General features: G+C 55.3%; 7 protein-coding genes across 7 annotated transcripts; 5 read left to right on the top strand and 2 right to left on the bottom strand.

Moving 5' to 3' along the window:
• Window positions 1–12,777: 12,777 nt before the first annotated feature.
• On the top strand, window positions 12,778–43,467 carry COL7A1 (collagen type VII alpha 1 chain). The gene is made up of 120 exons (XM_058032040.1): window positions 12,778–12,836; window positions 13,398–13,488; window positions 13,597–13,777; window positions 13,860–14,019; window positions 14,113–14,206; window positions 14,290–14,448; window positions 14,651–14,814; window positions 14,912–15,041; window positions 15,126–15,248; window positions 15,804–15,953; window positions 16,650–16,769; window positions 16,887–17,033; window positions 17,201–17,317; window positions 17,392–17,541; window positions 17,818–17,946; window positions 18,031–18,177; window positions 18,341–18,466; window positions 18,536–18,679; window positions 18,761–18,886; window positions 18,960–19,106; window positions 19,186–19,314; window positions 19,393–19,539; window positions 19,707–19,826; window positions 19,911–20,057; window positions 20,133–20,269; window positions 20,353–20,479; window positions 20,554–20,697; window positions 20,769–20,926; window positions 21,019–21,060; window positions 21,202–21,228; window positions 21,344–21,388; window positions 21,592–21,684; window positions 22,031–22,102; window positions 22,392–22,427; window positions 22,502–22,555; window positions 22,749–22,817; window positions 22,902–23,015; window positions 23,320–23,346; window positions 23,490–23,543; window positions 23,652–23,714; window positions 23,835–23,894; window positions 24,040–24,075; window positions 24,201–24,245; window positions 24,400–24,435; window positions 24,545–24,589; window positions 24,696–24,731; window positions 24,810–24,836; window positions 24,937–24,966; window positions 25,140–25,211; window positions 25,309–25,368; window positions 25,465–25,500; window positions 25,638–25,718; window positions 25,843–25,878; window positions 26,903–26,947; window positions 27,036–27,107; window positions 27,395–27,439; window positions 27,546–27,572; window positions 27,649–27,690; window positions 28,288–28,368; window positions 28,514–28,549; window positions 28,645–28,680; window positions 28,766–28,846; window positions 29,127–29,162; window positions 29,337–29,408; window positions 29,607–29,651; window positions 29,835–29,870; window positions 30,015–30,050; window positions 30,142–30,246; window positions 30,405–30,440; window positions 30,610–30,645; window positions 30,814–30,861; window positions 30,980–31,015; window positions 31,256–31,387; window positions 31,523–31,732; window positions 31,825–31,860; window positions 32,007–32,051; window positions 32,220–32,291; window positions 32,413–32,457; window positions 32,599–32,661; window positions 32,748–32,792; window positions 32,971–33,006; window positions 33,283–33,318; window positions 33,503–33,547; window positions 33,758–33,790; window positions 33,948–34,010; window positions 34,097–34,132; window positions 34,221–34,301; window positions 34,389–34,457; window positions 34,540–34,575; window positions 34,671–34,712; window positions 34,855–34,899; window positions 35,431–35,475; window positions 35,598–35,633; window positions 35,743–35,802; window positions 35,928–36,053; window positions 36,187–36,258; window positions 36,633–36,668; window positions 36,900–36,959; window positions 37,098–37,142; window positions 37,218–37,253; window positions 37,367–37,402; window positions 37,489–37,545; window positions 37,759–37,830; window positions 38,065–38,136; window positions 38,222–38,257; window positions 38,336–38,416; window positions 38,490–38,543; window positions 38,758–38,811; window positions 38,887–38,949; window positions 39,038–39,100; window positions 39,372–39,488; window positions 39,834–39,911; window positions 39,991–40,044; window positions 40,235–40,283; window positions 40,380–40,493; window positions 40,856–40,945; window positions 41,289–41,372; window positions 41,465–41,581; window positions 42,218–42,385; window positions 42,499–43,467. The coding sequence occupies exons 2-120, from the start codon at window positions 13,407–13,409 to the stop codon at window positions 42,546–42,548; spliced, it is 9,147 nt and encodes a 3,048-aa protein (XP_057888023.1). The 5' UTR covers window positions 12,778–12,836; window positions 13,398–13,406; the 3' UTR covers window positions 42,549–43,467.
• A 2,213-nt stretch (window positions 43,468–45,680) lies between these two features.
• On the top strand, window positions 45,681–46,115 carry LOC131088301 (urocortin-3-like). Its single transcript, XM_058032237.1, has one exon. The coding sequence runs from the start codon at window positions 45,681–45,683 to the stop codon at window positions 46,113–46,115; it is 435 nt and encodes a 144-aa protein (XP_057888220.1).
• Window positions 46,116–48,251: 2,136 nt separating this feature from the next.
• Window positions 48,252–67,986, top strand: COPG1 (COPI coat complex subunit gamma 1). Its single transcript, XM_058032173.1, has 24 exons — window positions 48,252–48,402; window positions 50,894–50,946; window positions 51,681–51,761; window positions 51,859–51,930; window positions 52,722–52,801; window positions 54,052–54,127; window positions 54,246–54,338; window positions 54,670–54,756; window positions 54,868–55,025; window positions 55,645–55,778; window positions 56,345–56,412; window positions 57,135–57,323; window positions 57,779–57,874; window positions 59,254–59,497; window positions 59,867–59,942; window positions 60,242–60,345; window positions 60,458–60,583; window positions 60,981–61,049; window positions 61,414–61,556; window positions 63,389–63,560; window positions 64,509–64,606; window positions 65,882–66,020; window positions 66,967–67,065; window positions 67,626–67,986. Exons 1-24 carry the CDS (start codon window positions 48,366–48,368, stop codon window positions 67,754–67,756), a joined length of 2,625 nt encoding a protein of 874 aa, XP_057888156.1. The 5' UTR covers window positions 48,252–48,365; the 3' UTR covers window positions 67,757–67,986.
• A 126-nt stretch (window positions 67,987–68,112) lies between these two features.
• On the top strand, window positions 68,113–73,494 carry HMCES (5-hydroxymethylcytosine binding, ES cell specific). The gene is made up of 6 exons (XM_058031939.1): window positions 68,113–68,295; window positions 69,995–70,138; window positions 70,473–70,592; window positions 71,137–71,303; window positions 71,769–71,961; window positions 72,365–73,494. Exons 1-6 carry the CDS (start codon window positions 68,113–68,115, stop codon window positions 72,569–72,571), a joined length of 1,014 nt encoding a protein of 337 aa, XP_057887922.1. The 3' UTR covers window positions 72,572–73,494.
• Window positions 73,495–75,010: 1,516 nt separating this feature from the next.
• LOC131088123 (histone H2A type 2-B) lies at window positions 75,011–77,328 on the top strand. The gene is made up of 2 exons (XM_058031940.1): window positions 75,011–75,048; window positions 75,120–77,328. Exon 2 carries the CDS (start codon window positions 75,185–75,187, stop codon window positions 75,563–75,565), a length of 381 nt encoding a protein of 126 aa, XP_057887923.1. The 5' UTR covers window positions 75,011–75,048; window positions 75,120–75,184; the 3' UTR covers window positions 75,566–77,328.
• A 3,063-nt stretch (window positions 77,329–80,391) lies between these two features.
• Window positions 80,392–81,535, bottom strand: LOC131088187 (histone H1.10). The gene has a single exon (XM_058032036.1). The coding sequence runs from the start codon at window positions 81,467–81,469 to the stop codon at window positions 80,813–80,815; it is 657 nt and encodes a 218-aa protein (XP_057888019.1). The 5' UTR covers window positions 81,470–81,535; the 3' UTR covers window positions 80,392–80,812.
• Window positions 81,536–90,508: 8,973 nt separating this feature from the next.
• Window positions 90,509–110,266, bottom strand: RAB7A (RAB7A, member RAS oncogene family). Its single transcript, XM_058031912.1, has 6 exons — window positions 110,159–110,266; window positions 94,803–94,863; window positions 93,599–93,725; window positions 92,614–92,832; window positions 91,965–92,093; window positions 90,509–91,842 (listed from the first exon to the last, which is right to left on the bottom strand). Exons 2-6 carry the CDS (start codon window positions 94,853–94,855, stop codon window positions 91,747–91,749), a joined length of 624 nt encoding a protein of 207 aa, XP_057887895.1. The 5' UTR covers window positions 94,856–94,863; window positions 110,159–110,266; the 3' UTR covers window positions 90,509–91,746.
• Window positions 110,267–118,220: the final 7,954 nt, after the last annotated feature.

The raw sequence follows: 118,220 nt of genomic DNA, 5'->3' as shown, positions 1-118,220 counted from the left end.
AAATAGTGTAGAAGTTTCTCAGAGTTAGTCATTACACTTGAGACTAATCCAGTATACTATACCATTTGTGCTGAATCTGGATTCTTGATCAGAGAGTCAGTGTGTCTGAGCTCATTGCATATACTAGGCAAGTTTGAAACTGTTAAATGCTCTTGATGCAATTTGGGTTTAACTATTGTCACAAGCTCTGGCTTGTTACAAGTGCACTGAGGGCTGAACAACTAAACAAGCTCACTTATGCCTCCAGCCTTGTGGAAGCAGTAAATGGTTCTACCTTGGTTTTGTGACTGCAATCAGAGTGTAATCCTCTTTTATCTTCCACTGCTATATATTTTCCCCTCTTGGTTAATTTTCCAAAGTGTTATGCAGTTGGTGAGAAATACAAGGAAAGAGATCCTTGCTTAGCATTTCCTACAAGTTTTCTTCTTTGGAGGTATCTCTTTGGGAATGTATGTTTTATTTGAGTAATTAATTCCTCAGGCTCTTCTCTACTAGTTTATTCTAGGAACACATTCAAACCCCTCAGCTACGGATGCTTTCCAGGTTGCTCTGTTTTCCTGGAAAAGCAGCTGCCTGTGCTGAGCCTTGCTCCCAGCACTTCAGCAAGGACCAGCTCCTGACCAAAGGTTGCAGCTCTGCTGGGCTGCCTGGCTTATGCAGCCTTAAATGGATTTTGTAGATGCTTTTTCCTTGTAGAACTCTGAGTATTTCAGCTGATCTGGATGAGGAGCTGTGCCCTGGTGAGTGGCACTGGGTGCAGAGGACTGTTGGGTGCCTGTTAAGAGTTAAGGCTGAGCTGTGCCCGGGATGTTGGCACTTTCAGGCTGCAGTTGTGGTGGCACTGTGCCTTGTAGTGCTTGTTGTGTTTGTGTGCTGTGGCAGTCCATGCCTCCAGAAACATGAGTGTCTCACCAGCTCCAAGGATTGAGAGGTTTGCCATATTATTTTTTTCCTTGGTAAACAACAATTGGGGATGTAAAAGGTGGGAAAGGGAAGCCCATTCAGGAGTCAAGTGTTCCTGCTTGGCAAAGTCACCCATGCTCTGAGCCTTATCAGGGGCTTGGGAAGTGTAACCTGGAATTGGTGCAGAGTCATTAAGCATTTGGCAGCCGAGTGCTTTGATACTGGAGGAGCTGAAGCTCTAATCTCATTGGCAGGTCTCCTGCTTTTGGAGCTGTATGGGGGTGTTTCTGTTCCTCCACCAGAGTATCCAAACTGGGAAATGTCTGGCATGACATCAGTGTCCTATCTCAGCTTTTCCTGAACCTTGAAAAAGAAATCTTTTGCTGGACCTCTCCCCCTTCCCTCCCCGCAGTTTCCGCTGCCCAGTGAAGGACAGTGCCAGAGGATGGAGTTGGAACCATCCCTAGAAGCATCCCAAGTTCACTGTAACTGGAGATGGCCTGGGTGACCTAATAAATCTGTTTCCTGGCTCCATGGACAATGCAGGATTGTTCAGTGGGGCTCTTTGACCAGTTTAGTTTTCAATGGCTTAAGTGTTTTATTTTGCTACTTGGAAGGTTACTTGGGATCCCATTAGTCTGTGCTGATAAATTTAGCCTGGTGTATGGATTGGCCTTTGCTCCCTCCCCTCCTGCATGGTCTTACCCTCTCCAGGTTAAGTGCCCTCTTTGGAGCTATTGTGATTGCTTTTACTCCATGACACCTTGGCATTCCATCTGTTGGCTGCTAAAGGAGAGGATTTGGAAAGTTGGATACTGTGTGCACCCCGTGCAAGGCTCTGCAGTTTCCTGGACACAGGATTTCAGTGGCTTGTGTCCACTACACAGAGCTATTCCAGGAATGTAAATCTAGCAGTGAAAACGGTGGGTGCTCACTAGAGCCCTGTGCTGAGTGCTCCATGTTGTCCTGGCCTCTGCAGGCAGAGCTGCTGGTACCCCCAGTGCAGGGCTGCAGGGCCCAGCAGATGCACAGGGTGGATCTGCCTGTGGAGCAGGCAGCCCCTTTGATATGTGAGATGCTTGTTTGTGATTCGGGTGCTTGCCAAGAGAGGGGCCACAGCAGCCAATTGTCAAGAGTTGCCTCACCTGAGCTAATTACCCACCCTGGAAAGTACAGTTGATACTCATCATGGGTGCTGAGCCAAGCCTGTCCTGGGGAAGCAGGGAGCTGCAGGGAGTCTTTCACAGAAATGAGAGGCTTGGAGCTGTGCCACTCCTTGGTGCCAGAGAGCTTTTGGGAGGAGAGCCCACAGCCCTCTGGGCCTGCTTCTCTACCTGCTGTCCTGCCAAGGCTGGTGAAAAATGGCAGTGGGAGCTGTAGGTGAGTGGGGTTTAGAAGGCAGGGCAGCTCTGTAGTGTCTTGTGCTGCTGGAGCCTTGCTCTGCTCAGCCCCCTGGTGCAGGGATTGACTGAGGTGTTGGCATGGCTGTGACCAGGGGCTTTGTCCCCCATCCAGCCCCTGTCTAGTGTGGTTTGGCCAGGCAAGGGATGGGTTCTCCCTGTGATGGTGTCCCTCAGGGGGGCTGCAGCATGGCCAGGCTGAGGGAGGTACCCGGTGCTTGGTAGTGCTGACCAGGACTCCTGCATTTCACTGCTGAGGCTCTCACCAGGAGAGAGGAACAGTGAGCAGTGATATCTGGACACATATCCAGCAATCCTGTTTCCTATTTGGGAAAGGAAATGCCTCGTGTAAAGCTTTTAGTGTATTCATTGCGTGGAAAAGCAGTGGACAAAAGGCCCATCCAGGCCTGACTGCCAGCAACAGCCATCCCAGGCTGCTGTGAGGCACGAGCATGGTGGCAGGAGCTGCCTTTGTCTGCACTGCTGTGCCTGGAAGGGCTGAGCTGCAGCCCTGAACACCCTCATTAAAAGCTGCTTTACCCCACACGCCATCCACAGAGGTTGGATGGTTCTCACTTTTCCATGCAAGTCTCTGCTTTCCTGTCTTTTCCCCTTATACATTTTCCTTCCTTGGGGCTGTGAGGTTTTAGTGGGGCTGCCAGGCTGAGGTTTGGCTTTGTTGCCCGTTCAGACCATCACTGGGGATGCCCAGAAAAGCTGTTTGAAGTGTGGGGTGTGGAGAGGGATCTGCCCAGGAACGGAAAATGGAGCTGCTGGGATGGCAGCCTGGGGAGCTCCCAGCCCTGATCTGTGGGAGCAAGAGGGATTTTTTGCTGGACAAAGAGGTTTCAGCAGTACCTGTGCTGGATGACCTGCCAGGTGCCCTGGAGACACTGCTCCTGCTCAGTGTCCCACCATCCACTGCTGAGCCTCTGCCATGGTCTGGGCTTATTTAAGGCTCTATATCCTGCTGTAGTGGGAGAGCTGCACAGCAGGGACAGCATGAGGACAACGAAGGAAGCTGGATTAAATGCCTGAAGCAAGGTTTGAGCAAGGTTTAAGATACTGAAACAGGAGCCTGAATACCTGAGTGCTGTTCCTGGTTCCACCAGGAGCCTGCAGTGTGACATGGAGCATTCAGATTTTGGGGCACTGTGTTAAGGTGGGTGCTGACACCAGGTGCAATGCACAGAAATAAAGCTGCTCCCCGTGCACTGCCCTCAGCACAGTGACTCAGGTGTGCAAAGCATTTTGTGAAGCAGCCCCAGTACTGTGCACTGCTTTCTGCTTTGCATGTGGCTTTTATTCCGAGTAGGCATTTGGATAATGCTCTGAAGGGAACGTGCTGCTTATCTTTGATTTGTTGTATTTAGGGAAGAATGAGTTGGCTCTTCTGGAGGGGATTTTTTCTTCCTCATTTGAATGTTTAATCTAAGGAACTGCAGTGATGTTGCTTCAAGATTTAGCAGTGAATGTATTTCAGCTTCAGGAAAGTGCACTCTAAGTTTATCGGGGTGCACTGTAGGGCTCAGCATTGTGCAGGTTCCTGTGTACCAAACCCATGGCCTCCATTCAGGTCATGTCACCCTTGAGCAAAGCTGGGAGTGATGGAGGAACAGGCTCAGTGCTACCCATGGCACACGGAGAATGGGATTTGCTGCCTGTGCCAGGGGGTCTCTCACAGGAGCTTGGTGCAGAGTGGCTCTGGGAACTGGAGCAGCATTTGTCTGTGGCAAGTTCCTGCCGCTGCTCCCCTGGCACAGCAGGAGGCTGTCGGGGGGAGGAGATGGCAGGTGAGTGTGCTGGAGTCTGGGCATCCCAGCTCCACGTGGCAGCCCTGCTTTTTGCACCCCTTCCCTCACTGGCTGCTGCGAGGCTGGAGGTCCCTGCTGCCCCTGGCTGCTGTCCACTCTGGTTCTGCGGCTTCCCCTGCTTTGTTTACTGCTGTTCCAGATGTGCAGCTCTTGGCAGGAGCCCCAATGACGTGGGAACACAAGCATCTCCTGTTCCTGCCTCGCACGAGCAGCACTGACTCACAGGTGACCTTGCCCCAGCCCTGCTGAGGGAGCAGAGGATGAGATCCTCGTGGTTCAAGGTGAGTCCTGAAGGTGGTGAGGGGGCAGAGACAGGATGCTGCGCTCTTCCCTTCTTGGTGGCCACGCAGAGGGGTGCAGAGGTGCTGGTGATGTGGTTTCTGCAAGGACCTGGAGCTCTGAGAGCCCCGAAGTTGTCACTGCCCTGGGGGTCTTGTCGCTGCTCTGGGGATGCACTGTGCTCAGCCTTGCCCTGGAGCTCCCCAGCTCCTGCCCCACAGCTGTGGGGTCCCTGTGTGGCACGGACGTGTCCCCCCGCCCTGTGCCATCCTGGGGACGCCCTCCTGCTCCGCGAGAAGTGAAATCATCCAGGGGAGGTCTGGGGAGGGAGGAGTTCCCATGGTGACAGACAGCGATTCACCCGGCAGGGCAGGGCGGGTGCTTGGTCCTTTTGATTCCTTTCTTCTGGAGTCGGGCACCCAGCCAAGGAGCTGAAGGAGCAGTGGCACAGCCTCGCGGGGGAGAGACACAGGACAAGTCTGGTCTCGTGAACTGCATTAATCCCTCTGGAGCAGCTTCCCCTGCAGCCTGGCTGCTGCCCCACACGTTGGGTGAGCCTGACCCTTCCTGCAGCATGGATTCCCTGGGTGCTGGCTCCCTGCAGCCTCCTCAGCACCCCAGCAGACTGACAGACAGACCTTGATCCTCCTTCCCGTGGATCATCGGCCATGTGTGAAACATTCAGGGCAGTATCCTGCAGCTGCTGAGGATCCAACTCTGTTAGCCAACGTGGGCAAGTGTGGGTAAAAGGGCTTTGTGCCATCCACGTGCCTTTATCAGTGCCCAAGGCCTGCAAAAGCCCCTTACCCGAGGCTGCAGCGTGGCCCAAACTCTCCAGGGGTAAGAGCCCCTTCCTGAGCCCCTGGCTGTCCCAGGCAAGGCCCCTGCCACGCCCGGGTATGTGCTGTGCCATCCCTCCCTGGGAGCACTGCCTGCAGGTCCTGGCTGGGCTGCACATCCCAGATCCCCTTGTGCAAGCAGCAGCCAAGCCCCAGGAGAGTGGGACGGGGGCTCTTTCATGAGCCCTGCCAGAAATTCATATAGAGCTGCAGGTAGTTTTTAGGGGGGTTGATGCAGGTTGTGAAACACTTGAGTAGAGGCAGAGAGGAAGCATTGAGCAACCACCCTGTCCTCCCAGCCATCAGGCCTGCATCCCAGATGAAGAAGTGGAGAAGTGAGAGCAGGATCATGTAAAACAGGAGTGAGAGAAGGACAGCTTTCCCTGGCACAGGGGCTGTGAGAAATCTGGATTTGGAGAGATAAGGTGAGCAAACTCCTTCTTGTGCAGCTCCAGAGTGTGAGTCTCTTGCTGTCACTTGTGAGCACAAGCTGGTGTGCTGCTCTGCCAGGGCCAGTGGAACCAGAGCCTGTGGGCTGGCAGCAGGAGGGACTGAGCACAAGGCATTAGTGACTGGTTATTTCCATGTCTTGGGAAGGCAGGGTCAGTCCACTGTGAGCTGTGTGCAGCAGCAGGGTCCACATGTCCATCCTTGGGGGGTCAGGATAGAAGCCCCTGAGGGCTGGCTCCTTGGACTCACAAGGAGTCGCCAAGGTACTCCTCCCCTGGGACTACAGCTATCCTGAGCTCCTGCAGCCAGGGAGGCATCTGTTGCTGCCATTGAAAGGAAGAACAAATATACCCAGCCCCATCAAGCTGTGCAAAGCTCCTGCAAGGAGCAGCTCCTTGCAGCACAGCTGGCAGCATCCCTGGCACAGCTCCAGCTCCCTGGGCCCACATGCTGCCTCTCTGCCTTTCTTCCCCCCTGCTTGGTCATTGCTGTCACCAGCCTGCTCCCCCCAGCACCCCATGCCATGCTGCTGCCTTCTCCTGCAGTTCTCCAGGGGGCTCCCAGGGCTGGGTCAGCCTGCAGCTGGCCTTGGGTGCTGTGCTGGGAGCTGAGCAACTGCTGCTTCCCAGAAAAGCTCAGCATTAGGCACAGAACAGATTCCATGTGCAGGGAAGGTGGCGCTGCCTTGCCCTTCTATCTCTGTACCAGCTGCTCCCAGCAGCGTTGGGAAGGAGGGATGGGGCAGCCATGGCTTCATGGCGCTTGTCTCGCTCTTATGGGCAATGGAGATGGGGCAGGGTTTGGGCAGCTTGTCCCCACATGTGGCAGGAGCTGCTGTGTTCCTCCTGCAAGTGTCCTGGCTCTGCAGCCCTGGGCTGCTGCTGTGTGCCCCTCCAGTCCCCTGAAGCCGTGGTGCCCCTGGAAGCCAAATGTGGGGCAGAGCACCTTGCAAGGCAGGAGCAGCCCTGCTCTGACACCCCCCAGCAGCCAGCAGGGCCTGAGCTGTCCCATCTGTCCCACACCTTCTCGGCGGGATGCTGCTGAGGCCGGGGGGCGGCCAGGGGCGCGGCTGGCACCGCGCTGTTTGCAGTAAGATATTTCCTGGCTTTCCCGGCGCTCTAGGGAAGCACGGGTGACCCGGGCTCGCCCCGAGCTGCTCTCCCAGTGCAGGAATGCCACCTTTCACCTCTGCATCCCTCCGCTGGCCCGCGGCAGGGCCGGACAGCGCTGGGAGGGCACAGGGCCGCGCTGCTCGGCTCAGCCGCCCGGCCCGGCGTGTCCAGGCCCGCCCTGCGCGCCCGGCCCAGCCCGCACATGCCCCGGGGTGTGCGACGTGGGCTGGCAGCGCTCCCTCGGCCTCCCCTCATCTCCTCCTTCCTGCAGGCCCCGGGAGGAAGGGCAGCCGCTCCCTGTGCTCTGCCGGCGCCGGCTCCTGCCCTGCAATGGGTCCCTGGGTGTCTGTGGGCACCCCAAGCCTAGCTGTGCCCCAGGGGCTGCCAGCCACTGCCTGCTGCTCCCTGCACACCCTGCAGCCAGGACTGGCCTGGCAGCACCTCAATCCTCATAACCCCAGGGCAGGCAATCTTTATCTGCCCCTACAAAGAAGCAGGAGTTTCCTTTTCATAGCTGTGTGTGCTGGGCTAGTGGGGCATCTCTGGGGCATAAACCCCATGGGATTGTCAGCTTGAGGAAAAGGCAGCACTGCCCCCATGCAGAGAGGCTGGGGGAGCTTTGCTGCACCTGGGCCTTGCATTTCTGCATCTCCTTCATGTCCTTTCTCAAGGGCAAGGTAGCTTGATTTTACTGAGCCTGGACCCAGCTGCAAGTGGGGGCTGCAGGGCCAGGAGCGAAGGGCAGCAGCTCCTGCCTCAGTCAGTCCAGGAGCTGGATTCCTGCAGAACAGCCAGGCATGGGGGTTTCAGACCCTGCCTGCATTCTGCTTACACTTCCCCTCGCCTCCCCCTGGGTCCCTGACACCCAGCCCCAGCCTCTCTGGGTATCCCCAGCATCACCCAGAGCCCAGCCACAGGATGCAGCTGAGAGCAGCTTTTTAACTAGGGACTCTAGAGCCCCATTCACTGCTGCTGGCTTCTTATCCTGCTTCCATCATCCCCATTGTCACCTTCCCTTTCTGGCATGCTGGCCCCATGCCATTGCAAAGCACTGCCAGCCCTTGGCAGAGCGCTGGTGGTGCCTGGCTCTCCCCACACTTGCTGTGCCTGAGAAGCAGCCTGGTCTTTGTGGTCAGGCTGACCAGGGCTGCCTTCTCCTGCACTGCTTGGCCAAGGGGAGGGTCACGTCCCCGTGGTGTCACCATTCCCTCCTGAGCCCGTTTTGCACGGCCAGTGGGGCCTGGCCCCAGCCCAGCACAGGTTCGTGCGATGCTGGCGTGCAGCTGTGCTGGCAGCTGCCTCCAGACACAACAGTTTACAGACAGGAAAAGCTTTCCATCCCTCCACAGCAGTTGTGGAGAGCCAGGACATGCACCCACCCCATGGGGAGCCTTGTGGGGGGGGCACAGCAGGCTCAGCCTGACCCCAAGCTTGGCTACTGTGACCACTTGGCTCCATCTTCATTCTGTCACCAGACTGCTGCTGTCTCCACAGCAGCTAAGGTCCCCCAAAATGGGAACATCCCCTTAACTTTGGACATTCCAAGAGCTGCTGGGCAGAGAGGGAAGCTTGTTGGTCATAACTTCATCCTGATGTCATACTTTGACTCCTTTTGCCACAGGGACGTGGCCGTGGGCAGCAGCAGGATGGAGGGTGCTCTGGCACAGAGGAGCTGTTTGTTTCTGTCTGTTTCCCTTGTGAAGTGCAGTCTGGAGGGCTGGCATGGCATTTTCCCACCCCAGACCCCCCAGGGTAGGTCTGCAGGCAGTAGGGGCTGGCCATTTCCCATCCTGGTCTATTTTGTGGTCTCTTGGGTTGCTGGGTTGTCCTATGGGGTGACACAAGCGTTCCCCAGGGCTGCACTGGGAGTGTCACCCTGTCCCTCTGGGCTCTCCCCAGGCTGACTGGTATAGCCAGGGGTTATGGGCCCCTTTCCTGGGATGCTGGGCTGGGTGGCTGGGTGCCACACCATGGAGCTGGCGGTGCCTGGTGCTGGAAGACATTCCTGGAGCATGTCTCAACTGGCCTCTGTGGCAGACAAGGTTCCCCCTCCAGGCCCTGGCCAGCTCCTCCACCCCTCCCCTGCCTCAGCACTAGCCCCCTGCTGCTCCCCTCCCCAGTGTGAAGGGCTGGGAGAGGTGGCTTCTCCCTTCCAGCAGCCCCAGAGCTGCCCCATGCATCCCCACTGGCTGGGAATGCCGATGTCTGCTGGGGTGGGGAGCACTGCAGGAACGCAGCAGGGCCAGAAAACTGAAATCCTGTAAGGGTTGTGCTGAATCCCAGCCCATGGCAGATCAGCACCAGAGGCAGTGGAGAGGGTGGGCAGGGGATGGGGGCAGCAATCCCCACAGCAGCACAAGTGCAGGAGGCCCTGTACCCCACCATGGTGTGTGACTGACTGTGCAGCAGGCCCTGTACCCCACCATGGTGTGTGACTGACTGTGCAGCAGGCTCTGTACCTCCCCACGGTGTGTGACTGACTGTGCAGCAGGCTCTGTACCCCACCATGGTGTGTGACTGACTGTGCAGCAGGCTCTGTGCCCCACCATGGTGTGTGACTGCAGCAGGCTCTGTACCCCACCATGGTGTGTGACTGACTGTGCAGCAGGCTCTGTGCCCCACCATGGTGTGTGACTGACTGTGCAGCAGGCTCTGTACTTCACCACGGTGTGTGACTGACTGTGCAGCAGGCCCTGTACCCCACCATGGTGTGTGACTGTGCAGCAGGCTCTGTACCCCACCACGATGTGTGACTGCAGCAGGCTCTGTGCCCCACTACGGTGTGTGACTGACTGTGCAGCAGGCTCTGTACCCCACCATGGTGTGTGACTGCAGCAGGCTCTGTACCCCACCATGGTGTGTGACTGCAGCAGGCTCTGTGCCCCACCATGGAGTGTGACTGACTGTGCAGCAGGCCCTGTACCCCACCATGGTGTGTGACTGACTGTGCAGCAGGCTCTGTACCCCACCACGGTGTGTGACTGACTGTGCAGCAGGCTCTGTACCTCACCACGGTGTGTGACTGACTGTGCAGCAGGCTCTGTACCCCACCACGGTGTGTGACTGTGCAGAGGCTCTGTACCCCACCATGGTGTGTGACTGACTGTGCAGCAGGCTCTGTACCCCACCATGGTGTGTGACTGCAGCAGGCTCTGTACCTCCCCACGGTGTGTGACTCATCCCGTCCCAGAGAGCTGAAACCTCACCTGGGGCTGAAGATTTTTTTTTCCCATTAAGACAGCAGTGAGGCCTCATGCCTGGCAAGCAGGGGCAGGGAAAGGCTCAGCTCCTGTGCTTCCCTTGTGCACACTCTCAAACCAGGGGGTTCCCTTCCCAGGGGTAGCATGACTCCTGTGAAGCTCAGGGTTAGTGCTTTCCTGGGCAGTGCCCTGCAAAGACCAGGGTTGTGGAGGTGTCCTGGAATGTCTCACGATGTGGCCAGGTGTTGAGTGTCATTTGGGAGCCAGGTTGGCATGCACAGGTGAGGAGCTGGGGTCAGGGCCAGCCCTACAAATGTTGTTCAGTGTCTGTGCAGAGGAATCAGCTCGCCCTGGGGCCGAGCCAGCTGGGAGATGGGGAACCCCAGGTCTGGGCTGTGGCAATGAGTGGTGCCTGGGCTGCCAGCCGGCCAGGCTTCGAGCAGGCTTTCCAGCCTCTCAGGCTGTTCCCGGAGGGGCTGGCGTGCCGCGGCGCGGGGGTGCCCGTGAGTCACTCACACCTGGCGCTCTCCATCTGCACGGGCAGGGCCGTCCCGCGCCGCCGGCCGCAGATTCCTTCCCTGCTCCTGGTATGCGGAGGGAAGCTGGGAAACACCGCGGAGGCGGAGACACTCCGGTTCTGGGGACCCGGCAGCCCTTGTGCCCCGCTCCGGCGCACACGTAAGGGCAATGCTGCTGGTGAGGCGGTCAAGATGCTGCCGTGGGTGGCTGGGAAGCGCCCCAAGGCAGTGCCTGCAGTCCTGGGGCCCGGGCGGTGGGCAGAGCCCCTGGCACTGCTGTGAAATGTCTCTGTCCCGGTGTCCGGGTGCCGCTGGGCGCTGCCCGCCCCGGCGCTGCCCCCTGGCCGCGGTGACCCCCGGCCGCCCGTGCCCCGCCGCCGGCACCGCGCCGTGGGGCGGCTCCGCAGCTCCGGGCCCGGGGCCAGCCGCAGAGCCCTTGGCAGGCCCCTCCGCTCCCTGTCTCACCAAGCCCCCGGTCTAATTGGGACAGCCGCCCTGTCTTCATTAAACGGGCTCTGGCGGGAGGAGGCTCTAGGGACGGTGCTGACCTGAGGATGCTGGGCTGCCGGCCGGACCCGCCGCGCTGGGGCAGGCGGGGGCACAGCCGCGGGCACGGCGAGCTCCGGAACCCGCCCGCCAGCCATGGGGGCCGGGGCTGAGCTCTGGGGAGAGGAAGGCTAATGAAGAGGAGGGGATGCGCTGCTTGCTGTACCTTTAAGAAGAGCGAGGGCATCGCCGCTCCTCCCCTGCCTGGGAACAGCTTGTGCCTGGGAAAGTTGCCTGCAGCCGACCCTGGAGCATCTTTGCTCGGTGGCCGGTGGCCCTGCCCCCGGCCCCCAGCTGTGAGGTGGCCCCGGGCCCCAGAGATCCCCACTGTTGCTCCCCTTGCTGCCCGCAGGAAGATGCCTCTGGACCCGTCTGTGCATTGCCCTGCCAGGAGCCGGAGGGGAGCCCCTGGGGCAGTGCCCAGGAGGGCACAGGTACGTGGGGTGCTGGGGACAGGGAATGAGGGCTGACCAAGGGGACAGAGGACAGGTGGCAGGGGGTGCATGGCAGGTTCCTTGAGGCAGGGTCAACCCCAGGTGAGCTCAGGCACCAGTGGGGAGGATGAGGTGCTGTGTGATGTGCCCCAAGGAACACTGGGGTCCCACAGGTGCCCTGGGGGTGAGGAGAACTCTGAGGGTCAAAGGTGCACCCTGGGCTGAGGAGGAGCCTCAGGGGACTGTTCCAGTCCCTTCCACCAGTCACAGGATGGGCAGAAGTGAGACCAGGGCAACACGAGGTCCCTGCCTGCCTTGCTGGGCATCTTCTCTCTTTCTCCTCCTCCCAGCAACTGCAGCCACATCACCAGTGGCTTTCCAGCAAGTGTCTCCAGCTCCGGGGTAGGTCTCAGCCACAAGCCTGCAGTGAGATGGTGTTTTGAGCAGGGCAGGATGATGTTCCCACAGCTGACTCCAGCACAGTCCCCGTACTAGAGCCATGGGTGCCAGGGCCCCACGTGCTGGGGTACCCCTAGCCCTATGTGCAGGAAGGATCCTGGATGAGGCCTGGCTGTCCTGCAGCCTGGTGGGAGCTGTGCTGGCATGGGGAGCAGCCCTTCACTCCCAGTGCCCTTCCCAGGGCTGGTGCTCAGAGCCAGGCTTTAACCCAGATGGTGCCAGGGGCTCAAGTCCCTGTGGCGGCTCCAACCAGGTCTGCCTGGATCCAGGCCCCAAGTCTCCGGGACACATTTCCCTGGGATGGATGGATGGATGGATGGATGGATGGATGGATGGATGGATGGATGGATGGATGGATGGATGGACGGATAGATGGAAGTGGATGGCCAGCTCCTGGTTGGCAGGTGCCAGAGGTGCTCACCTTCCTGAAAGATGTGGATGCTGGATGGAAAACTGCTTTGAGCCTTACTGGAGCCCACTCAGCCCCTCACGGAGGTCTCGGTGGCAAACCCAGCCGCAGCCGTTCCCGGGTGTCCAGCCCTGTCCTGCTCCATCCCCATCCCGGAGCCTGCACGCCGTGCAGCCGCGGGGCAGCCCGGGTGGCCCTGGAGCGGGGAGAGCCTCAGGAGCTGCTTTCCTTCCTTCCTTCCTTCCTTCCTTCCTTCCCTCTCGGGAGCGGTGGGAAAAGCCCTTTGGGAGGCCGGGCTGGGCGGGGGCCGCGCCGCTCCGCTCCCCCCGGCCCTTGCTCCGGGCCGCCCTCCATAAAGGGGCGGGAGCGGCGGGGGCCGGTGCGCGCCGGCACCGCCTGCGCCCGGCACGGCTCGGCACGGAACGGAACGGCTCGGAGCGGTGCGGGACGGAGCGGCCCCGCGGGGGCGGCGGGTGAGCCTGGAGCTGGGGGGGGCACTGCGGGGAGGTCGGAACCTCCTCAGGGGCACCGCGGGCACTCGGCCGCGCTCCGCGGCGGGGCTGGCACCGCCCGGGCCGGGCTGGGCTGGGGCTGGGACATCGCGGGGGTACCGGGCCAGGTGCCCTCCGTGCGGCGGGACAGGGGCTGGCAGGCCGGGCTGCCCGCGCTGGCTCCCCCTGCCCTGGAGCACCTTCCCGGGGCGGAGGAGCCCCTGCGGGCGGCGGCCAAGGGCGCTGATGCCCATGCCGTGCCGTGGGGCAGGGGAAGGGGTGGCAGAGGCAGATCCCGGGCTGTAGCCGGGCCGGGGCTCTCTGTATTCCCCCCACCAGCCGTTCACGGGCCGGCTCCCGCCGCCTGTCCCGGCCCGGAGCGGGGCTCTCTCCGCGCCCTGAGGTGCCCGGGGTGGCACTGGCACCCTGCCCGCCCAGCGCTGCCAGGCGTTCTGGCACGGGCGCTACTGGGAACCTCCCGAACTGCTGTCCCCAAGGCTTGGGGCTGGTGTGGGACCGTGGGGGCAGCATCCTGTCCTGCAGGCTCCCACGATGAGCAGCCAACTCCTGCTCCTGGCTGTGCTCCCGGCGCTCCTGCGTCCTCCAGCTGCCATGGCACAGAAGAGGAGCCAAGGTAGGCGCTGAGCACTGGGTCTGCACGGTGGGTGGGACAGTAAGAGGGCTTCAGCACCAATGTGCCACAGTGCCAGTCTGTGCCCTGAGTGCTGTCACTGCTCCGCAGCAGTGTGTGAGGATGTGCTGGAGGCTGACATCGCCTTCCTGGTGGATGGCTCATCCAGCATCGGAAGGAACAACTTCCGAGCTGTCCGCACCTTCATGGAGGAGCTGGTGGGGCCCTTTGTGCAGGTGGTGGGTGAGAAGGCAGTGCGCTTTGCCATGGCACAGTACAGTGATGACCCACGGTGAGCCCAAGGCAGGGGGCATGGGTGGGGTGCAGGGTGGCAGGGCTGGGTGACAGTGACAGTGTCCCCCTGCACTCCCCAGGGTGGAGTTCTCATTCTCCCAGCACACTGATGGCACAAGTGTCCGGAGGGCCATCCAGCAGCTGAGCTACAAGGGTGGCAACACTCGCACAGGCGCTGGCTTCCGCTACATTGCTGACAACTTCTTTGGCCCCACGCAGCGCCGGCCTGGGGTCCCCCAGGTACGTGCAGAGCAGTGACCCTGGCAACATGGGGAGAAGTGTCAGGCCCATGGACCCCATGCTGGATCCCACAGCCCTTTCCTGGCCCTGCAGATCTGCATTCTCATCACGGATGGCAAGTCCCAGGATGATGCTGAGGGGCCAGCAGCAAAGCTGAAGAGCCAGGGCATCAAGGTCTTTGCTGTGGGTGAGTGAGGATTCTGCAGCACATGAAAGAGTCTTCTGCTGGGTTCAGGTTCCCCCCTCACTCATCATCTCCCTGTGTCCCAGGTATTAAGAACGCTGACCGCAAGGAGCTGGTCCGTGTGGCCTCGATGCCTACTGACGCCTTCTTCTTCTACGTCGGTGATTTCAAGCTGCTGGACACGCTGGTGCCACTGATAACACGGAGGGTGTGCACCACTGCTGGGGGCACCCTGCGCCTGCTGGGTATGGGCCCCCATCCTTCTCCCTGAGGGGCACAGGGGCTGACAGTGCTGGGTGCAAGACTGTGCACCTTTAGCATCCATCCCACCCCCAAAATGACCTCCTGGCCATCCCATCCCATTGGGCACACATCTGTGCTGCCACAGCAAGATCTCCTCATTGCTTCATGCACTGTGGAGCCAACAGCCCCTGTGCTACCCCACAGATGGGCCAAGCCACACTGGCCCCTCCAACCTGGAGATCCCGGAGCGGGGCCTCGACCATCTGCGGGTCCGCTGGAGAGCAGCCAGCGGCCCCATCACCGGCTACCGGGTGCAGTACGTGCCGCTGACGGGGCTAGGGCAGCCTGTCCTGGCAGAGAGGCAGGAGGTGAGTGTCCCCAGCTGACTGCTCAGAGCTCCTGGGGGTTCCTGGTGGCTCCACGTGTGGCCTGGGGCAGATGGGGGGTGACGTTGTTCCTGCCCAGGTGAGCGTGGGGCCACGGGAGACAAACGCTGTGCTGCGGGGACTGCGTGTTGGGACAGAGTACCTGGTCACTGTCACCGCCCAGTACGCCAACAGCATCGGCGAGTCCGTGTCCGGCCGAGCACGGACCCGTGAGTGTCCATGGCTGCAGGGATGGGTGAGTTCAGGCGTGGGGCTGGGGACTTATCACTTATCCCTGCTTCTGTGTGCTCCAGAAAGCCGTGCTGGCTCCGTGCTGGATTTTCGCGTGGTGGAGGCTGGACCCACCTTTCTGCGGCTGGCCTGGCAGCCTGGCCCCGAGCCCCCCCGGGGCTACAGCCTCAGCTACGCTGTGCAAGGTGAGGGCGTGGGCTCTGCGAGGGTCGGTGCTGCCCGGGCTCCCTGCCTGTGTGCAGCCCCTGGGCAGAGGGATGCAGGGATGAGTGTGAATGCAGGGATGCCTGCCCAGAGTGCTGTGGGTGTGTATCCACCCACCCTCACACGGCAGCTGGCACGCGTGCGCTGGGCGTGGGGCGCGTGCTGTGCAGAGCTGTGCAGGCAGCCTGTGTATTCCCGCACCCCGAGGCTTCATGTGCAAGGTTCAGGGTGTGTGCTTGGGCGTGCACAATGGCTGGGGGCCTGGCGTGTGCCCTCATGGCTGCTGCACATGAGGAGCAGGCAGCAGACCCCCGTTCCAGCCAGGGACGGGGCTGGAGCCACACACCTGGCAGTCTCACCCTGGCCTTGGGCGCTCCAGGGGGTGCCCCTGCCCTGGCCCACGTCCCAGCCTCTTCCCAGTGCTCCCCACCCCTGGCACTGACTGGCATCCTCAGGGCAGGGTGCAGGCCCACAGACACCCCTTCCCTGCTGGGCCTGGTGTGTGCTATTTCCCTGTGCCCCCCACACCCCTCCAGGAGCACCTCAAAGAGAGGAGAAGAGCCTGATGGCCAGTGCACAGTCAGCCACACTCAGCAACCTGCAGCCCAACACTGAGTACGTGGTGATGCTCCAGCCCCACTATGCACAGCAGCCCGCTGCCCCTGCCACCCTCACCGCCCGGACACGTAAGTGCTGTGCCAACCCCTGGGCCCAGCCAGGGCTAGGAATGGGTTTCCAGCACAGGGATGCCCCCCTCCCATCACTGTGCCTCATTGGGATGGGGCTGCCTGGCCTGTTGCTGCCTGTGGGGGTGGGATGGAGACACAGGTGAGCATGGCTACAAGGCGATGCTCTGGGCCCCAGAAGTTGCTCCCAGGGCAGGATGCAGCACTGTGTGCTCCCAATTTCCTTTGCAGCCTTCTGGGAGTGTTTCCACCAGAGCTTTCTTCCCATGATGTAAAAAATGTTGACTGAAAGAATGCAGGGTTTGAGTACAGTGCAGTGCTCTGTGGTAGGAAAGTGTGGTTTCCACCAGGGCAGAGGCTGTTGGAAAGCATCTCCGGGTAGGAGTGGGGCTGAGGCCCCAGGGCAGCACCTTTGCAAGCATCCGATTTTGGCAAACCATTTCCTTCAGCTGCCCCAGGCAGTCTTAACCCACAGAAAGTATTTAAGGCATTAAGAGGAAGACATTTGAGCTCCATTTTGCACAGTTTGATGCTTTGAAGGAGCTGCCTGAGCACGGGCTGCACGAAGTGACCTCAGTGTGGTTGGCACTGGTGAGCAGGGCAAGGGGGCTTCCTGGAGACAGTGGCCTGCAGGTGAAGGTGCTTCCTGCTGCCCCATTCCCTTGGGGGAGATGGACAATTACCTCACTCCCACAGGGCACCTGGTGGGCGTGCAGCACTTGACAGTGCACAACGTGTCAGCACAGAGCATGCTGCTGGCCTGGCAGCCTGTCAGCGGCGCCACCGGCTACCGCCTCTCCTGGGCAACCCGCACAGGTAGGTGCCTCTCCCACAGCTTGTGCCCCTTCTGCTGGTCCCTGAGGAAGGACAGGAGGGAGCTGGTGGCACCTGCTGCCTGACATCCCCAAGGCACTGCTGCACTGGCTCCCACAGGGCAGGACAGGCACAGGGTGGATCTGGATGCCGGGCAGATGTCACACGCGTTGGTGGGGCTGCAGCCCAACACTGACTATGTGGTGACGGTGGCCCCACTCTTCAGGCAGCTGGAGGGGCCCGCGGCCACTGTGCGGCAGAGGACAGGTAGGTGTTGGGTACAGGTGATGCCATCCTGCTGCTGTGCATGGGAGGGGGCAGGGAGCAGCCCTCATAGCCCCTATCCTTGCCATGTGTGGGGACCGGGGACACGGGCTGGGTGGCTGGCAGCAGGGTGGCACAAGGTAGCCTGACCCACGGGGTCCCTCTTGCAGAGGCAGGTACAGACCAGACGCTGCAGACCAACATCCTGGGCCCCACATCCATCCAAGTGCTCTGGACCAGTGCCCGTGATGCTCGTGGCTACCGGCTGGAGTGGAAGAGAGCCACAGGTAGGCTCAGGGTGCCTGTTGCCCCTTTGGGCCCTCCATGCCAGCAGCTGGCTGTGATCCTTCCCTTCCTGCAGGACCAGAGCCCCCCAGAACAGTGTCTCTCCCCAGCAGCACCAATACTTACCAGCTGACGGGGCTGAAGCCGGGCACTGAGTACCGCATCACCCTCTACACGCTCTACGATGGTGGGGAGGTGGCCACCCCTGTCACCACCTTTCAGACAGGTCAGTGCTGCTGTGGGTCCCCTGAGCTGTCCCCCAGCATTCCAAGCCTTTGGCATGGAGGGATGTGCCAATGGGCATTGCTCAGCCTGAGGACTGCCTTGGCCATGAGAAGCCCCAGCTGTGTGGTCACAGCCCAGGATGAGTATGGGGGCTGTGCTGAGTGTGGGGGCTGTGCTGAGTGTGGGGGCTGTGCTGAGTGTGGGGGCTGTGCTGAGTGTGGGGGTTGTGCTGTCCAGGCTGTGCCCCTCCAGCTGTGCCTGACGTGTCCCCTCACAGGCGTGGAGGCACCCGTGGGTGCTGTGTCAGACCTGCGGCTCGTGGAGGAGTCGGGCAGGCGGGCACGGCTGAGCTGGACCGCTGTCCCCGGTGCCACCGAGTACAAAGTGGTGCTGCGCAACACCCAGGGTGAGTCTGTGGGCAGGGCCAGGGTGGCACCAGGGGCATCCTGACAGCTGGCACCGAGCCACTGCACTGCCCTCCCCCTGGCAGATGGCACGGAGAGGACGAGGCGCGTCCCTGGCAGCCAGACAGGGCTGGAGCTCGGTGACCTGCAGGAGGGTGTCGCGTACCTGGTGCATGTCTCGGCACTGGCAGGCGGCCGGGAGGGCAGTGCTGCCACGCTCACCGTCCGCCTCAGTAAGTCCACGGCAGGGTTTGGTGCCAGGAGTTCTGGTACTGCATGTTACCACTCTGGCATGCAGCTGTCTCTATGCCCCTGCAACCCCTTGGGATGGCAGCTTGGCTGTGGGGTTCCTTTGGACTCCCCAGGGTGATGCTGTGGTGTTATGGGGTGGTGCAGAGTACCCAGAGGTGGGCAGCATCTCGGATCTGCGGGTGATGGAGGCCGGTCCCAGCCAGCTGCGGGTCACCTGGCGAGGGCTGCCGGGTGCTGGGGGCTACCTGCTGACGTGGCAAGGCAGTGATGGTGAGTGGATGGACCATGGGGTGCTGGGGCAGCACTGCTGGAGCCCTTCCTATCCCAGCCATCTTTCAGGTGTGAAGAAATCCCGCTTCCTCCCTGCTGACCCCACCACCTTCACCATCGATGGGCTGCACACCAGCGTTGTCTATACCATCAGTGTCTCAGCCATTGTGGATGGCCGTGAGGGCAGCCCTGTCACTGCCACGGGACGGATAGGTGAGGTAACCCCTGCCTGACAGTGCTGTCTGGTGCCATCGGCTGTGACCCGGGGTGACAGTGGCCCTCTTGGTGTCACAGTGCCAGAGCAGGTGGGGAAGGTGACGCAGCTGGAGGTGCAGGCATCCAGGAGCAATGTTGCCCGTGTCACTTGGGTCGGTGTGCCGGGAGCCACTGCCTACCGTGTGGTGTGGAGCCGCAGGGACGGTACTGTGGGACAGGGATGGGGATGGGCTGTGAGGGCAGCAGGGTGGGGGCCTGATGCCACAGTCCTTGGCAGGGGGTTCGGAGAACAGCCGGCGAGTTCCTGGCCACACCAACTCCTTTGACATCCCCAACCTGGAGGGAGGCGTCTCCTACACCGTGAAGGTGACGGCACTCATTGGCAACCGGGAAGGCAACCCCGTCTCCATTGTGGTCACCACCCGTGAGTGCTGGGGCAGGGGCATCACCCCAGGGTGGCGCTGGGCACACCTGTTCCTGATGCCTGCCCCTCTGCCCCGCAGCCGAGGCAGTGCCCCCACGCCCCGTCAGCGGCTTCCAGGTGACCGAGGCCTCGGAGCACCGCCTGCGCCTGGCCTGGCTGCCAGTGCCTGGCAGCACCGGGTACCGCCTGTTCTGGCGCCTGGCTGAAGGTAAGCACAGCTGGCTGGAGCCCTTGCATCTCTGCCAGCCCCCACCCTCACCCCCTCACCCCTCTCTGCCCCTGCCAGGGGGGCCCCAGCAGAGCCAGCAGCTCCCAGCCACCTCCAGCTCCTATACCCTGTCGGGACTGGAAGTGGGCCGGCACTACCACATCAGCATCACCAGCCTGGCTGGCGGCCGGGAGAGCGAGCCCGCCACCATCACTGCCATCACCAGTAAGGGACTGACTGTCTGCCTGGGGCAAAGGCAGCATGAGCCCCCTGACACACGGCTTGAGCCCAGAGGGGCACCCAGGGACGGACTGTCCCAGCATTGGGCTGGGGAGGGAGCACATTGGGGGCTGCCCCATGAAGCTGGGACACCCTTTGCTCCCCCTTGGTAGCTGCCCCGAGCCGCATCACCGGCCTGCGGGTGACGGAGGTGCAGAGGGATTCGCTGACTCTCACCTGGACCCCGGTGCCCGGTGCCTCTGGCTATATCCTCTCCTGGAGCCCTCCCGCAGGTGAGACGAGTGGGTGGCCCCAGGACGGTGGGCGGCATCCCCGCAGGGGCCTGCTGATCCCTCTGACTGTGCCCTGGGCGGCAGCTGGTGGGGAGAGGGCGCGGACGCTGCCCAGCACTGCCAGCTCCCAGCAGGTCCCCGGGCTGCGCCTGGGCCAGCGCTACACCTTCACCCTGCGGCCGCTCCTGGGGAGCACTCCGGGAGCCGAGGCGTCCGTCAGCGAGCGCACAGGTACTGGGGGAGCCTGCAGGGTGGGCTGGGCTTGTCTGCACCCTGGTGGTGGCTTCATCCCTTGCCATCCCGCAGTCTGCAGGGATGCCCTCGGTGACGTTGTCTTTCTGGTACACGGCACCCGCAACAGCTCCTCTGGAGCCAGCGCTGTGCGCACCCTCCTCTCCAACACCGTGTCGGCCCTGGGGCGCCTGGGCCCCGAGGGCACACAGGTAGGCTGCTGCCACAGCACTGGGGGCATGGCGGGGGGCTGTGGGTGGGCCCTGGTGCCCACTGCTCCCCTGCACCCTTGCAGGTGGCCCTGGCCACGTACAGCTACCGCAGCCTGCCCTGGCTGCTCCTCAACCGCTCCAGTGACCTGCCCACCGTGCTGGAGCAGATCCGCACCATGCGCTACGAGGAGCCCAGCGGCAACAACATCGGTGAGGGGCGGCTCTAGGAGCTGGGGCAGTGTTTCTGGGATCCTGCTGACTGTCCCTTCCTTCTCCCTGTCTAGGGGCAGCCATGACCTTTGCCAGGACGTACCTGCTGAGTCCTGGCGCAGGGCGCCGTGCCGGGGTTCCAGCAGTGCTGGTGGTTGTGGCTGACAGCCCCTCGGGGGATGATGCCATCACTGTGGCCAGGGATGTCAAGGCTGGGGGTGAGGATTAATAGGGATCTCATCAGAGTGTGCAGGGATTTCTGTGGGTGCTGAGGGTGCTCTCTGCTCAGGGGTGCAGGTGCTGGCAGTGGGCATGGAGGGGGCAGACCGGGAGCAGCTCCGGCGCATGGTCACCAGTGAGGACCCGCGCTACCTCTACCATGGCAGAGACCTGGCAGAGCTGGAGGGAGAGCTCGCCGATGACCTCTGCACCATCATCTCCACCAGGGTAAGGGCCAGAGTAGCCTGGGGGTGTGAAGGGGGAGCAGCCCATGTAAGCTCTGATCCCTGGGTTCACACAGGCTTGTCTTTTCTTGCCAGCCGGAGCCAAAGCCAAAGCCCTGCACTATGAAGTGCCCCAAGGTGAGCTTCTCAGGGCTGTACCATGCTGTGCCACAGGTGCTCAGCATGGATCACCGACCCCTAGCTGCTGACAGCAGAAGCCCACTGGGGAGTTAAGCACAGGAGTGCCAGCCCCTAACCCCTTCCCTCTGTCCCTTGCAGGGCGAGAAGGGAGAGCGCGGTGAGGCTGTGAGTGCTTTGGGGACACCCTGCCACCAGCTGGTGGCTTCGGGAGGTTTGCATGTCCCAAACCAGGCTAACATCAGCTCACAGGGGATGCTCACTACTGCCCTTGTCTCTGCAGGGACTGCAAGGACGTACGGGACCACCAGGTCTCCCTGGGCAGCCGGTAATAACCTGATGGAGGGGGGCACAAGAGGGGCAGCTCCCTGGAGAGGGCAGTGCCATGGTCCCCATGTCCTAATGTCCCTTTGTCCTGCCAGTGGGTGGGTGTGGGGCTAGGACCTGTCCAGCCCATGCTACAGAGGTGGACAGGCAACACCTCTTGACCACCACCTGCCACCCAGCCTGTCCCCTCCCCTGTGTCCCCAGGGTCGCCATGGGCTTCCCGGCTCTCCAGGACCACCAGGGCCACCGGGTCCACCAGGAGAGAGTGCTGAGGGTCCGGGCAGGAAGGGGGACAGGGTGAGTACCTCTGGCCCTCACCTAGGCACCCCAGGATCTTTGGACAGTGACCTGGCTCCATGGGGCCTCTCACTGCCCCTTGTCCCTTTGGTCTCCACACCTACGCTGGAGGAGAACTCCTGGTGAAGAATCCCAGCCCCACACTGCACCCTCACACCCCAGCCCAGCCCCACACTGCACCCTCACATCCCAGCTGAGCACATGGGGAAGGGCACCCTGGAATCCAGCCCTGCCTTGGGGCTGCCCTGAGCTCCCAGGGCTGGGGCCAGCACTGCCTGGGGCACTGAAGGAGTCTGGCAGTGCTGGGGTACACCACATGCTGGCATGATGCTCCTCTGTCCTGCAGGGATTTCCTGGAGCTGATGGAGCACCAGGAAGCCCTGGACGCCCTGGGAATCCTGGAGCACCTGGGCAGCCAGTGAGTAAGGGTGTCCCCTGGCTTTGCTGCTGCACATTGGGCTCTCCATTGCCCTGCCTGCTCCCTGAGCCAGCCCCTGCTTCCCTGCTCCCTGAGCTGGGGGAGGCTCAGCAGCTGCCAGGGGCACTGCTGGCTCCTGTGGGTGTATCCCTGGCAAAGTGTGCTGTCCAGCCTTGCTTTGGCTGGCCATGCCATGCCATGCCGTGCCGTGCCACCCCATTCCATCTCATCCCATCCTCACTCCCTGGCTGGCAGGGATGTGTTCACCTCCTGAGCTGTTGTTTTCTAGGGCATCCAGGGCATCCCTGGTCCTCGAGGGGATCCTGTGAGTATGGCCCCAACCCTCCCCACCCCTCCTCACACCCAACACCCCCCCTCATTCCCATCTTTCCTTCCCAGGGGACACGTGGGCCCACGGGACTGCCTGGCCCAAAGGGGGAGAAAGGTGACCCGGTAGGTGAAGGGCAGAGGCTGCCCCACGGGGGTCCCTGGGGAGCTCTGGAGACCCTGGTGGGCACAGCTTGATGCCTGGCATCTCCTGGCCCCAGGGCCTCCCCCTCTCCCTGCCAGACCCCTGGCACTGTGGCCACAGCAGGGCACATGTGGCACACGTGGTCACTGATTTTTCCTCCCTGTCCTGGTGCAGGGAGAGCCCAGGGTGCTCACGGATGGAGGGCAGGGACTGCCAGGCCCGAGAGGGGAGCCAGGTGTGCCGGTAGGTGTGGGCATACGGGTGTGAAGGGGTCTCTGCCAGCACCCCAGCCCACACCTGAGCTGATGGAGCCCCTCTGTCCTGCAGGGCAGCCCTGGCCCACCTGGGATCCCTGGCCCACGGGGGCCTCTTGGTGACCCAGGCCCCCCTGGTCCCCTCGGACCCATGGGGCTACCAGGACCTCCTGGGGAGTTTGTGAAGGTAAATCCCCCAGTGCTGCATGAGGGAGTCTGGGGATGTCTGGGCAGAGGGATGGGGAGCAGGCAGCTGCTTGGAGCTGCTCCCTGTGGGCTCCTGCTGGCCCTGCCTGTGGGCTGTGCCTGCACAAGATGCTCGTGCCCGAGCTGATGCTGGCACAGGGCAGCGTGGGGAGAGGCACATGGCATGCACATATCCTGATGCCACTGATGATGGCTCTACCCAGCATGTTCCTCTCCTATTCAAGGAGGGCATGGGAACAGCCCAGAACTAGCCCAGAACTAATTTGCTTTTTTCACCCTTGCAGGGAGAGAAGGGTGACCGAGGGGAAAGGGTGAGTGGCCGTGCATTTCCCTGACTCCTCTACCCTGCTGGATGGAGGCCCTTGGGTGTCCAAGGGCACTGCAGCCCCTCGGAGTGCTGGGGAGGACTGAGCCCTCAGGGCAGGCACACAGGAGCTGACCCTTCTGTCTGCAGGGCCCCCCTGGATTCGTGGATGGGGCAGTACCTCGAGGGGACCCTGGACCCCCAGTGAGTTGAGCCCCCAGGCCCACGGGGCTGGCAGAGGGGATCGGCTGCACTGGCTGTGTGTGCCCAGGGTGAGTCACATCCCAGAGGCTGAGATTGTCTCTCTTGCAGGGGCTCCCTGGGGACCCTGGGCCTCGGGGACCTGCTGGGCCCCCTGGGCTGAAGGGAGAGAAGGTGAGAAGGTGGCAGGGATGCTCCCCACGGGGGCTGGACCTCTCACCACTCTGAGTGAGGATTCCCATCTAATGGGCATCCTGTGGCATGAGCATGGCTCTCACCTTTCCACGCCCCCAGGGTGATGGCACAGAAGGTTTCCCAGGATCACCCGGCCGCCCCGGGGACCCAGGAGACAGGGTGAGTGTCCTGGGAGAAGGAAAGGCAGGCAGGAGCTGCCCATGCCAGGAGCCAGGCCCGAGGGCACACTGACCCCTCCTGGTTGGGCAGCCAGGGCGTTGCCTTGTCACGACAGAGGTGACAATGTCTCCATTCTCCTCTGCAGGGTCCTCGGGGGCCGCCGGGGGAGCAGGGCAGGAAGGTGAGCAGTGCAGGGACCCAGGGATGCTCCTGCCATGCCTTGGCAGAGAGAAGGGGGTTCTGGTTCTGTGCCAGGATGTCCCCAGAGCTCCTCCTGCCGCTGACCCTTTGTTCCTCCTGTACCAGGGAGACCGTGGGGCGCCAGGCGAGCTGGGAGAGACGGGTGAGAAGGTGAGAGGTGCCCAGGCAGGGTCCTGGTGTCCCTGGGACCTGCTGGTGGCAGTGCCTGGGCATGGCTGTCACAGGGCTGACTCGTGAAGAGCTCTGGGGCAGTGTGATGCAGAGGGAGGAAGGCTCCCTGAACCCTCCTCTCTTTGCTCTGCAGGGAGACCGTGGTGTGCCAGGCCCACAGGGTGAGAAGGTAGGTGCACCTGGGGCATGGTGGAGTGATGCCCACTCTGCCCTGGAGCAGCCACGCTGGCAGGGGGTGGCAGGATGCCCCACACCTTCCTCTTCCTCCTCTCGTGCAGGGTGAGATGGGAGCCCCCGGGCACCCGGGGCCATCAGGCAGAGAGGTGAGTCGGGGTGGTGGCTGTGCTGCTGTGGAGCCAGGGGCTGCCATGCCCTGGGTGCACATTCCCAGGCACTGCCAGCCCCCTGAGGTCTCTGATCTCACCACAGGGAGCTCCAGGACCGAGTGGCCCCCGGGGGGAGAAGGTAAGGGCAGGGGAGGTCCCGATGGGGTGGCAGGGGTCTGTGGGGAAGGGGCTGGCAGTGACACCTGTCTCTCTGCAGGGTGACCCAGGACCACCTGGCAGGCCAGTAAGTGATGCTGCCCAGCAGCTCCCGCTCTGCCTGCCCCAGCCCCAGCACAGGGAGCCATGGGCAGTGCCCAGCATGGTCTCCTCTGCTTCCCCTGCAGGCTCCCAGTGTGGCTGGTGTTGGAGAGAAGGTAACCCTGGCCCAGCTGTGCCCTCCACCCTCTGGGCATGGCTGTGGGCATGGCTGTGGGCATGGCTGGGGACGGGGATTGCACAGCTGGGCTCATCCTGGTCCTAAGCCTGGTGCACAGCTGCCTTGGGTGGGGAAATGGGTGGTTTGGGGTGCTGATTTTGTCTGCTCCAGGGTGACAGAGGTTTCCCAGGACCAGAAGGACCTCCTGGCCCCAAGGGTGACACAGGAGATAAAGGTGCCCGTGTAAGTACTGCCTTGAGGATAGGAACCACATGGCACAGCCCTGCCCAGCCTCATGGTGCCTGTGCTGTTGCTCCATGCTGTGTCCTTCCACGTTTAGGGTCCCCCTGGCCTGAGCATCCCTGGGCCAGCTGGCCCCAAAGGCGAGCAGGGCGATCGGGTGAGTCTGGGGGCACCCTGGGGACCCCTCCCCTGGCCAGGGACCACGGAGCTGCCCCTCCCCAAGTGACACCTGCTCTTCCTCTCCAACCACCAGGGCATCGTTGGCCTCACCGGCAGGAGTGGCCCAAAGGTGATGTCGCTGCCCTTCCATTCGTCTGTCCGTCCATCTGTCTGTCTGGCTCTAGAGGGGCTGTCCCTGCAGGCTGTGCCACTTCTCTCTCCAGCTGCCCAGCCTCTGGCCTGACTGTTGTCCCTTCCCCTGCCTAGGGTGACCCAGGAGAGCCGGGGGAGAAGGGGGAGCCGGGCCGAGCGGGCGCCCCGGGGCAGCCGGGGCTGCGCGGCAAGGAGGTAGTGTGGGACACGGGGCTCTGGGCACTGTGGCCCTGGGCACAGCGGGGCTGCCAGGGAGCAGGGGGATGCTGCTGACTTGTGCTCCTCTCTCCTGGCCGGTGCCCACTGATTTGTGCCTCAGGGAGAGCGAGGAGAGAAAGGTGACGAAGGCACCCCGGTGAGTGAGGGTCCCTAGGACCACTGCCCCTGCTCCCTCTGCCTCTGTTCCCACTGCCCCTGTTCCCACTGCCCCTGTTCCCCCTGCCCCTGTTCCCTCTGCCCCTGTTCCCACTGTCCCTGTTCCCACTGCCCCTGTTCCCCCTGCCCCTGCTCCTACTGCCCCTGATCCCTCTGCCCCTCTTCCCTCTGCCCCTGATCCCTCTGCCCCTGTTCCTACTGCCCCTGTTCCCTCTGCCCCTGTTCCCCCTGCCCCTGTTCCTACTGCCCCTGTTCCCCCTGCCCCTGTTCCTACTGCCCCTGTTCCCCCTGCCCCTCCTCCTACTGCCCCTGATCCCTCTGCCCCTCTTCCCCCTGCCCCTCTTCCCTCTGCCCCTGTTCCCACTGCCCCTGTTCTCTCTGCCCCTGTTCCCACTGCCCCTGTTCTCTCTGCCCCTGTTCCCCCTGCCCCTGTTCCCCCTGCCCCTGTTCCCACTGTCCCCTTCCCTCTGCCCCTGTTCCCTCTGCCCCTGATCCCTCTGCCCCTGCTCCTACTGCCCCTGTTCCCCTGCCCCTGTTCCCTCTGCCCCTGTTCCCCATGCCCCTGTTCCTACTGCCCCTGTTCCCCCTGCCCCTGTTCCCACTGCCCCTGTTCCCACTGTCCCCTTCCCTCTGCCCCTGTTCCCCCTGCCCCTGTTCCCTCTGCCCCTGTTCCCCCTGCCCCTGTTCCCCCTGCCCCTGTTCCCACTGTCCCCTTCCCTCTGCCCCTGTTCCCTCTGCCCCTGATCCCTCTGCCCCTGTTCCTACTGCCCCTGTTCCCTCTGCCCCTGTTCCCCCTGCCCCTGTTCCCACTGTCCCCTTCCCTCTGCCCCTGTTCCCTCTGCCCCTGTTCCCCATGCCCCTGTTCCTACTGCCCCTGTTCCCTCTGCCCCTGTTCCCCCTGCCCCTGTTCCCACTGTCCCCTTCCCTCTGCCCCTGTTCCCCCTGCCCCTGTTCCCACTGCCCCTGTTCCCACTGCCCCCCACTGACCCCCTTTTTCCCCACAGGGAGAAGCAGGCCTGCCTGGCAAGCCTGGAGACAGGGGGCCCCGGGTGAGTGCAGGGCTGCTGGGCACCCTGGGCAGGACAGAGCCTCACGGCCTCTCCTGCTAATGCACATCCTCCCTTTGCCCCCACCCAGGGCCTCCCTGGCTACCGTGGCCCCCCTGGGGAGAAGGGCGACCTGGGGGACCCAGGACCTGAAGGCAGGAATGTGAGTAGCCCCTCGTGTGTGCCCAGTGCTCCATGGACACCCACCAGCCCTCACAGATCACTGTCCCACACCCACCAGCCCTCACAGATCACTGTCCCACACCCACCAGCCCTCACAGATCACTGCCCCACACCCACCACCCCTCACAGATCACTGTCCCACACCCACCAGCCCTCACAGATCACTGTCCCACACCCACCACCCCTCACAGATCACTGCCCCACAGGACCCACACCCCACGGGTCCCCCCTTCCCTCCCCCCCTGACTCCATCCCTCTTTCCTGCAGGGCAGCCCTGGAGCACCAGGGAGCAAGGGTGACCGTGGGGACCCAGTGAGTGATGGCAGGGCCACACGTGGCCCCCCACCCCAGAGCCAGCTGTGCCCTCCCCAGGGCTGTGCCAGCTCCCCTTAACCTGCTTCCCTTGCCCTTCTTTCAGGGGCCTCCCGGACCCCCAGGACGAGCTGTAAGTTCTGCCTCCCTGTTCTCCCTGCCCAGGGGCTGGTGTCCAGCCCCATCCACAGCTCCTCTCTGCCCCACAGGTCGATGTTGGGCCCGGAGGAGTGGGGATAAAGGGTGAGAAGGTAATGACTGAGTGCTTGGGATGCTGGGGTGGGATACCCCTGCTGTCCTCTGGGATCTGCCTGCCCACTGGGACCCATCAAGCCCTCCCTGGCCAAAGCAGCCACAAGCAGCTGATGTGTCCCATGACTGAGAAGCACATCAGGGCACAGGGGCTGACACTCATGCCCTGTGATGGAGGAGGCCCTGTAGGGCTGAGGTTTCCAAAGGAGCTGGTGTGCTCCTAGCTCCCCAGCCCCACAGGGGTCCCATGGCGGCACCCAACTCACTGGGAATTCTGCTTTTACAATTTACAACCCAGCTGAGGCTCAGGACAATTTTGGCCACAGGTTGTGCCCTGTGCAGGGTGGCACTGTGTCCCCAGCTGTGGCTCTGTGGCTCAGCAGTGCTGCTCAGTGCCTTTTTCTGCAGCCACTCCCTGACCCCCACTGCCCAGCAGGTGCTGCATTGAGCACAGCCACCTCTTTTTCCACCTCTGCCTCTTATTTTGAGAGCATTCCTCTCACCCCAGCCCTTAACCACACAGCACCAGCACTGTGCACTCTGGCACAGGCTTGGTACAGCACAGTGCCTCTGACCACTGTGCCCTTCCCTGGCAGGGGGACCCTGGGGACCCAGGCGAGGACGGTGCCAAGGGTGCCCGGGGTGACGCTGGCTCCCCTGGCGTGCCTGGAGAGAGGGTAGGTGCTGGGGCTGCTGTGGGGGGCACTGGGCAGCATCAGGGGTGATGTTCTGCAGAGCTGGGTGTCCTGGTGTGCAGGCACTGCCTGCTGAGCAGCCAGGATCCCTCCATGCCCCACTGCTGAGGGTGTCTCTTTCTTGCAGGGTGTGGAGGGTCCCCGTGGTCCCCCTGGCACACGGGTGAGTGTCCCCTTTCCCATGGGGTCTGAATGGGGACCCTGCCCTGTGCAGCTCCTGGTAATGGGGGATGATGCTCACTTCTCTTTGGCCCGTAGGGTGACCCTGGGGACCGAGGCCTGCCAGGAGAGAAGGTGAGAGGGCTGGGGGCTGAGGGTTGTCCTACAGCACTCCCATCCCACCCCAGAGCTCCAACCACCCTTCCCTGCTCTCCCACAGGGGGACCGTGGCCCGCCAGGGCTGGATGGCCGCAATGGGCTGGAAGGCAAACCTGGGCCCCCAGGGCCTGCTGGGCTGAGGGTGAGTGTGGGCCAGCCTGGGGGGAGCTCTGTGCCTGGGTGGGAGCTGGGAGACAGGGGGATGATGGGCTGGGAAGCTCTGTGCCTGGGTGGGAGCTGTGGGACAGAGGGATGATGGGCTGGGAAGCTCTGTGCCTGGGTGGGAGCTGGGGGACAGAGGGGTGATGGGCTGGGAGGAGCTGTCCCCATGGACACCCCCTGCTCCAGGCTGGGGATGCTCTGCAGGGGGAGCCTGTGGCAGGGTAGCAATGTCCCTGTCCTCACCTCCTCCTTGTCTGCAGGGGGACCCGGGTAAGCAGGGAGATCCTGGCCGGGATGTAAGTACCTCTGGAGAGGGAGGGTTTGGGCTGTGTTCCTGCTGGGGCCATCAGGCTTGCAAGGGACCAGTGTCCTGCCCCATGCTTCTCCCCTGTCCCAGCAGAGTGCCGCTGCCAGTGACACTCCCTGCTCCCAGGGCTGCCCTGTGCTCCCACCATCTCCTTTCCCCACAGGGGCTGCCTGGGCTGCGTGGGGAGCAGGGACCCCCTGGCCCCGTGGGTCCCCTGGGGCCACCTGGCGTGCCTGTGAGTACCACCAGCTGCACCCTAGGGACACATCCTGCCCCGTGCCCTCTGTGGGTCACAGCTGGATCCATCTGGAAGGGCTCCCCCTGTTCCCAGCTCCCCCTTCCCTGCACCTTGAGGCTCCAGTGGGGCCCAGGTACCCCTGGCTGGGGTGGGAGAGCCTGGGGGGCTCCCTCACTGCCTTTCTTTTCCTGCCAGGGCAAACCCGGTGAGGATGGCAAGCCTGGCCTGAATGGCAAAAATGTGAGTAGGGGAAGCAGGGCTTGACTCTGGGGCTCTCCCAGGATGCTGAGGGATAGTGATCCCAGTACAGCATAAGGCAAGGGGAGCACGTGGCAAAGAACCCCCATGCTCTGAGCCATCCTCGGGTTTGTACCCATGTTGAGAGAGTTCAGTGGGGTACTGACGGGCAGCCTTTGTTCCCAGGGAGAAGATGGGACACCAGGAGAGGATGGGAGGAAGGTAAGGAGGTGATCCATGGGTGGTTCCTGTGTGGTCCCCATGTGATCCCCACAAGCCTGGTGGCTCCACCCCGCCCGGACCAGGAGCACCATCCTGGGGCAGTGCATGGGCACCATCCCTCCAGCTGCTTTCTCTCCTGCTTAGGGAGACAAAGGTGATGCAGGACTGCCTGGGAGAGAGGTGAGTACTCCCCAGGGAGGAGTGTGTGATGGGGTGCTGGGTGCCTGGCCCCTCAGGCACAGACCCTGGGGTGACGCTGCTCTCTCGGCAGGGCCGCAACGGTGCCAAGGGCGAGCAGGGGGACAGAGGTGTGCCAGGCCCCCTCGGCCCCCCGGGCCTCCCCGGTGTCCCAGGGCAGGTTGGCCCCCCAGGCCAGGTGTGTAGCTCTCTCTCCACCCCATGGTGCCCCTCAGCACCAGACCCTGGAGTCCAGACTGCTCTGAGGCAGGCAGGACCCTCATCCATGGCTGCCTCAGGGGTCTGCCCTGTGTCCGTGGGAGCTGGCTGCTATTGTGTCCCCTCCGTGTCTTCTAGGGCTCCCCAGGCCTCCGTGGGGTTCCTGGACCAAAGGTAAGTGTGCTCCTGCCCCCAAGGCAAAGGTCTGGGGGGGAACTACATCCCAAAGGGAATAAGTCCCTGGCAAGAGTCCCCATCCCCAAGATAACAGGGCTGGACCCTGGTGCGGCAGCTGGTGCTGGGCAGCCTGACTGCTCCCCTTGATCCCTTTGCTGTGTTTCAGGGGGACCCAGGGGAGCCTGGACTGCGAGGGGAGCCGGTGAGTACTCAGCACTGAGCCTGACAGGCTATGAGCACCCCAGTCACAGCCACAGCCCCTGGCAGGCGGCAAAGTGTTAACTCTGAAACCTTCCAAGGGAGAGCACTGCTCACCCCGCCTGCTGCACCTCTGTACATTCCCTTATTCTCTCTTTTCCACCAAACCTAGGGGCGACCTGGCAACCCTGGAGCACGTGGTGACCCTGGCACTACAGTGGTGAGTCCCTACCCCGACCTGCTGTGCTGGGGCAGCAGCCTCAGCCCTGGGGGACAGAGAACCATCCACAGCCTCTGTGGTGGGAACCGACTTTGTTTTAAATGTCTTTTTATTGCAGAACATTGAACGTAGCCTGGAAGCACTTGGCATCAAGGTATGTATTTCCTCACTGTCAGGCTGGGGCTTTTCCTGCCACATGGCAGCAGGAGGAGGGCATGGGAGGTGCTGGGGGATCTGAGCAATTTAGTATGGGTTGGCAGGACTGTGGGGTGCTGCTGCAGCTGGTTCCACTTATGCTCTCTCCTCCTTCCCCATGTTGATGGGGCAGCATCATGGGCTGGGGCTGAGGATGGTGGTCAGCAAGGCTGATGGCACCTGTCTTCTTCCCTGCCAGGTTTCATCCCTGAAGGAGCTCACGGGTGCCTATGATGGCAGCTCAGACTCGTTTCCGCCGGCGATCGAGCGGCTGCGGGGCCAGAAGGGCTCTCGGGGGGATCCAGGAGAGAGGGGGCCCCCGGGCCGAGAGGTGAGTGGAGCCAGGCTGGATGCCAGGCCCAGCACTCTGCCCCACTCCTGCTTTCTGGGCTGGCTGGGGGTTCATGGGGAGGGCTCACAGCCCTGCCTCAGGGCTGGCTCTGGCAGCGCAGCTTTTGTCTTGCAGGGCTCCTTAGGCTTCCCTGGCGAGCGAGGACCCAAAGGTGACAAGGGAGACCCAGGTACCCCCGGCCCCCAGGGCCCCATGGGCCGGGCCGTGGGTGAGCGGGGGCCCGAGGGCCCGCCTGGGCAGCCAGGGGAGCCTGGCAAGCCAGGCATTCCTGGGGTGCCGGGCCGGGCTGGGGAGCTGGGGGAATCCGGGAGGTCCGGCGAGAAGGTGAGTGTGTGTGGAGGTGCGGGGTGAGTCTGGGGGACCTGCTCTGGGGGCCTGGGGACAGCCCCGTGACAGCCACCACGGTGTTTGCACAGGGCGACCGCGGCGAGAAGGGCGACCGAGGGGAGCAGGTGAGCTGGGACATGGTGCCCTCCATCCCCTCTGGTGCTGTGCCCCTCTTGAGGGGATGCAGGGCTCTCTGTGGGGCAAGCAGATGCCCATTTCCTCTGCTCTCCCGTGCCCTTTGACACTCACCCTATTTCTCTGCCCTTCTCAGGGAAGGGATGGCTTGCCTGGACCACCGGGGCCCCCAGGGCCCAAGGTAGGTGATGGCTGCTCCTGGGGATCATCATCAAAATGCCAGCCTGCCCCTCTGGGGATGGATGGCCACACCCAGTCCCTTGGCTTAGGGGCCTGGGGAGGGCTTTGCCCCTGAGGGATCCTTCCTGAGGTGCCCTGGGTGCTGGCCCTGACTGTGCCCTGCCCACAGGTGGACGTGGTGGAGGGCAGCCTGATGGGCCTCCCGGGGGAGCGTGGCCCCATCGGACCCAAAGGAGCCAAGGTGTGTGGCTGGTCTGAAAGGAGAAGGCAGCTGAGATAACCAAGCTGGGGCAGCATCATGGGCTGGGGCCGAGGATGGTGGTCAGTGAGGGCTGATGGCATCTGTCTTCTTCCCCTTACAGGGTGAGCCCGGAGCTGAGGGCGAGCGGGGACCCAAAGGAGACAAGGTCTGAGGTTATAAGTCTCCCCTGTCAAAAGGGAGCAAAGCCCTGGGTGAGGGCACTGCTGGGCACAGCCCTCAGCAGGCCCTGGGAGGCCATGGGAAGGTCCCTGCCTGTCCTGTGACGCCGTGTCTGTCCCCACTGCAGGGTGAAGGTGGCTTGAGGGGTGACCGTGGGGAGCCTGGCGAGAAGGGCAGGGACGGCAGCCCGGTGAGTGCCACACAGCTCCCCTGCCTGGCACTGCCCCCAGACCTGCCTGGCACTGACCCCATCCCTGTCTCCATCCTTTGCTCCAGGGCCTCCCGGGTGAGCGAGGGCTGGCAGGCCCTGAGGGGAAGCCGGTGAGTGGAGATATGGTGGAGAGATGCAGGCTGGGACTGGGGGAGCTCCTGTGGTGCCACACCAGCCAGCACCAGCACCAGCAGGAGCGTTTCTGCCTCATTCACCTCTGGGGCAGGCAAGGCTGTGTGGAGGTGTGGGTTTCCCCTTGCCCACTGACCGTGATGTGGTTCTTTGCAGGGCGTGCCAGGCTTCCCTGGCGTGCTGGGACGCCCGGTAGGTGTCTGTGTGTCTCCCAGGTCCCTGTGTCCCACCCCCTCACACACAGCTGGGGGCTCCTGGCTGTGAATGCTTGGTGAAACCGTGGGGGTCACACTGCTGCTGGGCTGGGTCCTTGGCCCCCTGCATGTTAGCAGGACCTGTCCAGGCTTGTGTTACTTGGTGCTTACAAGAGCTGCTGGCACTGCCTGGGTCTCCTCTCCCTGGGGACACCCCCTGCTCCCACTGGGGAAAACCCACGTCTGCAGTGATCCCATTTCTTCCTCCCTCCAGGGCAATCAGGGAGAGCCAGGACCCCCAGGACCTCCGGTAAGGAGCCACCTTGCACCATGTGTCATGTCACTGTCGTGCAAGGGCGGTGTCAGCCAGGGTGGGCATTCCCCAGGGAGCAGAGGTGGGGTGGCACTGCTGGGGCTGAGTGGTCCTGCTGCCCCCTCCCTGCTCTGTGCCACCAGCAAGCGCCACCCCAATAATGTCCCCTTGTCCCCTGCAGGGCAGCATTGGCCCCCCAGGGACCCAGGGCCCAGCTGGTGCCAAGGTAAGGCAGCAGCACTGCCACTCCAGCCTGGCAGAGGGAAAGGGTGCCTTGCCAGATTGGGGGCTGGAGGGAGGACCACATTTCAGGAAGTTTTGGGCTGGGGGAGGGACATTTGGCTGGACCCCTGCTGGATCCAGCTATGAAGATGTGCCTGTGACCAAGTAGCTGGGTGCTTGGGGTGGTCAGGCTGATGCAATGTGTTCTTCCCAGGGTGACCCAGGGGAACCTGGCTCCAGCATGCGTGTGAGTACTCATACCCTCCCTGCCTGTACCCACCTGGCTGCCCAAATCCATCCAGCCTCCCCAAATTATCCAGTCCCACCCCAACACATCTTCCCATGGGGGCAGCCAAGATCCTGGCTGTTTCATCCCCTCTCTGATGTGGCTGTTTCCATTGCAGGGCTTGCCTGGCCCCCAGGGCAACATGGGCCTGCCAGGACCCCTTGGCCCCCCTGGCCCAGGGGTAGGTATTTGCAGCACCCCAAAACCACCCCTTGGCTGCTCCTGGTGCTGGGATGCTGCCTGATCTCTGCTCATGTCTCCTTGCAGGGCCCGCCGGGTGTCCCTGGGCTGCCGGGACAAGTGGTGAGTGTGTGACCCCCACACCTGGCTGCCATCAGTGAGGGTGCCTGGGGCTGCCTGCACAGCCCAGCCCCACTGTCACTGCCTGCAGGGGGAGAGTGGGAAGCCAGGAGTGCCGGGCAGGGACGGTGTGCCAGGGAAGGACGGCGAGGCAGGAATGCCTGGGAAGATGGTACGGACGTGTCCACCCTGCCCCATCCCCACTCAGCTCAGCCTGGCTTTCTGCAGCCAAGGCTGAGGGCTGTGCCACTTGTGCCAGGGCTTACCGGGACCTTCAGGGCCTGCTGGTCCCAAGGGAGAGCCAGGGGATGCTGGAGCCCCGGGGCAGGTGAGTGCAGAGCTGCCTTGGCCAGGATGAGGGGAGCATCCTTGTGCAGCCCTGCTCACCTGCCCACTATCCTCTGCCCCAGGCCATCACCGGCCCCCCTGGAGCCAAGGGAGAGAAGGTAAGGACCAGGCTGGGAGGGCTGGGCTGGGCAGGGGTGTGCTGGGCCCTGGCACCCGCAGTGGGCACAGCTGAGCACCCATGTGTGCCCTGCAGGGAGAGCCGGCGCTGCTGGAGGGTGTGCTGCTGGGAGAGCCCGTGAGTCACCCACACACCCCAACACTGCCCTCATCTCCCTCATTGACCCTTCCCTGCCATAACCTTATCCACCACCCTGGCCTTGTGAGGGGCCAGCCAGCCCTGTGTGTGCCCTGTCCCCTGACACTGCTGTCCCTGGCAGGGCTCCAAGGGTGACCGAGGCTTGCCAGGCCCCAAGGGTGACAAGGTGAGTGCTGCCCTGGGGGTCACTGGGGAGGGGTCGTGTGGTCCTCAGCTCCCTGGCTGCTTGGACACCGTGTGGGGATCCAGCTGCAGCTGCTTGTCACAGACATGCTTTATGAAAAATCCTTTCCTTAGGATTTTTTCTCCTGAGAAGCTGAGAGGCCTCAGGAACAAAATGTAAAATGATTATCTGCTGCTGTGGAATGCAACAGGTGGATCTGTGATTGGTCCATCGTGGTTGTTTCTAATTAATGGCCAACCACAGTCAGCTGGCTCAGACTCTCTGAGAGTCAGAAGCTTTTGTTATCACTCCTTTTCTATTCTTAGCTAGCCATCTGATGAAATCCTTTCTTCTATTCTTTTAATATAGTGTAGTTTTAAAATAATATATGCATCATAAAATAATAAATCAAGCCTTCTGAAACATCAGATCCTCATCTCTTCCCTTGTCCTGGGACCCCTGTGAACACCACCACAGCTGCTCCCCCAGTCCATAATCCCACACATCTGCTTTTTCCTTCTTTTTCCCTGCCAGGGGGAGCCAGGAAAGTTTGGAGAGCCAGGAGATCCTGGGGAAGATGTGAGTAGGAGGCATATTGGGGTGGTGGGTGGATACTGGGGACAGTGGATGCTGGTGGGGGCTGGCATCTGTGTCCCTGCCACCTACTGCCCAGGTCCTCCTGGGGCTTGGTGTCTTCACAGGGAGCCAAGGGGTCCTCTGGAGCCAAAGGGGAGAAGGTATGTCCCCCCTGCCCCACCCTGGGGGATGCTCTGGGTGGCACGATGGCCCTGGCACCCCTGTGCCCCCAGCCTGGTGATGTGCCACATGCTCTGTGCCACCTTGCAGGGATCAGTGGGTGTCGGTGCACGGGGACCACCAGGGCAGGATGGGCCTCCAGGTCTGAAGGTAACCCCTGTCCCCATGTCACCCTGGCTCTGATCATGTCCCTGATGCCCCAGTGATGCTCTAGCTTGGCTGGCTGAAGGAAAAGCAGCTCCTGAGGAGCTCCATCTTTTACTTCCCTGCCTCAGGGTGACACCGGCCTGCCAGGATTGCCAGGACCCCCAGGCTTGGCAGGCCCTGCTGGGATGCCAGGACAGCCAGGCCTGAGAGGGGACAATGGACAGCCTGGCCCTCCAGGTCCCCCAGGAGAGAGGGTAAAGACTTCAACCAGAACATGGCACCACTGGTCCTGGTGACCCTGGGCCCTTGTGCAGTGGCACTGAGGTCCCTGCAAGCCCCACTCCTTCCCAGCCCAAGGCTCTGCCCATTCCTGCTTCCTCCCTGCAGGGTCTGATCGGCTTTCCAGGCAGGGATGGCGCTGCTGGACCACCAGGACCTGTGGGGCCCCCAGGGCCGGCTGTGAGTATGGTGGCACAGCATTCCTGGGGCTGAGGGCTCTGTCCTGCTGGCTCAGACAGGCTGGCAGGGACAGCTGGCACCTCCCTGGGCCCTGGGGCAGGCTGGAGTGTGCAGTGCTGTGGTGGCACTCTCGGGGATGTTTTACAGGGTGCAGGCTGCTGCTGGAGTGTGCAGTGGGACTCTCAGGGATGTTTTACAGAGTGCAGGCTGCTGCTGGAGTGTGCAGTGCTGTGGTGGCACTCTCGGGGATGTTTTACAGGGTGCAGGGTGCTGCTGGAGTGTGCAGTGCTGTGGTGGCACTCTCAGGGATGTTTTACAGGGTGTCTGGCACTGCTTTCCTCCTGTGGCTTGCTCACCCTTCTCCTTTCTTTTAGGGCATGCAAGGGACCCCTGGCCTGAAGGGTGACAAGGTAGGACCAGGGGCAGCCCTATAGCATGAGGGGTGGGGGACTGCTTCCCTTGTGGAGTGTCCCTGCAGCCAGCCCACCCCTGAGGGTGCTGTGCCTGCTTTGGATGGTGGCACATGGCACCCAGAGAGCTGGTGGGGACTGTGGGGTGTCCCTGGCAGGGGGGGTGCCTGCAGGGCTGGGAGGAGCTGTGGGCAGTGAGGATGGGGATGAGTTCCTGCCTTCCTCTGGCAGGGAGCTCCAGGGGCTGGGCTGCCAGGAGCCAGAGGTGAACGTGGTGACCCAGGACCACGGGTAGGTACTGCCACAGTCCCCATGTCCCCACAGCCAGGGACAGAAGACAGGTCCCTGAGCCAGAGCTGCAGCTGTCCCTGGCCTGGGGTGATGCTGGGGTGCCCCCAACCCCCTTCTCACATCCTTTCCCCCTTGCAGGGTGAGGATGGACGCCCAGGGCCAGAAGGGGATCGTGGGCCAGCTGTAGGTACCCCCCTCCCTCAGCTGCACCCTGCTCGGGTGATCCCTCCCTGAGCACCCCTCTCTTGTCCCCCACAGGGCGTGCCTGGGAACCGTGGGGAGCGTGGGGACAAGGTAAGGGACTCTGTGTGCTGGGGACAGTGATGCACCTCAGGTACTGGGGTGCCCAGGGAGGTGCTGCTGCTCCCTGCTGTGCATCTTTGAAGCATCTCCCCTCATCCTCACAGGGAGACCTCGGGGCCCCAGGAGCCAAAGGAGACAAGGTGAGTCCTTGGGGAGGGGGCAGTGGGAGGCAGACAGCAGCCCTGGCCCCCTTCTCACCCCCCCTCTGTCTGCTTTGGGTGCACAGGGTGATACTGTGGTGCTGGAGGGGCCGCCAGGAGCACGGGGCAGCAAGGGGGAGCCGGTAAGAGCTGTCCCTGTCCTCCCTCTCCCCGTCCTTCCTGTCCCTCTGGGAAGAGCTGGAGGAGCTTTTCCCTGCTGGGGGACCCTCCCTTGCAGAGTGTATTGTCCCCTCTCCTCCAGCCCCCCCACAGACCCCATGTTCCTGCTCCCACCCTGATGTGTGTCTGAGCTTCTCCTCATCCCCTGACCCCTCCCTGTGCTTCCTCCTTTGCAGGGAGAGCGTGGCCCGAAGGGCACAGAAGGGGACAAGGGGGACAAGGGGGAGCAAGGCATGCTCGGAGAGAAGGTACAGGGCTGGGGGGAGCTTGTGCAGGGCTGGGGATCATTGAGGGCAAGGGACAGGGCAGGGGACAGAGGAAGCAGGGCATGACAGCATCCCTGTGCCCTATGTGCTGCTGGTGCAGGGACATGGTGCAAGGGGACCATGGCCTGGAGGTGGCCATGGCTGTGCTGTGGCCATGCAGAGGCTGTGGCTGGAGCTCTCCCTCCTGGCCTGTGCTGATCTGGGTTTCTGTTGCAGGGCACGAGGGGTGAACAAGGAGAGAAGGGCTCCATGGGCTTCCCTGGGGCACGTGGCCCCAGTGGGCAGAAGGTATGAAGCTGGGCAGCCTCTCTGCTGGGTTTGCTGGTGGCACCATCCCCTCAGCTGCCCTGACTGGTGCCTTTGCCTTCCCCAGGGAGAGGTTGGAGCACCAGGAGAGCCTGGAGAGCCGGTGAGGAGCTGTGTCTGTGCCTCTGCCACCCCAGTGCAGGGCAGGAGCAGACCCTGTCACGCTGTGTGCTCTCCACAGGGCCAGCCTGGCCGTGATGGCATCCCCGGGGCCCGGGGAGACAAGGGGGACATGGGACCCCTGGGCATGCGTGGCCTCAAGGTGGGTTGGCTTCTCTGGCTGCCAGCATTCTCCAGTGCTGGCTTGGCAGGGCTCTGACTTCCCATCCTTGCAGGGTGAGCGGGGCATGAAAGGTGCCTGTGGCCTCAATGGGGACAAGGGTGACAAGGTGAGTGGGTGCCTGCAGGGTGCTGCAGGAGCCTGGATGGTGCCTGGGGGCTGTGGCCCTTTGGATCCCCTCCCTCAGCCAGGGGAGTGGGAGATGGCTGAGGCCACACCTTGCCCTGTGACAGGCTCAGGGGTCCCCTCCTCTGCCTGTGGCTCTGGGGTGAGCACTGAGGGCTGAAGGACTGACTGCCCTGCCTCTCTCCTGCCTGCTGTAGGGAGAGCCAGGGATCCCAGGGCGCCCAGGGCTGTCAGGGAGGAAAGGAGAGCCGGTAAGCACCTCAGTGACACCAGGGTGGGACAGGAAAGCATGGCTGGGGGCTGATGGACACTGCTTTGTCCCCCAGGGAGAGCTGGGCCTGTCAGGACCACCAGGCATTCCTGGAAAGGAAGGGCTCATGGGACCCAAGGTAGGTTAGAGCAGTGCTGGGAAAAGCTGTGCTGGCACTTCATCCCCCTGCTGTGTGTCCCCTGCTGCCTGTCCCTTCCTCTTTGCAGGGTGACCGGGGCTTTGACGGGCAGCAGGGAGCCAAAGGAGACCAGGGGGAGAAAGGAGACCGGGTGAGCAGGCTGCAAAGGGATGGGAGGCATTGCACCACATTGCTGGTACCAGGATTCAGCCTTGGCTGGAAGCACATCAGAGCCTGGTGCTCCCAGAAGAGTCATTCAGTGCTGCTCTAAATATGTCACTAAGCAAGGACTGAGAACAGTTCCCTGCTCTTTATAAGGAGGCACCGGTGCTGTTTTTTTGGGGGCTCAGAGGATGTCCATGGCATCTGCTCTGAAGCTGGGGGCTCTGATGCCCCTGGCCTGACCCTCTGCTCTCCTGCAGGGTGCCCCGGGTGTTATGGGTGGCCCTGGTCCCCGGGGCAGTGACGGTGCTCCTGGCCCCCCTGGGCCCTCAGGGAGCGTTGGCCCACGAGGTCCTGAGGGCATGCAGGGCCAGAAGGTAAGTGCTCACCACAGGTGACTGCTCCCTCTGGGGCTCTGGCGATGGGAGGGCCCAATTCACCTCGTGGGTGAGGGGTGGGTGGCATCTGGAGTCACATCCCAGCTGTGTCCTGCCCTCCCAGCTCGCTGGTTTGTGTCCTCCCTTGTGTCCCCCTGCCCAGGGGATGGAGTCTGAGGGGGGGAGTCTGGAACCCTGCTTGTCCTTGAGTTGGACTGGAGCTGTCCCCATCCCCACCTGCACTGGCATCCCTGGGGTGCAGGCCTGGGGAAAGCAGCACCTCCATGGTGCCGGGGGGAGCAGAGAGGCTCCAGCAGCCAGATCCTGAGCAAGTGTCCTTTGCAGGGGGAGAGAGGCCCCCCAGGACAGTCCGTGCCCGGCGCACGGGGCATGCCTGGCATCCCTGGTGAGAGAGGAGAGCAGGTAAGTGTGTGGGTGCCTGGCCCTGCCTGGATGGGCTCCAGCCTGGGCCAGCTTCCCACCTCCTTTCTGCTGTCCCCAGGGCAGTCCTGGCACCCACGGGCCCCGTGGGGAGAAGGGGGAGCCGGGCATGACGGTAAGGAGCCAGCACAGGCTGGTGGCACTCAGGTCACTGGGGTGGGAAGGGGTGCTGGATCCATCCCACTGCCACTGAGGGAGGGGCTGCCCTCACCTCTGGGCTCTGCTAGACCCTCGGGAAAGGGCTTTTCCTCCTCTTGAATTGCACCACCCCCCATTGCTACCCTTGCCCCTCGTGTGCCCGGCAGGAGGAGGAGATCCGTGCCTTCGTCAGGCAGGAGATGAGCCAGCACTGTGGTGAGCATCCCCCCTGCTGCCCTGGGGCTGGGGGCACACCCTTACCTGCTCCCCTCTCTGGACTCTGCCCCTGACCCCACCCTGTCTCTCCCACAGCCTGTGGTGGCCACTTCCCACGGCACCAGGACTCACGTGAGCACTCAGGTTGCAGCTCTTCCTTCCTATCCCCCTGCTCCAAACGTGTGGCACAAAAGGAGCCCTGGCACCCAGGTGTGCCACTGGTTTTGGGGAGCTGGAGGTGGCTGGCACCCTCCAAGACCCCTCAGTCAGGGTCAACATCAGTGCAGGGCCCTGCACAGGGAGAAGGGATGGTGTGTGGCAGAAATGGTGGTGCAGCAGGCATCCCAGGGACAGCTGGCTCAGGATGGTGCCAGTGGGGTCTGGGTGCTGCCAGCGTCTGCCCAACTGAGGGAGTCACAGGAGCTGTACCCCATCTATTCTTGGGTGTCAGAACTGGGGCAGGGGTCTTGCAGGGGTCAGCAGTGCTGGAGGGAAGGGTAGGCTGGAGGAGTGGGATTGGAGGGATGGAGGCAAAGGGTGGGCTGGGATGAGGTGGGTGCTTTCTCTCCAAGGAGGCTGGGGGGCTCAGGCCAGGAGCAGCTTCCACTCTGCCCAGGGAGCAGGAAGAATCGTCCGCCAGGAGAGCGAGCAGGACCAAACAGGTGATGGAGAGCCTGGAGGGTCTGTGAGATCTGGTGACACGGGCATGTGTGCCTCCCTGTGCCCTCCCCTGTCCCTTCCTGCTGGGCTCTCAGTGGGTGCTGTCTCTCTGGGCCTCCCCTGCCTCCTCCAGAAGCCCCCGTGGCAGCCCTGGGCTGTGGTGCAGACAGGGGAGGGGAAATCTCCCCACCCACCATCCCTGTGCATGTATCCTGTCAGGCTGCATCAGCGTAGGGCAGTGCTGCACTGCTCCACACCTGAGAGGGGTTGTTTTCCCTTGGGAAATAAGGGGAAAGCAGCTCAGACTCCTTTGCCTCTTCCCTGATTCCTGTGTCCCCTTGACAGGATCACTCTCCACTCAGCCATTCCTTGCTGGCAGCGCTCATGTAGTCCCTGTGCTCAAGCTGTCACACGCTGAGGAGGATGAGGGTGTGTCATCCCTGTGCTTTCAGTCCTTGTCCCCCTTGTTCTGCGCTCCATGTGTGTGGTGAGGACTGCTCACATGTGGTGCTGTCTCCCAGGGCAGGACAGGCAGGTCACGCTCGACGACGATGACCTCGCCTATGACATGGAGGGAGAGGAGGATGACTACGATGAGGTCCCGGAGATGGACAGCTTGGAGCAGCCCACAGGGGATGGTGAGCTTCCCTGCACTCACCTGGCACTCAGAGCTAAGCTGTTGGGGGAAACCATGGAGCTGCCCTGGGTTTTGCTGGGCAGTGGGTCCCTGTGCCATCTGTCTGGGGGATCTGGGATTTCCTGCCCCTGTGCCATCTGTCTGGTGGATTTGGGGTTTCCTGCCCTCTTGCTGGTACCTGGGGGGGGTTGCACCTTCTCTATCACTGTGCTGCCCACACCATGCAGACCTTGTGCTCTATCCCCCTCACCAAAGCTGTCACCAGCTGTGATGGGTGCTATGCTGGGCTGGTGGGACCTGCTGCCCTGGCAGGTTTCCTGTGCTCTGGTCATGAGCCACAGGACAGATCCCAAAGGCCCCAGGAGATCAGGGAAGCCCTAGGGCAGCAGCCTTTGGAGAGTCCCTCTATAATCCTTTCAAGGGGTGTTGTGGCCATCATGTCCCCATCTCTTTGCTGGGAGCTGTCCCTGCGGACAGAGTGGAGTCTCCTGCCCTCGATTCCAGCACTTGGGCAGAGCACAGAGAGTCTCCTCCAGCCAAACCCTTCCCATGCTCAGCCTTGTCCTTCTGGGCTTCCCCTCCTGTGCCTGGTGGGTCTGGCATCCCTCCCTGCCCTGACAGCAGGGTTTGCCCACAGCTGAGCCCTGCAGGCTGCCCCTGGACGAGGGGCACTGCCAGCGCTACACCCTGCGCTGGTACTACAACCAAAGAGCCACCGAGTGCCGGCCCTTCGTCTACAGCGGCTGCCAGGGCAACCCCAACCGCTTCCAGAGCAAGGAGGAGTGTGAGCTGCACTGCAGGACAGGTGGGCAGGGCTGGGCACTGCGGCACCTCCACGCTGTGCCCTGTGCTCAGCCGTGCAGAGCTGGGGACAGCGCTGCTCCCCGAGCTCTGACAGCGCCTCGCTTCTCTCCACAGCTTCCCGCAGCAGTGCTGGCAGCAAGGAAGGAGGGCAGCCAAAGCTGTAGGTGCAGGCAGTGTCTGGGCAGGCTGGGCTGCCTGGAGTGGGGACCAGCTGCTGCCCTGGCCAGGGCTGGGCTGCCCATGGGGGCAGCAGCCATGTGCCCACCAGCCCCAGCAGGAACCTGGTGCTATTTCTAACCTGTCTTTATGCTGCTCGTGGGTTTTTCATTTCATATCAGTGTATTGTCATTAAGGTGAAATTTATGTCAAATGGGAAATTGCCTCCCACCGAGGCTCTGAACACCCTTTCCCACTGGGCTGTTCTCAGTTTGATTTTTAAATTATTTTTTGCCAACAGAAGGGTTCTTAGCCCTGTTCCCTCTCTCTGGAAGCAGAGGTAGCACTTGGCATAGTTGGGCTCCCTCCCCTCCCATAATACCCTTGTACTTTTCCTGCCCCCCACAGACCCCCAAACTCCCTCTCTGCTCCCTGTCTCTGCTGGGAGAACTGCCCACATCCCTGTGCCAGGCAGTGCCTCCCTGCACAGCATCCCTCACCCTGCAATGAGCTCCATCTGAATAAATTTCACCTTAACCTCAACTAGGGCCCAGTTCCCCTTTTGTGGCTGTGATGGTTTGGCAATGACCTGTGGGGAGATGGAGGCTCTTGCCATGTGCTGCCCCTCCAGCTCACACATCTGCCAGCAGCACATCTGGCTTTAACCTGGGGGATCTCACCTGCCCCCCAGGCCTGTCAGGGACACCCTGAGGATGGTGCTATGTTAGAAGCGGCTCCTGCTCGCCCACACTTACTCTCAAGGCTTTGTGAATGTGATGTTGCAGCCCCTGCATCCCCCCATCCCCAGGGCTGGGTAGGGATGTGCCCTTCACTGCCCCAGGGCTGCTGGCTGGGCTGTGTGGCCCCACACGTCCTGCTGTTCTCTGTGTATGTTATATACAGCAAATGTCTATGTGTACAATGCAGGAGGATGTGTATTAAAGCTGTGCTCACAGGGACATGTCACATTCTTGGCTCGTTCTGGAGATGCCTGTGGAGTTTGGGGACAGCTCTTGACTCACCATGCCCCCTGCCCCTGCCAGCTGGGCTGCCCTTTGCAGCTGCCCACTGCTGGCAGAGCTGGCTGGAGTCCCTCACCCTTCCAGGGAGCCCAGTGCCCCATCCCTGTGCCCAGCACGTGCCCTGCTGATGCAAGCCAGGCCATGACCCCCTGTGCAGGCCCTGACGTGTCAGCACGTGGCTCTGTGCTGCTCCATGATGTGCTGTGTGAATCAGTGCTGCCAGCTAATTTTGGCTACTGGGTGTGAGTTCCTGGCTGTCCCTGGGAGGAGGAACAAAGCTGGCTTTATTTCTGTTCCCTGCTGTCCTGGGGAGAGTGGCACAGGCTGGGTCACCCATGGGTTCAGACCACAGGGGTGGGCAGAGCCCTGGGTGGTCTGAACCCTGAGCACCCTGACTCCTGCCCTTGGCTGTGGGGCTGAGCACCCACAACTCTCCTCATGTGGTGCCCACACGGCCTCAGAGCCTTGGGATGCTCCCACACTCCCTAAGGGGGGAATTTTGGAACAAAACCCTTGTATAAGGGGCTCACCCCACTTGGGCAGCTGGGCCAGGCTGGAATGGTGCAGGTGCCTGCAAACCAGTGGTGTCCCAGCTGGAGTGCACTAAGGTGAGCTGCACCAGTGGCCAAATCAGTGCCTGGGATTGGCACAGCAGGGAGGTGACATGTCTCTGGACATGCCCTCCATGTGGCCAGGGAGCCTGTCAGGACACAGTGCCAAGCTGGCACCAGGAGCTGTCCTTGTGAGGCACAATGCCCATGGTCCCAGCAATGTGCACGTTCTCTCCCTCCCTGAAGTGATCACCAAGCCTGACAGGAGCAGGGAGGCCTAATCAGATGGAGAAAAAACATCTTGCAAGTCAAACATGGAACAATGAGAACTGAGCTGTCCCAGGTTCCTGGAATCCCCTCCAAACAGCTGGGGGAGCTGCAAGGGGGCAACACCCACCCACATCCTGGGATGATTTCATCTGCCATTAGGCAAAGTGTATTAAAAACATTTCCACACGGCCCCCCCACCTTCCCCCTGTCACTGTCACCCCCTCTGCGGGTCAGAGGTGGAGCTGGGACAGGATAAGAGCCTGGGCTTGGCAGGGAGCACAGCAAACCTCCAACTTGTGGTCCCTGCAGCCTGGGAGCTCTGCTGAACATCGAGGACACGAGGACCTGCTGCAAATGGTGAGGCTGTGCCCTCAGGGGTGCTTCTCAGGGGCTTTTAGCTGGGAAATAGGTTGCAGGGGGTTAGGTGCTTTTCATTCCTCACTTTGCAGTGAGTTAACCACTCTGGCTGCTGACTCTGGTGCTTTCCAAAGGGTTTCACCCCAGAGATGCTCTGCTGGGTGACTGATTTTGGGGAGAGGCAGCTATATAGCAGGATTTGTGTCCCTACACCTGCTCTGACCCACAGCCCAGCACCCCGATCCCCACCCCATAGCTCAGCATCCTGCAATCCCTGGGGCCCTCCCTGTGACCAGCGTGAGAAATGGGCTGGAGAAAGTTGCTGAGGCTTGACACAGCTCAGGACCTGTGGCCAGTCTCCTGCCCCAATATCCTGTGTATGCCAGTCCAAGTGGCTTGTGTCCCCCCTTGGTGGGTGGCTTTTGCCCCAAAGAGCCCAGCAACACAGTGGGGAATGGCACTGCCAGGGAAGGAGCGGCAGGAAGAAAGCTCCAGTGCCCGCCCTGAAACCCCAGGCAGGCATTTCCCTGGCCAAAGGGCAGGGATGGGCTGGGGAGCAGCCACAGCACCCTGGCAGGACAGGGCTGTCTCCTTCCCTGGGTGACAAAGGGCTCAAGGGTGTGAAACTGAGGGCACAGCGTCTGGCCAGGGGCTGTGTGAAAGGACAAGGACACCCAGGGAATTTGCTTCCCATGCCCCCTTCAGCCTCCCCGAGATTCCCCACCCTGTTCAGGAGGGTTAAAATAAGGGTGGAATCATTAAGGATTCTTGAAAGGAGGGTGAAGCCCCACGAGGTGCAGGGAGTGGAGGGGCTCTGTGCGAGCACCCTGGTGGGGATGTGTCCTGGCTGTGTCGGGGGGCAGTGTCAGGGTGATGGGGGTGATGCTCAGAGCCAATCCACTGCTCCCTCCAGGCACCCCCGGGCACGCTGCGAGGCAGAATGCTGCTCTCCCTCCTGCTGCTCCTCGGGCCACCAGCAGGAGCCCGGCAGGGACCCAGCCATGAGCGGCTCTCACCAGCTCCCCAGGCTGTGGATGGAGGGAAGCTGCTGAGGCAGGACAGCACCAGCCACAACAAGATGCTGCCAGGCGTCTCCAAAATGAGGACGGGTGACGATGGCTCTGGGGCAGGGTCTCATCCAGATGAAGCCAGCCTGCCACTGCTGGAAGGATCAGAAAGACAAGCCCTGCCCTGGCTGATGAGTCCAGCCACTGAGAGAGCAGCTCCAAGCAAAAAGAGGAGGAAGGTGTCCCTGTCACTCGATGTCCACACTCACTTACTGAAAATCCTGCTCGACCTGGCCCGAGAGAAGGAGCTGCAGGCCAAGGCAGCTGCCAATGCTGAGCTGATGGCCCGGCTGGGGCGCAGGAGATGAACTGTGCTGGGACCCAGCAGGGCTGGGGAGGACAGCAGGGCACGGGGAGGAGTGGAGCAGCATCAGTGTGTCTGCAGGGAACTGACACAGGACCTCATCCCCCTGGCCCCAGTGCTCATGGCACGGGCAGCAGCCACGGCAGGACGTGGTTTAACAACTCTCACCTCAGCACCACTGAGAAGACACAGCTGGGTTTACCTTGGCCAGTGCTTGAGCACAGCTGGTCCCAGCCCCAGGCACTACAGGGATTTCTGTGCTTGGCTTTGCTCCCTGCCCATCCACCACCCAGATGTCTCCAAAGGGGCTGCATCCAGCCAGGCAGCTTTTCCTGGGTGCTTCTTCTCTCCGGGTGACTGAAGCACACAAAATCCTCCACAAAGCCTGGCCAAGCCTCAAAGCTGGAGTTTTGAGTGAGTGTGCACAATAAAATGAGGCATCAAACACAGCTTGTGCTTTGTACCTGCTCTGCACCCCTGTCACAGACATCTTTTATGAAAAATCCTTTCTTTAGGATTTTTTCTCCTGAGAAGCTAAGAGGCCTCAGGAACAAAATGTAAACCATGGTTATCTGCTGCTGTGGAATACAACATGTGCATCTGTGATTGGTCTCGTGTGGTTGTTTCTAATTAGTGGCCAATCACAGTCAGCTGGCTTGGACTCTCTGTCTGAGATACAAGCCCTTGGTTTTCATTCCTTTTTTTTCTATTCTTAGCCAGCCTTCTGATGAAATTCTTTCTTTTATTCTTGTAGTATAGTTTTGATATAATATATATCATAAAATAATAAATCAAGCCTTCTGAAGCATAGAGTCATATCCTTGCCTCTTCCCTCATCCTTGGACCCCTGGTAACACGGTCACACACCCCTTTAGGCTCCCATTTTGTGTTCCTCTTCTCCAGAGATGCTGTGAGGGCATGTGCTCGGCCAGGGCCAGCACGGGAGGTCATTAAATTCCACATGGCACCAACAGCAGAGGCAGCCCCTGGCCCAGGGAGCCCACAGCAGCTCTGGACATCGTGTTGTGCCCCTGGAGCTGCTGCTTCCAGCCCAGCTGGGAGATAAGAGCAGAGCAGAGCAGAGTGCGGCCGCCCCGTGCAAAGTACAGGGTGGTGCAAGCCAGGCTGAGGCAGGAGACACCTCCAGGGGGGCCACTGGAGCTGCTGGGGGACACGGCCATGCTCTTTGAGGACTACCTGCTGCAGGGTGAGTGAGCCCTCGCACTGTGGGGCGGGCACTGCCTCTGGGAAAGGTGCAGAAGTGACTGGGGTGACCCCACATTCCACGGAAGGGAGGGATTTCAGGAAGGGATGTGCCAGCAGATGGTGGGTTGGGGTGAGGTGGCAAGGTGGGTGAAAGGCTTTTTGCCATCCCTGCCTGACCTGAGGCTCAGGTGATGCCCAGGCAGTGCCTGGCCCCTGGAGATACCCCCTGCACCCACTGGGAGTGTGCTGTGGGGCTGAGCCTGGAGTTTGGGGTCCGGGGAAGAGACAGGGTGCCAGCAGCAGTGGGGGACAGCGGTCATAGGAAGACCTGCCAGAGCTGGTGCATCCGAGTGGGACACTCCAGGGCAGGAAGCCTGAGTGACAACTGTTGTCCCCTGCCCCTCCCAATTGTTCCTGGGACGCTGACGCTGAGCCCGCGAGGATCTCCTCATTTCCATGTTCTGCTCCCGCGTCTCAGCTGTCCTCCCCGAGACCCAGCGTGCCCCCACGGTTCAGCCCCGTCTGCCCCTAGTGCCCCCTCACCTCCCCAGCGCCCTTCCCCTGCCCAGCTCAGGAATCCCAGTGCCACCCTCATCATCAGTGTTTCCACCGGTACCGGTGCCTCCTGCCCTGCGCTCTCTCAGCCCCGGTGTGCCGAGCGGTGTCCCGGTGTCCCCAGGGCTGCCCCTGCATTCCCGGGGTCCCTCCAGCGCGGACCCTTACCCGGACCCCCGCCAGCCCCGCCCTCGCCCTGCCCTCCGCCAATCAGATCGCGCTATTGCCGATTGGCCCCGCCCCCTCCCTGTCAGTCACTGCTCCGTGTCACGCCCTGCACACGTCAGCGGGGGCGGTGCCGCGCCTGCGTAGTGCGGCGGCCGCGGTGACAGTGACAGGCTGGCAGGAAAGGGCGGGGGCAGGAAGGGGCGGGGGCCGTGCCGGGACCGGGACCGGGACCGGGATCAGGACCAGGATCGAAATCGGGACCGGGACCTAGGCTGGGACTGCCACGGGACGGGAGGGCTGCAGCCACAGGCCCCTCGGTAGCACCATGCTGAAGAAGTTCGACAAGAAGGACGAGGAGTCGGGTGAGGGGAGGCCGGGGGCGCTGTGAGGGGAGCGACCCCTCTGAGGGCACGGAGGGGATCGGTGAGGGGGAGCCCGTCGTGCCTGCGGGGAAAGCTGGGAGGGAAGAGACCCCTCCTGTGGAAATGGGGGGATCTGTGAGGGACAGGGGGAGCTGGGAGGGGAGGCTCGGTGCCAGCTTGGCGGCGGGGGCTTGCTGGTGTGCATGGAACCGGTGGGGAGCACTGTGGGAACACTATGGGAGCGCTATGGGGACACTATGGGGACACTATGGGGACACTATGGGGACACTATGGGAGCACTATGGGAGCACTAGAGCAGTCTGCTGCCTCCTCCTCGCAGCCGCAGCCGGAGGATAAACTGGTTGTATGGGGGCACAGCTCCCCGAGGTTACTGCCACATCAGCAGGTGCAGAGCCTGGGACTAAATGTTGAGCACATTAGCGCTGTTCACAGCTGCCCAGCTCTGGAACCAGGTGCTATGGCCGGGTAGAATCCAGTTCATCGTTTCTGGCCCCACAATCACTGCTACTTTCAATGGATCAGAAAATCTGAGAGCACCAAGAAAACACAAAGTTTCATGCCTGGCTTTTCAAAACTTTAGGCCGATTAGTAAGGAAGAAGTTGGTATTTTATGTGGTGTGTAATTCAGGTGGAAGCGATGCATCTTAAGAGAGTGTTTTCTTTCATGGCTTAGCCTTGTGATATCTTTTTCATCTTCCTATGAAGCCTTCTACACATCTTGCTCTGCATAACAAATCAGTGTGTCCTGGAGCAAATTGATTCAGCTTACATCTTGGTGATTGTTCTGTGTGGCTGTGCTTTCTTTTTATCTTAATGGGCATTAAATGCTTTGCTGTTGTTTCCCTTTTCCAAGGCCTCCAGTGACATCTTGATAAGCAGAGAATTTAGTGAGGCAGCTCTTGGAGGGGAATTGCTCTTGGCTTTAATTTTGGGGGCTGTTCTTCATTTGCACCTTGCCACACCCATCAAATTATTGACATTACTATGGCTAGGGCTGGCAGGAGATGCACAGATCCAGTTAATTGGCTTCTGTGCCTTTGCTTTCCATAGTTTTGCTGGCCTTGGATGACCTGCTCCCACTCCCTTTGACATGTCATTTTGGCCACAAAATTATGTTTCTCTACAAATCAGAATAAATTGTTGTTAGTTATCCAATATTAGGAACTTTATGAACACACACCCTTTGCTCTGCCCTCCCTCTCCATGGAAGAAAACTAAGGCAGGGTGCTGTGAGTACTGAGACCCCATGTACAATGTATTTCAGGATCCTTAGCACAATGAAGGATGAAGAGGTGATGCAGTGTTATTCAGGGCTGATTTAAGGATTATAGACATCCTGGACCATGGGAATACTGGGCTGCTAGGCAGATTTTTGGAACACATTAACATATTTATCCTAGAACTGGTTCATACTCCTACTAGAGACATTTTTGCACTTTCCCCTCGCTTTGTTCTACCTCTTCAACCTCACATAAGTGTCTGTGTTTTGTTCAGCCAGCTGCTGCCTTTGCAAACCTCTCCTGAGCTAGAGGAGGGCATGTTATGAACCAGGAAGGAGCCAGAGTGCAGATGTGTTTTCTTTTACTCTAGAGAGGGCTCCTGGCACCAGCCTGGGATGCTTCAGGCTTGGGTCAGGTCACATTTTGGCCCAGGAGAGGTTCTCTCTGGTGGACCAGGCTTTGGAACAAGCACTAGAACAACCCTGAAAAAGGCTGCATTCTGTCCCAGGGCCAGGCTGAACATAGGTTCTAATTAAAACCTGCTTATCAATAACTAGCAGCCTTTGAAAAGCTGCAGCTCACAAATGCTTGGGAGGCAATCTAATGGAGGCCATGCAGAATGATAGTGCTTTTCCCTCTGATGATTTCATCCTTAATTGCTGGGGGATTCTAATTATTTAGTATAATTTACTCTGTTAAGTGGAACAATGAAAGTTACTTTGTGTCCAGCCTATCTAGTCTGCTGTCTTGTTGTCTTAATTAGTGATAAAGCCAAAAATACTTTACTGGTGGAATTTTTTTGGTTTATATGGGAGGGATAAAGCACTCCTGACTCACCAGTCTGGCAAGCAATACCTCTTTCTGTCTAAGCTTTTGTTCCTAGGCCTGTCCTTTGATGCTCTAACTGCCAGCAAGCTGCCAGCCCAGGGTGGAAATAGTCTTTGGGGATAGAATGGAGCACAGTTATTTTACAGCTGATCAGTCTGCCTCAGCTCACATCAGTTACTTCTGGAGGGGATGGCAAATTGAAGAATGGGCAAATTGAATAATGTCAGTCTGCTCTGCCTTGCCTGCCTGCCATGAAGACATCCAGTTAATATTACTTCAAAGAGGGTGCTCTCATTGCTTGGTGTCTGTGAAAAAATCACCCCAAAATGCTCAGACTGCTTTCAAAGTATGGGCATGGTTAAAAAATTGCTTTCCCATGGAAGTCTATCCTTGGAGAAACTTTTACTCTCTTTGTTTTGCAGGTGGGAATTCCAACCCATTCCAGCACCTGGAGAAGAGTGCAGTCTTGCAAGAGGTAAATGTTCAGACCATGTCCTCTATGGAGTCTCTCCCTCTCTTGAGTAGGTCACTGGAGAACTTCAGCAAGAAAATGAGGGTTTGTTGCAGTCCTGCTTGCTCTGAAAGAGATGAGCAACAGTTCTTATTTTATTACTGGACAGATAAAGGAACAAGGTTGAAATGGTCTCTGTAACAAATAAAAGACTGTGAACTATAAATAGTAATAAAAGGACTGAAATTATCTGGGAAAGCTCACCCCAAAGCAGGGAGATTGGGAAAGTGCCTTGGACACCCCAGATGTCTTGTGGACGACAATATTAGTGAGAGGGGTGTGAGTGGTTATTGAAGAGTTTTATGAATTTTCTCTGAAAAATGCCATTCTCAATCCCCAGCCCCTGTTGTTTCAGCATTCTCTGTTTGCTCTGAGGTTGGGAATGGCTCCTGTAGCCTCAGCAAGCTCAAGTTTGTCTGTCAGAAGGGTGGTGTTTTAGCTAGCACACAGTGCAGACCAGTGTGGGTGAAAGTGTGATGACAATTTAGCCTTTAAACCTCCATTGTTCTTGGACTTGTAATCCCAGACTGCAAAACCAGCTGTTTAAAGGGGGTCCATGTTTAACAGGAATTAAAGGGGAATCTGATCCAAAGTCATTATGTGTCTTGCCATGCCTCACTCACAGTGTGTAGCTGGGACAGGCAGGACAGTGTTTGCAGGGGGGTCAGTGTCAGTCCTTGTCCGTGCTTTGTTTCCAGGCTCGAGTGTTTAATGAGACTCCCATAAACCCACGAAAATGTGCTCATATCCTCACCAAGATCTTGTATCTCATAAACCAGGTAAGAGAGAGAAAATATACATCTGTACAGACATGTGCATCAGGCCCAAAGCTGGTTGTGATATTTGGGATTTCCTTTCTTCTTTCCACACAACTAGGGGGAGCACCTTGGTGTCATGGAAGCCACCGAATCCTTCTTTGCTATGACCAAGCTGTTTCAGTCCAATGATGTAAGTGTGCCTTTGGTTTTCTCTATTTACCTGGTGGGACAAGTTGTCCCTTGAGATACACAGTTTTATAAAATCAGCTTTTCTGTCCTGTCTGAAGCTACCTGATCTGAGTGGGAAGAGTAGGGTGACAGTTTAGAAATGGTAATCAGCTTCCTAGCCCTTCCCAGATCTTGTAGCAGCTTAACTGAAGTATGCACTGCTCTTGAGGCAGAGATTCCTCTCTCTAAATTGCCTTTTAACTCTGAAATTGTGGTAGGCACGTGGATTTTAATATGCTTTGTGCCCAGCATTAAAATGTCCTGCTGAGAGTCAACAATTGTGTGTTTGGAGGAGTCAAGGAGTTAGTGCCTACTCACAGCAGTAGCACTGTCATTAGCTGTCCCCCAAACTGCAAGGCTTTAAAATCATGAGACCACTGCAGAAATCCCCAGACTCAGGAATAGACCTTGTTTGGTTTCTTGCTTTTGGAGCAACATAAGGCTTTCAACCACCAAACCATCAAATAGTTTCAAGTCTTTCTCCTTGTTCATATGTATGACAAGTGGAAGATGAAACTGTAGATCCAGCTAGATCTGGTATCTCTATGGCCTCACCCTAAGACTGAGGGATTAAAAGAAGAAGAGGTGTTTTGTTAATCAGCCTGGATTTTGTTAATCTTTTACATTCAGGGAGTGATGCACTCTGAAGGTATCAGGATTGTCATGATAAAATTATGTAAGCAGGGAAAACTGAGATCCCTTCCTATCTGGGACCATCTCAGCTGATGTTCTTCTTGCTTTTTTCCTTGCCAGCCAACTCTTCGCAGGATGTGTTACCTCACTATCAAGGAGATGTCTTCTATTGCAGAAGATGTGATCATTGTTACTAGCAGGTCAGTCACTTCACTTTTCCTGCTGTAATGCTGACATGCTCTTCAGTAATGTCTGTCCAGCTTCTTCAAGTAGTCCCTGAGCAGGATGATGATAGGGAATGCCCTTGGTGAGGAAAAAGCTTTCCTTTAGAAAAGACCAATAAAATACAGACATTAAACTCGTAGTGTTGTGTGCAGAATATGCTGTGTCCCCATATCCCACGTCCATGGATGTCAGGAGTGTCTCTTGGTTACATGATATGGTAGCACTGCTGGCTTTGCCCCTTTTGCAAAGGCTTTTTCATTAACTCCTATCTGACTGCCTCGAAATGTTTTGAAGAATTCTGGCCTAAATCCCAAGGCTTTCAACAGGTAAAGGATTTACTTCTGTAGCAGCACTGCATGCGACTTCACCAGGGAACAAAATTCCCTCTGTGAGTCATTCCTGAATTGCTGATCATGTGTTCTGGTTTGAAAACAAAACCAGTGAGAGACTCTTAAGTCAGAAATACAATTTATTAGTAAAAGGGAAAAAATCAAATACATGCAATAATACAAAAGAAAAAAAAACACTGACAGAGTGAGAATACAACCTGAACCTGAGACCCTGCTAGTTAGAGTGGTAGTAGCAGTCCAGATGAAATGGTCTTGTTGAAGTGGTGATCTCATAGAAAAGATCTTGTAGCTCTTGTCCTCTGGAAACCAGGGGTAAGGGCTGCCTGTTCTGTGCCAAGGCCCAGATTATATCCAGGTAGGGATGCTTAGCTCCTCTCCCCTGGGCACACATCTCACAATGGGCTGATATCTGAGTCATGTGGTGCGTCCTTGATATCTCTGAGTCATTGGCAAGGCATTGATGGGCCCATTAACAGGAGATAAGGAAAAAATAATGCCCCTCCTGTTTTCAGCAGCTCTTGAGGATGGGAATAGAATACATCTTTGTATTGTAACCTAGGACATCATGCCAGTCAGATGTCCTGTTGGGGAGTCAGGAGCAGGTCAGTATAGGGTCTGTAGAGGGCTGAGGCAGAAGCCAGTCTCAAGTGCTGCAATATGATGAATTCCTGGCCCTTCACAGTTGGTCTCCCACTGACCTGAGTACTGATCTTTTCCTCCTGCCTTCCCACCCCAGTGGGATTTGCCTGAGACCTGCAGCTGCCTGCTTGGCATTCAGCCATGATGCTGGCTGCCTGCTGCTCTGTGTGCTCTGGGTGTGCACCTGAGAGCTGCTGGCTCAGGAGTGCCATATTGAGAGCTTCCTGTTTCCCCAGCTTAACCAAAGACATGACTGGGAAGGATGACAATTACCGAGGCCCTGCTGTGAGAGCACTCTGTCAGATCACTGATGTAAGTGCTGCTTTTCCCATGGGGCAGCTCTGTGCCCTTCACTTTTTCCTACTTTTCCCCATGCCTTTCACAGTCAGAAAGGCTTTCCCACGTCAGTGCTGTTTCCCTCTCCCTGCAGAGTACCATGCTGCAGGCCATTGAGCGCTACATGAAGCAGGCGATCGTTGACAAAGTGCCAAGTGTGTCCAGCTCTGCTCTCGTGTCTTCCTTGGTATGTACTCCCTGCAGCACAGGCCTGAGGGACAATCAGCCAGGGAAGCACTCATCTGTGGTGGGACTGGACATCTTGGGAGTTCCAGGATTTTGTTGTTATTCCTGTCTTTGTGAACTGAGGGACTGGCGCTGACTTTGTTAGAGATCATCAACCTCCTGAGGCTGCAGCTGTCATGGCCAGATCTCTGCAGGCTGATCCCTTGTTCTTCTATAAATGCTACTACCAGCACACTCATGGGGAAGGCTCATTTCTTCTTAAGATAAGCTGAAATTCCCAAAGCTTCCCTCATTCCTATCTCATGGGTTGTTGTGGCTCCATCTCCTTCCAGCACTTGCTGAAGACCAGTTATGATGTGGTGAAGCGCTGGGTGAATGAGGCTCAGGAGGCAGCTTCCAGTGACAATATCATGGTGCAGGTAGGACACCCACCTCCAGCAGGGGAATAGCCTCCAGCAGCTGGGCATGGAGCAAACTGCTGGAGCTCAGCCAGGCACCTCTGGTTTGTGACATTCTCTTTCCCTGCACAGTACCACGCCCTGGGCCTGCTGTACCACGTGCGGAAGAACGACCGCCTGGCAGTCAACAAGATGCTCAGCAAGTTCACACGCCACGGCCTCAAGTCCCCGTTTGCCTACTGCCTGATGATCCGAATAGCCAGCAAGCTGCTGGAGGAGGAGGCTGGCAGGTGAGCAGGCTCCTTTGTCCTGCTGAAGGAACTTCCTGGTCCTGCTTCCATCTCCTCTTGCAGACTCACTTGCCATCTTATTATTTCTGTCTTTGAAGAGCAGCATGCAGCTTTGACCCTCCTATTGTTGGATAAAAGCAGAGAAATTATAGGAAGTCTTCCTGGTTCTTTTGGGATGACTTCTGTGAGTCTTGCTTGCACATCACATACTATCTTGTTTCTCTGGACTGTTTTGCATAGCTGTTTTTTTGTTTTACTTCATTTTCTCTGCGTTCTATAATTGTTTATTCTTCTGTAATTGTTTATCTAGCATGTATGCAGTGTGGCTTCCTTGTGGATAAGAGTTGTGGTGTGTACAGTCATTTCCTGCTGTGTGAGAGTTGAGGGGGATTCCCTTTAGGCTGTAAGGCAGAGGGTGTCTTCTCAGAAGGCAGCCTGACTGTCAAGCATGCTGGAAGTACAGTATAATGACAACTGCAAAATCTGAGGACAAAGTTGGTTTATGGCTGCTTTTACTTTTCCAAGGGCTGTGGGACCTGCCCATTTCTGCTGCTGAATTCTTGATTTCTCTTGAGACCTTTGTTTTAATACAGTCTTGTGGGGTTTTTTTGTCCCTTAGCCGCGATAGCCCTCTGTTTGATTTCATTGAGAGCTGCCTGAGAAACAAGCATGAGATGGTGGTGTATGAAGCTGCATCTGCCATTGTTAACCTGCCCAACTGCACTGCCAAGGAGTTGGCTCCAGCTGTCTCAGGTAAGTGTGGTGCTCATGGTCATGGAAAGAGAATTGTGAGCCTCCAGTGGTGACCCTGCTGATTGCCCCAAGAAACAAGGGCCTTGTGTAGTGTCAGGCTTTTTATGCTGCTCTGTCCTTTGTTGCTTTATGCTGCTACTGAGAGCCTGTGGTGTGTGGGAATTGCTTTGTTCTTGTAAAGGTATTTCCTGGTGTGTTCAAGTGTTATTACTTCATGGGTCAGTTCTGGGAAAGGAGCAGGGTTTGCATGAAATAGAGAACAGCAGTTCAAATTAATAGGAAAGATGACAAGGTGATGAATTTGGCTTTCACAAGGAGCAGAGGATAGCAGCACTGTGGAAGAAGGTGGAGGTAAGTAAGAGTTAGTTGTCAGCAGGAGTGTGACAAAGGCAAAGGGGAAAAGAAACAGGGAAGAATCCGTTATAAGTACAATTGCTTCTTAAGCATTTTTCTAGTTACCTTATGCTTGCAACTGTCTCTTTGCTGAAGCTCTTGCTTTAGGTATGAAATGCTCTCAATAACAGAGTGCCTAAACATCTGTCTGTGTTGGTTTTCCCACCTTGCAGTTCTGCAGCTGTTCTGCAGCTCCCCGAAAGCAGCACTAAGATACGCAGCCGTCCGTACCCTCAACAAGGTAGGAACCAGTCCCTTGGGAGCTCCAGTAGTGTCTCATGTGCAGGAGGTGCAGACTGCAGAAGGCAGTCAGGTTATGTGAAGATTTTGTGTGAATAACCTCTGTCTTGTGCTACAGCCTTACATTTCATTGCTTTCTGTCTGGAATAAAACCTCAAAGAGCACTCTACAGAAGAAGAAAACCCCTGATAGTTTTCACTGGTCTCTTAGAATGTCACTAGTCTTAGTGTTACTGCTTTTCCTTCTGAGCTTCCCATGGTGTGGAAGGTCCTTGTAAAACAGGGATCAAACCTTGGTGATGCTTCTTGCCTGCTCTGTGGCAGTCTTTACTCCAGCTTTTCCCTTACCCTTATAAACACTATAAAAGAAAAAGAGAATAGTAGTGTCTGGTAACTGCTGTGCTTCTGCCTACAGAGCTGTTTTGCACAGCTAGTCTGGCTACATTTTTGTTGGGAATTCACAGCTTTCTTTTCTTACCATATAGAGCAAAATCAGAGAGTTAAAAATAATAAAAGACTGTTTACTGCTACTGCTTTTCTTCCAGCAAGGGGTGCAATTCTGCAGGAAAAAAGAGCTGGTTACCTTAACTCCAGATTAGCTGAGATGTCCCTCATGTGCAGTCGATACCACTCATTTTTATGGGAAGGAGTGAGTTTTGCTGGGTTTGCCAGCTGGGCCTTTTGCATCTCTTGAGCGATTTTTATTCTTCCCTGGCTGCTGCAGGTGGCCATGAAGCACCCATCTGCTGTGACTGCCTGTAACCTGGACCTGGAGAACCTTGTGACAGACTCCAACCGCAGCATCGCCACCCTGGCCATCACCACGCTGCTGAAAACCGGCAGTGAGAGCAGCATCGACCGCCTCATGAAGCAGATCTCCTCTTTCATGTCAGAAATCTCTGATGAGTTCAAAGTAAGGAAGTGGGAGGAGGAGGGACACCCACATTCCTGAAGAAACCTCATGGTCTTTGTCCATGTTTGTGTGTGTGCTCTAAACCTGCATGGAGCTGCTTCCAGAAGCAGCAGAATATTTGCAGGGAAGAGAAAGTATTTGAGGCTGTCTGCCTAAGCCATGCCTCAGTCCTACATCTCCAAAGTCACATGCTCTCTCCTGGGGAGATGCCTTCTGAGAATTAAATCTTTCTTCTTTCCAGTGGGTGTGGGCTTTCTTTATGGGCTGGCCAGTGCATAAAGATCTATCTCCTCCAATTCTTAATATTGTACCTCCTGGAACTTCATTTGTTGAATAAACAAACACGAAAATGTAATTTCCAGCCTAGGGAGGCCAGCAGAAAATTGATACAACTCAGCTATTTTTTCCTGCAGGGTGAAACAGAATTGTTTTTTACTTGCCCCCTTTTCCTGCAGGTGGTAGTGGTGCAGGCCATCAATGCTCTGTGTCAGAAGTACCCTCGCAAGCACGCTGTTCTCATGAACTTCCTCTTCACTATGCTCCGGGAGGAGGTGAGTGTGCAGGACAGCTGTGTCTGCCTTGCTTGTGGCCATAACAGTGCTCCCTATGAGTGTCAAGCTTTTACTGTTAAGGCTGTGCAGTGAAAGCCTCTCTCTAAAAGGCTTGCAGTCTAACTGCAGAAATGCCCAGCTGTGCACAATAGTTATAAGCATACTGCCAGGCATATTTTTAGTGTGGTTTTCATTATGTGATTTTTTTTTTAATGGGGGTTTATTAACTCTCAAAGCAAATGCTAGCAACAGCAGATCTGTTGGCAGTCCATGTGTGTTTCACATTTGAACCAGCTTTCTTTTATACTTTGACAGCAAATTCCAAGAAGTTTTGTCTTGTACACAAAGATTCAATAACAACCTATTTATTGATGACACGGGACCACTTTTGTTCTGGTGTCTGTGTTCTGGCAGTGAAGGGATCACGAGTACCTATAACCATTCTCTGCATTCAGTCAGACAAAAATCACAGAAAGACAGCTTTACAGAGGTTTGCTGAGGCTGTTTCTAAATGATCCAACATGTCTGCAGCACAGCTGGCACCACTGCTTGCTGTGACATCACTTCCTGCCAATTACAGCCTCTCCGTTGGGAGCAAACTGGAGCGTCTCATTTTGCTCCTGTGAAAAATGGACCATTCTCCTTTCCCATATTTTCTGTGGGTGGATGGTATCATTTTGAATATGGTTTTGTACTTCAAAGCATTCTGTTTTAAAGCTTTTTTAATCTGAAGTAGCTCAGAAAGATCCAAATGCCCAGCACTGTGCATGTAATTGGCAGAGGGTAGTGTGCAGTTTAATCCCCTGGTGTGTACTGAGGACATCAGTAAATAATGTCTGAGATTGCCAAGCATTACTGGCATGTCAGGCTGTGGCTGTACCTGGGGAGGTATTGATTGCCTATCATCCCACACTAATAGAGCTATTTGGTGTGTCCTGCTGTGGCAGATACAATCCTTCATACGTTTCTCTTGTGATTCATCCTCAGATATCTAGTGCTAAACGGAGAGGGTTGGGTTTTTTCTCCTTCCATATGGCTGGTTTTAAGCACTAATTCTAGCAGTGGAGGATTTTGATGGAGATAAAAACCCTTCAGCCAGATGAATCCTTTTACTCTTGGGTTAGGAGTCTGTTTTTTTTTTTTCTCCAGTACAGCCATTCTGAAGGGAGCTGGCAAGAGAGCTTGAATATTAGCTGGCCCTCTGGGTGTAAAGAGGGTCAAAAGTGAGGGCAGAATTACTGCCCTCCTCCTTTCAAGCACACATTAAAAAGCACTGAGTGTGAGTGACCTTTCAAAGGAATGTTTCTCCTGTCTGGCTAGCTCAGAGTCTCTAAAATACTTTGATGTTTCCAGCTGAGCAGTTCCCTTTTGCTCCTCAGGGTGGCTTTGAATACAAGAGAGCCATCGTGGACTGCATCATCAGCATTATCGAGGAGAACTCAGAGAGCAAAGAGACAGGCCTGTCTCACCTCTGTGAATTCATTGAGGACTGTGAGTTCACTGTGCTGGCCACTCGTATCCTCCACCTCCTGGGGCAGGAAGGGCCCAAAACCAACAACCCCTCCAAATATATTCGCTTCATCTACAACAGGGTGGTTCTGGAGCACGAAGAAGTCCGGGCAGGTAAGTGACAGACCTGGAAAGTTCTCTGCCCTTACACAGCCATAGTGTATGAATGCCTCTGCTTTTGAGGGTTGTGATTTGCTCTAGGCCTGAGCAGATTGTTTTATACAGCAAAGATCCTGCAGTAGTATTGACAGAAGAGGCGGCCTGTGGCTGAGAAGTGGGAAGGCATATGCACTGGTTCTGAAACCAGACAAAGGGTTGCAGGCTAACACTTCACCTCTGCTTCTTTCTAGTCACAGTTTTACTAATGTACACAGTTTACTAGTGTAGCATCTCTGACATGATGTTTGATCAAGGCTGAGAAATGGAGGAAACTTCAGCTGATTCCTTTGCTTTCTAATTCAGTTTTCTTGACTTTTGCTACAGGTGCTGTAAGTGCCCTTGCAAAGTTTGGAGCTCAGAATGAGGAGATGTTACCCAGTATCTTGGTGTTACTGAGAAGGTCAGTTGGGACTTAGAGTTTTTCAACATCCTTGTCGAAATACCCTGTTTGCTTGAGAGCTTGTCTAGTCTCTCCTACCTGTGGGTCTGAGAAGGTGCAGGGGGTACCTGTGATCCTGTGACAGGATCACCAGTGCATTCAGCACCACAAAGTGGACAGAAGCCATGTGTGGCAGATTACTGCTTTTCTCATATAATTACTAGGAGATTGCTGGATCTCCCCTATGGCATGTTTTTACTGACCCTGTGATGTTTCTTAGTGATGTGGATTCTGAAGAAAGTTTTCCACTTTCCCCTCAGGTGTGTGATGGATGATGACAATGAAGTGAGAGACAGAGCCACCTTCTACCTGAATGTTCTGGAGCAGAAGCAGAAGGCCCTCAATGCTGGCTACATCCTGAATGGTACTGCAGGAAGGCCTTAAAACAAGTCTGCACCTCTTTCCTGGTCTAACAAGAGTTAAACTAAAGACCTGGCATTGTTGTGGTTTCAGTGACCTGTCCCTTCTGTCCCCAGGGTTGACGGTGTCCATCCCTGGCCTGGAGAGGGCTCTGCATCAGTACACCCTGGAGCCCTCTGAGAAACCCTTTGACTTGAAATCTGTTCCTTTGGCAACAGCTCCTATCATTGAGCAAAGAGCAGGTGAGGAATCAGGTCCCCTGAATGCTGGTGATTCCCTGCACTAGGCTTGCTGAGAACTGCTGGGCTCCATCCCATTTGAATTTTGTGGGATTGCATCTCCTGGAAAGACTAAGGCCTGCAAATCTGGTTGCTCTCACATTAATGTTTCAGTTGAGTCCCAACTGCTAATAATAGTAGTAGCTGGCAATCCTCAGTGGAGCTGCTGCAGTTTTAAAGCTGCTTAGGAAGCCAAGTAGGGGTGTCTAGTCTACATCAAATGAGAATGAGCTCCCTTGCTTTCCATAGTCAAATTCCTCTTTAGACATTGATCTGTTTTCTGTTTTAGTAATTCCTTACTCTTCCCCTTCAACTCTTTTGGGTTTGTTTTTTGTTTGAGTGCTTTCTTTCTCATTTGCAGAAAATGTCCCCGTTGCTGTAGTGAAACAGCCAGAGAAAGTGGCAGCAACACGGCAGGAAATATTCCAAGGTAAATTGATGCAAGGCCTCTGCTCTGTCCCTGTGGGAGAGCTCTGAGCCACCTCTTGCTGAGCCTGCCTTAGCCCCTCTGGCTTCTTCTTACCTTCTTACAGGAAGTGACATGAGCTCCCAGCTTAAGGTCAGCTGGTCACTCCTGGAGGGTAGGGGTGCCTGCAGTCCTCTTTTTTCTGTCTAGCAGTAGACATGAGCAAAGGATGTCTCTTTTTCATTTTAAAAGTCTCTAGGGAATGTTTAGGAGTATTTGATGGATAGTTCCTTGCTGTAGCAGCTTCTGGCAGCTGAAACAAGGGGTTTGACACTGCTAACACCTCGTTGTGTCTCGAGAAGGCAGTAATTTGTGTCCTCTATTTCAGAGCAACTGGGGGCCATCCCAGAGTTCCGGGGGCTGGGCCCACTGTTCAAGTCCTCCCCAGAGCCTGTGGCCCTGACAGAGCTGGAGACAGAGTATGTGGTTCGTTGCACAAAGCACACCTTTGTCAGCCACATGGTGTTCCAGGTGGGTACCTATGGGGGGTGCTATTACCGCGCCTGAGTGGGTCGCTGCTGGTGATAGAGAGACGGTGAATCTTGTTTCTTGATCAGAAGGCTGATTTATTTATATATTATATAGAATACATTATAACTATGCTAAATAGAATATGGAGAGAGGTTTGCAGAGCAGCTAGGCTAGCTAGGAATCGATAGAAAGTCCTTGGACACAACTTTGTTATAGATTCTGAGTCCCTGGCTTACACTTTGTGATTGGCCCTTAATTATAAACAAGAAGCATGAGCCAATCAAGGTGCATCCCATTACATTCCCCAGCAGCTGATAATAATTGTTTACCTTCTCTTCGGAGGCCTCTGGCCTCCAGAAGACACAGAAATCCGAAAGAAAGGATTTCTGTGAAGAAGTGTCTGCGACAGGGTGCTGCTGAGGGCTGTCAGAAAATAAGCTCCTGACTGGCTAAAAGCTTCGTTGTGAAGATATCTCTCAGGGATATCATAGATTGGCCTAAGTTGGAAGTGACTTTAAAGATAATCTAGTGTCAGCCCCTCTGCCATGGACAGGGACACCTTTCACTGGACCAGGTTTCTCAGAACTCCATCCAGCCTGGCCTTAAACACTTGCAGAGATGCAGCACCCACAGTCTGTGTTCAAAGCACAACACTGCAATGAGTAGTCCTTAATTTCTTATCCATGGTAACAGAACCCCAAAGAAAATGAATAAGGGTGGAGGGTGTGTCTGAACAATGCTTACAGGTACAGTCAAATCCAACAAGCACTAGGTGGGGCTGTTCTCACTCAGGAGTTGGCAGGGGAATCTGTTCTTTCTTCTATGGTTTGGGGCATGAAAGAGTGAAGCTTACTACATCTGAGAAGCTGAAAATGGTACCCAAGAAAGAGATCCAGTGGGGAGAGCTCTTCATCTGCTGTGTTTTGTTTTAGCCTGTAGCACAGGTGGTTTCTTCTGTACATTCTGGCTTTGGCTGTACCACACTGCTGCTAAATGTGGGATGTTAGGATTGATGTGCCAGTCCCCTTGCCTGGGTTTCAGGGAGTCTGAGGCACAGTGAGTCCTTTGCTAGCTTGTGAGCTGCAGCGTTTTGTCCTTAGCCAGCTCCTTCCTCAAAGCTCAGAACTGCTTACACTGCCCTCACAGGGCTTGACCTTTGTTTCTATTGTCCATCCACCAGATGTAATTGTGTGAGCTTAAGAGATTTGGCATTGCAGCTGGAACAAAGTCTGATCAGCAAGTTTAGACTTGCTGAAAACTTCAGGCTTGCTGAAACTTGCTCAAGCTGTACCTTGTTCAAGCCATGCAAACAATCCTCTTTCCATCTGCTGTGAAGGCACTGAGTCCCTGTAGCTTCAAGTGGGATGATGCAGGCAACACAGTACTTGCATTTCTGTAGAGCAAAGAATTAACCTAGGAATTACTGGAAATTGAAGGAAAAAGTTCCATACTAACTGGTGGAACTGAAACAGGCAAAATCTGACACATCCCTGCCCTCACTGAATGTGTGATCCTGCCTGAGTTGCAGAGGGCAGGCCTTGGATTGGTGTGTGCTGGTTTGTTTTTAAGTCTTGTTTCCTTAAAAAAAAAAGCTTGCTGGAGCACTGGACTCCCCAGCAGGGTTTCAGTTTCTCCCCTAAAGCATTTAAATGAGCACTTTTTAGTCAAGTTGCTCTGTCATGAGCCAGCTGATGGTGAGGTGCACCATGGAAGCACAGAGAGCTGGGGGTTCACAGGCTGACACCAGGCTCCCCCTGTGCCTCAGCTGGGGCTGCTCTGCAAGGAGTAGTGAGCAGCTTCAAGCTGTTGCTGCTTTCCCCTTTCCTGTTTAGTTTGACTGCACGAACACCCTGAATGATCAGATCCTGGAGAATGTCACAGTGCAGATGGAGCCAACAGAGGGCTATGAGGTCATTGGCTATGTACCTGCCAAAACCCTGGTGTACAACCAGCCAGGTACCTGCTACACGCTGGTGGCACTGTCTGAAGAGGATCCAACAGCAGGTAAACAGTCTGCACTCTTTTCTCCTCTATTGCTTATCCTCACACATTCTACCTTCCATCCCAGCCAGGTATTTATAGCCTGTGTATGGGTGCAGCCCTGAGTGATGCTGAACATGACTTGCTTTGCTGTTTTGGGGGCTGTCAAGCCTTCCTTCTCCTCTGCTGGTTCCCTTGTGCTGTAGCACTGCCAAGTTGGGCTGTGAGAGCTGGCAGATGAGTTGTCTTTTGTGCACCCTGGGCTGGCCTTCATCCTTTGTGTTAGACAGGGGGAGGCTGATGCCTGTAAAATGCTGAGAGTGCCCAGATGCTCTGGGTAGCAAAGGGGTATTTCAGACAAACTGCTAGAATTTATGGCATGTCTGTTTGAATTGAACACACCCTCCCCTGTTTGCCACTGTCCAGAACATGAATCAGGCTTTACCTGTGCTTTGGGCTCCCTGGTTTGTGCTCTGGAACTGCTCTGCTGCCGTGTTGCTGCTGTTCACTCAGCAGTACCATCTTCTAGGGATGAGTCATCACTTCTTCTCCCAGCTGAGTGGTATTAATGAGCTGCAGCATTGCAGTGCAAGGGGCTTTCACTTCAGAGGCACAGGAGCTGATCCCTGTGTGTGGATCTTGCCTCTTCACAAGGTGCTGATGGGACATGTTTAGTTAGTATTCCCAACACAATGTCAGGTTCATTAGTAATAGCACTTGATCTGAGGATTATAGTCTTGTACAACCATCATGAGCCTGTCTTTATCACTGTTTGCTTAATGTTATAAATAAATAGCTTGTCCTTGAGAGACAGAAACTGTTGGAGAGCTCTCTCTAGGTCAGTGGCTAAGCCCGTGCTGCTGACAGTGACAGGGAGAGCCTGGCTGCCCCAAAGCTCCCAGCCCCATTCTGCCTCAGGGCAGTGTGGCTGTGGTGGTGATGTGAGCTCTGCCTTTGCTTTCCTGTCTCCAGTGGCCTGCACGTTCAGCTGCATGATGAAATTCACTGTCAAGGACTGTGATCCCAACACGGGCGAGACGGACGATGAGGGTTATGAGGATGAGTATGTGGTAAGAAGCTGGGCATGTACCTGATCCTGGAAACTGCTGTCAGTTTGTGGGGTTTTGCAATCTCAACTTGGATCCCTGCAAGCAATGATGTGATCACCATCACCAAAGTGGGCAGCATCATGTAGAGGGAGCTCTTGCTGTTTCTGATGCACAGGGGAGTTTGCAGAGCTTGCTTTGTCTCATTTGGAGTGTTCTCCTGTTGTAGATGGACACCTGACTGTGCAGGATATGTGTGTTTTGGGAGGCCGTGGTGCATCCTCTGGGTTTGGCTGACTGTGCCCTATGGGCTCCAGCAATGGCACACTGAGGGTTATGGAGACAGAGGGCATCTTTTGTTCTCCACAAGTTGCTCCTTTGGTGGCACAGTTAATTGTCTAGAGGCTTGCCTGGCACAGAGAAGCTGCCATCCTTGTTCTTCCCTCCCTAGCACTGTCACTGCTGCAAGCAGTGCTGCTGCAAAGCACCTCTCTTCCTTGGAGAGGAGGAGATGTTGTTCACAGCCTCAGCCTGGCCTGTTAGCTCCAGAGAGTTTTCTGTGCATTGCCTGTCACTGCTGTGAATCTGATTAGAGGCACTGCTGTGCAGTGAGTCACTGTCTTCCCAGAAAAAGTGGGGAGAGTTTTTCACAATGGAACATACAAGGTTAACACTTCTTTCAGCTTCCTACCAGTCACCAAGGCAATTGAGTGACACTTAAACTCTTCCATGTGTTTCAACTAGAATCAGGAGGAAATTCTTTTCTGCAGGAATTGTTGGAATTAATGCAGGCTGGTGTCCTTCAGGGCATTGCCTGTCCTTCATTACACACTCTGGAGGGCCAAGCCTGGTTCTGCCTTGCACAGGTGCAGTCACAGCAGCTGCTCAGCTACCCTGGTGCCAGTGTTAGGTGATGGCACATGTCTGACAGTGTCTCATTTTACCAGCCTACAAATTGATAAGCCAGAAAGGAAAAACACAAGCTTACATGCATTTCAGGGAAGCAAATGCTCAAGCAGCTATTTATAAGCTTTTGTTTTTCCCTATGTTTTGGCCATTTGTCCAGTGCTTTGATCTCTGTCAGACCAAGGGCTGTGCTCAGGGCAGGAACCTGGTTTGTAAGCCCTGGAAATGGCATCACTGTGCCTTTCTCAGGCCTAGCAGCTGCTCAGTAGCAAACCAGAAATGGAAGTGGAGGCAGTCTCCTGCATTCACCTGAGCTTAGGAGATCCAGTCTAAAGTCTGAGGATTTCAGGGTTAAGAACAAGCATGTTTCACTTGAACCTTTTCTACCACCAGCTTGAAGACCTGGAGGTCACAGTGGCTGATCACATCCAGCGAGTTCTGAAGCCAAACTTTGGAGCAGCCTGGGATGAAGTGGGTGATGAGTTTGAAAAGGAAGAAACCTTTACTTTATCTGCTATTAAAACCCTTGAAGGTAAGGAAGGGTGTGTGAGCACAGCAGAGCTCTTATTTTCCCTCTTGCAGGCAGAGTCCAGAGGCTCAGCCTGGCTCACTTCAGATCTGTCACAGAAAGGCTAATGGGGCAAAACCCTTCACAAGCTTTGCACCACAGCTGTTTAATAGGGAGCTGCAGTTACTGTCATAATAAGTTAGTTCAGGTTTCAAAAAAACTAGTGAGTGTTTTGTGACCAGTAGAGACCAGGCTGGATTGTGGAGGCAAGAGAATAGCTTGCTTTGCTCTTGCACTTAACCCTTCCAAGCAGACAGACCATAGCTCAGTTATGAACTCCCACCATTCTTCCTGAGACCAGTAATAAAAAATGAAAACATCAGAAGACATGAGGCTGGTGAGGAGGCTGGTGGGGTAAACCCTCTTCTCTTTCATCATGTGTCAGAGTCCTTCTATTTCACTCACAAACCTGTGAAGACTCAGTTCTTTTGATGCCTTACAGAGTGTCCTTGTCCTGTAGCCATTTCTGTGCTCCCTTGAACAGCCCTTTGGGGTTTGAAATACTCTACCTGAGCCTTTTCATATTTCTCCTGAAGACCTGTGTCTCCTGCAAGACATCTCCTCCCTTTTCAAGTCTCCAGAGAAGTGAGCAGGCTGACAGGGCTGTGCAGTAAGTGCAGCCAGCTGCATTCTCCTGCCCTTGTCTGACTCACTCCCCTTCTTCTTTCTGTTGCACATTTGCTACATCAGATAACAAAACTCTCCCATGGTGGTGGGGGTTTTTGTGTGTTGTCTTTGTAGTCCTTGTGGCCTCCAAAACCATGATTCTGACCAGTGGTGTGTGTCCCTCAGGACAGGGAACGTGAACTCTAACATGTAGGGAGAGCTTGAGTCACTTTTAGGTGCCCTTTATGTGCTCCTGTTAAGGTATCAGTGACACAGAGCCCATTTTATTGCTTTTTTCTAACAGAGGCAGTGAGCAATATTGTGAAGTTCCTGGGGATGCAGCCCTGTGAGCGGTCAGACAAAGTGCCAGATAACAAGAACTCTCACACACTGTACCTGGCAGGTGAGCTGTGGGCTGAGGTTCTGCTTGAGGGGCAGCTCTGGGAGGTTGCACAGAGCTGCCTGTTGAAAATCAGGAGTTCCTGACGGAGTTCACTGTGCTCTGGGTTGGATTTTGAGGTTTGTTCCTGCCATGATTTCTCTCTCTGCAGTGCAGAGCAACTGGTCTTGGGATCGGGGAGGGTGCTGTGGTGGAGGGGATGTTGGGATCAGCCCCGGGCTCAGCTGGGTGGAATTTGCTGTCTTTGTGATCTGTGGCATCCTGCTTTGGAGTGAGCCTGGTGTGGGAAAGACAGCAGCCTTACCCAGCAGAACAGATGATACTGGAGCTCTTAAACAATCCTGGATCTCTTCTCGCCTGGAGTTTATTTTACACTTTGGTTTCATGGGTTTTACAGTAGCAGGAGTCCCAGGTATGTTACAATGAATGGGAACTGAGCTGCTTTAGGGTCTCTCCTGGCCCAGTACAAGGACTTGCCAGATGTTGCATTAGTGTTCATCTTCAGACTTGCAGGGGAGAGCAGCCTGCAGCGTGCTCACTGCTTCCTCCCCTGTCCTCTGCAGGTGTGTTCCGGGGTGGCCATGACCTCCTGGTGCGGTCTCGCCTTGTTCTCACGGACACGGTGACCATGCAGGTCACGGCCCGCAGTGCGGAGGAGCTCCCTGTGGATGTGATCATGGCCTCCGTCGGATAAACCCCTTTCCAGGACTGTCCTAACTCTGAGCCCCCACCGACAGCACTATAAGGATCACGGTCACTACAGCAGCTTTCGTGTTCTCTGCAGTACAGCTGTACTTGGGGCTTTGTCTATAAAATCACCATGTTTTTAATCTCCGGCTACGCCGCGCTCTGTCCCCGCGTCGCAGCCGCCGCTCCCTGTGCTCCTCCCGCTGTGGTTCCAATAAAGCAGTGTTGTGGCTCTTCCTGGCTGTGTCGGGGGCGGGACCGGCGTTTCGGCGGCGGGGGCCGGCGCTGTCCGCGGCCGCAGCCCCTCCCCGGGGCGGGCGGGAGCGGAGCGGAGCGCGGCGCCCCGCAGAGCGGGCGGGAGCGATGTGCGGCCGCACCGCCTGCTCGCTGGCCGCCGACAACCTGCGCCGGGCCTGCGCCTACCGCGACCGCCGGGGCCGGCAGCGGCAGCCCGAGTGGGTGCGGCAGGAGCGCTACCAGCCCTCCTACAACAAGGGCCCGCAGTCCAGCGGCCCCGTGCTGCTCTCCCGCCGCCACCTCCAGCAGGTATCCCCTCCCTGGGGCCGCATCCCGGCGGGGCGGGGGCTGGGCATCCTGCAGCTCACAGCGGAGCGGAGGGAAGGAGGCCATGCCTCCCGGGGGGGTGAGGGACTCGCTCTGAACGGCCGTGGTTTGTTTCGTTTCGCTTTGCTGTACGTGGCAGGTATTGAATTTTCTAATTGCTGAAATGTCGCTTCTTGTTAATATTTACATGTTCAGAAGGAGGAGGGGAATCGTGTTTCCGCCACAGTGTTTATGTGTTCTGCAAAAATTTGTATAAGTGCTTAACCTTAGTAGAGTTTTTTTGCAAGTGTCTGTAATTGCTCTGCTGGTTTGAATTGGCTTTCCTGAGGCACCTTTTTTTTTTTTTTTTTTGATTTCATAACTCTGCGGATGTGTCCAGGTCACATTGTTAGTAGGAGAGAGTAGAGAGAAAAAGAAAATCTCAACTCCCGAGCAGGACAGTAGCTGTACACCTGTGGTGACTGTTGTCCCGCATAATTTAAGCCTTATCTGACCCCCCCCGGACAACCTGGGCAGCCTCTACGGCTGTTGATGCTGCTCGTTTGGTTTCACACACAAGGGGTGCCCGGCCAACTGCTGCTCTTTGGCGTTCGGCGGGGTGAAACGGGGTGTGCTCAGTCGGAACATCCCGGTCTGGACCCGCTCTGCTCTCCCTCCCCAGCTGCTGGGGCAGCTGCACTTCGCAGCCGTTACTGGCACCGGTGAGCGGGTTAGTCTGGGAGCCTCGGTGGGACCTCTCAGGAGTGCCCTGGGCAATGCCATCAGCCTCATGCCCTCCTTTCCTGCTTTAGGGGTCCCACATGCCCCTGAGAGCAGGCAGTGGAGCTGATGGAGCAGAAGCATATGGGGCAGGGAGTGTGGTACAGGTCACAGGCAGACACTTGCTTAGTTGTCCATTGCTGTTCACGTTGTTGGGATGCTGGTGCTGTGCAGGGTGTCCCTTTTTGCCACTCCTACCCTGAGGGACCTCTGAAGGACTTCACAGAACTGCACACATACACGTCCCTGCATACACACAGCTATAGTAGGTGTATTTGTGTGTGTCTGCTGCAGTCCTTTGGGAGCAAACAACCCAGCACTGGCAGATGTGGGCAGAAAGTGAGAGCAGCCTGGGGGAGAATCGAAAGCCACAAACTGTTTCCATTGTCCAAAGGCAGGTAATATGCAAAGCACAAGCAGTGAAAGTGCACCAGGTCAGCAGAAATCGCATTATTAAAATGAAAATGAGGCTTTTGCCCCTTTGGGATTTTCGGTGTCACCAGGGGAGGCTTTGAGGACTTTGACACCAGCCTGACGTGGCTGTTTACTCAAGAGCTCTGGAGTTCATGTCTCCAGCCATTTCCACTAAAAAGAAGCTGTGTTAATTCTTCCAGAGAGTTGGGTAAGTCCCACAGGGACAGTTCTTTATTCCTACAAAATATTAATGTGTTTTCTGCTGAAGATTAATTCTTACATGAAGGCTGTTAAGGATATGGAAAGGGTTATAATTAGTGGCTATTTCTGCATGGCTTGGAGGGGCAGTGAGCCCCAGCTTGTCTCTTGGCAGAGATGCTGGCCAGATCCCCACTTTTAGGCGGCAAAGCCACTTCCACAGGACTTGCCAAAACACCTCTCTGAAGCTGTGGGGATGCTCGTGGTCTCTGTGACATTGCTCTGACCTGAGGTGTTTCTCTGTTCAAAGGATGCTGACTCCTCGGAGCGGGTGCTCATGGACATGCGCTGGGGCCTGGTGCCCTCCTGGTTCAAGCAGGACAACCCCTCCAAACTGCAGTTCAACACCTCCAACTGCCGCAGTGATACCATGCTGAGCAAGTCCTCCTACAAGGTGAGCTGCTGCCACCTTTGTGTCCTGCCTCAAAAATCCTGTAGTCAGCAAAACCAGGCCAGAAACATCTGCTGGGCAGGTACTGGTCACCACTTGCCATTGCACTGGAGGCAAGTCCCTGTACTGCAAAGCTGGGGGTTTCACTAAAACAAAGAACTGAAAAGGCACTTACTGGAAAAGCTCAGGATAGCACTGCTGGTGACATTTGTGCATCCCAGGAATTCAGGAAAGTCCTGGGAGGGAGTGAGAGGGCTGGGTGGTTGCAGGAGCCCTTCTGCCATTGCAGGCTGCCTGGGGCTGCTGCTCACTGCTCACTTGTGCTGTCTCTCCCCAGGGTGCTCTCCTCAAGGGCAAGCGCTGCGTGGTCCTGGCCGATGGCTTCTACGAGTGGCAGCAGCAGAGTGGGGGGAAGCAGCCCTATTTCATTTACTTCCCCCAGAGCAAGGATGCCACGGTATGGAGTCCCTTGCTGTGTCTGAGCACTTGCACCCAGCTCTGGGCCCGTGCTCCCTTCAGCCGCCTGGGGAGAAGCCCTCTTCCCTCCTGCTCTGCCCATCCAGCAGGGCCGTGCTCTGTGCTGGCTCGGCACTCTGTCACCCCCTGTGGCTGGCGGTCCCCATCGCAGCGGTCTCCGGGCTGTGAAAGGTGACACGGCGTCCCTGCCGTCACGGTCACTGCTCCCCACGTGCGGATATTTGCATGGGCGGGCAGTGTGGCTCACAGGGGACTGGGCTGGGAGTTTCACTACCTCTTTCATTGGGCTGAACCGGTGGCTGGGATATTCAGACGGGGAGGAGAGCACTGGCTTGCCTGTGGGAAGATGAGGGTCCTGGTGCCTCTCCTGGAGTCACCTCAGATCAGTAAAAAGACTCCTGGAGAGCCTCAGATTAGTTGTGATCATGACTCAGATCTGAATCACTGACCTGCCTCAGCACTGGCAGATCTGTGCTGCTTTGGCTGACCCTGGTGACCAGGACGATGGGGCCTCTCTCCTGCAGGAGACAGACAAGGAGACAGAGGGAGATGAAGAATGGAAAGGATGGAGGTTGCTTACTATGGCTGGGATTTTCGACTGCTGGGAGCCACCAGGAGGAGGAGAAATGCTGTACACTTACACCATCATCACTGTGGATGCTTCCAAGGATGTGAGCTTCATCCATCACAGGCAAGTGAGAGCAGGCAAGGGGGTTGCAGGGTGGAGGGGGATGAAGTAGGAGACCTGCACCTCTAGACTCCAGTGTGGCAGCACTGACAGGCATGGAGTGCAGCAGCCTCCTCTTGCTCTAGGGGAGAAGGGCTACGTCACTGACTCATTTTGGGCCACCAGCTCATGCCCTTTCCATAAATCACCATCTCTGTGCTCTGTGGATGGCAGTTGGAATTGGATCACTTTCTGGAACTGGTCTCCCTGCCTGATCAGGGCCTGGCAGTCAACCCCTCTGCCTCTTCCAGCAAATCAGCTACCTGGATGAAGTGAATGCACACTCTGCCTTGCAGAAGAGCATTCTGCTGCTTCAGTTTTTCCTGTTTCCCCCTAGATGCCAGCTCCTTGCTGGCTCAAAAGTCTGGCTTTTGCCACCACACTGACATATTGCTGCTGAGCTTTGGCTCCAACTGTCTTATCCCTTAGGATGCCAGCCATCCTGGATGGGGATGAAGCCATCAGGAAATGGCTGGACTTTGCTGAAGTGCCGACCCAAGAAGCTGTTAAACTCATCCAGCCCACAGAGAACATTGTTTTCCACCCAGTGTCCACCTTTGTCAACAACATCCGCAACAACACGCCCGAGTGCATTGCAGCCATCGAGCTAGGAGCCAAGAAGGTGGGTGCTGCTGGGGGCTTGGCAGAGGGGAGCTCAGCCACGAGAATGTCTCTGAGCTGGGTCAGAGCTGCCAGGCTGCAGGAGGAGTGGCAGTAGGCAGTGTCTGCAGAGCATGCCCGTGCTTGATGCTGGAGTGCGGAGCCCTGGACAGATTCCCTTCCCTCTGCTTCCAAAAATAAAACTGGCAGCCCATGCCAGGATTTTGCTGCCAAATGAGGCAAATTCCATGTGAAATGGGTCTTGGAACAAGCCTGTTCACAGCAGTCTGGGGAACCTCCCACAGATGTGCTTGGTTGCAGGCAGGGCTATTGCTCCAGCCTCCACATCCTGCTCTGGACCAGCTCTTGCAGCTGGCTGCCTGCCCTGCTCCCTCTGTGCCTCTCACTGTCTTTTGTCTATGCAGGAGGTGAAAGCCACCCCAAGCAACAAAGGGATGCTGGGCTGGTTAAAAAAATCCCAAGAGAGCTCTCCCCAGAAGAAAGAAAATGATTTGCCCAAGTGGACAAGTCAGTTCATCCAGAGCCCTTCACCCAAGAAAACCAGCGCAGATGTCCTGCAGCAGTGGCTGGGGAAGCAGGGACAGCCACCTGCGAAGAAGCACAAGGCTTAGGCACCAGCTGAGATGGCTGGCCATCTCTTTTACCCCTGATTTCCTAAGCAGAGTGAGAAATGGTATTTTTGGAAGGCTTTGCAGACTGGTGTTGAAATCGTCCAAACCTCTCAGGTGTTGTTCTGCTGCTCTAGGTTGTTATCTGTGTTCTTTGGGTTTTGTTAAAGGTTGATGTCTGTAAAGATTTTAGCTTTGTCTTGTGCTGATGGGAGTGAATATAACCTGTTGTGGCCTCCCTCCCTGCCAGTCATGCAGGGAGACAAGCTCTGAGAGCCCTGAGAAGCATCTCAGCCTGCTGGGGAGGCATTCTGGCTCCTGACAATGTTCATAGTTCATGTCTCTTTCTGTTTGGTTTTCTCTTCTCTTTTTTGGTGTTAAACTTTTACCTCTTTTCCACTTAATTCCACACTGATTCTGTACCAATTCCTTTCCAATGCTCTTGCCCTCAAAAGATGGCTGCAGTGCTGAGGAACAAGCAGTGAATATTATGAGGAAGCCCCAGGCTGGGAAGATCTGCACCAGCATTGCTATGTGCATTCATGGCTCCTGAACAGGGAGATGTTCAAGTGGCACAGGGAGGAACTGGACCTGGTTTAGGTTTCCCTGCTGTGGAACCAGTGTGTCTGTCACGTTGTTTGTACAATCATTTTGTTAATGGGATTTGAAGACTTAGAGAGGATTTCCTTGATCTGGGGAGGGATGCACTCTGCCTTATTTGAAAAGGCAGCCAGTCATTAAAGCCCAGATAACCTAAGTGCCATTACAGAACAACATAGGGCCGTTGTTTTTGAGGTCAGGGATTTTGTAAACAGAGCCAGATGTTACAGACCAAAAGCCTTACACACACTGAAATCCTTGCTAGAAATCAGTGCTTCCTTTGTGTTGGAAACAATAAAATGGGCTTCACTGGCTGGCTGTGCCGTGCCCTTGTCCATGTGTGTGTCTGTGCCCTCTTGCCCACTGCAGCCCCAGCTCCTCTCCATCTGCTGAGGAGCCAAGCACCTTCCCACTGCTGAGCTCTCAGGGTCTGAGCTCTGCAAGGCCAGGTTGGTGGATCTTGTCCATTTGCCAGTGGTAAATATTCCCTGAGGAGTGACTCTGGGGCTCCTCTAGTCATCTGTCCCTGGGGAGCTGCAAGGGTGGCTGTCGCTGAGTCTGTCCCTGGGGAGGGACAGCAGAGCCAGGGCAGGAGCCACAGGGTGGACACCTGGGGAGACCCAAGTGCTCTTGGACTGAAATCTGCCCCTGAATCCCTCTGAATCCCTCGTGTGCTCCGGAGGCAGCTGAGCGCTGGTTTCATGACTTAGGGGAAGCTGGGATTAGGATTTCTATCCAGAGAGCCTGTTGCTAGCTGGCTCCTCATCGCTGTCACCGTGACTTGAGGCAAGAGAATCACTGTATTAGCAGCTCCTGCCAGAACAGACCTTCAGCTGCTGGCACTGTCACCTTGATGCCTGTCCTTGCAAGAGCCACAACGGGAGGTTCCTCTCCCTGCCTGCCCCTTGCTGTTCCAGCATGAGCTGCTCAGCTGCCCCAGCCTAGTCAGTGCTAACTGCAGATGAAGCTTTTCTAAAGGTCACCAGCTCATCTGGAATTCATTTCAGGTCTCCAATTGCTGTGGAGGGAGTGAAGATGCTGAGCACGAGTGGAGGGATGCTCAACTTTCCCAGCTCTGGAGAACATAATCCTTCCCCTGGGGATGCAGGGGCGATGCAAAGGCACAGGGTACAGGTTATCTCCCTCCAGACTGTGAACACCACCAGCATGGCCAAAAAAAACCCTACACTGAGTGTTTAATGAGGATGTGTTATTGCTGAGCTACATCACCCTTAAACTGGAGTCTGGCTGCTCGCCTAAGGTTGTTTGAGGCAGTTCCACTAACCTGGTGCAGCAATGACCACAGTCAACCCGGCCTGTCCACAGAAACTGGTTAGGGAGAAACTTTCCCCTTTGATACCTGAGGAGACAAGGGCGGGTGGTACTCGCTTGGGGTTGCCCTCGCTATCGGGGGTTCTTTCCCCATAGCATCGCCCTCGCCCGCAGACTTTGGTACCCTCCCAGGAGAGACATCCCGCTGACCAAGGAAGGGCCTGGGGGTTTGGCCAAGGCAAACGGGTACGGCTGCCGAGACACCCACGGGCGCTCGGGCCAACACCCGTCCCTCCATCCTGGGCCCCGAGGCCGCCAGAAGCAGCTGGAGGGTGCAGGAGCCCCGGCGGGCCTCGGGGCTGACCGAGCGCAGGCAGAGCCGCCTCGCCGCCCGCCCTGGGCGCCGGCCCGCGGCGGAGCCGGGGCGCTGGGAGCCCTATGCAAATCAGGGATCGGCACGATAACCAATCAGCGCCGTGGCGGCAGCGGCGCTGGCCAATGGGAGGCGGCGTGCGGCGGGCGGGCAGCGATATCCGCGGCGCGGCGGCGGCGGGCCGGGCAGTGCGGCGGCGGGCGGCGCGTAGCGCGGAGCGGCGGGAGCGCTTGCGGTAAGGGCGGCGCGGCGCGGGCGGGGACGGCGCGGGCCCCGCGCGGTGTAACGGCGTTTGTCTCCCCGCAGGCGCCGGGACTCTCTGTGCGGGCGCTGCTCGAGAGGCGGGGGCGAGGGGCCGCTGCCTGCCGGCCATGTCGGGCCGGGGGAAGTCCGGCGGAAAGGCGCGGGCCAAGGCCAAGTCGCGCTCGTCGCGGGCCGGGCTGCAGTTCCCCGTGGGGCGGGTGCACCGGCTGCTGCGCAAGGGTAACTACGCGGAGAGGGTGGGCGCCGGGGCGCCGGTGTACCTGGCGGCCGTGCTGGAGTACCTGTCGGCTGAGATCCTGGAGCTGGCGGGCAACGCGGCCCGCGACAACAAGAAGACGCGCATCATCCCGCGGCACCTGCAGCTCGCCATCCGCAACGACGAGGAGCTCAACAAGCTGCTGGGCGGCGTGACCATCGCCCAGGGCGGCGTCCTGCCCAACATCCAGGCCGTGCTGCTGCCCAAGAAGACGCAGAGCTCCAAGAAGTGAGCGCTGCCCCCCGTCCCCCCGCCCCCAGCTCCCTTGTCACCACTGCCTCACCTCTCCTCCCGCCGGGGCTGCGGTTCCCCGTCCTGCCCCTCGGCGCTGGCCGGGTGGTGAGCCCTGGCAGCACCCACCAGCCCTTCACTGCCCCTCTGGCCCGGGCCGTGGCACGGTGCCGGGTGAGCATGGGTGAGGTCAGGCCCTGCTTGTGCCCCCACTCTGCCTCTCTTCCCCCTGGAAGAAGTGGTGTTGGAGGAGGCAGCTGGGTCGCAGTTGCTGGCAGCGGTGCCATCTGGAGCCGTGCGGTTGGGTCACGGTGCAGAGCTGCCGGTAGCTGCTGAGCATTGGTGTAGCTGGCCCAGGGATGGACGCGGGCACCCCCGGCTGCCTCTCCCCTCCGCCAGCCCCGGGACCGTGCAGGGCCCCCCCTGCTCGCCCCGGTGTGCGCTCGCTGCTGCCGTGCCCCCGCCTCCATCCTCAGCAATGCCGTCCTGGCCGCACTGCAGCTGCGAGGGCAGGGGGCTGGAAAACGTGAAGAGGAGAAAAAGTTTCTCCATTGGCAAGGAGTGGCTGTTAGTCTTAGTTTTGTTCATGGTAAAACTAGTGCATTGCCTACTGTAAAGAAGCTTTAGTCCTATTTATTTTAAGGTCTCTATTTTTGGGTACATCCCTGTAAAGCCACCTCCCCGCAGCTCCGTGGCTCGGTGGGTGCTCGGTGTTCCCACAGCCGTGGGTCCCGGTGCAGGGTGGGGTGGAGGCTGCGGTGACAAATCCCCTCGGAGAGCGTCGCAAGGTCAGGCGCCCGCCGGGAGCGGGAGCTGCCATCTTCTGCCATGGCTCCCCTCCTCTCCCAGCTGCACAAGCCCTTCGTCTCGCTGAGAGCTGCCCTGTACCCTGGTTGCACTTCTGGAAATTACATACTCTGTCTCTTTTTTTTTGTTGTTGTTTGTTTGTTCAGCACTATTTCTGGCTCTGAGAAATAAAAGTGATGATGATATCTGTTAACTGTAACCCTTTATGGATTAATATTTCTTCTGAAAAGCACTAGAGTTTGTATTAAAGCCCACTCCTGGCTAGTGCCGTGTTTATTTCCTGGCTGTGTGGCTAATGTTGAGCATGGGGGCAGGATAGCTGTCCCGTGACCCCGTGAATAGGTGATGCAGAGACAGCTTTCCTGCTTCTGTGAGGCTGATACTCGTGTGCATGCAGCAGTGTCGAGGCAGTCCCACCTAGACCTTCATCACACGGTTTTTAAGTTAAAAAAAAAAAAAAAAAGAGTATCTTCTATTTATGTGCTGTAAGTAGCATGTGTTCAACCTATTGAATCATCTGTTAATCTTGTGGATGAAGTATCTTACCCTGGATCTGAGTTTAATGTTACCTAGAGTAGAACCTGGATGCTTGTCAGCTGGTTAATGCAGGGGTTTTCCATTGGGGTGTGTGCATTGGTGTGGTGCTGGTGGGGATCTGGAGGTGTCCTATGTCCCACTGGGCTGGGGACAGCAGGGCACAGACCCCCTGGGAGCTCTCTGCCTCCTGCAGGCTGTTGCCATCAGCCAGGTGGGGATGAGCAGGTTCCTTCCTGCTGCCCCGTATCCTAGTGTCTGTATCCTAGTGTCTTGTTCTCTCCCTCTTGTTTTCTCCAGGACCAGCATTCTGTCAACCTGAGAGTGCTTTGTATTTCTTAGAAAAATGCAGAACTTGTGATTCTGAAAAGAATGGCGCAAACCTGATGTCTGATTAAACTGGTTCCCTGTTGAATGCTTTTACATGTGCTGTGTCTTGTCACCTCACCAAACCCATGGGATCTGGCAGGCTCTGGTGTCTGTGCTCTCCAAGGGGAAGGACTGGTAAAACATCAGACAGGACCACTGCCAGACTGTGGGTTTGCCCTTCACACGGACAGGGAGCCTTTTGCTGCCCTGAGAGAAGATAATGCTGCTGTGTGGTTCCTTTCCCTGCTGTGGGGATGCCACACTGCCTGCTTGCTCTGTCACAAGTGCCAGGAAGCTTCAGCTGCTCCTGCCTGGGTGCAGGGGAGGAGGAGGAGTGAGGCTGGACCCAGGACCCTCCCCAGAGCTGAGGTGCTCCAGGAGCCTTTGGGTGACCTTGCAGAGAGAGAAAATTCCCTTCAGAGATCTGGAGAGAAGGAAGGAGCCTGGAGCTGCAAGGCTGTTTGCTACCCTCACACCCTCCCCTTTGTTGGGCATTCCCAGGTGGCTGTTCTGGAGATGCTCTGCACCAGTGCTGCACCCTGTTTGGGTGTTAGGGAGGAGTAAGGGGTGTGGGAAGCTCGGATGGCTCCCAGTGGTGTTGGGTTGGTCTGTGCAGGGCTGTGGGAGGTGTGGGTGCTGGGCAGGTCCCTGCAGGGCAGTGTCACCAGCTGCCCTGCCAGCACGGGCGCTGCTGCCCAGCGCTTGCAGCCTCCCTGGGTGCTGGTGGCACACCCTCCACACTGAGCTCCAGCCGCGTTCTCAGCTGCCTCTGCTGGCATGTGACAGCCCAGCTGGGGAAGCTGGGATGGTGCAGGGCAGACCGAAGGAAATCCTGTCTGTCACAGCAAGCATTGCTGAAGTGCTTGGCCTTTATCACCTCGTAAACTTCACAGCTGAACACTGTTGTGACCAGCAGATTTGGAAGTCTTGGTCTTTAAAGCTGGAATAAATGTGGTCACTGTCAAGCCTGCAGCTTCAGGGACAGGTCCTGTCCTTTCTGGAGGGATGACACTGGTCATGGCTCTTCTGAATGCTTCATAGCACCAGAGCTCATGTGAAGGAGCAGAGCCTTCCCCAGAGGTCAGGTGAGCCTGGAAGGGTCTCTTGGTCTGTGCTTCCCTTAAGGAGAGGGCTGGGAGGCTGCAGGATTGTTCCCTTGGGTACCTGAAGCTGGGATGAGCACAGACTGGGAGCTGAAAGCTGCTGGCTGTGGGAGGCTGCTGTGCATCACCACGTGCAGCACAGTCTCTGCCAGCTGTGTCCCTCAGCTCTGGCATTGGATGAGATGAGTCACTGCCTCTTCAAAGTCCCCAGGGCTTGGGTTTCTCTCCAGAGCCCGCTCCTCACGGCTGGCAGCACCCAGGGGAGCTCGCTCAGGGATGCCCCAGCATCATGGCTCTGGCAGGGCCAGCCTGTGAGGTAAGGCAGCTCCAGCTGGACTGGCACAGTGTCACCCTGCTGCCTTCCCTGTGCTGGGCAGATGGAGGGTCACTGCCTTGTTTCTGCCTTTATCTGCCCACAGGAACGTGCCTGCTGTTCTGCCTGGAGAGATGGTTACAGTTTGCCATGCTGCTGAGAGCCAAGGAGAGCTGAGCCCTGAGATGGGCTTGGGTTTAGCCTCTCTTCCTGGGGAGCCCCTGTGTCCCAGCCCCTGGTGAGGGCATCCCCTCTGATCCTCCCAAAGCTGCAGCTGCTGGCTCAGGACACAGAGCAGGGCAGTGCCAGAGTGCAGCAGATCTGTCCCAGGCTTGGGGTGGGCCAGCAGGATGGGGCCTGCTGCTCCTGAATACAGCCCTGGAGGGAGGCTGCAGCCTCTGCCACACCAGGGCTGGTCTCTTCCAGGAGCATGGCTGCCTTCTCTTGTGGATTAGCAAAAAGACAGTTCTTCAGGGAGTAGTAAAACTTGCTTCCCTTCTCCCTGCTTGTTCTGCAGGGAACAAAGGGATAACGCAGGACTGACTGGGGCCCTGAGGAAGAGGCTGTGCCTTCCCCAGGGATGCTGAAAGGACTGGTGTGACAGTCCCTAGGTCCCACTGGCTGCCGTCCCTGTCACCTGCTCCCGGGGGATGCTGAATGGGCCTGATCCATGCTGCGTTCCCTAGCACAGGGCTGGAGCATCCCTCGGGCAGTGCTGCTGCTGAAACTCTCCCTGGCTGTGTCAGCAGCGGGGCAGGGCCGTGCTGTGGGGTGGGAGCTGCGGCGATGGCAGCGCTGCCAGGGCTCACCCAGCGGCCTGGCGGTCCCTGCACCCCTCCGTGCCCCGCTCTCCGCCCCGTGCTCGGGGCTGGGCTGCCCCTGCGTGTCCCCCCTCTGCGGCAGCCCCGGGGCACGGAGGGCGATGAGCCCGCTCGTCCCTCGGTGCCTCCCGCAGCCGGCAGAACAAGATGGCCCAGATCCCGCCGGGATTTACGCAACCGCGCCGGGCCGCTATAAATAGACAGCGCCGGGGGGGCTCCGGCTGTGCCCGGCTGCCGCTCCTGCTGCGGGACCGGGGACGCTCCCGCCCGGAGAGGGGCGAGGGCCGTGCCCCAGGAGCTGCCCTGTCCAGCCGGGTGCTGCGGGGGATCGGTACCGGCTGTGGGGGTGTGTGTCCTGCCCGTGTCCGCCGGGGCTGCGCCCGCCCCGCTGCTCCGGGAGCGGAGCTGCGCAACCATCGCGCTCCTGCCCTGCCTCCATGGCGGGGACCCTCCTTCCTCTGCTCCTGTCCCCCACTCGGAGCGGGCTGCGGGCTCTGCGCATCGGCACCCGCACGGACCCCGAACAGCAGGAAAGCCCCCCTGGGACCAGCCCCCTTCCTGCCCGGTCCCTGACGCCTGCAGGCAGGGAGCACACGGGAGAGTCGTTTTGTACCAATTTATTTGAAACGACGATAAATGAAAAGAAAAAAAAAAAAAAAAAGAAACCAAAAAACGACCCCACTAACCCAAACCCTCCCCACCCTCCCACCCCAGACCCATACAAAAACATTAAAGGCCATTGCAGGTGCGGCCGGCGGCCGCCAGGGGGCGCCGCTCCCGCGCGCCGGGCCGTTGCCATGGCGGCGGGGCCGCTCGCGGGCCGCCAGGGGGCGCCCCGGCCCTTTGGTGCGGCCGCGAGCGGGCGGCGGGGGGGGCGGGGCCAGGCGGGGCGCGCGCGGGCGGCGGGAGCGGGACCGGCCCACGTGGCGCGGGGGGGCCCCGTGCAAAATGGCTGCTATGGAAACCGGGCGGGAAAAATCCCCGAGAACCGGGGGGACGGGGAGGGGGCCGGGAACCGTCTACAGGCGGGGAGGGGCACGGCCGAAAACAAAAGGGCGCGATCGGGGAAAAGCCGCGGAATGGGATGGGGGGGAAAAGGGATGGACAAAATAAGGCGGCAGAGAAGGGGAAGGGGGGGGCGCTGGGGCGGCCGCAGCCCCGCTCACCGCGCACGGCGGTGGCTGCGGAGGCGAGTCAGCAACACAAAGACAAAGCGGGTCCCCTGGGGTCTGTCCTCAGAGCAGTCTGTGCCGCGGGGCTCTCAGCCCGGAGGGCGGCGGGAGGCTCCCTGCGCCTCGGTCTCATGCCTTCCGGCTCTTGAGCGCCTTGGGCTTTGCCGACTTCTTCACCTTCTTGCCCCCGGGGGACGCGGCTCCCTTCTTGGTGGCCTTCTTGGCTTTGCCCTTGTCTTTCTTCGCCGCCGCGCTGCTGGCTCCCTTCTTGTGCGATTTCTTCTCGGGCTTCTTGCTCTTGGCCGCCGGCTTCTCCGCCCTCCGGGTCGAGGAGACCGTCGCCTTCTTGAGGGACTTGTGGGCGCTGTTGCCCGCGCCCCCCTCCCCGCCGCCTTCCAGCTTCTTCCTGTTGAGCTTGAAGGAGCCGTTGGCGCCGGTGCCCTTGACCTGGAGCAGCGTGTCGTTCTGTACCAGTGCCTTGATTGAGTACTTCAGGTAAGTCCTGCCGTTCTGCTGGTCGAACCAAGCCACTTTCTTGGCCTCGTTATAGATCTTGGCCAGCGAGGAGCCACTGCGCTCGCCCAGCTTGCGGATCGTCTCCACCACTAGCTGGCTGTATTTGCCCGGCTGGTTCTTCTTCTTGTTGTTCTTCCTTTTCTTCGATGGCGACAACGAGGCGCCGCCGCCTCCTTTCGCCTTCTTAGCAGCCGCTTTCTTCTCCGGGGAGAGCGGCGCCTCCTCTGCCTCAGCCATGGGCAGATCGGTTTCTTCTAGGTCTACCGACATGGTGCGGGGAGTGGCGGGCCGCGGGCCGGCGCGGGGGCGGGCGGGGGCAGCGGCGGCGTGGCGGGGCCCGGCGAGCGCAGCGCGCTGTCTCGGCTCCACTCGGTGCGCGTTCTGCCGGGGCGGGCGCCGCCGCTGCCTCTTATATGGGCGCGGGGCGGACCACGCTGAGAACAACAACAGCCTGGTCCGCCGCCAGCCCCGTTTGTGCTTCTTGGGGCTCGCTCGCGGGGCCCCCGCGCCGCCGCCCGGCCCCCCCGCGCCGCCGCGCCCCGCGCCCCCCCGGCCCGCGCCCGCCGCCGCCCCCGCCGCCCCCGCCGAGCGCCGCCCGAGCACCCCCGCCCAGATTCTGGGGGCGCGGCCGGCGCGGCGGCGGCAGCGAGGAGGGGGGCGCCCAGTACGGCGACGACTGGGGCCTCACCTCGGCTCCCCCGCCCACCGCCGGCGCCGTCACCCGCCGCCCGAGAGGGGCCTCCGCGGGCGGGGGGAGGCGGCGGGGCCCGGGGGGCGGTGGCGGCGGCGCTGGCCCTGGGTTCTCCGGAGGGAACTAACACAGGCGACGCCCTCCCGCGGCCGCCGGCAGCAGCGCCGAGATGCCCCGCCGTGGCCGGGGTCCCCGCCCCTGCGACTGGGGCCATCCCCCCACCGACCCTCACCCCCTGGTCAACGCGGGGAGGCCCCCGGGGGAGCCCTGCGTGCCCGGTGTGACCCCCCCACTCCCGGAGGAGGATGCGAAAAGCGCGGCGGGGCCGGGGTAGGGCTGGGGATGGGCCGGGAAGGCTCCCGGCCGGGCTCGGGGCCGTGTGTGCGGGGGGAGTGTGTGAATCGTGTCCGCCGCTGCAGCCTCTGCCTGCCGTGGTACCGGGGCGGGCGGGGGGCTCCAGCCCCGCTGCAGGCGCAGCTTCCATGGGCGGGGGGGAAGGGGGCAGCAGCGATGCTCGGAACACCGCCCCCCCATCATTCTCCATAATTAACCCCATCTCCCCAAACCCCACCGGGGAAACGCGGCTGAGGGGGAAGGGAGTGCACGACGCCTCCCTGGCCGAGCCCCGGCGCTCCCCCCGCTCCGGGGAATGGGATCCGTGTGCCCCCGCCGCGGGTGGGCCGGGACACGGGGCACAGGGCACAGGCACGGGGGCGTGCCCGGCTGTGCACACACCCCTGCACACGCACACACACGGGCACACCCGCACACGCTGTCGCACCCGCCCCCTGCCCACGCACGCCGAGCCCGCACAGCCCCGCCGCCCTCCCTTCCTCCCCCTCCCCTCTCCCCATCCCCGGCTCTCTCCGCCATTTCCCTCGCCCGCAGCCCCCGCCGCCGGCGGGACGAGGCCCCGCGGTCCCGGGGCTCCGGGAGCAGCAGGATCTGCCCAGCCGGGTCTGTGAGCCCATCCCGAAGCGCAGCGGGTGTCCTGTCCCCGCCCCGAGCAGAGAGCCCCCGAACAGCGGGGCTGTGCCCCCCAGCAGCCGTGCCAGGCGCCCTGCGATGAGTTCTGCCTGCCCCCGGCGCTCGGGCACGGAGAGGGCACAGACAGCCCCGGCATCCCCCACCGGGACACCCCCGGAGCAGCGGGAGCATCGAGCAGCACCCCAGCACAGCGCTGCCTCCGCCTGCACGGCTGTCACCGGGGGGTGAATGATGTGTGCGTGTGTGCAACATGCAAACACACACCTGCACTCGTGTGAATGTAACCCTGTGGCCGGGTGGGAGCTTACAGCTAAGCCGGCTGTAGAGTGTGGTTGGTGTGTCTGTTAGAGATGTGTGATATCTAATAGCTGTTGTTTAATGTGATAGCTAGAGTAAATTTAAAATAAATGTAGTGCATGCATACACATAAAGACATAGCTATATGTTTTTAAAAATTGACATAAACGTATGAAAATTTAAGAACAATACACGTGTGTAGGTGGGTGGGTGTGCGAGCAGGGCTGGGCAGTGAGTGCACTATCTCAGCCCTGGGAGCAGCACAGAGACCCAGCGCCAACCCCCAGCACAGAGAGCCAACGCTGTCACTCAGGGCTGCTCTCCCTCCTCTCCAAGGACAGGGCAGGGAATGGAACACACACGTGGAAATATGTGTGCGTGAATAGAACGGGTGGGGGAGGCTGCTTGTGTGTGTGAGAGAGAGAGAGAAACCCAGAGGATGGGAGAAAACAGCCTCAACACACACACACACACACACACACAGAGACACACACAAACAACACACAGACACACACAGAGACACAGAGACACACACAGAGACACACACAGAGACACACACACGCACTCACACAAACACAAAACACACAGACACAGATATTCAGTCCCCACATGAACACACACACTTACATGGACACAGCCAGACTTGCTGACACACACAGCTCTCACATACATGCATACACACACAGATATCTACAGAGACAGTGTGAGAGGCTCACAGGCAGCTCTCTCTGGCTATATATACCCACACATTGGCATTTATAGAAACAGGGGATGAGAGCGAGCGTGCTGTTCAAACATTCTCACTGTGCACACACAGACGTACATACAAAATGTGTGCAATATGGACTGATCTGGGGACAAGCTCCCACACTCCTTTCTCCTCCCCCTCTGTGTGCACACAAATACATGCACAGTATTTCTCTCACTGTATACATCCATATAGGTATGCATAGAGACACAGAGAGAGAGCTGATCACACACATTATTCTCTATTGCTGTCTATAAATACACGTGCATATATACCTGAGGAAAAGAGCAAGACCTATGGTCTCACACACACACATTTTCTATCACTCTCTCTCTCCCTGCCCTATATAATTGTATAATCTCTGTGTACTTCTTTCTCAGTATGTGATACATTATAAAGAGAGAGAGCAAGCTCTTCTCACTCAGTACTGGCTCTGTATAGTGTACGTGTGTACAGAGAGTGTTCTCTAATAATTATCTATATATGAATTTATACTATATAATTAGAGAGAGCATTGCTTATACATATTGTTCTCTGTTCATATATATGCATATATACCTCTATACTGAGCTGTTTTCACACATGACAGTCCTTTCTGTTCCTGTATAGATATGTATAATGCATATATATATATATATACACACCCCCTTATAGACACAGCTGTTAACACATAATTCTAAGAGAACATAGAGAGTTAGGGGAGAGCTGTTCACACACATAATTTGCTCACTACATGGGTATACATATACTATTTAGGGAGAAAGCTGTAACATATATATATATGTACATAAAGCTGTAAGAAAGCTGTAACATATATATATGTTACATATACGTTATATATGTTTTATGTATATGTATATGTGTATATATATATGTACTTCTATATGGAGAGAGAGCCTGTTTTCTCACAGAATTCTCTACATATTTGTACATACATTATACATTATACATTTTACATTATACATGTAGACTTTGGGTGCCAGCACACACACAACTCTCTCTTGTTATATATAAATAAATGCACACACAGACAAAGATCTTCACTCAGCAATAGTCCATGTGAAGAGTTCACACTTACAATAGTCTCTGTTCACACATATCCTCTCTCTTGCCATATCTGTAGATTTAGACATATATAAATAACAAAATGAGTGAGCAATCCGTACACACAAACACAGTTTCCATGACTCTCTCTCTCTCTGCCCCCCCTCCATATAAACTCTCTGGGATACATCAATATATGCATATCTATGTACATATGTTGATATATTCTCTCTCCATATGTACACGCATGAGCAGAGCTATGAGAGCCATTCTCACACACAGTTCTCTCTTGCCTTATATATGAGTATATAGATGCATAAATACATATTATACAGATTTCATCCACAGTTCCCACTCTGTACTGTACTTAAAGGGCTGTTAACACTCACGGTTCTCTTCCTCTCTTCCTGCACACAGATATACATATTTATATACCTGTATCTATAGAGAGACAGCTGTTCTTCCATACAATTACACAACTTTCTTGCTTCACACACATGCACACACTCCATATACATATATATATATATACATAGATACTAGGGGGATGATCTAGCAGTATGGTATTTATAAAGTATATTTCTATATTATATAGGCTATATATTTATAGATGTGCATATATACATGCACTGAGCTGTTCAGAGAACTGTTTTCACACAGCACTTTCTGATGTATATTCTCTCTGTATGCATATGTTCTCACCCATGAAGTAATCTTTTTTTTTGTAACAGACCTATATACATACATATATTTGTGTATATATATTAATTCACACAGATAATTCTCTTTATATATGCATATATATATATATATAACTGGAGAAAGCACTGTGCACACTCATGTATATTTATAGAGCAAGAACCTGTGAGCTGTTCACAAATGTGCATAATTCTCTCATTCCATGTGCCTACATAGATCTGTGCTTAGAAAGGGATGAGAGCTTTTTGCATGCAAGTTCACCTGAAATACATTTATTTGTTTATACACACACACATAGGTATATATGCATTTACAGGGAGAGAGCTGTTATCACACAAACACTTTTCCCTTTCTATAAATATACACACACATATATTTGCATATATCCTATATATGGAGGGCAGAGAGAGTGACCTGTTCATTCACCTCTCTCTGCATGGATATGGATATGGACATGGACATGGACATGGATATGGACATGGACATGGATATGGATATGGATATTCACCAAGATTGTTCATACTAAGACACAATCTATTTTGCTATATATCCACATATATATCAATACATAATTCTGTATATTATTACATATATATATATATATATATATATATATATATAATTATATATATATATATATATAATTGGAGATATTCACACCCACACACTGTATCCTTAAAAATACACAATGCCCTTTTCTCTCCCTGCATGCACATACACATATATGTGAAATTGTTAATATACATACAATGAAATTGTGAGCTGCTCAGTCTTTCTCTTGCTGCACACACACACCTGTGTGTATGTGTACAAATATGAAGCACACGTGCACTACCCACACACAGAGAGCATTCTCCATGTCTCCAGCCACACACACTTTATTTAAACATTTACTTCTATATGTAACTCATTCTTATCTATGTAACTGATTGTGTGTGTGTCTGTTTTCTAATGTTCTTCCCATTTTTTTCCCCCAAGAAGGAGAGAAAGACCTACACAGAGCATGGTAAAAAATACCCCCATCACATCCCTCCCCCTGTAAAAATGCATGTGGGGTATCTGTGTGTGTGTGTGAAGCTGTGGTGTCTCCCACCTCCCTTCTGCCCCCATATGTAATTTCTGGGATGCACAAGCAGTGTGTGTGTGCATGTATTGATCTGGGTATACATTCTCTGCCTGCATGCATGTGTATATATGGAGCAAGCACAAGGGAGCCAGTCATTCCCCCTCCCAACTCACACACAAATGTTCCCATATCCATCTCTACATCCAATTTGATTAGATGTTTATTTACATGTCTGTATTTCCTTTCATTTTCTTTGTCTCCCTCCCCCTCCTCTCTTTCTCAAAGAAATATAAAAATAGCTAAACTACACATACAGAGCTGCATGTAAATGACCCTTTTATATAAAGACCAGACAGTAATAAAGAAATAATATGCAAGTATATAAAAATATTTATATATATATACAAAATAGACACAGAGAAGTGTATAAATAGTAAGAAAAATCTCTGTGTGTAGACAAAGAGAAAAAACTCACACCCATAAAAATACAAGCATAAAATAATTTAAAATGTGTCTGAATGTGTGTGATCATCTCTGTCTCTCCATGTGTGGGGGCAGTAACTAACACAAAGACATACATACCTTTGTATATGTGCATATCCATGTAATTAATATTGAAATTTTCTTATATAAATATATAAATAAAGTATATGTGGGTGTAGCCATATCTATGTGTGAGACAATTTTTTGTCCTTTTCTGAGTATATATATATGTATATGAAGGAAAAGATGTTTTATTTTACATGTGTTTACATGGGTAAGGCTGCAACCACACGTGTCTCAAATAGAAACCTGTAATGACTCATTCTGTCTCTGAGCCTTGGGAGATTTGCCTGTGTAATTCACACTCACACAACTCTGTGCCTGTGCTTCTTTGTGCTCTCCTGCTTCTCCTGTGGTTTTGCTCTCCAAAAGATGTGTCCTGGTAAATAAATACATACACACTGTGAAAAATGTGTATTTTATGATTGGCTTTTTGCAAATATTAAAATGAATATTATATGTGTTGTGTTAGAAAGTAATGCTGTATAAATTCTCTTAAGTAGTGTGTTAGATATAGTTTTAGGTTATAAAAAATGTTCAAATTGAAACTATGCTATGTAGGATACTTTTTTTAAAAGAAAGGACTTGCAGCGAGATAGCAGCCACAGGACACCTGAATCTTTCAGAGAACAAGAATTTATTGCCCTCCTATCAGAAGAAATGAACTTCTTCCCACCTCAAAGGTACTGTTAGGATTCAAAGGAAGAAGTTGACAGTGACCAGAAAGAATCCTGTGTTTGAATGGAATTTATGCATCATGGATGAGGTGTATGAATATGCAACAGGTTATTGTTTTTAAGGGTTAATCCTCTGTTAACATGTGTCCTTTTTTGGGCTCGTGCTGCCCAGAAAAGGTACCTGGACGTCTGTAACTCTTTGTCTCTATTGTCTCGTATTGTCCTAATTCAATTTGTCCAAATTATTATTACTCTAATTGTATTACTATTTTTATAATAATTTTATTACTAATAAACTTATAAAATTTTAAAAACAAGGGATTGGAGTTTTTCACACACACATTCCTGCCGGTGTAACTGTTTGGATGTGCCAACAGCTAAAGCCCTTTGGTGTCCCTGCAGAACCCCGAGCCCGTGTGTGTGTTTGTGTCACACGTTTCCTTTGGTGTCCCTGCAGAACCCCGAGCCCGTGTGTGTGTTTGTGTCACACGTTTCCTTTGGTGTCCCTGCAGAACCCCGAGCCCGTGTGTGTGTTTGTGTCACACATCTCCTTTGGTGTCCCTGCAGAACCCCGAGCCCGTGTGTGTGTTTGTGTCACACATTTCCCTGCGGGCCCCGGGTCCCTGTGCACACCTGGGGCTGGGGCTGCAGCTGTGCAGGGCCGGGGCTGGCACCGAGCCCGCTGTGGTGGATGAGCTGCGGGCCCTGGGCTGGCAGGAGGCTCCTGCTGGGGCTCCGGGCAGCTCCAGCCCCGTGCCCGCCCCGGGCTCCGCAGCTCCAGCCCTTTGGCACGGCTCCCCCCCACAGCCCCTCAGCACAGATGTGTTTGTGTGATTCCCCAGCTTTGATGTGTGCACATCACACAGGAGCCGTTCCAGCCCTGCGGGAGCAGCAGCCGCACCTGCCTGCTCTGCCCAGCCGCCCTGCCGCCGCCTCCTCAGCTGCACCCACTTCTGTCCTGAGCTGGCTGAGGCTTTTCCCTCCTCTCGTCCAGCCAGGCTCCTCCTTTGGGTCTCTTCCTCCTGCCCTGTCAGGACTTGGGCAAAGAGGAAAACCTTCCTGAGCTCAGCTGCCTCCATGCACCAGGGCAGGGTTTCCTCTGGGATGCACCCAGCACCGAGTCACCCTTGCACCCACTGTCAGGGTGGGTTTTTACCTGCATTATTACACTGTCACTGCAGCAGCAACAGAGGCCACCACAAAAGTAAAAGCCATGACACCCCAATGGTGCAGGGAGTGGCTTTAAGTGTGTGTTGCCTGCAGCAATAGTCAGTCCAGCTGGCTTCTCCAGACCACAGTGATGACAGCGATTCATGCAGAACACCAGTCCCCATCTGTGACACCACCAGCCCTGAGTGTAACAGCAGGACAGCAGTTCCCATGCTGCTTGCCTTCTGTACTGGTTTTTGTACACTTGTGTGTATTCCCACCTGTAAAAACATTGATATGTAGGTGGCAAATGGAATCCTCCCCTCCCCTTAAGCATTCATAACATCCTGTGGCAAGAAGCCCCACAGCTGTCCCACCCCATCTGGAACACTCTGCCTTGGGTTATTGCCAGTTTATCTGACTGGAACGACATTAAACACAAGGTCACTTGAGGGCTCAGCCACAGCCCTGGCTGCCTCAGCCCCACCACCCATACCAGGCAGAGGGCTGCAAAGTTCAAAGCATCTCCTTTCCCCAAGAACTTCAGGGTTATTGTTCCTCCCTCCCCCAACTTGGCTTTCTCCACATTCCACCTGTGTCCACAGAAAACAAGTGCAGAGCAACACTTTAAATGAAGATGAGCAGAAGGTCCAAGTCTTTCAAAAAGCACACAGACAGAAAGGTGGTCCCAGCAGGACACATTGCTAGTGCAGTTATTTGAGATTGATATGGACAGCAAAAGCCCAGTCAAGTGAGAGAAGTATGATAGGACAGCACTATAAAATAGGATATGGAGCACAAAAACTGTTAGAAAGCTCTTGAAATAACTGCCCTCATTTCACTAAACTCTGTTTTCCATCTTCCTCTGGGTACAGTTGTCAGCTCAGCCTTGGTGAGTGCAAGCAGAGGGTCACAGCCAGCATTTAGAAATTAAAGGCTTCATTTGACGAGGCTGGAGCACAGAAAGGCCCTCAACTCACCCCAAGGAAGGCCAGGCCAGCCCTGGTGGGGAGCAGGAAGGGCTGAGCCTGCTCTGCTCACACAACCCCTGCAAGGGGAGGGCAGCAAGAGCTTTAACAGCCTGTCCCAAAACACAGAGGCTGTCCAGGACACACGCCCAGAACAGGGCTGTGCTCCCTGAGGGATCTGATCCAGCATCATTCCTGCCCTGCAAGCAGACTGCAGAGAAGCAGAGGGGTAATCTCTAGCAGTGCCCCAGCCAAGCAAGCAGGGCTGGCTCACCCCTCTCTCAAAAACCATACTGGAAGGCACAAACTTTATAGTAAGGAAGGAGCACAAATGTCCTTCAGTTAGCAGGCATTGGTTTGCTGGAATGGTGACTAGACAGAGGAAAGAAAGCATGTTAGTGGAGGAAAAAAAGAGCCAGAAACAGGAGTAAACAAGAAGGTTTGTTCTTGTTAAGTTTATTGGCATCATGTTTGTTTCTTTACATAAGAGCTCAGCCTACGTACTAGAATGTAGACCTCTGGAAAACAGGTAGAAGGGCTCCATTTAAGCAAGCTACAAATGCAAGAACAAATACCAGGAAGAAAGGAAGAGAGGAAAGGGACTAGATTGCCAAGTTTTTCCATACCAAAAATCCAGATTAGCAGTCAGTAAGAAGAAAGGGAAGATTCATAGTCCAGGTCATTCATCAGGAAACAGCTACCACAGCCCAGGTGGGAGCTCCTTCCACAGCACAAAGAGCCACAGGCACACCTCAGCTCTGGCTCCTCATGCTCGCTCCAGGATGTCAGGAGTTAAGCAGTAGGGGAGGTGAACAAATGAGGTCATTTCATAGCTGTATTTAATTTTAAATCCAATAATCCAGTGTGCATATCAATGCTGTTATGCAAATCTGAGAATTTAGATACAAGGAAGCCAGACAGATTTTTCCAGAAGATGAAGCCTCTTTGGCCTCAAAACAAGAAGGCTTACATAGTTCATCTCTACTGTACAGAATACTGCCTCTATCTGGACTCTGTGTTGCTAGCACGCCGCAGGTCACAAGTGTCCTCCTCACTTTCTACACAACCTGTGTTTCAGTACTTGAACATGTAATTCAGGAATTTTACACTAATTTATACATTTTTAATTGGTTGCATATATTAACATGTACTATAAGATTTTTCCTAAAGAAGCATTACATAATACATGGATACTGTAAAAAGATCTGATTAGTTAAAAGTAACAAGCATTAACAGAGATACATACAAAACTCAACCTAGTCTGAGTGCTGAGCTTGCAATGAACTATGGGTAATCAGCCTTTCCAATTGCAGCCTTCACAGGGGAAAACACGAGACAGTTAAAAATGTATGTAACTTGTTACACAGATTACCTGTAAACAGTTTCTCTCCATTGGACACCTGGAATTAGATTCAGTTCCAAACATACATAACAGTTTCCATTTTAAACTAAGAGAAAGGTCTGTTACCATGAAGTGTGATGTGGATGGTGTGGGGACCTGAGCTCTGAAGTGCAGGACTCAGATGCTCATGAGAGATGGGTGGATTTTGGCAGCTGGAGATGCAATTTTTTTTTTTTTTTGTAATTTCATTTTAAACACAGAAGAGGGGCTGTGTGTTTGAAGGCCTAAGTGTGATATTTGTTTGTGAAGGACTGTGCTCAACCCCTCCCACTCCCCTCAGCAGCTGCAGCTCTCTGCAGAAGCCTTCGCTCGGTCAGTCTTGTCTAGTTTGATGGGTTCGGGGAATTCATTGTAAAGTTCCACTTCGGTTTCCTAGTGGGAGAGGAGGAGGAGGAGTTAATGCTCTGCACACAGCTCCCAGCATGCAGGGAGCTGGGCAAGGTGGGGGTGAGCCCCAGCACTGGGGCAGGGCTGCACACTGGCCCCCTCCCTACCTGTTTAAGTGCATTTCGTGCAATCGTCTGGAAAGCTTGTTCCACGTTAATGGCCTCCTTGGCACTGGTTTCAAAGTAGGGGATGTTGTTTTTACTGTAGCACCAGGCTTGTGCCCGTTTTGTGGTGACCTGGGTGGACAGAGAACAGCATCACTACCTTCTGCTATGCAGGGAGGGGTTTTATTTTCAGGGCAAGGCCAGAGATCCCTCATATCCAACCTGAGCAGCTCTGACCTCATCAAAGCCATAGCCTTGAAACACAACACAGGAGACCACTTCCCATCCATCACCTGACAGACCCAGCTCCAGGACAAGGAGGACCCTGCCCAAGGGCAATGAGACCACAGAGCACTGGCTTGCTCCTATAGGAGCTGCTCAGCACATCTGGGGGAGGAGAAGCAGCTTGCTCCTCTCCTTGCACCTCCCTCCCCAGGAAGCTGCTGCAATCCTTCCACCAGTGGGCAGGAGCATGCTGTGCACAGGGGCCTGACCTCTCCAGGCAGGAGAAACCCTTCTCTGGTGGCAGACAACATCTGAGCCACTCTCAGGCACCTCCCACTCCCGTTTCTCAGGTAACCCTCCTGAGTTTCCCCAAGGTCTCCCATTCCAGCAGGGTCTTAAGAGGAGGTTAGTAAGTCCCAGTACTCACTTGTCTGTTTTCTAGGTCAATCTTGTTTCCCAGCACAACAAAAGGAAAATTCTCAGGATCCCTTGGACTGGCCTGAATGAGGAATTCATCCCTCCAGCTGTCTAGGGTTTTGAACGTGTTGGGAGCCGTGACATCGAACACCAGCACACAGCAATCTGCTCCCCTGTAGAAGGCAACTCCCAGAGACTGAAATCGTTCTTGGCCTGCTGTATCCCATATCTGGAGCAAAAGACAGGGCAGATAAGCCAGTTCTACTCTGACACAGTCAGGCTGCAATTAGGGCATTCATTCCAAAACTCCCCACCAGGCATATAGAGTCCCCAGCTGGGCAGATAGCAGCACCTGCAGGCTTGGGGATTTCTGTAGGCACTAAGCATCAGGAGCCAGAAACACCTTCTAAAGATAGTTGACCCTTTTTGTGCTCCTCAGCCAGGGACATATCCTTGTCCTGGACAAGCAGGACTTGGGTATTAGGGTCAGCAGGTGACCTGTCTGCAGTGCTTGCATGCACCTGGATAGCAGCAGAGTTCAAACACCCCTCTGATGGCTGCAGCTTTTGCTGCCTTGCAGTCAGTTTCACCATGGAGAGATGAAAGCTGCAGATACCAGAGACATAAAGCAGGCTGGCAGGTTAACACTGCACCCGTAGGACTTGGGGTTACACAAATGGTAGACCTAGGGAGTCTTTTCCAGTTCTTGAACACTAGGGAAGTGAATCTTTGTAACAAGACCTAGTTTACTGACAGTACCAAATCCAATTTTTTAAACAGGGCCTAGCAACACTGCTGTTAGCTAAACCCAGATTAATCTTTGCATTCCCTTGTTCAGCCCATGCAAAAATGTGTAGGGAAGCCCAGAGGCACTTATGTCTAACAGAAGTTCAGTGCAAACAAGACTCACACCCAGGACACTGATCCCTACCCCAGAGCAGATGCTTCCACACAAGTGGGGAGATGGCAGCCCATGCAGCAGAGTCCCTCCTTACCTGCATTGTCACTAGCCTGTCATCCACCATCACCTCTTTTGTCAGGAAGTCTGCACCTATCGTAGCCTTGTACTGGTTACTGAATTTCTTGTTCACATACTGGTTCATGAGCGATGTCTTTCCCACCCTGCACAGAACACAAAAAAGACAGACTTGGCAGGCAGCTTCTACAGCAGTGTTTGAGCTGACCACCCTGAAGAGAACATTCCAGTGCCCTTCACTGCCCATAACCTCCTGGCTTTTCAACCAGGGAAAAAGCTCCCACCTCTGCTAGTGGGGGCTTGCACACCAAGAGATGCTGAGGCACCAGCTGAGTAAGAGCATTAGCTACCCAAGGATACACAGGATTACATCCTGAGAAACCTCACCTCCCCATCACTAATCTGACCCTTGGTAAGGAACAGACATCAATTTATGACCATGAAGGCAATTTTAGAAGATGAAGTGCTTCAGAAAAACCCATCACAAACAGTAATCTTCAGCCTCTGCAGAAGGAGGAGGTGGAAAACCAGACAATCTCAGATGGCAACAGCTCACAAACACATCTGCTAGGCACCCAGAGGTGGAAATCCTCCCCTGAGAGCAAGCTTAGAGGCTCACATGCTCTCTGTGTGGCTGAGAAACACTCCCTGAATAACAGCTTGCAGGGGACAGCAGTATAAATAAACCTGATGTCATGGGAATCAGGTTACAGCCTGCACAGCCAGCAACCTGTGACAGCAGAGCAGCTCCTTGCTGAGAGCACAGAGCAAAGCCTTTCACTCCAAGGGGAGTGCTCCAGCCAGCCCTGAGGAGCACAGCAGATGGCTCAGTACAGACTATGTCTCTGACAGAGTTTTAGGAAGTCACCTAAGAATGCTTACTAATGGTTTTGGGGTTTTTTATTTTATTTTTTTTTATGAAACACTCATTCCAACATCACATGTCCTCCTTGCAGAAGGTTATTCCACTCTGCTACTCCAGTGGCCTGTCCCACCACATTTTCCCCATTTAATATTGTGGCAGGACCTCAAGATACTGCAGGGACACATTCAAGACAGAGGGCAGTGAAGAGTTCTTAGACCTGAGGTAGCACAGCTGTCATGGGCTGCAAAATCTCTCCTCCCAGCACTGCTCATTTCTTACAGTGCATCCAGGCTCCCACTAGTCAAGAGCACTGCTCTAGCCAGATACAGATTAGCATCTTAAAGGTTCTTCCACTTACCCAGAGTCTCCAAGGATGATGACTTTCAGTAACACTTTCTTCCTAGAAGTCATCTTTCACACTACAAAGGAAGAACAATCCCATCACAAACCATTAGTATGTCATTCCTCAGCAAAGTAAGCAGCAAGTTTGGAGGCTGGGAAACCTGACCCCCAGCAAGGAGCCAGGGACAGGCAGGGCCCAGCACTCCTGAAACCAGACTCCAGTACAAGGCTGCACTCAGCACTGCCCAGGTGTCTGCCCATGGCACAGGCTGGGCCATGCCACACCAGCAGTGGCAATTTAATCTGAGATGAGCTGAGCACTTGTCACTTACTGTACCAAGGCCCTTCTGGGTCCCATTTCCAGGCCATCTGGGAGATATACTAGCCCAGGTCATCTCCCTGGACTTGAGGCAGTGCAGTAAATCATACCAGCTCCCAACACAGGCTAATAATTCTTACACATGCCACAAAGTGAGGGGTAAGCAGGCATGTGGCTAATACCGCACTCAAGCTTTTTTTGTGCTGTTCAGTAGTTTCCCAGCAAAAAATTAGGAAAAAAAAAAGAAAAGCATTTCTTCCATCATGAGCTTGAAGAAGTGGAAGCTTTCTCCAGCAGCTGTGTTTTGTGAAAGAACCAAATCCCAAGGACATGCTGTGGTTGAAAGAGCTGCAACAGCCACACAGAGCAGGTGAATTGCAAAGCAACCTGCTGCCAGACTGTGGCTTCTCTGAGGGCACAGGAAGCTGACTACTGCCACCTCAGCTTTGGGTAATAAGGTTACAGTGACAAACCTCACCATTCAGCCCACTGATGGCCATCTACTCCATCAGATGATGACTTGTTTGTCAAAACTTCATAGGCAGGAGGCTCTAAACTGGCCACTAATGGTGCATCCAGTTAAAGAGAGAGCTGAGCTCCAGAGTTCCACAACTCATCTCAGATCTCAGACCAGTGAGGCAGCGACAAGTTCATCAGCTGAGCAGGTCAGAATACACTTCTGGATATTCTTTAGCATGGTGAGAGCAGGTACAGGCTCTGTCCAGTGGCTGAGCACACTCTTCCTACCCTAAGGCCCTGCTCCACACCTCTGGGGAGGGGGTGGGCCAGCCACTCTTATGTGCTGGATCAGATCACAGACCCTGTTTGGTACTGACCTGCTCCACAACACAAGGACTTGGCTTTCCTGAGGGAGCCCTGCAGGTTCAGTACAGCAAGAGGGGCCACAGGATGGCTACAGCTGTGCCACCTGACTCCAAAGATCCTTGACAACAGGCCTTGGTATTAAGCCCTTATGTATGGACTTGCCTACCCTAAAATTCCCATCCTGCTATACCACATTCATTACAGCACACAACTCCTACTCTTCAGGAGCTATTCCTGACTTTCACAGCTCAGGAGGCCTTTGCTTCTACAACAGGGATTTAGGTGTTCAAGCAGCTTGATCCTTAGGTGCTTCCTGGGATACACAACAGCCTCAGGTGCTAGATAACTGCACCCATTTCACCCCACTACTACAGGAGGCTTCAAGCTGTAAAAGCCTCTCACTAGATGCAGTCCAGTTGCAAAAGATCTTAATAATCTCAAGCTTTGAGGGTTAGAAGACATGAAGAGCTTTAGGCTTTGCTGTCAGTGGATGCTGCAGAAGCTGAAGGAGCATCCCTGCAGCACTGCAGTGATGCACCTACAGCTACACCTCTTTGGACTGCACCCACCTCAGTCACAGGGTTGTTCAGGTTGGGAAAGGCCTCTAGGATCACCCATGCCCTGTACATGTTGCATGGTGGCATTCAAGATATCTGCTCCATAACCTTCTCTGGCACCAGGGTCAGACTAACAGGCCTTCCACAGATCCTCCTTCTGATTCTGACCCTTCTTGTAGATGGACATTTCACTTGCTAATTTCCAGTGCACTGGGACCTCCCCAGGGAGCCACGACTGCTGGACTGAAAGGGGCTCAGGGAGCACTTCCAGCAGCTCCCTCAGTACCCACCCACAAAGGCACTGAGTCTTGAGTGTCTAAGTCATGTAGCAGGCCTCTTCCTCAGCCTTTATCACTATGTTTCCCTCCACATCTGATAAAGGATGGGGATGCCTCTTAGCTCTCATTTGTTACTAATATACAAAACCACTCTTTACACATTTTATTATCTTTTACAGCAGTAGACAGATTAGGTTCTAGTTGGGCTTTGGCCCTTCTGGGTTTTTTTCCTGTATAACCTCATGAGATCCTTGAGATACACCTAGAGAGGACTCAGTGCTGAGGAGATAACACCAGGGGCTGTGCAGTGAGCAGCAGTGACAGGTCACCCACAGGGCTGATGCCACCCTTGGATGGGTGCTAGCAGATGCCAGAGAGCAAGTGGAGGAGGACAGTTCCTCCAAGTGTCAGCACCTCTCCTTTCCAGTGGGCTGCACTGTCCCCTGACCCAGCTGACAGCCCAGCTATGCTCACCCAGACAGAGCCAGCTGGAAGCTGTCACCAGCACCAACACTGAGCTCTGCTTCTGCCCCTGCCCAGATGCTCACACCACTGCCTGTCTCCCCTACAGCCATGGGCAGGACACAGCACAGAAGCCCCTTCAAGCCTGCACCTCCTGTGCTCACAAAGCACATAACAAGTGACACTTCTGCCAGTCAAGCCAGAGACTTGTGCAGCACAAACAGCCCAGATGGAGCAAGAAGCAAGTGAAGAGAGCTTTAAAACAGCCTTAAGACAGCTGTGTATACTGAACTGTCATGAAAAACATCTGCATAGGTTCAGGCCCAGTGCAAGTCACCTGATTTCCTCAGGACAGAGGAAAACAACTCACCCAGAAGTGGCTGTGCCAGAACCCAGCATGCTTCTGGGAACTGCTTCTATTTTCCTCAGAGTGTTTCCAATATCACTTGCTGCTGCAGCTCACTGCCTCCTGGTATTTGAAGCAGCTTTGGACAAGCTGGCATTAGTTCTCATGCTTAGGAGGGATTTGCAGAGCCCTAAATTGCAACACTAAATCACACTGCATGCTTATCTCCCAAGTTCAACATAGCCTGAAGTTCCACTCTGAGGGGAGGGAAAACTGCTCTGTCAGGATTCATTACCTTAGCAGTAACTCAGCTGAGCAGCCACCTGCAGACATAGGAAGTCAGGCTGAGTCAGAGCTGCCTTCTTGTCATAGCTGACAGGTTACCCAGCAGGGTGAAGGGCTGTCCCTGCCCCACCAACACCAGGCAGGTGAGACACTCAGCTCCCATCCCAGGTGATGCAAAGGATGTGAGCCACAGCACAGGAAGAGCTGCTGTAGCTTTGTGCTTAGTGTGGGCCATGGGACAGTGAGGAAGGGCAGGAGCAGCATGGACACTGCCCAGTCTCACAGCCCTGTTCTACCAGCCTTGGGTGATGCTGCCTTGAATAGTCCTTGTCAGCTGATGGGCCAAGCCCTCTTTAACAATCTTCTAATGCAGGTAGAAACAGACCTGCACTTTAGAGTTACTCCTTGCCCAGTACAACAAGGAAACATCCTCAGGTCCTGTAGAAAATGGTTGAGCTGAGATAGGCTGGGGTCCCACTGACTCAGCACTAAGAGTGTTTCACACCATAGAATGCAGCCTGTCTTGCCTTATGGTATTTGCCACAATGACTCCAGAGCAGCAGCCTGCTGAGGCACACACCCTTCAGATGGCAGTGTGAGAGCTCACATGGGGCTTCTGTCCAGTCCCAGCAGCACTTCTGAACAAACACTTCCTTTTTCAGAGGTATCACAAAGAAAAACTTGTTTGTTAAGATTTGATCCAAGACTCAGCTCTGTTTCACACTACATGAAATCTTTTTGAGCGAGGTCATCTGCATGACTGCTCAGAACACAGCCTGGAGCAGCACACCCAGGAGCCACCAGACACTCCTCATCAGCCAAGGGCTGATCACCACAATCATTCCTCCTCCTGGCTTAACAGTGCCAAAGAAATGACACAGCTGTCTCTAATACAGGAGAGGAAACCTTCCACTCCATTTTTAATGCCTGTCCTCTAAGCAAACAAGCCATTAATGATATGCTGACCCTCAAGAAATGAAGCTGGTATAGCACACTCTGCCCACAATACTGTTATACCTTTAACACCTGCAGCACTAGCAAGGGAAAATTGCTGCAAGCATCACTGGTTCAGCTAATCTGAAAGGAAAAGTCAAAACCCATCCTATGAAGCTTCATAGCTCTACAGCTCAGATGCAAGAGCAAATAAAGCCTATGCCAAGTCTAATTAGGTTTCCCTTGTTGCTTCAGAGCACATTACAACTGTCCTTTCCCTTGCTATATTAAGACAGCTGCTTTAACTCAAAGCAGAAATGGAGGGTTACAAATTCCTTAGAGATGTTCACGTGTCAAGTCACAATGTAGGCATTTTAATATTAATTGGGTTGGTACAAGCAGGAACAGAAGCAGTTTGCATTGATGGCTCACCAGACCTCAGATCAGCTATGCTTTAACAGAAGCAGGCCTTGCAAAAGGAATAATCTAAATGGCTCATGGACAGTCTCAGTGTGAGAGCATCCAGCCCTAGGGGAATCTCACCTCCTTGGAAGACAAGGCTCCCTAAGCAGCAGCACACCCACAGCAGTTTTGAGCAGTCTTTACTGTTTCAGCTTTGCTATTGAACAGCTGGAATACAATCCTAACATGTCTCTACAGGCTGGAATGTTTGGCCAGGAGCTCCCTGTTACTGCAGCTATCAGCCTGCCACCTGCAGCTTCTCAGCAACCAGCTCAGTGCTGAGGTGAGGATGCTGGACAGCACATCTTGCCCTGTGTCCTCTGCCAGGGATGTCTAACACCACACCAACCAGGCACAGAGTGGTAGGGCAGCAGGCATTGAGCACAGCTAGACTCAGAATTATGGATGCCTAGTTTTGCTCCCTGTCCCAGCAGGTATCCCACAAAAAGGTGTATTTGAACATGAAGCACTGCAGCTCTGTTCTGGGTGCCACGGCTGATAAGCAGAGCTTCCACTTTCCTGCTATACCACAGGACCTTGAGCAAAAACACCCAACCATGAACAAGCTGATGTGGACAGATCAGGTGTCCATTAGGGGCCACCACACACAGCAGCATGCTCACCACAGTGACCAGACAAGAGCTACCCTTGTGCTCTGGAAGAACCTTCTGTCCTGAAGAGTGTCCCAAAATGCAGCCAAGTGCACTTCTGACACAGAAACAGCACCTCTACTCACTGTTCTCTTGCATGGATGTCTCTGTACTACAGAGAGCTATTTTTATTCCCTCCCGCACTGGGTTCAGCATTTCTTCAAGGAAACTGAAGCTAGAAATATTATTCAGGACCAGCTCAGTCAGACTGAACCAGTTCCCTCTCCAAAGTATCAAGTTCCCTAGCACGTTTGGCATCTCAAGGGCTTATGTCTGCTTATATGTTCAGCCACTGAAAAGAGATGGTCACTGAATGTTTATCCTGTTTTTAGAGGCCCAAGCACACCAAACAGCCTAGCACATACCACTTGCCCCATGGTCACACTGCACCTTGCCATGCTTTAGCTAAACCTTTCAGTAGATACATGAATTTGCTCCAATTTTTCAGCTACTCTGAAAGAGCAAGGCTTCATCCTGATAAAAGGCATAGCCTATTATTGCCATTAGTTAACCAAAGTCCCAGTTCCTCATTGAAGAGTGTCCAAGCAGTCCAGACACCCTTTGTACTGAAGCCTCAAACCCCACCTGCAGCAGAGTCCCAGATGGGGCAGAAGAAGCTTTACCAGTTACAATTTAACAGCAGCTTGGTCCCCACTGGCTGGTCAGACAGATGCTGCTAACAAGGCATCAACCAACACAGAGCTACAAATGACTGCCTGAACAGTTCAACACAAAACTGAGACCAACAGATACCAACATTAAACACATCACTTGCATTCTCCCAAGAGTGACACAAGCCCTGTCTTTTCAGCTGGGCAGAAGCACAGCAGTAGTCAGGAGACAATCAGCAGGGGCTATTCACTTCCTATCAACATGGCTTGTTGCAGTGTGTCTTAAGCCTCCGGGTCCCTTCCCCAGGTGTGCCAATGCCCCCCTCTCCCTTCCCCCTCGCCCTTTGCTGAGTGAGTCCTGTCAATCAGGCTCAACATTCCAGCAAGGCATTGTGTGGTTGGTCAAGTTCAAAGGATGCCCCTCAGGCCTGGGGGTCATTGGCCTGTCTGGGTGTCATCTTTCCATGAGACCCTGCCCCTCTCACCTGGTTGGTGCTCACCTGTACCTCCCCTTCCCCTGTCCCTGAGCTTAAAAGGTGATCAGACCATGCGGCCGGGTTCTGTTGGAGCAGTTGCTCACGTTCAGACCTCTGTAACCATGGAATAAACCTCTGGACATTAAACCCTCCAGCAGAATCCATCCTTTTTCTCTTCACCATCGCCTGAAGCCATTCCTCCTGAGGTAAACGGGGTTCCAACAAGCCTGGACTTGTTCAGTGCCCAGCTGTAATCTCCAGCAAGCCAAGGTATCTCTGGGGTGACACAGCACAGCTGCTGCCTTTGGCCCGGCAGCGAGGGTCAGACTGGCCCAGGCACAATCTAACTGGGAATATTGGGATTCGTATTCCAATAATGGCTTAAGGGACACCAAGCTGCCACCAAGGAATAAACTAGAAATATGGCTGCCTTTGATGTTTTTGACTGCTACAGAGCCTGCATATTTTCCTTACCAAACCCAGGTGCTCTACAGGTGGAACGTGTATCCAGCATCCCCACAGGGAGCACTACTAGAGAGGCACAGGGAGTTATGACAGCAGGCTGAGTCTTGCACTGACAAAGGCTGCACAGGCAGGACAGCACTCTCCCACCCCCATGACAGGACAATCAGGAGCTCAGCTTCCCCAGCTCACTGGAAAAGACCATAGAGAAAAGCCTCACATTTCATGGGGACACATGCTGTGTCTAAAAAGGAAACCAGGAACATCTTGTAATTTGGGCTGACAACTTGCAAGAACTGCTCCCTGTAAATAGGCTGGTTTTGAGGCAATAGGCTCTACAGTCCATACAATCAGAGGTGCCTTCAGGCCTCAGATGCACCATGGAGCAGCAGTCAGTTCAAGCAGAGCCCACACCAAAAGCACCTGGCAAGAAATTCTTGTGACAGCTTCACTGAAGGGTACACTCTAGCTGCTGTTCCACAGTAGCATCTAAAAACTGATTTCCACCTCCTTCTTCCCAACACGTTTATGTTGCTGCTCTAACCAATATATTCCCTCCTGCTGGTACCCAGCCAAGAGCTCAAGCACAGCTCCTCATTCCCTCCTCCTTGGTGGAGCTGAGCTGCTCCACCAAGAGCAGGCTTCTGTCCAGTTGGTACCTTTCCCAGACAGCCCTGTGAGGCAGAAACTACCTCTGTTCGTGGAGCTGAAAGCCTCAGCTACAACTTAATTTTTGATACCTTGTGTAGAACATTATATTGCAAGCTGTCAGGTGTAAATACACTGTCCAGTACATCCCACCCCCATCTGAGAGTCCTATGCCAAAAGCTTCACCTTCCTGAAGAACAGCCTGGAGCTTCAGATGCCTGCTAGCACACTGACATGGCTCAGATCAAAACTGAATCTGAGAACACGGTTCAGTATCCCAGAGGAATTAGCTTTTTAGACCACATCTGTCTGCAGTAAGTTTCCACCTCCTTTTGAGGGCAGAGTTTCAGCCTCCAGTGCTGGAGCAGCTGCTCTAGAACTGAGTGAAGCTTAGGAACCAGCAATAGCAGCTCAGCCACATGGCTTCAAGCTCTGTTCACTGTCTGCTTCAACACAGGCACCAAACCAGTGTGACACAGTGCTAAAAGCCAAATGACATGGTCTGAAGAAGCTCCCAGAAGGAGCTGACACCAGGCCTGCACAAATACTCTGCTGGGTCCTGTTCATGGGTAACATGCTCTGAAGACAGTGCAGTGCTAAAGGAAGAGAATGGTGGGGCAACATGCAGCTGGACAAACAGGCAGAAAACCCAGCTGGGAAACAAACTTTGGAAGAGTTTTGAGCATAACAGATTCCTGGTGTGATCAAGGATGCTCCAGAGGCAGGGCTGGGTTAGACACTCCTGTCAGTGGTACTAAGGTTTTAGTTTGTCTCAGACATCCCCTCAGCTGAAGGCTCTATCACACATCCCTTTGTGGGCAAGGACTCAGAGCTCACCAGAAGGAGACACGCCAACATCCAGCCTGCCAGAGTGCAGGCAGCACAGGGAAGGCAGAAGCAATGCCATGGTAGGAGCCATGTCTGCACTGACACTGCAGGACTTGCACAAGACAAGGGGCCTGCCCTGCCTGAGGTCTCAGCCCAGCTGTGGCTCCCTCAGGGCTGAGATTTGGAGAGTGCAGCATTCCTGAGAGGCACTGATGCATAGGATCAGTTAGGCTCAAAGCCCAAGTTCTCAAAGCCAAGCTCCTCAGTCCAAGCCTCACTGATTCACAGCCTGTTACACCTCCTGGCATTTCTCCAGATGAGAGTTGGTCCACGCCGCACAATGTTTAAATACTAGCTGTGGATCTGAACAAGTTCTTGACTGTAAAGCTGCCATAATGAATTGTGACTCTACCCTAGGGAAGCCCAAAGTCCCATCCCTAATGCCAAAAACTGATCTCTGATTTCTGCTGGTTTAGACATCACAACAGCCACCTTCTCGTGAGGAGGCATCATGCTGATCTGACTACATGGTTTGCAAGTGGGAGCAGAACAAGCATGAAAACACATTTGCTTACAGTACCACAGCACATGTTTGTCCATGTTCAAGCAGACCAACAGTGTGCTTAGGAGCAGTGGGAAAGGTCTGGAGGACATTTCTTGCTGTCTATGGGAACAGTACAACACCCAGGCTGCTGCTGAGCCTAAGATCACAGGAGCACATGTAGGACCTTCCAGGTGACAATGACACTGAGCCAAAGCAATGGAAGGAAGAGCCTGAAGATGTCCCCAGGGATGCAGCTATGCTGGGCAGTCACCCTAGGTGGAACACTTTGCTCCTCAAAAACGTGAGGATGACTCCCATCATCTCCACAGAGGGTAGCAGTATGGGAGACTGCAGCTGTGGCAGGAGAAGAGGCCACAAAGATCCTTTTGAAGCTAATGCTACACACTAACAAGACCAGGATTCCCAGAAAGCAAGCCAGGGCTGCTGAAGCAGAAGTCTTCTGCTTATAGGAAGACATCTTAAGAAGAAAGCCAAACCCAGAAACTTCACTGAAAGCTGGATGTTTCCAGTCATGAAGTTTTGGTCCACTGATTCCTCCAGCAGCTAAATGGCCCTTACACCACAAAATATCCTCTCAGGATTGGGCACACATACCCTAACAGACCAATAGCAAGTGTCTCAAGATCTTCTACCTTCTCTGGGAGGCTCAAACCATGTCAAGAATCAGTGTTGCTGTGCTTCTACCTTCCAGTACGAGGCAGTTCCCCTATTAAATCCTACAGGATTTCAGGTAGTTCCCAGCAGATCTCCCCCAAGGACAAAGCTGTTACAAGAAAAAGCATGCTTGCTTTAACACCCCTCCCCCTTTATCAGAGCAAGCTTAACTTCCCCTATTCTGCCCTGGGGGAGACAATCTCAGGATGTGGGAGGAGAGTTGAGCACATAGCTGGCTGCTGGGAGACACCAGGCAACAAGCCATGTGTCTTGACTAAGGGCCTTGCCCACGCACAGCGCCGCAGCTACACCAGCACAGCTTCCATGATGCCTCCACCACCAGCCCTCCTTGGTGGACAGCTTTCCAAGCAGCAAAACAAACCCTGGGCTAACTGGAACACAGCCACAGTGCTCACCCAGCCCAGTTTATGCAGTGGTGCTCGCTGGCCTTTGGGCACACAGCACCCAGCTAGTGGAGCCAGCCAACAGTTTCAGTAGCCCTGACACAAATATCAAGAGCCCGGCACAGTTCTCACATCAGGCCCTTCCCTGAGTGACAACTCCCTTATTGCTTTCTAGAAAACAAACACAGGCAAAGGCAGCTGGGCTTTTTTAATCTATGTGTCCAGAAGATAAGGCTGTCCAATTCCAAATATTCTAAGTTAGCCAGGCCACTGACAAACAGTTGAGTTGTTAGATTTTTACCATATCTAACAGTATTTTTAAAGTGCTCAGATTAATTCTAGTTTTGACTACAGTTTAAGTTTTCGCAGATTCCTGCTTTCAGTTTCAGAAACACAGATAACTTTTGCAGTGGTAAGCAAAACACAGATCTTAGACCTTGTCAGTGGTAAACAAGCCTTGTTTATCCACTCCTGGCTGCCAGAGTTCCTAGAGGCTGGGCAGGAAACAAGAGACTGAAGGGAGACTTTGACCAAGTCAAATGACAGCCCTTAGGAGGTCTGCCAGAGGCTGCAACTTACACCTGATACTCAGATCTGAGAGTGAATATTGTGTTTCCTACAGGAGAAGAAGCTTGATAGAGAAGATACTGATGGGAGATGCTATGAGCAGATGTAGGGAAGCAGCACACCAACACTAATGGCAAAAGCATTACTCCTCCTTCCAGGAGGTCCTGTTGTCAGTAATGAGTCTTCTAGAGAGGAAGCTTTCTCTAGGGACAGGTTGTAATCTAAGAACTACTCCTTGATCTGTGAGCAGAACTCTTGATCCTCCACACACTCAATACTATGCTAATGTGGTTTGCAGAGCAGGAAGGACGAGTATTTCAGTACCAGGATGGGAGTGCAACAGGTAGCTTGCCGTGACAGCTGAGTCAGTGACTAACAAGGAATTTTGTATTGTGGATATTCAGTTTCACACTCACACTTCACACCCTCATACCTCTTGCATAGATCCTGCCTCAATACTTCACCACTTCACCTATTCTCTTGATGAAGCTCCACAAAGGCCCAATGAAAACCTCACTTGCATGGAGAGGTTAAGAGAACTCTGTGGGCAAATGGCATCTTGTTAGGCAAGGGAAAAGGCTCAGGCCCAGGCATGTCTCAGCTAAAACCCTCTCACTGCTCATGCTCGAGACAATGCCACCACTGTGCCAGTTTGGACTCCAGATATCATTATCCATGTCTGGGAGCCGAGTGACTCAGCCCACTTGAGGGAGACAAGCACCAGACAGGTTACTTTGAAGAGGATTCTACTTCCAGCTGGAAAGAGTTCAAGGGCTCAGCACAGACATGTTAGATAAACTGGCAGCCCAGTAACCAAGGCCCAGGTACTCCAGGCAGGCTGGCTCTGAAGGCAGCTCCAGTTACTGGCCTCCACTTTTGTCCACCTTGTCTCTCAAATGACCAAAGTGACAGTATATAGGACAGACTCAAAAGAACACTGGGCTTTTTAATTTACATTTAATTTCATTTAACAATTTCTGCTTAAAACTCATGCAAGTACAGTTAGACACAATTAGTCACCTCACATTTTCATTTTAAGTGGTTATGCAGAAGAAAGAGCAAATCACTCACTGTATCAAGTGCCTTTAAATCATACAGACAGGAATCTGTGCCACAGGTTTACACTTCAATCCCATCTCAAAGGCAGTGCACCCTGCCCTGAAGCTTCACCGCCCTGTGAAGACAGCTGTGGCCTCAATAACAGGTTTCCTGGCAAGAGAAGTCAAGGCTACTGGGGATAAGCTGCAAATCAACACACTTGAGTGGCCTTGAGGAGCCTGCTTCCCTTCCCAGGGTCACTGCCATGCGGGAGCAGCAGCGGCGTTGACAAAGCTTCCCCCACAGCCAGCGCTGGCTGCCGGCACGGGGAGGAGGAGCAGGAGCAGCCTCGCAGCAGCGATGACATCACCAGGGCAGATCTGCCAGCACAAAATGCAGCAAGCAGCACGCTGGGCTCAGAGCTGCATCCCTCCCATCCCCACCAGCACAGAGCAAGAGCAACAAGCACACCGGGAGCCAGAGGGGAACAAGTGACACACGGGGATCCCTTCAGCGCCTGCTATTCCTGGGCAGCACGTGGGCACTCCTGACCTTGGACGCTCATTTGTGAGCTTTATTCAAGGCGCAGTTAAAGAGAAATGGGACCTTTAATCGAGCCCCTCACTGCACAAATAAGCACGGTGTATCAACTACTGTCATGCAATTAATTATCTATATCTAATTCAGTTTTGAGATGCACAGCTCGTGTTTGGATTGATGCTGCAGAGACAGACACTTTTCTCCTCACCATCTCTGGTCACAGCTATATCTGAAGGCAGACTGTTACACAGCAACTACATAAGATCATTTTAGGAAGCTGCAGAGGGAAGCCAACTCAACCCTAACTCATGAGGCAATTAAATTGCAATTATCAAGACGATGCTGTGCAGAATGAAGTAGTTCAGCATCTGAAGGGTGCAAGACTGCTGCCAGACAAGCAGCACGTGCCAGTGCCCAACCAAGCTCAGCATTTAGGTAAGGTCTTAGCTGGACTCTCTTCTGTAGAGGCAACAATCTTTAAATTATTCTAAAGCCCTGCAAGGGAATCTTAGGTGCACCAGGGCCCAGTGACAGGGACTTCAGAGCAGGTCAGGTCACAGCCAAGGAGAAGCCCAGATGACATAAGGAAACACTGGCACCATGCAAGGTGAGGGTCCTGTACTCATTTCACAAAGACTCAATTTACTTCAGTTACTAACAAAACTGCTGTATTCTGAAGGCAGGGACATGCAACAATAAGTTCCTGTGAGCCCACATCATCCACCAGCTTCAGTGCCCTACTGCAGCCCTTATTCTCGAGCCAGGTACCTGCAAACTTTCTCTCACAATGCAGCATTTAAAAACACACCCTAACCAAGCACAGCCAATTTTGTTTACAGCCAAATGTTAAGTTCTGCATAAAGTAGTCTCATTTTCACACAGAAGTCAGACCAAAATCCCATACATGTTAGAGACAGAGCTATTTATAGTTTTGCACAGATGGTTTGATGGTAATTGTAATGTTTCCTCAAGGACAAGCTTTGCCAGAGATTTGCTCCAACAGGTAATTCTCACAACCTTCCAACACAAGTATCATAAAACATGAGCTTTAAGAAGGTGCTGCAGAAAATAAATCCGCTAACCCTCCTGCCAACAAGCTTTCATTTTGATCAGAGCAAACTAAGCAAAGTCATATCTTTCCCAGGTCACTTCAGAGCAGAGCTTGTTCATTTTACACTTTCAGCTGAGGATTTATCAATGCTCTAACATGTCAGTGCCACTCAAAGAGTTGGATTCCCTGGCTTTGACAGAGGGGACAGGATGCCTGTACTGCAGACTCTGCAACACAGTTATTTCAATTCTTAACTTGTCACCCTGAAGGTACAGCTCAGGGTGTCCTGTTCCCCACCTCCTCACTCTGGTGACCAGCAACAGGACCAAGGAAACAGCGTGAAGCTTTGTCAAAGCAGGTTTAAGCTGGATACAAAGAAAAAGTTCTTCACCCAAAGGTGGCTGAGCACTGGAACAGGCTCCCTAGGGAAGTGGCCATGGCCCCAAGCCTGCCAGAGCTCAAGAGCACTTGAGCACTCTCAGGCACATGTGGGAGTGTCCTGTACAGGGCCAGGCACTGAACTTCTTGTGTGAACTTCTGTGATCCTTGTGTGCCCCTTCCAACTCGGAATATTCTGTGATTCCATGCTGAGCTCTTATCAGGGTATTTGAGTTTGAGGACAGGGACGACTGCAGGACACCACAGGGAAGAAGAACATTAAACACAGCAACTCCCTTCCTTCTTATCAGTTATACTTCACACTACAGGTTGGGAGAGCAAGAAACTGCTATGAGATTTCAGAAGTCTTCCTTATGGAGGGGTCAGATTAGCCCCATAACAGCTTTTCTACACCAGACACAGGGTATTAACATAACAGCACAAAGAGTAAAGAAGAAATCCAAAACAAACAAACACACACCCCAAACAAACAAACAAACAAACAAGGCAGTGCTTGAAAGTTATCAGTATTAGAGCTGCTTTACTTCTGAGGGCTCAGGCCAGGCAGGCATGGTGGGTCCACTCATTAGTGCATGGAGGGCAAGTCATGTGTTCAGTCAGCTGTTGGGAGTCACAAGGGAGAGGGGGAAAGAAAAGTATACTTGTTCTTCCTGAGTAAGTACAGCAACGAGGCCTTGATTATTTAACAAGGAATATTCAAATTACTCCACCCACTTTAACCTCAAATTCAGCTCCTGAGAAAGCAGGGTACACTGACTCCAGCAGCCTGGTTCTACTGGAACCATAGCCAGGCTGCAGCTACTGCTCACACACCATGGTACCACCACAGCCTTCAAGTCACAGCCAGCCAAACACTGGCACAGCTACTTATATACCATTCCCCTAAAAAAAGAGAATCTCCACTTCCCCAAACCCAACACGCACATGGATACACAGACTGTTAGGCTCAGGACAGAGCTGGCCAGCCAGTGACAAGTACTGGAAGCTTTGAAGGCTCCATGCTGGCAAGTGACAAACAAAGAACAGCTTGCTTACAGCTGGGAGGGGACTGCATTCTGTCATGTGCTCTCAGTTTACATATAAGAACCTCATACAGACCACAACAGCTCTGCTAATCAGCAAACATTTGGAGTTTTCCAGGAGATAATGCTGAAACTTCCAGCTTTGAGAACAAAAGGCTTAGAGTGCTAGGTGAGACACACATTTTGATGCTGAGGTTACCTACCCTACTTCAGATGAAGATTGCTATTTTTGCTAGCAAAAGAAGCCCTCTATTTACAGGCAGTGCAATTGTCTTAAGTACAACCACCAGGCATTTCCATATTTATTAGTCTCTACATATATGGAAACTAATAATGATCTATCACTTAATTTACCTTATTACACACTCACAGACAAAAGCACTTCTAACATCCACTCTAATAGTTCCTAGCACTGACTCAGGCCTTACACACACCGACAGCCCCTTTCGCAATAACTGCCAGCCTCCCGGGCCGCCTCTCCGGTCAGTTCGATCGCTCCCGGGGCTGCCGCTTCACGTTACAGGCGCTCCCCACCGACCCCGAGCAGCGTTTCACCGTCCCGACCCCGCACCGGCCACCCCGAAGCCTTTTCAGGGTTCGGGAGGAGCCACAGCGGCTCCAGAGGCCCCAGACAAAGCGCTCCCTGCCCGGCGGCACCGCTCGGGCCGCTCCGCAGAGCAGGCTCCACAAAGGCCGGGCCCAACGCGCATCCTGGGAAAGGCCCTCGGGGAGGAGCGGGGCCGGCGGAGACCCCCCTGCACTGTCCCGAGCCAGCGCCGGGCCCGGCTCCAGGGAGCTCGGCCGCCAGAGCCCGCCTCGGGGCGGGCAAACGAGCCGGGCCCCGGTGCAAAGCCGGCCGGGAGCACCGAGACAGCGCCGCCTCCGCCGCGGGCCCCCCGGTGCCGGGGAGGGGCCGCGAGCGGCTCCCCCGGTCCGCAGCTCGGCCGCCCGCCCGTCCCCGCAGGCAGCGCGCGGTGCCGCCGGGCTCACCTGGTGCTGCCGCCGCGGCCCGAGCCCGATCGCTGCGCCCCCCGCCCGCCTCGTCGGCTTTAATGGGCCCCGCCGCCTCCCGCGCTCGCTTCCGCCTCACCGACACCTTCCGCTCACGGGGCACGGCGTCACCGCGCGCCGCACACGTGACCCGCCCGCCATCTCAGGGCGCCGAGGCCCAGCGGGCCCGGCCCCGTGCGGGTGGGAAATAAAATAAATAAATGTTTGTGGAAAATGAAATGTTTGTGGTACCGCCAGAGCCCGCACACAGGGCAGGGATGGGAAGGAACCCGCCTCTCCCGCGGGCTTCCAATGAACACCGCGCCCTGGGCTGAGGGGAGGCGGAAAGGGCCAAAGAAACCTTCATAAATGATGAGAACACACAGGCACAAATCTGTTCTTTGGTGTCTTCTAAATAGCACTGAAGAAATAGCACGGAGCTCTACAATTAAATTCCTATGTGAAATAAAAACCCCCTTAGTTATTGCTATTAAAAATAAAGAGGCAACATTTTAGATTAAGTTTGTTTAATATTTATAAATTTTTACTCGCAGCTGTAATCTAAAGTGGGGTAGTGGCACCAGCACTTGTCAGGAAAGAAGATAAAAGATGCCAGTTGAATTCATTCATACATTCAGATTGATTAACCAGGCAGTTGTCAGCACCAAGAGCATTAGTGCAGGGAGTGAAATGGGAGCCTCTGAAGTGTCTGGACCTAAATCCATGGGATAACAACTATCCTGCTGGTACAAGTGAAATCTGTATTTCCTACTCTCTGTTGGCAGCAGGTTCATTTTGTTACTCAGCAATTACTTGAACATTATTACTCATCCAAGTCATGTGACTGCTGCTGTGGGTTTTGTTAGCTTATGAACTCAGGAAAGCCCCCATGGGGGAAAAAAAAAGTATTTTTAAAGCTAATGAAAGATAATAAAGGACAGAGGCAGTATTCCAGCAATATTAAAAAGAAAATCACACAGTGACAGACTTGTTGGGGTTGGAAGAGACCTCTGGAGATGACCCAGCCCAGCCCCTGCCAACCCTCCTGGGTCACCCAGAGCAGGTGACACAGGAACACATCCAGGTGGGACCTGAAAGTCTCCTGAGACTCCACGCCCTCCCTGGGCAGCTGTTCCAGGGCTCTGCCACCCTCAACCTAAAGAAATTCTTTCTCTTGTTGAGGTGGAATTTCTTGAGTTTTCATTTATGGCCTTTGCTCCTCATCCTGTTGCTGGGCACCACCAAAAAGAGTCTGGCACCATCCTCTTGGAGCTATCTTTGAGATATTTGCATGAATTACAGATCCCCTCTCAGTCTTCTCCAGACTACACAAGCCCAGTCTCTCCTCATAAGAGTGATGCTCCAGACTCCAGAGAAGGAAAATTTTAGCAACAGTTTATTAGTGCTTTTAGGGTGCCCCATTAGATGCAAAGAGCTGCAGAAAAACCTGGTATCAGTCAAAATGGAGACAGGACAAAATAGGGAAAGCCTCCAGCACATCAGCAGCTGCTGGAGCAGAGCACTGGCTTGTCCCAGTGCGTTGCCTTTAACAGGAGACCCACGTGCTGGGCTCCTATGGGCAGACATTAATGGCAAATAGTGGGTGTTCCTCAGCTCTCTCTTCCTACAAGTTTCCTTTTTTAATTTTTTTTACACAATATGAAAAATAAACAAAACCTGTGAGTTAAATTTCCTCCTGTGGCACCATCTATTGCAGACCTTTGTAATGCAGAACTTCACAAAAAATTCCAGGGCCACTTGCTCTTGACAAGACCAGCAGATGCTTTCCAATCCTCGGTGGGAACACAGCATTTTCTTAAGCTGGTGAGGCAGGATCCTGCTTGCCTCCAAGGACATACAGATCCTGGCCCTGGGGAGGACCAGGGGCAGCAGACAGGTCCCTGCTATCCAGGATGGGAACTCCATTCAGAGTGGCAGAGTGAAAGTAGGAGGATGGAGTGGCAAATGGAAGTATTGAGCTATGGCTCTCAACATGCCCCCTCTCCCCATAAACACCTGCCCTGGGGACAGCAGAGTGTGCTGCAGTGAGCAGCCCTCCACACTGAGGTTTAGCAGCCTGTGAAGGAAACTAAAAAATGTCAAACCCCAATGAAAACCCATAAAACAGATCAGTTTGAACCCAAATGCCAATCGTTCCCAATCACTAACACTGCTCTGAAGAAATCCATTCTCTATCATTGAGGGGCATTCACACATCTGAGTGGATCTCTGAGGTTACAGTAAGAGATCTTTAGGCATTTACTGGTGCAGAAACCTCAACGTATTTCATGAACTCATTCCTCTAAACCAGGAAGTGAGAATGTCTCCTGCTTTGATTTTCTTCCTTTTGTGTCACCTAATCTCTATTTGCTAACCTTCCTGATCCAATTAGAGACAATCAAACATTATATGTCTTACACCAGCTCTGTGCTTTTGTCCTTGGACCAAAAGAGCCCCTCCTTTTCCCTTCTCATTTCTGAGATGATGGAGTGAACAGTGGCACAAAAACACCTGCAGAGAGGCCCAGGGAGGACATCACCTCAGCTGTGGCACTACAGATCCCTGCCATGAGCTGAGAGCATCTGAGACTCCCCACAAGGTACTCACCCTCTTCTGTGGACACACAGCTGCCCCACCTCTGGCCATCTGTGACATTAAAAGCTTGGGGAGGGAGCCCTTATTCCCCTGATACTTGTTCAGCGTAATTCAGCTCTTCAGCCCCTCCTCCTCATGGCTGGGAATAGCCTTTCTTTCCCTCTGTGCCCAGAAAGATGTAGCACCAGCCTCTGGTGGCTGTGCCTCAGTGAAAACTGACTGCCCAGAGTTTCCTGTGCATAGCTGTCTTCTCTCAGCTGGCTGTGCAATGCTGTCCCTTGTCACTTTTGGCCTTCCAGACCAGCTTCCTCAAATTATCATCATAATGTTCTAACATACGGAAATTTAAAAAGGGAACTAAAATGCAGTAAATGCACAAAATGTTGTCTTGATACTTCAAGCTTTGTCATGCTTTGATTTATCTTGTCTAAAGCAGATTCCCCCTGCTTCTGCTGGCATTTTGTTCATTAGAAATCTGCTATTGCAGGACCACCTATGTATTTCCACTGGCAAGAGCACAGACCCAGGCCAGAGTACAGCCTGCCCTGTCCCCTAATCCCTGTCTGCAGTACAAACACTGTTCTGGTAATCTGCTAATGCTTTCACCTTTGCAATCCTCTGATAGTTGCCAAGTCATAGAGCAGCATCACATGAAAACAAAAAGGTAGCTCTGGACAAGCCTTGATCACCAGATACCAACTACAGGAAGCAACTGCAGTCACTTTATCTCATGGCAGATCTCCAGTCTGTGGCGCAGAGGACACTGAACACAGTGCAGGGATTATGTCTGTGCTCACCCAGCAAATGCATCTGCAGGAGGATGAACATCTTAAAGCACTGGTACAGGGTCTAAATGCAGCCACTGAAACCTGAGCCCTGCAGGGAGGGTGGGGCTGGCCCGCAGTGATGCAAAGCCTGATTGTGCCAAGTCCCCTCACACCAGACACAAGAGACACATAAAAGAAATGGCTCTGGACTCTTTTGACAGCTTCCCCCTGTTCAATAGCAACAGCCACAAAACCACTGCAGGGTTGTCATCTCTGATACTGGGAGGTGGCAATGCTGGCACCTTCCCTTAGCTGCCAGCTCAGTCTCTGAGGTGAGAATGTCCAAACACCCGCTCTGCCTTGAGTCAGCCTCCTGCAGAGGCTGTGGACAACATGCTGAGCATAGGGGATATCCTTAGACAAGTATCCCTGTTGGCCCTGACAAGACAAGCAGGGAGAAACAAGCCTGTGCTGCTGGTCATGGTGTAAGGTGGGCACCACATGGCTTTGTGCTTGCTGGAGTTATCTGGGCCTAGACTGGTGGAAACCAAAGCCCATGGAAAAGTCAAAGGGGATGGGATGTTTCCATGGCCCACACTTTGTGCTTGGGGCCAGAGAGGCATCCACATAATATCTATAACCATAAACCCATGAGGCTGTCACACAAATGGTGACAATCACCTGAGCCTCCTGCAGGTCTCCCAGCTGCCCTGCCTCCCCATCTACAGAGGTTCTCCAACACCACCACCACCTTCCCACTTTTACAGCCAGTCATAAATACCAGATAATTATTTTTTCACAGCTGCATTGGGAGGTATGCCAGGTAATTTCATATGATTGTTCTCATACTCAATTGAAGAAGATGATCCAGAGACTGAAGTAACTTCCTTAAGGCCAGAGTGAGTCAGTTATTTTGTCCCTCTAAACACATTCTGAAAGGCTTTTCAAACCATAGGAATGGTATAAAAATAGGTACAGAGAGAGGTGAACAGCCAGCACAGAACTGCACAGGCTTTTGCAGAGCTGGCCTTGCTTCAGGGATCAAGGTTTTGAATGAGAAGTGTGTAACCAAAGCAGCAGGTTCCATGAACTTCACTTACCAAGCACTGAAGCCTTCACAGTGAAGTTCTGGTGACCCTGAGAGCTCTCAGCTTGTGTCATTAGTGGCTTTTAAGCCATGAGGGCAGGCAGGACAGGCCAGTGGCTGGCAGGGCCTGGAACACTTTGCAGGTGCCACTGCACGGGTGCTGTGCGATGGGGTGGACCAGCCACGTGAGCTCTGCATCCAGCATTTTGTGACAAAGGTGACCGTGTCATGCAGTTGTTGCTCTCAGAATGTGTCATGGGACAGGAGCCTGGAGCCACATGACCTCTGTGAGTGGGACAGGTGACTTGCATGTTGATTCTTCCTTAGCAGTGAGTCAGTGCCCAAAGATGTCCCAAAGAAGCTCTCTGTGGCTGCAATGCAGCATTCTCTGGGTCTGCAGGTCCATCCTGCATCCCCAGAGACAGGGGCTATCTGCAAAGGCCTGGGAAGTTCCTCTGGGACCCTCCATGGGAAGGACACAGACATGTCCCACAGCAGGATTCCCACCTCAAACACCAGGCAAGACAAAGGGTGCTGCATATTAGCTTCAGATCTATCTGCTTCAGCTCTTTTCAAGTGACAGATTTTTGCAATGCCCTCTTGTCTGCTCTAAAAGGAGAAGCAAATCCTGTATCAATGGTAACCACAAGAAGCTGGAATAATTTTGAGTACATGTTTTCAGAGACTGTGACAAAGATACTCAGCCTTGAAGGATAAGGGTGTGTGGGCAGTGAGGTTTGCTTTGCTTTTATCTTGGACAACACTTTTCAATGCCTGGTATCTCAGCAGCTGCATTTCTGACCCCAGGGAGTTATGACTCACTGTTTGCAAATCTCTGAGCCACCAAATTGAAGGTATGCCTCGCAAAGCATGATCCTGAACTGAAATGCTTGTAAGTGGGTGTTACAGCTCTCCAGTTATTCTGTTCCAGCACTCAGGGCTGGCTCCATGTCACTGCCTAAATTTCTGGCAAATAGAAATCAGCACCTCTTACTTTGTTTAGGATCTCTCTGGGTTTGTCTTCTTCAGTGAACTTCTCAACCAACCCGTGAGCAGTGAAGCTACAGAAGATGCATTATCCCACCTATCCCAGCACAATGCCAGCCTGAGGAACATCTGCTCTGCCCAGTTGCTTCAGACACCAACATCAGAGCTGAGGCTGGCCTTCTGGGGGCTAAGGCTGCCTTTCAGCTGCTTTCACACAGGGTGGCCTGTGTGGGGTTAAGTGAGCCACTGGCTGCCATCCTTTCTGTTGGAGTGGATCAGTTCACTGACTCAGGGACAAACAACACAATGTTTTATCAAACATTTCTTAGCAGGCAGGCAGGAGAGCTTTGTGTGGGTAGCCCAAGGCCTTCAGAGAAATAAATAAGAACCAATGATCAAAAGATCCTCACATTTCTTTTTTCCTTGTTCATTAATGTTTTTCTTCTCAGGAAAGTGACTGCATACAGTGCTGCAGACCAATGCTGTTCACAAGGGGTTAATGCTCCCTCTCTTTGGACACCTGTGATGGGAAGGAATCACCACCATCCATCTGGCAGGGCATGATGAGGCTGTCTCTTGGGAAGGGGCCACTGCTGACCACCACATCCACACATGCCAGGGCCCATGAACAGCTGGGCTTGGGTCAGAGGTTTTGGTCCAGCCAGGCAGGGGCTCAGGGGTGCCTTTGCTGGAGAAATGGAAATCCCAGCTGACACTTCACAGAACAGAATCCAGGAAGGTCTCTGACAGTGGATTTAAAAATTTAGTAACATGGTGAGAAAACTGCATTATCTCACTGCTTGAACTCAGGGCTCTTGGAGGGAGCAAGACAATCTGTAAATGACCCCTCTTGTTTGCTGTCAGTGGGATCCTCAAATTCCTGCTGTGTGGCAGATCCTGCAAAACTGAAGCTCTAAAATGCAGGTTTAAACTCTCTGTGAACAACAGGCTCCTAGGTAGAGACACCAGCATGTGCTTCCCTTTCCAAAAACAAGCTGAGAAAGAGGAGTTGCTCCGTGTGAAGACTGCAACTCCCTTATTGTGCAGAGTGGCCAGTGACAATTCCTCGCCAGACTTCATTGCCACTGAGGATGGACGGACCACAGAACTGTACTGTTCTCAGCTGGGTCCTGGCACCACATTTGGCAGACCTTAAAGGGTCAGAAGGAAAAATGCAACAGCACTTATCAGAGAGATGGGCACTAAATCCCACGGCAGTCCCGTGGCACCCGGGCACTGCATCACAGCACAGCCTTTCCCTTACATTCCGTCCTTCACCCCGGGGACAAACCACCTCCTGAAGTGACCCCAGCAGAGGCACTGCATGCCCAGAGCCTGGCAGGCGGCGGGAAGGCGCAATGAAACCCGCAGATCCTTCAGCCCGGGCACAATGAAACCTGCAGATCGCTGCAGCGCGAGGTGCCCGCTGCCCCGCAGGTCGGGGCGGCTCTCACGAACAGCCCATCACAAACAGCCTCACCGGGGGCTGCTGCGGGGCTGCCGGGGAGGGAGCTGGCTCCGGCCCGCCATTGTTTGTTGTCGTTGCCAAGGTGAGGCTGCGGCGATCGGGGCGGGGCCGAGGGGCGGGGCTGGGGGCGGGGCCTCCCCACAGCGCCCCCGCCGGCACCGCCCCTCCGGCGCGTCACGGGCGCCCCCTGGCGGCGACGCGCGGCCATGGCGGGGGTGCGGCCGAGGGGACATGGCCGAGGGGACAGGGACACGGCCAGGACACAGGTGAGGCTTTTTGTCACCCCTCACAGCTGGGAACCGCCTCCATCGCCCGGTCTGGACGGGGCACAGGTGTCTCCGCTGCCTGCAGCTGCCGGCCAGCCCAGGTCAGGGATCTCAGCACAACCTCTCAGGTGCTCCCACCTTGATTCTGCTGCAGGCTCTTTCAATGGATTTATCGCTGTGATTTCAGCCAAACGCGGCTGCTGCTGCCTCCATCACTGGCCCTGGGAGGTTGCAGCCCTGGGGCAAACAAGCAGATGGGGAAGTATAATTCTCTGTCAGGCCATGCAAGGATTTGCTGATCTGCAGCACAAGGGTGAGATGAAGCTGCTGCCCCAGGAGCCAGCAGGTCTGCCCATAGCTAGGACTCTCAGCCTCGTCCTCTGGAGCTGGAAGGACAGCAGGTTCCCTGCCTCCTCGGTTTTCAGCATCTGTCTTTCCAAGATAGGCACTTTTGCCCTCCTCTCTCCTCCTGTGGCTTTGCAGATGCCAGTCCACCAAAGGCATTTTCAGGCTGTGGGTGTTGCCAGGTCCTGTGTGAACTGTGAAGTACTTGAGTGGCAGCCTCATCACACTCTCATTTTTTAAATATAGTTAAAACAGCACTGTTCCCTCTATCCAAAACATGCTCTGATCCTGTGACAAAATCCAGAGCCACACAGCCCAAGGCAGCTCTCCTTGTGTGGACCACATACCTTGCTCAGCTTTTCCATTTTAACTGTACATGTCTAGCAGATTTTTTTCATTTACAGCCTGCCAGTGCCTGCCTATGGCTATTTCAGTTACATTTTTAGTAAGCTTCAAGAAGAGTTTAAAGTATTTTTTAAATGATGAAATGCCCTCTTTTCCACAATTTTTTCTCCTTATTTCAACAACACTCATCTCACAGTAGTCT

The sequence above is a fragment of the Melospiza georgiana genome, chromosome 11, assembly GCF_028018845.1.
Source record: "Melospiza georgiana isolate bMelGeo1 chromosome 11, bMelGeo1.pri, whole genome shotgun sequence".
NCBI classification, from domain to species: domain Eukaryota; kingdom Metazoa; phylum Chordata; class Aves; order Passeriformes; family Passerellidae; genus Melospiza; species Melospiza georgiana.
This window is presented reverse-complemented; position numbering and strand designations above follow the sequence as displayed.

Coding starts and splice junctions, on each gene's coding strand:
- COL7A1 (XM_058032040.1), top strand. CDS start 13,407: ATGAGCAGCCAACTCCTGCTCCTGGCTGTGCTCCCGGCGCTCCTGCGT. Junction 32,052..32,219: donor CGGGGCCCCCAGGGCCCAAG/GTAGGTGATGGC, acceptor CCCTGCCCACAG/GTGGACGTGGTGGAGGGCAG. Junction 40,946..41,288: donor GAGCGAGCAGGACCAAACAG/GTGATGGAGAGC, acceptor TCCCCTTGACAG/GATCACTCTCCACTCAGCCA.
- LOC131088301 (XM_058032237.1), top strand. CDS start 45,681: ATGCTGCTCTCCCTCCTGCTGCTCCTCGGGCCACCAGCAGGAGCCCGG.
- COPG1 (XM_058032173.1), top strand. CDS start 48,366: ATGCTGAAGAAGTTCGACAAGAAGGACGAGGAGTCGG. Junction 50,947..51,680: donor AGAGTGCAGTCTTGCAAGAG/GTAAATGTTCAG, acceptor CTTTGTTTCCAG/GCTCGAGTGTTTAATGAGAC. Junction 60,346..60,457: donor TGCTGGCTACATCCTGAATG/GTACTGCAGGAA, acceptor TTCTGTCCCCAG/GGTTGACGGTGTCCATCCCT.
- HMCES (XM_058031939.1), top strand. CDS start 68,113: ATGTGCGGCCGCACCGCCTGCTCGCTGGCCGCCGACAACCTGCGCCGG. Junction 70,139..70,472: donor TGAGCAAGTCCTCCTACAAG/GTGAGCTGCTGC, acceptor GTCTCTCCCCAG/GGTGCTCTCCTCAAGGGCAA. Junction 71,304..71,768: donor GTGAGCTTCATCCATCACAG/GCAAGTGAGAGC, acceptor CTTATCCCTTAG/GATGCCAGCCATCCTGGATG.
- LOC131088123 (XM_058031940.1), top strand. CDS start 75,185: ATGTCGGGCCGGGGGAAGTCCGGCGGAAAGGCGCGGGCCAAGGCCAAG.
- LOC131088187 (XM_058032036.1), bottom strand. CDS start 81,469: ATGTCGGTAGACCTAGAAGAAACCGATCTGCCCATGGCTGAGGCAGAG.
- RAB7A (XM_058031912.1), bottom strand. CDS start 94,855: ATGACTTCTAGGAAGAAAGTGTTACTGAAAGTCATCATCCTTGGAGAC. Junction 92,094..92,613: donor TTGACCTAGAAAACAGACAA/GTGAGTACTGGG, acceptor CTGTCCACCCAG/GTCACCACAAAACGGGCACA. Junction 91,843..91,964: donor CACGAAATGCACTTAAACAG/GTAGGGAGGGGG, acceptor CTCTCCCACTAG/GAAACCGAAGTGGAACTTTA.